Here is a 144179-nt window from a genome sequence, read left to right as displayed (position 1 = left end):
CCCTAGTGTTACAGTGCACCCCAGCACCCCACAGTATGCAGTATAGCACCCTATAGTATACAGCACCACACAGTATGCAGTTTAGCACCCCGCACTATACAGTACCCCACAGTATATAGTAGAGCAGTATAGCAGCCCACAGTATACAGCACCTCACGGTATACAACACCTCACTGTATACAGCACCCCAAACTATACACAATACAGCCCCCCACACTATACAGTACAGCAGTATAGCACTCCCCCCCCACACTATACAGCCCACCACACAGTATACAGCCCACCACACAGTATACAGCCGACAGCCTAACACCCGGGGCAGTAGCTAGCAGGGCTCAAGAGGCAGCTGCCTTGGGCCCCCCCAGGAGCAACTGGGCCCAGGGCAGCTGCCCCTTGGTAAAGACGGCCCTGGTGAGGAGTGATCTGAAGACAAGTGTGAAAGAGGCAATTGTGGGTGCGGATGGTGAGGATGTGGAAACCATAGGGGTGGAAGTTCAAAGGGATATAAACACTGAAAAAATTATATTTGGTGTAATCTATAGACCCCCTAACATCACAGAGGAAATAGAAATGCAATTGTATAACCAAATAGAGCAGGCTGGCACGGTGGTCATAATGGGAGATTTTAAAGAGGACCTTTCACTAGAATAAAACATCTAAACTAACTATACAGACATGGAGAGTGGCGCCCAGGGATCTCCCTGCACTTACTGTTATACCTGGGCGCCACTCCATTCTCCCGGTATAGCCTCTGGTATCTTCATAGTTAGGCGCAACCCAGGGGAACCTGCCGGCATCTCATTCTCCCATGCTGTAGCGCTGGCCAATCGCAGCGCTCAGCTCATAGCCGTAGAGAAAAAAAAGGTCCTCTAACTTCTTAGACATTGACTGGAGTCATGGTTCTCCCTCAACTGCAAAGAAGAAAAGATTCCTCAACTTGCTGCATGACAACTTTATGGGCCAGTTTATAGAAGGTCCCACTAGGAGCAATGCTCTGTTGGTTCTGGTAATTTCTAATGATGCAGAGCTTGTTGGAAATGTTACTGTTCAAGAAACACTAGGTAATAGTGACCACAATATAATTATATTCCCTAAACTATAAGAAGCAAACTCTGTCAGGCAGATCAAAAACACTGAATTTAAAAAGGCTAATTTCCCTGAGGTGAGGGCAGCATTTCAGGGCATAGACTGGGAGCAGCTACTGTCACATAATAATACTGATGATAAATGGGAGAGCTTTAACCCATTAAGGACACAGCCTTATTTCACCTTAGTACCAGGCCATTTTTTGCAAATCTGACTAGTGTCACTTTAAGTGGTGATAACTTTAAAACGCTTTGACTTATCCAGGCCATTCTGAGACTTCGTCACATATTGTACTTCATGACACTGGTAAAATAAAGTAAAACAAATTAATTTTTATTTATTAAAAAAATACTAAAAATTTACCCAAAAAATTGCAAATTTTCAAGTTTCAATTTCTCTACTTCTATAATAGTAACATAGTACATATAGTAACATAGTACATAAGGCCGAAAAAAGACATTTGTCCATCCAGTTCGGCCTGTTATCCCGCAAGTTGATCCAGAGGAAGGCAAAAAGAAAAAAGAAAAAAAAACCCTGTGAGGTAGAAGCCAATTTTCTCCACTTTAGGGGACTATAAACTTCCTTCCCGACTCCAATCAGGCCATCAGAATAACTCCCTGGATCACGTTATAGGACGGGAAGATAGCGCAGATAGAGACCGGGGGCAAGGTAATGGGACTGGGGGAGGAATGGAAGGAGGGACTAGAACAGTTCAGAAGGAAAGGTGTAGGGTAAAAAATATACATAAACCTCTCAAATGTATGTATACTAATGCCAGAAGTCTGACTAATAAAACTGGTGAACTGGAATTAGTGATGTGTGAGGAGAACTATGACATAGTGGGAATAACTGAGACATGGCTGGATGATAGCTATGACTGGGCAGTTAATGTACAGGGTTACAGTCCGTTTAGAAAGGATCGTCAAAACCGGAGAGGGGAAGGGGGCTGCCTTTATGTAAAGTCCGGTCTAAAGCCCACACTCCGCGAAGATATAAGTGAGGGACATGAACATGTGGAGTCACTGTGGGTAGAGATACATGGAGCTAAAAACAACAATAAATTACTAATAGGAGTTTACTATAAACCACCTAATATACCAGAGTCCACAGAAAATCTATTACTAAACGAGATAGATGAGGCGGCAAATCATAATGAGGTGGTTATTATGGGGGACTTCAACTACCCAGATATAGACTGGGAAACTGAAACTTGTATATCTCATAAAGGAAACAGGTTCTTGGCAATAACCAAAGACAATTACCTCTCCCAACTGGTTCAGGACCCGACTAGAGGGACGGCCATCCTGGACTTAGTATTAACCAATAGGCCGGACAGAACAACAGACGTGCAGGTTGGGGGACACCTGGGAAATAGTGACCACAAAGTAATAACCTTCCAATTATCATTCAAAAGAGCGTTTCTACAGGGAGGAACAAAAATACCAAACTTCAAAAAAGCTAAATTTAGCCAACTAAGAGAGGCCATAGGCCAAACTAACTGGGACAAAGTCCTCAAAAATAAAAATACAGCCACAAAATGGGATATCTTTAAAAACATCCTAAAATCTCATTGTGAGAGGTACATACCGTATGGGAATAAAAGGTTAAGGAACAAAAAGAAACCAATGTGGATAAATAGAACTGCAACGAAAGCAATAAATGACAAAAAGAAAGCATATCATTCACTGAAACAGGAGGGGAGCACGGAAGCACTGAAAAACTATAAGGAAAAAAATAGAACATGTAAAAAACAAATAAAAGCGGCCAAACTAGAGACCGAGAGATTAATTGCCAAAGAGAGTAAAACTAACCCTAAAATGTTCTTCAATTATATAAATGTTAAAAAGTATAAATCTGAAGGTGTCGGCCCTTTAAAGAGTAATGAGGGGGAAGTCGCAGAGAGCGATGAGGAGAAAGCAAAGCTGTTAAATATTTTTTTCTCCAATGTATTCACTGAGGAAAATAAATTGTCAGATGACATGCAGAATGCAAAAATAAATTCCCCATTAAAAGTGTCCTGTCTGACCCAGGAAGAAGTACATCAGCGACTTAAAAAGATTAAAATAGACAAATCGCCAGTACCGGATGGCATACACCCCCGTATCCTAAAGGAATTAAGTAATGTCATAGCCAGACCTTTATTTCTGATATTTGTAGACTCTATACTGACAGGGAATGTCCCACAGGATTGGCGCATGGCATATGTGGTGCCAATATTCAAAAAGGGGCCAAAAACAGAGCCTGGAAACTATAGGCCGGTAAGTTTAACATCTGTTGTGGGTAAACTGTTTGAAGGTTTTCTGAGAGATGCTATATTAGAGCATCTCAACAGAAATAAGCAAATAACGCCATATCAGCATGGCTTCGTGAGGGATCGGTCATGTCAGACTAATTTAATCAGTTTCTATGAGGAGGTAAGTTCTAGACTTGACAGCGGCGAATCAATGGATGTCGTATATCTGGACTTCTCAAAAGCATTTGACACTGTACCACATAAAAGGTTAGTATATAAAATGAGAATGCTTGGACTGGGAGAAAACGTCTGTATGTGGGTAAGTAACTGGCTCAGTGATAGAAAACAGAGGGTGGTTATTAACATACACACTCAGATTGGGTCACTGTCACTAGTGGGGTACCTCAGGGGTCAGTATTGGGCCCTATTCTCTTCAATATATTTATTAATGATCTTGTAGAAGGCTTGCATAGTAAAGTATCAATTTTCGCAGATGACACTAAACTGTGTAAAGTAATTAACACTGAAGAGGACAGTATACTGCTACAGATGGATCTGGATAGATTAGAGGCTTGGGCAGATAAGTGGCAGATGGGGTTTAACACTGATAAATGTAAAGTTATGCACATGGGAAGGAAAAATGCAAGTCACCCGTACATACTAAATGGTAAAACACTCGGTAACACTGACATGGAAAAGGATCTAGGAATTTTAATAAACAGCAAACTAAGCTGCAAAAAACTGTGTCAGGCAGCTGCTGCCAAGGCCAACAAGATAATGGGTTGCATCAGAAGGGGCATAGATTCCCGTGATAAGAACATAGTCCTACCACTAAATCGCTAGTCAGACCACACATGGAGTACTGTGTACAGTTCTGGGCTCCTGTAAACAAGGCAGACATAGCAGAGCTGGAGAAGGTCCAGAGGAGGGCAACTAAAGTAATAACTGGAATGGGGCAACTACAGTACCCTGAAAGATTATCAAAATTAGGGTTATTCACTTTAGAAAAAAGACGACTGAGGGGAGATCTAATTAATATGTATAAATATATCAGGGGTCAGTACAGAGATCTATCCCATCAGCTATTTATCCCCAGGACTGTGACTGTGACGAGGGGATATCCTCTGCGTCTGGAGGAAAGAAGGTTTGTACACAAACCTCCAAAAATAGTTATTACTTTACATTCCTCGTATGTCTACTTCATGTTTGGATCATTTTGGGAATGATATTTTATTTTTTGGGGATGTTACAAGGCTTAGAAGTTTAGAAGCAAATCTTAAAAAAATTTCTGAAATTTTCAAAAACCCAATTTTTAGGGACCAGTTCAGGTCTGAAGTCACTTTGCGAGGCCTACATAATAGAAACTACCCAAAAATGACCCCATTCTAGAAACTACACCCCTCAAGGTATTCAAAACTGATTTTTACAAATGTCATTAACCCTTTAGGTGTTCCACAAGAATTAATGGAAAATAGAGATACAATTTCTAAATTTCACTTTTTTGGCAGATTTTCCATTTTTATATTTTTTTTCCAGTTACAAAGCAAGGGTTAACAGCCAAACAAAACAATATTTATGGCCCTGATTCTGTAGTTTACAGAAACACCCCATATGTGGTCATAAACTACTGTACGGGCACACGGCAGGGCGCAGAAGGAAAGGAATGCCATACGGTTTTTGGAAGGCAGATTTTGCTGGACTGGTTTTTTTGACACCATGTCCCATTTGAAGCCCCCCTGATGCACCCCTAGAAACTCCATAAAAGTGACCCCATCTAAGAAACTACACCCCTCAAGGTATTCAAAACTGATTTTGCAAACGTTGTTAACCCTTTAGGTGTTCCACAAGAGTTATTGGAAAATGGAGCTGAAATTTCAGAATTAAAATTTTTTGCCAAATTTTCCATTTTAATTCATTTTTTCCAGTAACAAAGCAAGGGTTAACAGCCAAACAAAATGCAATATTTATTGCCCGGATTCTGTAGTTTACAGAAACACCCCAAAGATACTGGAAAATTTGGAGCAAGAAGCAGCATTAAAAGGAAAAAAGTTTGCAAGAATGTATGAGTAGTGGAAATTGTACATTTGTGGAAAGTTAAAACAAGAAAGTATAAAAGGGAACTTGAGTGATATGGTAGAGATGGTAGAAGAATCTGAATCAGAGCTTATGGCAGCATATGTCAACCTGCGGTCGCTTACGACACGTTCCCAGGACACTGTAGGGAACATGGACACATGTACTGCGGTCACTAAAGATTTAGTAAAGCTCATGAGAGAACTATCTGCAGAAAACTATGATGAAGTTAAAGCAAGAAGTAGAATAAATGAGCTTTTTATGGGAAACTACTAGCATAGTAGGGGGAACAACAATCTCAAGAGTCACTTCCTTCACTAGTGGAAGTGCCACCCATATATCAGTGTCTTTAAATACTTCAGCCAAAAGAAAGGAATTAGCTGAACAACTTGCTGTCAAAAAAGCTGAAATTGAGATGGAAGCTGCCATCGAGGCGCAGCGCCAATGGATAGCTGAAATGGATGCACAACGCCATCAAATGGAATCTGAAAGGGATGCACAACGCCATCAAATTAAAGCTCAAATGGAGGCACAGCGCCATCAAATTGAAGCTGAAATCGAGGCACAGTCAACAGATGAAAAGTCTGGAAAGCCAGATAGAAGTTAAGATCATAGAAGCCAGACTCAGAGTACATGAAGAGAATATGAATCAGAGTAGTCTTAGGTTCAAATCTGTACTAAGTTAAAAAACAGACAACTACTTTCCTCCATACTCTCAGGAGAATGGAAGGTAATTTCCAGCATGTAGTAAAGAAATGTTATTATCCTTCCATCCCTGCTCATAAAAACAAAGAGAGGCCTAATGTCACCACCAGACATCTGAGAAGCTCTGACAGACGTCTAGAACCTCCTCCTTGAGGTTCCTTTGTTTTGCTTTAATTTTCTCATCTCGTTAGCCTCTCTCAGCTGTCATGTAGTTGCACTGATTGCATCCCTTTAAATCCTTTCCCATAGAGCATCACTTTGCGGTTTATACAACTTCCTGGAGTGTGTGTATGCTGTTCCTACTTCTGAGTCTTCTACAAGATAAGTTTTGTTCATTCATTTGTGTTTTTCTGTTTGCTGGATCCCAGGTGACCCTGACTCCCTCCGTATCTAGTGTAGGGAGCCGGTGGTCGTGTCCCCTCACTATTATAGGGTGTTCAGGTGTTATACAGTCAAGGTACGAGGATATGCGATCATCTACCATTGGGATTTTCGCATAGGCTGAGCAGCCAGGGAGAGAGCCAGGTCTGATGTCTTTTTGTTCCTTAGTTTTGGATCCAGTCAGTCGTATATTCATTTTGTGTTTTCTAGCTTCCTGCACACCTTCCGTGACACCTAATCCAGTGTTAGGAAAAAGGTGTGTAAATTTACCCTCTCTCTCTACCGGAAAAAATGAAGAAAAGGACTCAACTAATTCAGAAGTAAGTGAGAAAATAGAACCGGCTGATTCTATTCCTAGATATCACAAAGAGTGTTACAACTATTGTCCCAGCAAGACAACAAAGAACAGTCCTAGCTAGACTTCCCATTCCGGAACCGACTGTATTTTCTGGAGATCTACTGAAGTTCGTATGAGGAGGTGAGTAGAAGCCTAGACAGAGGGGCGGCTGTGGATGTAGTGTTTCTGAATTTTGAAAAGGCTTTTGATACTGCCCCTTATAGACGTTTAATAGGTAAAGTAAGGTCTATAGGCTTAGAAAGCATAATTTGTAATTGGATTGAAAACTGGTTGAAGGACCGTGTCCAGAGAGTTGTGGTCAGTGATTCCTATTCAGAATGGTCCCGGGTTATAAATGGTATACCCCAAGGTTCAGTGCTGGGTCCTCTATTATTTAATTTATTTATTAATTAATTATATAGAGGTGGGATTAATAGCATGATTTTTTATTTTTGCAGATGAGACTAAGCTGTCTAGTACTGTGCTGTCTATGGAAGATGTCCATAAAATACAAGCTGACTTGAACACTCTGAGTGTATGGGCATCAACTTGGCAAATCAGGTTCAATGTGGATAAATGTAAAGTTATGCATCCTGGTAGTAATAATCTCTGTGCTTCATATGTCCTAGGTGATGTAACACTGGGAGAGTCACTTATAGAGAAGGATTTTGGTGTCCTTGTAGATGGTAGATTAAATAACAGCATACGATGTCAATCAGCTGCTTCTATGGCCCCAGAATATTGTCATGCAATAAACGAGGCATGGACTCGCGGGGCAGGGATGTAATATTACCACTTTACAAAGCGTTGGTGCGGCCTCATCTGGAATACGCAGTCCAGTTCTGGGTACCAGTCCACAGAAAGGACGCACTACAGCTGGAAAAGTACAGAAGAGAGCGACTAAACTGATAAGGGGCATGGAGGGACTTAGTTATGAAGAAAGATTAAAAGAATTAAATGTATTTAGTCTTGAAAAGAGACGTCTAAGAGGGGACATGATTAACCTATACAAATATATAAACGGGCCATACAAAAAATACAGTGAAAAGCTGTTCCATGTAAAATGCCCTCAGAAGACAAGGGGGCACTGCCTCCGACTAGAGAGGAAAAAGTTCAGTCTCCAGGATCGTCAAAACTTCTTTACTGTAAGAATTGTGACTCTATGGAATAGACTTCCTCAGGACGTGGTCACAGTGGACAGTTTTAAAAAGGGTTTAGATTAATTCTTAAAAGTAAATGGCATTAATGCTTATGAAAATGTGTTGAAATTTGAGTCTCACTTCCTTCTGGGATTTGTGTCCCCACCTATCCCTTGGTTGAACTTGATGGACTAATGTCTTTTGTCAACTGTATTAACTATGTAATGCATCCCTCTCAGAAACAGGGTCATCTCCCTTCTGTGAAATCTGCCACACTGTACTGCTGTGACTTCCTTTCCTTTACTTCCCACTATGTATGTTGTCAGCTCCAGAGCTCACAGAACAGATAAGGAAGAAGTAATCACAATTACAGACACATAGAAGGCTTGTGTGATGTTTAGAAGAAGTGCAGAAACAGCTCTTTTTTTTATTAAACTTAGGGCTGTTTCACACGAGCGGATGCCGTGCGTGACATCCGCTCCGTGAATGACAGCCAAGACCCGATGCAGACTGCAGAGGCACGGAGCAGTAACATGACTGATAATGATCCGTGCCTCTCTGTGACCTCTTTACTACGAAATCACAGTGAGATAAAGTTGTCATTGTGATTTCGTAGTAAAGAGATCACAGAGAGGCACGGAGCATTATCAGTCATGTTACTGCTCCGTGCCTCTGCAGTCTGCATCGGGTCTTGGCTGTCATTCACGGAGCGGATGTCACGCACGGCATCCGCTCGTGTGAAACAGCCCTTAGGCTACATGCACACGACCGTATGTGTTTTGTGGTCCGCAAAAAAAAAAAAAACAACTGATGACATACGTATGCCATCCGTTTTTATTGTGGATCCATTGTAACAATGCCTAAGGCTGGGTTCAGACCTGAGCGTTTTACAGCGCGTTCCTACGTGCTGTAAAACACTCAACAGGCAAGAACCAATGATTCCCTATGGGAATGGTTCTCACCTGAGCGTTTTACAGCGCGTACGATCGCGCTGTAAAACGCCCGACGCCCCAAGAAGTACAGAAGCTCCTTTGGGGCGACTTGGCGCGCGTTCCCGTACATAGACTTCAGCGGGAACGTGCGACAAATGGGCGTTCACTTATTCCGGAGCCGCGATTCTAAATGCGCATACATTCGCGCATAAAGAGCGCTCCATCCCGAACGCTCAGGTCTGAGCCCAGCCTTAAATGGACAAGAATAGGACATGTTCTATTTTTTGGTGGGGCTACGTTCCTTTCCGGACAACACACTGCGTGCTGTCCGCATTTTTTTGCGGACCTGTTGAAATAAATGGGTCTGCATCCTATCCGCAGAAAAAAAAAAAAACGGAACGGACACAGAAACAAACGTTCGTGTCCATGTAGCCTTAGGATCACAGCTAGCTCTGACACACCCTCATTTCCTGGGAGTCATCTTCTGCGCAGTTGCCGCAGTACAAGCTCAGTGTACTGAACATTATTGGGGACTTATTGTGCATTGGGGGAGTTACTTTATAGAGACATGAACATATGATGTATATCTACAGTATGTTGTCTCTAATCACCACAGGACCAAGCTAGTGAAGGTGACATCACGTCAACACAAGTAGAATAGGGCTCCTGTGGACATATATTTGTAAAGCAAACCATTGAAGGCAGTGTTCCCCAACTTCGGTCCTCAGGGCCCACCTAAAAGTCATGTTTTTCAGGATTTCTTTAGTATTGAGCAGGTGATATAATTCGTGCCAATGCATCAGGATGACTTACCTCAGCCATTCATTCTGTGGGATATTCTCAAATTATGACCAGTAGGTGAGCCCTGAGGACTGGAGTTGGGGAACACAGAATCCATACCATGTTCTCAGTGACTAGGTGACAGCTGTAGCAAGTCCTTATTTATTTCTATACGTTTGTGTGAAGAAAAAGGAAAATGATGATTTCACCTCCCACTTGCTAAATTTGTAATTCTTTTTTTTCTGATTCAGTAAGTGAACAGAAGTAGATAAAATAAAAACCTCAAACTTTTTCAGCAATTTTAAACGGGGAACCCCCACGACCTGTCATATCCCACAGCACAAAATATTACAGCAGATTAAGACGTAATTGATTTTTAATGATAGATTTCTTTTAAGAAACTCGAGCCCTGGGGTGATCATACATTTTAGCTGTCGTTAACCTCAGTTAATCCTCTGTCAATAGTGATGTAGCATTCATTTAAAAAAAAAAAAAGACATTACAAGGTTACCATTGAGCTAAATGTACATATCGCAAATAAGAGACGTTAGAGAAAATGAGATGCAAATCATATACTAATGATCCATTATGATAAAATAACCTGTTCCATAAAAGCAGCAATTATGTGATATTATCCCATGAGCATTTCTCGTTCTCAGAAGAGAACTGTAATCTTTCCTGTTCTCGTCATTTCTTGTACTGTACGCACATCTGGGAGATTTCGCATGCAGGAACCGTAAGGGTATGTTCACAAGGCTTACCTTTTTGGTGCATCTTACATGACCAATTCAATGGTCAATCAATGATTCAATGATGGATCTGAAATTAGAAACCCTGTTGGGGAGTACCAAGGGGAAAATATGATAGGCTGCGCATCATGCACTGATGCGTAGTAGGAGATTAACGTTCTCACTAAGGGAACGGTCACACGGTCAGGTTTCTGCTGCCGTTTTGGAAGCCAAAATCAGGAGTGGATTTTAAAAGGAGAGAGAGTATAAAGGAAAGATAGGACTTCTCCTATTTTTTGAATTTACTCTTGGTTTTGGCTTTCAAAACCGCATCAGGAAACCCGATTGTGCAACCATATCCTAAGACTATGTCAAATTCCTGAATTACACAGCTGTTTTTACAGCTCTATATTTCAGAATTTTAACTTCTCTTATTCGTTACTTTCCCCTTGAAACATCTGAAAAAGGTCCAGGCAATAAAGCTTAGGCTGTGTTCACGTCACATATTTGTCCTAAGTGTGAAAAAAAGGATGGAAAATGCCCAGGAGTCCAGTAAAAAATGTTTATGTTAGGCAACATTCACATGACAGTAAAAAACGTCCAGTTCTAGAACCAAACTGAAGTAAATCGGGCTATTCACATCGCCGTTTTCACATTGCAGTGAATAGCAGCCGTCAAAAATAGGACAAGTCCTATTTCTGGCCATCAAATCAATGAAATAGTTTCTAGCGGTCCTTAGACAGGAGTGTGCCCATCTAACGGCTGGTAAAAACAGGTACACTAGTGCAAAATGGCCTTTAAGGGGTTAAAAAAAAGTTACGCAGTTCATCCACCTGCACGAGCAGACGTAGTCGCTCCTCTCTTGATGCTGAAGGACCTGCGCTCCCAGTAAGAGTACCTGGTGACATCATCACTCTAGGGGCACAGGTCTTTCAGAATCAAGAGAGAAGCAACTGCTTCTGCTAGTGCAAGTGGATGAGGGGAGTCATTTATTTTTTTGGACATAAAATATGCAAATTGTTACTGCTGGTTGCCATTATGTATATTGCAGGGGTTGGGATTTAAATAAAATAAATGCAAACCATTCATCTTTAATGTCCATTTTTAAACAGCCATCGTTTGAAAAACTATCACAAACAAGTGTTAGCGACGGCTGATTCTTGTCTGCCGAAAATGTAATCCGCCATGTTGGAAAACTTCAATGAATTCAGCTGATCACTTGCCATTCTGCTCAAGCAGCAGGAAGTCTGTTCTTATTAAAAACAGTCTCCCTGCTCAGACAGTTTAGTTGATGGGATCATTCGTATGCGACTGAACAAGTGATCGGCTGCAATGAGGCCCATCATTATCTCAAGTGTATGGCCAGCTTTGGAGTGTTTTAGACGCTATTCTTTATCTAATCGCATTTAAAGTGCCCACCTCCATAAGAGGGCCAGCATTACTGCTCTGATGCCTGGTGACATGTTGCTGCTGAAGCCGGTCATTGGCTGCAACAGCACACATTGGCATGTCCCAGCTGAAAGAAAACAAGCTGGGGACCCAAACATGGTTTAATACTCTGTGTAATAGTTTATGTTTCCCTTGTAATGAAGTGGACTAGAGATAGTACCCATCCCCCATTGTGATGATAAGACCACATTCCTGAGTGATCTCAGAGACAAGCTTGCTGCACACTGGAGGAGGGGCTAACAGTTTTAACCTCTGTGACACACATTCCCTCAGGAGACTCCATTGAAGACTTCACCCTGGTAGGGTATGACTTGCCCTATCTCTTGTATACCCTGTGGTGTCGGTTATGTGTTATAACGTGGTAGACAGCCATGGGTTATTGCATGATCAACGGAGTCTCCATCCCATTTAGGCTAGTGATGTTTATTTACTTTTTATTATTCTATATGTGATTTATTTGTGTTATCCTATATTTACCGTAATCACTTAAATATATTTATTCACTAAGCCTGCGTAAGCTTACTAGGCTTTGTGGTAGTGCCTAGGACCATGTTGAAAAAGAAAATGGCTATTATGAGAGTATTGTACCAGGCAAGGAAAAGCATAGCATTTCATTGGATAGATGAACGCACTTGTTAAATTGGAGGAATATGTTTACCTGAAAAGGGATTCGAAGAAGAAATTTGAAGCAATTTGGTCCTCGTGGATCTCGCATTATGAGCTGTCTTAGATGTGGCTGTGAACTTTGACTGGAGTGCCGGACATGAAGGATGTTGATGCGTGTGAATGGTGAGATGTTAGATGGTGGTTGATGTCTGAATGCTTGTGCCGAAACGTTATGTGGGGACTATGGAGATCCATGAAGTTGTATACCTTGCCTCAGAAGATTGGACGGTGATACCTTCAGATGACATCGCGAACTTACAGCTATGGACCATACCTGACTAAGTGACTGTGCTTTGGGAAGGGATGGAGGGGAGGGGGGGGGGGGTGTTATGGTTTTGTATTTGTATAATACACTTACCTGAAAAATCAAAATCAAAATTATCTGATCAAAAAAAAAGCCTGCGTAAGCTTATTCATTCTCAACTCTTTAGAATTCACGTTATGTTACAGCATGCATGATCTAAGCGGTGGTGAACAGGTATGTATGAATCTTTCAGAAGGTGATGCAGACAATGGGCCTTCCCTTAAAAGTTTAAATTCTAGGAAAAGCTCTTTAACCTCCCTGACGGTATTCCCGAGCGTGACTCGGGGTTAATTTTCGCTGCCAGAAGCGGTAACCCTGAGTCACGCTCGGGGTAGATTGCAGAGGGAGCCGTGGGTGTGCATACCTAATCCCGGCGATACAGTGATGTTCCCCGCTGTGATCGCCGGTGAAAGCCCTGTCTCATCTCTCTTCCTGGTTCCGCCTCTGTGAGCTGCAGCGCCTCACAGAGGCGGAACTGGGCGGGAGATTAAAAAAAAATACATTGTATATAAGTCAAACACACACACATAAAGTTAGATGATACAATCCTGTCAGATTACACTATCACCTCAGATTTGACAGATTTGATCTGATCATTCTACACTGCCCTGGCTGTTTTTTCTAAGCAAAAAAAAAAAATATATAAAAAAAATATATATTTTTTACCATGGCATCAAAGCGTCACTTTAGCATCACCAAAGCGGGTTTGGATCAGATAAGTGACAGCGACACAGAGCCCCTCGCAGAATTGAGCGACAGCGATAGCGATTCGTGGAAAGATTCGTCATCCGACTCTGACACTGACCAGAGAAGTGGCGACAGCGACGAATCTGCACTTGAGATCAGTGAGGTGCGCTCTTGGTGCCCTATTGATTGCGGTATGGATGCAGTACCACCGCCAAGATTCCCGTTTACAGGATCGCCTGGGATGAAGGTAGAAGTTGATCACAATGATCCTTTGGCGTACCTAAAATTATTTCTGACTGATGACGTCATTGAAAAGATTGTCACGGAGACAAACCGCTACAAAGAGCAGCAATCCACTACTCTGCACAGCAAGTTTTCCAGAACCAGAAAATGGGAACCAGTGAGTAAGGAGGACATATGGAAATTTCTGGGGCTAATACTTCTTCAGGGGGTGATGGGGAAACCCCTGCAGAAATGGTACTGGACTACCAATAAATTGCTGGCAACCCCATTTTTTGGCACCATCATGTCCGAGTACCGATTTTCCCTCATAATGAAGAATTTACACTTCACCAACAATGAGGAATTTGACGAAGCCACACATCCAGCGCCAAAACTGAAGAAGATCTGGGAAGTATTCCAAATGATCATAACAAATTTCCAGCAGGCCTATGTGCCAGACAGAGACATCAGCATTGATGAAAGTCTGATGGCTTACAAAGGACGCCTCAGCTGGATTCAATACATCGCATCCAAGAGAGCGCGGTTTGGAATAAAATCCTATATGCTCTGCGAGTCTACAACTGGCTATATATGGAATTCCATCATATACACCGGCAAAGGAACACAATTCAACCCCAGGTACAGCGGCTATGGGATGGCAACGTCATCAGTCCTTTCACTGCTTGAACCATTGCTCAATCAGGGGTATTGCGTGACAACAGACAACTTTTACACGTCGCCTGAGCTGTACGAGTTTCTACTAAAAAACAAGACTGACGGATATGGAACCGTTAGGGCCAACCGACGTGGCCTGCCATGTATATTTTCCCCAAAAAAACTGAAAACAGGAGAAATGGTGGCCTGGCAGAAAGGAAAGATGATGGCAATGCGTTGGCGTGACAAAAAAGACGTGTGCCTAATGAGTACAGTACATAACACCTCCACTACCACGGTCCACACAAGAGGTGGGAAAGATGTCATAAAGCCACAACTTGTGATCGACTATAATAACACCATGGGAGGAGTCGATAGAGCCGATCAGGCGATGATATTCTATCCAGCAATGCGGAAGCAGCAAAAAAAATACTACAAAAAAATATTCAGGCATCTCCTGGAACAATGTCTGTGGAATGCCTATATACTGTACAAAGGAAAGAGTGACAAGCCTCTTGTTCACTCTGACTTCATCTGGAAGGTGGCGGAGCAGATTTTTGTGAACTACCAAACGCCATCAGTGGCCGTGAACAGATCTGGACGTCGCGCTGTTGACGTTGTAAACCCAGAGAGGCTGACTGGTCGTCACTTTATGGATTACATCCTGCCAAGCGCAAAAAAGGCAGCACCTACAAGGATGTGTGTAGTTTGCTGCTCAAAGCGAGATGGAAATGGAAAAAAAAATCCAAAAGGAAACCAGGTTCCATTGCCTGATTGTGACGTTGGTCTATGTGCAGTCCCATGCTTCAAAATTTACCACACCCAGGATGTTTACTGAATTTTCTTTTGTTTGACAAATTTCATTATTAAATTACATTACTGAATAAAATTATATTATTTATTAGATTATAACTCATGATTTTATTTTTTCGAACTTTATCACATCTGAGAGGTCTACTAGAGTCTTCTTTGGTCAGGTTTAAGTAAGTAATTACTAAGAATTGCAGGCCTACAATACAGAACACCAAATTTCCATGCAAAAAAATGGTACCGCTTTTGGAACAAAATTCCTGACATAATCATACCGCCAGGGAGGTTAACACTTTTGTCTGGACATGTTAATCCACTCTTTTACTGGAGTAAAATATTTGCAACTTTTCAATAGGTTGCAATAGACAAACCTGGGCAAACCATGATACTTTCTCAATGCACATTTTTGTAACCATTTCTGTTATCAATAGGTTTAAAAAGGGGGAAATGTGTCAGTTCAGATATGAAGGCTCTTTTCCAGTGAGGATATATGCAAGCACAATGGTGCAAAATTCAGATTGGGTTCCTATCGGCAATTTTAGGTTCTCATGTGTCTACAGCAGTGCAAAGTCTGGAAATACTGTTTAGCGATGCAGCTCCTTGTACAGATACGCTGTATTCTGTGAGAGTTAGTACCAGACAACCTGATTCCTCTTCAGCACACAATCCGGCTCCTCACAAACCCTTTCCAGTTGATATCACTTTGTTAATTATCTGGAGAAAGAGTAATAGTGTCATGTAAAGTGTAATGTCAGAAAACCTTCCCCCGATTAATGAATGAAGACTGGGATCTGCCATTTACTCTCACTAAGGCCACTGGTATTGAGTCTCTAATCATTACTATAGGAAAGTCATTTAGTGACTAAACTACTCTTAAAGGCCTATAGCCGTAGAATACAATAGTCAGGTAATGTCCTTTTTATCCAGACTACTGTAAAAACTACACTAAATACATCACTTATGCCATGTTCTACAGTGCCCAATGGAGGTATAAGTCAGGAGGAGTTTTCTGACATATACCTCCAATGGATGCTATTAAAAAAAGAGTTAAGATCAGCACCCAAACAATATGAAATGAACGGACAGGTGGCATGTCAGCTATGGTAGGACCACATGCACCTTTATGTTCATATTGTTTGGAGGTGCTGGTCTTTGTTTTTGGCATTTTACATTTCTTGAGGGGGGTTCCTCCATTTGGACCATGCATTCCTGTCAATCTGTCTAAGGCTTTAGAGCAGGGATACCCTACCTGCGGGCCTCAAGCTGTTGCAAAACTACAACTCCCAGTATGCCTGGACAAGCTACGGCTATTAGGGCAGTATAGTATAGCTGGGTCCTACATCTTTCTGCATTTTCTGGGCCTACGACCAAAACAGGCAAATCCGATATTGTGTAGGCCCCGATCAAAAGCGGCCACCTAGCCGTTAGTGGATGGGTCCACACAATTTTGATAAGAAAGGAGTGCTGTTCATGGACAGTAAGTATGGTAGTAATGCAATTCAGGATAATTCTCAGTGTCTGCATAGGTCTTTGCACAGGAAGCAATGTGCCGCTATATGTAATAACTGTATGTACCCCACCTATATGTTAAAAAACCTATACTATACAATATATTTTTACTGGATGTCTCTGTATGGAATAGTGCATCGGTCTGCACCGAAGCATGCAGAAGAAACAAAGATACACTGATGTATACTCACCCAGACCGGTCAAATGGACACTGTCCAGTGAATGGAGGCCTAGGGATATGTTTGATACAGCAGACAGAAAGTAGAATGCTGTTTAAGTCCATCTGGATTTTACATGAAGGGGAAAAACTTACTGAAGCTCTATTCCTTATTACAGACCCACTGCAGTTATAAAGAGGATCTGTCACCACAAAATGCAATGAAATCTGAAAGCACCGTATTATAGATCAGGACGAGCTGAGCAGATTAATATATAGTTTAATGGGAAAAGATTCAGCAAAACCTTTAATTTATACATTTATATCTCTGCTTTTTCTACCTCCTGTGAACATACAGTAGAGGGTATTATCAGTGATAGCATTGAGTATGTGTGTGCATACAGACATAGCGCACTGTATGTTTTAATGATAGAAAAAGCAAGATCACTACTGTCAAATACAAATATAATTGGTGGAATTATTTCTTTCAAAATGTTTTAACTGGAGTGCGCCCCGTTACATTTTCCTTAGCATAAAATTCACTGAAATACATGGAAAAAAAAAAAATATAAAAATAAAAAATCATTATCCTAAAGAAACAGCTTGAAACCAAAATGTTACCTGAGCTTTTTTCTGACCCTATGGTGCTGAACGGGTTAAAGCAGCGGCCCATCACAAATGACCTCTCATTTTTCACATCGGTGGTTTGTACACAGCTGACATTTAACGTTCAGTTTTTTAATTGCCAAGGGGAAATGAACCTTTAAATAAGCTTTTAAAGGGGAGTGGATGGAGACGAGCATTACATGTACTAGTGAAGCTGCCCCTATGATAGATGTGATAATGTCTGAAGCATGGCCGTCCCTTCATGTGAAACAGGGGATCCTTGAGACATACAGATGGATGTGGAACGACGCTAACAAACCAGTAAAAGCATTGGATGGAAATGCAAGGGGTACAGAACAACCTCCATGATTGCTAGAATATATGACAAAAGCTACTTGCAGCACTGAACAGGTTAATAACCTATTTCGCTCTCCCCGTTTTATTTGGTACAATACAGGGATAAATTTGCAATTTTTTCCCCTGCTACCATCATGACATTGCGTTACTTCACCCCACTCAAGTCTTCCAGGTCGCGTATTGAAAGGTGTCATCTTCTGAAAGAGTCCAAGAACGGAAAGTAGACTTTCTTCTGCGCCGCGCACACTGGGATGTAGTGTCCTCCCGAGTGTGTCAGCAGGACCGGGTTCACAAAGTGTGCGGCTAGCTCCTGGCTCAGATCGCCTGGGATAACACGATCCGTGTCACCAAAAACATGAAGTGACGGGACGGTGATAGGATCTTTGTAGAAACGCGTGTGGTCAGATGCCCGGCTTTTGAAACCAGCAACCAGTATGGCAAAGTCAAACTGGAAGCGGAGATCTCCTTGCTGCTTTAATGCACACAGCATGGCCGCAAAGGCGGCTCCTTGGCTAAAACCTAGAATGCCATCAAAGGGTCCAAGTTCAGAAAAAGCCTTGGCCACAGCGTCCAGGGATTCCTCTAATCCTGCACATGACTGGGTCTCCTCCAGGGCATTAAAACTATTCTTCTCAGGGTCCGAGAACCACCAACCTCTGGGGTCTTCTCTCTGGCCGTCTCCTTTTTCAGGGTCTTCTGGGTCAACATGTAAAGAAAGGTAAAACTGGTTACATTCAAAAGCGAACAAATACTAGTCCTGTTTACTAGTTTCTTATATTAGTTACATGGGTTCTCCGAGACCAGGAGCTCATCTTTAGATGGCTGGGAAGTAGGAAAATGCGCAATTTAACCGCACAGTCACGCATATATGCGTCATCTCGCGAGACGCGAGATTTCCTGTGAACGCGCGCTCACAGGAACGGAAGGTAAGCGAGTGGATCTCCAGCCTGCCAGCGGCGATCGCTCGCTGGCAGGCTGGAGATGTGATTTTTTTTAACCCCTAACAGGTATATTAGACGCTGTTTTGATAACAGCGTCTAATATACCTGCTACCTGGTCCTCTGGTGGTCCCTTTTGTTTGGATCGACCACCAGAGGACACAGGTAGCTGTCCAAAGTACCAGAGAACACTACACTACACTACACCCCCCCCCCCCTTTGTCACTTATTAACCCCTTATGAACCACTGATCACCCCCCTGTAAGGCTCCATTCAGAGGTCCGTATGATTTTTACGGATCCACTGATACATGGATCGGATCTGCAAAACACATGCGGACGTCTGAATGGAGCCTTACAGGGGGGTGATCAATGACAGAGAGGTGATCACCCATATAGACTTCCTGATCACCACCGTCATTGATCACCCCCCTGTAAGGCTCCATTCAGATGTCCGTATGATTTTTACGGATCCACTGATACATGGATCGGATCCGCAAAACACATGCGGATGTCTGAATGGAGCCTTACAGGGGGGTGATCACCCATATAGACTCCCTGATCACCTCCGTCATTGATCACCCCCCTGTAAGGCTCCATTCAGACGTCCGCATGTGTTTTGCGGATCCGATCCATGTATCCGTAAAAAATCATATGGACGTTTGAACGGAGCCTTACAGGGGGGTGATCAATCACCCCATATAGACTCCCTGATCACCCCCCTGTCATTGATCACCCCCTGTAAGGCTCCATTCAGACATTTTTTTGGGCACAAGTTAGCGGAAATTTTTTTTTGTTTTTGTTTTTTCTTACCAAGTCTCATATTCCACTAACTTGTGTCAAAAAATAAAATCTCACATGAACTCACCATACCCCTCACGGAATCCAAATGCGTAAAATGTTTTAGACATTTATATTCCAGACTTCTTCTCACGCTTTAGGGCCCCTAAAATGCCAGGGCAGTATAAATACCCCACATGTGACCCCATTTCAGAAAGAAACACCCCAAGGTATTCCGTGAGGGGCATATTGAGTCCATGAAAGATTGAAATTTTGGTCCCAAGTTAGCGGAAAGGGAGACTTGTGAGAAAATACAAAAAAAAATCAATTTCCGCTAACTTGTGCCCAAAAAAAAAAAAATTCTAGGAGCTCGCCATGCCCCTCACGGAATACCTTGGGGTGTCTTCTTTCCAAAATGGGGTCACATGTGGGGTATTTATACTGCCCTGGCATGTTAGGGGCCCTAAAGCGTGAGAAGAAGTCTGGGATCCAAATGTCTAAAAATGCCCTCCTAAAAGGAATTTGGGCACCTTTGCGCATCTAGGCTGCCAAAAAAGTGTCACACATGTGGTATCGCCGTACTCAGGAGAAGTTGGGAATGTGTTTTGGGGTGTCATTTTACATATACCCATGCTGGGTGAGATAAATATCTTGGTCAAATGCCAACTTTGTATAAAAAAATGGAAAAGTTGTCTTTTGCCAAGATATTTCTCTCACCCAGCATGGGTATATGTAAAATGACACCCCAAAACACATTCCCCAACTTCTCCTGAGTACGGCGATACCAGATGTGTGACACTTTATTTCAGCCAAGGTGGGCAAAAGGGGCACATATTCCAAAGAGCACCTTTCGGATTTCGCAGGCCATTTTTTACACATTTTGATTGCAAACTACTTCTCACACATATGGGCCCCTAAATTGCCTGGGCAGTATAACTACGCCACAAGTGACCCCATTTTGGAAAGAAGACACCCCAAGGTATTCCGTGAGGGGCATGGCGAGTTCCTAGAATTTTTTTATTTTTTGTCGCAAGTTAGTGGAATATGAGACTTTGTAAGGAAAAAAAAAATCAAAATCATCATTTTCCGCTAACTTGTGACAAAAAATAAAAAGTTCTATGAACTCACTATGCCCATCAGCGAATACCTTAGGGTGTCTACTTTCCGAAATGGGGTAATTTGTGGGGTTTTTCTACTGTCTGGGCATTGTAGAACCTCAGGAAACATGACAGTTGCTCAGAAAGTCAGAGCTGCTTCAAAAAGCGGAAATTCACATTTTTGTACCTTAGTTTGTAAACGCTATAACTTTTACCCAAACAATTTTTTTTTGCCCAAACATTTATTTTTTATCAAAGACATGTAGAACAATAAATTTAGCGAAAAATTTATATATGGATGTTGTTTTTTTTGCAAAATTTTACAGCTGAAAGTGAAAAATGTCATTTTTTTGCAAAAAAAAATCGTTTAATTTCGATTAATAACAAAAAAAGTTAAAATGTCAGCAGCAATAAAATACCACCAAATGAAAGCTCCATTAGTGAGAAGATAAACGGTGAAAGTAGTGTAGTGCAGAAGTGTAAAAAGTGGCCTGGTCATGAAGGGGGTTTTAGCTAGCGGGGTTGAAGTGGTTAACAATTTTTCTTAATTTTTTTTATTTAGTTATATTTAGTTTTTTTTCCCTGGCAATAACATATCTTGTCCTATAAAAAAAATACAAGACATGTTTTTTTGGCAGCATTTTGGGGTAGATGAGGCGATGTGGGCGATGGTGACAGGAAGTCTCTGTGTAACTGCCTAGACACAGCGGTGGCTACTGGCATTGGAGTGAACACCGATGCTGACCATTATACAGTGGCAGCCTGTCTATAGTCAGTGCCAGGCTCCCGCAGTGATCTGGAGCACTACATCAGCACAACATGTGCAGGGTCTCTTCAGTCCCTGCAGCCCATGCCAGGATTAATGGAGCAGGCACCAAAGAGTAAAAAGAGAATACAACCTGCACTGATGCACTCCGGATCCGGCGGCAAGCACACTTCCCCACTACTTCCAGTTCCCGCTGGACCGGAAGCATGACACACAGTCTCTATGCACATCACATGCACATATCATTGCTGAGGCCACTGACTGGTAGGCAGCGGTGACGTGCATGTAGATGGTGGGTCACAACTCTGGTTCAGCAGTGAATAGAAACGTCAGAGAAAGGGAACTCGGCACTGTACCCAGAGCTCGCATATTTTTAATTAAAAAATAATAATTTTTGCACCCTGCCTGGCTATCCAAACATGGAACCCTGGTGCCAGAGAACACCCTTAAAAATAAGTCTTATTTTGTTCCAAAAACAGCACCACCTTTGTCCTATGGCTGAACCTGGTATTGCAGCTCACTTCATCCACTCCACCAGACACGGATCGAGCATCTATGGGATGTGCTGGAAAAAGAAGTCCCCTCCATGGAGACCCCACCTGACAGCATACAGGACTTGTTACTACTGCTCTGGTGCCAGATACCACAGGACACCTTCACAGCCATAGGTCTTGTGGAGCACTCACTTTGCTTGAAGGCACACTTCAACGCCTGCCTGTGCCCTTACACATCATCCTCCAAACCCTAAACTGTTTTTCTATAATGTCAACCTCAGGTTATATCTTTATCAGCTCCATGTGATGAGATGGAATAAACTTTCTACATCAACATTTCAATACAGCAAGCCGACAAAACGATATCAACCCTACCCTCACATACTCTCATCACTGCAGAATACCTTTATCTCTTTGCATTTGAAGGTCTCTTTCTGTAGCACTCTTGTTGCCTAGCAACCACATGAGTTTCAGACTCCGTGACCACCATGTCAGTAATGTTGCTACAGGAATGGTCACCAGGTCATCTAATGCTGCCGACCTGAACACCATAGAAGCCAATGACAGCCTTCACGTCCTTACATTATCCATGGCCCCTCTTCTCACCTAATCCTTTGTACTTGAGGATGTGACAAAACTTGGAGACCTATGGATAAAATGTCCTATCTTTTGATAGCCAGTAATCACAGCGCGTGAATACACCAACAGAACTCAAATGTTCTAAAAACAACGATTAAAAGGTTTTTCGCATCTCCTTAGACAGGGCCAACGCAAGGTTTTTTGCCGCCCTAGGCAAGATAAAAATTGCCCCCCCTCCCTTCTCAGATGATCTGCCCATATCATGACATCACATATTTTCCACCCCTTTCTCAGCATTTAACCACCTCAGCCCCCCTAGCTTAATCCCCCTTAATGACCAGACCACTTTTTACAATTCTGCACTACACTACTTTCACCGTTTATTGCTCGGTCATGCAACTTACCACCCAAAAGTACAAAAATGTGAATTTCCGCATTTTGAAGCAGCTCTGACTTTCTGAGCACCTGTCATGTTTCCTGAGGTTCTACAATAGCCAGACAGTAGAAAAACCCCACAAATGACCCCATTTCGGAAAGTAGACACCCTAAGGTATTCGCTGATGGGCATAGTGAGTTCATATAAGTTTTTTTTGTCACAAGTTAGCGGAAAATGAGGATTTTTTTTTTTTTCCCTTACAAAATCTCATATTCCACTAACTTGTGACAAAAAAATAAAAAAAATTCCATGAACTCACTATGCCCATCACGAAATACCTTGGGGTGTCTTCTTTCCAAAATGGGGTCACTTGTGGGGTATTTATACTGCCCTGGCATTTTAGGGGCCCTAATGCGTGAGAAGTAGTTTGAAATCCAAATGTGTAAAAATGCCCTGTGAAATCCTAAAGGTGCCCTTTAGAATTTGTGCCCCTTTGCCCACCTAGGCTGCAAAAAAGTGTCACACATGTGGTATCGCCATACTCAGGAGAAGTTTGGCAATGTGTTTTGGGGTGTCTTTTTACATATACCCATGCTGGGTGAGAGAAATATCTCTAAAATGACAACTTTGTATAAAAAGAAAAAAAAAAAGAAAAAAAAAAAAAAAAAAAGTGAAAAGTTGACATTTAGAGAGATATTTCTCTCACCCAGCATGGGTATATGTAAAAATACACCCCAAAACACGTTGCCCTACTTCTCCTGAATACGGCGATACATGTGTGACACTTTTTGCAGCCTAGGTGCGCAAAGGGGCACAAATTCTAAAGAGCACCTTTAGGATTTCACAGGGTTTTTTTTTTTTTTTTTTTTTTTTTTTTTTTTTTTTTTTTTACACATTTGGATTTCAAACTACTTCTCATGCCAAGACAGTATAACTACCCCACAAGTGACCCCATTTTGGAAAGAAGACACCCTAAGGTATTCGCTGATGGGCATAGTGAGTTCATAGAAGTTTTTATTTTTTGTCACAAGTTAGCGGAAAATGAAGATTTTTTAATTTATTTTTTCTTACAAAGTCTCATATTCCACTAATTTGTGACAAAAAATAAAAAACTTCCATGAACTCACTATGCCCATCACGAAATACCTTGGGGTATTTTCTTTCCAAAATGGGGTCACTTGTGGGGTAGTTATACTGTCTTGGCATTTTACGGGCCCTAATGCATGAGAAGTAGTTTGAAATCCAAATGTGTAAAAAATGCCCTGTGAAATCCTAAAGGTGCCCTTTAGAATTTGTGCCCCTTTGCCCACCTAGGCTGGAAAAAAGTGTCACACATGTGGTATCGCCGTACTCAGAAGTAGGGCAATGTGTTTTGGGGTGTCTTTTTACATATACCCATGCTGGGTGAGAGAAAACTATCTCTCTAAAAGACAACTTTTCCCATTTTTTTATACAAAGTTGTCATTATAGAGAGATATTTCTCTCACCCAGCATGGGTATATGTAAAAAGACACCCCAAAACACATTGCCCTACTTCTCCTGAGTACGGCGATACCACATGTAACACTTTTTTGCAGCCTAGGTGCACAAAGGGGCCCAAATTCCTTTTAGGAGGGCATTTTTAGACATTTGGATTCCAGACTTCTTCTCACGCTTTAGGGCCCCTAAAATGCCAGGGCAGTTTAAATACCCCACATGAGACCCCATTTTGGAAAGAAGACACCCCAAGGTATTACGTGAGGGGCATGGCAAGTTCATAGAATTTTTTATTTATTTTTTTGGCACAAGTTAGCGGAAATAGATATTTTTTTTTTTTCTCACAAAGTCTCCCTTTCCGCAAACTTGTGACAAAAAGTTCAATCTTTCATGGACTCAATATGCCCCTCACGGAATACCTTGGGGTGTCTTCTTTCCGAAATGGGGTCACATGTGGGGCATTTTAGGGACCCTAAAGCGTGAGAAGAAGTCTGGAATATAAACGTCTATGAAATTTTACGCATTTGGATTCCGTGAGCGGTATGCTGAGTTCATGTCAGATTTTATTTTTTGTTACAAGTTAGTGGATTATGAGACTTTGTAAGAAAAATAAATAAATAAATTTCCGCTAACTTGTGCCCCAAAAAAAAAAAAAAATGTCTGAATGGAGCCTTACAGGGGGGTGATCAGGGAGTCTATATGGGGTGTAAGTCTCCATTCAGACGTCCGTATGTGTTTTGCGGATTCGATCCATGGATCCGCAAAACACAAACGGACCTCTGAATGGAGCCAGCCTTACAGGGGGGGTGATCAATGACGGGGGGGGGGGTGATCAGGGAGTCTATATGGGGTGATCAGGGGGTTAATAAGTGACAGGGGGGGGGTAGTGTAGTGATGTTTGGTGCTACTTTTCAGAGCTGCCCGTGTCCTCTGGTGGTCGATCCAAGCAAAGGGAGCAAAGGGGACCACCAGAGGACCAGGTAGCAGGTATATTAGATGCAGTTATCAAAACAGCGTCTAATATACCTTTTAGGGGTTAAAAAATAAATAAATAATCGCATCTACAGCCTGCCAGCTAACGATCGCTGCTGGCAGGCTGTAGATCCACTCGCTTACCTCCGGTTCCTGTGAACGTGCGCGCGTTCACAGGAAATCTCGCGTCTCGCGAGATGACGCGCCGGCGCGTCGAGAAGGAATGAATCGACCGCCTCCGGAACGCAATCCTGCGTTAGGCGGTCCGGAGGGTGTTAAATTAAAAGAACTGCTATGTTTCCCTTAGGGTTAATCAAGCTTCTTGTAGCTGCCTCCCTGACAGCCGCTAGAGGTGCTTCCGCGATTCTCACAGTGAAAATTATAGTGGGAAGACGCGGAACATAGTTTTGAATGCGTGCGCATGCGCATTCGCAGCTGAGAGGAGGAAAAAATGAGTTTGTTTTCCTGGCACTATAGTGCTCCTTTACAACCAGTACTGCACAGTGTCTGTTCTCTGCAGGAACAGGCTATAGACACCAGTACCACTACATTAAACTGTACTGGTTCTAGGACTATAGTGTCCTTTTAATGTGAGGTTAATTCGTTTCCAATGTAGTATTAATAACTAAACAATTAAATAAACATATTGCATTGTCTACTTACCACCAGGACAATAAGATGATCTGGTCTCTGGCTGCAGTCTGGCTCTGGGGAGTCCCTTGTCACTCTCTTCTCCCCCCCCCCTTCCCTTCCCTCCCTTGTCACTCTCTTCTCCCCCCCCCCCCTTCCCTTCCCTCCCTTGTCACTCTCTTCTCCCCCCCCTTCCCTTCCCTCCCTTGTCACTCTCTTCTCCCCCCCCTTGTCACTCTCATTCTCCCCCCCCCCTTCCCTTCCCTCCTTGTCACTCTCTTCTCCCCCCCCCTTCCCTTCCCTCCCTTGTCACTCTCCTTCTCCCCCCCCCTTCCTTCCCTCCCTTGTCACTCTCTTCTCCCCCCCCCTTCCCTTCCTCCCTTGTCACTCTCTTCTCCCCCCCCCCTTCCCTTCCCTCCCTTGTCACTCTCTTCTCCCCCCCCCTTCCCTTCCTCCCTTGTCACTCTCTTCTCCCCCCCCCTTCCCTTCCTTCCCTTGTCACTCTCTTCTCCCCCCCCTTCCCTTCCTTCCCTTGTCACTCTCTTCTCCCCCCCCCTTCCCTTCCTTCCCTGTCACTCTCTTCTCCCCCCCCCTTCCCTTCCCTCCCTTGTCCTCTCTTCTCCCCCCCCCCTTCCCTTCCCTCCCTTGTCACTCTCTCTCCCCCCCCCCTTCCCCTTCCCTCCCTTGTCACTCTCTTCTCCCCCCCCCCTTCCCTTCCCTCCCTTGTCACTCTCTTCTCCCCCCCCCCTTCCCTTCCCTCCCTTGTCACTCTCTTCTCCCCCCCCCCTTCCCTTCCCTCCCTTGTCACTCTCTTCTTCCCCCCCCCCTTCCCTTCCTTCCCTTGTCACTCTCTTCTCCCCCCCCCTTTCCCTTCCTTCCCTTGTCACTCTCTTCTCCCCCCCCCTTCCCTTCCTTCCCTTGTCACTCTCTTCTCCCCCCCCCTTCCCTTCCTTCCCTTGTCACTCTCTTCTCCCCCCCCCTTCCCTTCCCTTCCCTTGTCACTCTCTTCTCCCCCCCCCCTTCCCTTCCTTCCCTTGTCACTCTCTCCCCACTCCTCCTCCTGTCCTCTCCCCCCCCTTCCCTTCCTTCCCTTGTCACTCTCTTCTCCCCCCCCCTTCCTTGTCCATCTCTTCTCCCCCCCCCTTCCTTCCTTGTCACTCTCTTCTCTCCCCCCCCCCTTCCGTCCCTTGTCACTCTCTTCCCCCCCCCTTCCTTCCCTTGTCCTCCTTCTCCCCCCCCCCTTCCTTCCCTTGTCACTCTCTTCTCCCCCCCCCCCCTTCCTTCCCTTGTCACTCTCTTCTCCCCCCCCCCCTTCCTTCCCTTGTCACTCTCTTCTCCCCCCCCTTCCTTCCCCTGTCACTCTCTTCTCCCCCCTTCCTTCCCTTGTCACTCTCTTCTCCCCCCCCCCCTTCCTTCCCTTGTCACTCTCTTCTCCCCCCCCCCCTTCCTTCCTGTCACTCTCTTCTCCCCCCCCACCTCTAATGTAGCGTGGCCGAGCTCTGTTCGGTCCGTGGTACAGGAGCTTTTGTTTGCTGAACATAAAGGCACTCTAAATGTGGCTTTTAGCAGGGATGCCCAACCTGCGGCCCTCCAGCTGTTGCAAAACTACAACTCCCAGCATGCCTAGACAGTCTACAGCTATCAGCCTACAGCATGGCATGATGGGAGTTGTAGATTTACAACAGCTGGAGGGCCGCAGGTTGAGCATCCCTGGTGTATTGAATATACTGTATTCCCATGCACCCCTTCCAACACACACACAAAAAAAAAAGATATATGGTTCAATCTTCCTTTTCTCGTCCTCCTCCATCATATCAACATGGTTATTAGGGTCCATTCACACGTCCGTGTTTGTTTTGCGGATCCACAGATCTGCAAAACACGGACATCAGCGATGTACATTCCACATTTTGCGGACCGCACATCACCGGCACTTAATAGAAAATGCCTATTCTTGTCCGCAACTGCGGACAAGAATAGAACATGTTCTATTTTTGGGGGGAACCGGGCAGCACATCGCATGGCCCCGTAGAAATGAATGTGTCCGCAATTCCAAGATGCCTGGGAGTCCAAGCACGCGCAGCCGCCCTCCATTCACTTTCTATGGGGCCGGCGAAAATAGCCAACCACTGGCTCGGCTATTTCCGTTGAGCCCATAGAGGTGAATGGGAGCGGTAGCCGGTCATGCGCAGTATGCTCGCATTCACGTCTAGTCCTCCAGCCACCACCTTGTGGGACTCTGTTCTCGATATAGGTGCGGGACCAATGGGGGCATATCGTCTATGATGAAACAACCCCTTTAACCCCCCATGTTAAGCCACACCCATTTTAGTTGACCATATTTTTTGTTGGGAAAGATGGCACCCCTATATGAATGTAGTCTAAAAAACATCTCTCCCCTGTGATGTCAGCACAGCATGCGTTCCGGGGATGTACACACGTCCCGTGGCTGCTGACACTTGCCACTGTTGCCAGAAGGCGGCAGTGTAGAGCCAGGAAGCGCAATGATTCCAGAATGACACACACAGCACAGGTCTAGTGTATGACCAGCAGAAGCAGCCCTGGAGATAACACATAATACACATCACCCTGCGGTACCGCTCCTGAGCATGCTGCGGTCAGTCACTGGGCCTCACCCGGCTCTGGGATAGTCAGGGGGGCGCTGATCATGACGAGCTCCGCGCGGTTCTTCAGGTTCTTCCTCAGGGCCCCCGTCCTCTCCCGGAAGCTGTGCTCGTTCTGCCAGTAGCCGTGCAGGGCCAGGACCCGCAGGACTTTAGTAGAAGCGCTGCTCCCCACTGCGGGCGCCGCCATCTTTCTACACCCTCCGGACCGGAAACAGGAGGCCGCTGATTGGTTACTGACTGAAGGTCAGAGGCCGCCGCACCAGGTGCCTATGGGAGCAGTATATGTGTGTAGGATAAATCACCTTATTAAAACGTTTTTAGCCTCCAGCCTTAAAGGGTTTGTGCAGGATTTTTTTCCCCTTTCTCCTCACCTGTGTAATAAGGAGGGCGCTATACTTACCTGCTCCGTTTGAGCTGTGTGGCCCCAATCTGTCGCAAATAGGGCCAAAATTGGCTCATTGTGCACTAAAAAAAAATCCCGTCCCACTGCTTTAAATTCTATTTCCAGGGCTCTCCAGGGCCAAACCTGATTCTGTGGAGGATAGCTTCATCAGTACATACCCCTCTTTTGGGCAGCCATTAGCACCTCTCCGCTGCACTCAGTCAGGCTGCGGGCTTGGCATATACTGGGGGTCATTTATTAAGGGACTTACAACTATTTTAGCAAAAAACTGTCACAAGCCCTTTTTTAACCATGCGTGCAGCTAAATTTTGTCACACGGCGGGATTCACGCCGTGTTCGGCTGCTGGACGTTTTGGGCCATGCCTGGAAACTGGCAGGAGTAGTTTTTTTCCTCAGGTACAAGGACTGCCATAGATACAGGTAATGTATAACGAGTCACGCGTCTAATGGCAGTGCAAGGGAGGGGGGGGGGGGGGACTAAGACCGGAGTAAAGAGCCGTCGTATTGAGGGCGCCTTCACATGTGGCAGATTTTGTGCCAGAAAATTCTGGGACAAATTAATTTCCATTAATCTTAATGGGGATTGCAGAAATCCACCTGCTTGCTGCCTCATTCAAATGAATGGAACTGATTTTCAGTCGCAGAATTTTCTGCCACAAAATCTGCCGTGTGTGAAGGCGCCCTAAATGTGCCATATTGTATATGTGGTACTGGAGATAGGCACTGGTGCCACACAACTCTGTCCACTGCGTAGTGGAGGAAGCTGGTTAACGGCAGGGTTTCTCCCACGCGGCTAAAATCTGTCACTGATTCAGCAGCGGAAAAAACAGCAGTTTTCAGCGGCTAAATCCACATTCAAAAGTCACCAACAGTTTCTCATTGACCTTAACCCCTTCCAGTTTTTGAATTTTTGCTTTGCACTCCCTGCCGTCCCAGAGCCATAACTTTTTTTATTTTTCTGTTCACATAGCCGTATGAGGGCCTGTTTTTTGTGGGCCAAGTTGTAGTTCATCAACCTTAAAGGGGTTCTGCACTTAAACCAATGATCTATCCTCTGGGACCCCCGCCGATCAGCTGTTTGAGAAGGCAGCAGCACCACAGCCTTCTCACTGTTTTCCGCCGGCCCAGTGACGTCACGACTAGTATCAACTAGCATGGGCGGGGCTAAGCTCCATTCAAGTGAACAGAGCCTAGCCACACCAAGGCCAGTGATTCTAGTCGTGACTTCACTGGCCCAGCGGAAAACATGCCCCCTCTGTAGTATAACATTCAATATATCCTACTCACAGGGCTACTGTTATATCGTAATGCAGGCCGGCCGGGCAGACGAGCGGCAGCGTGACTGACTGCTTCATTCATAAAGTAGGCCGGACAGGCACGTGACGTCAGTCAGTCACGCTGCCGGTTGTCTGCCCGGCCGGCCTGCATTACGATATAACAGTAGCCCTGTGAGTAGGATATATTGAATGTTATACTACAGAGGGGGCAGCATGAATCATTAATAATTGAATTACACATTTTAGAACTGTACTGGAGCGGCAATGGGGGGGGTCTGTGGGTGACACTGTTAAGGGGTGGGGGGGGGGTCTGTGGATGACACTGTTAAGGGGTGGGGGGGGGTCTGTGGATGGCACAGTTATAGGATGGGGGGGTCTGTGGATGGCACTGTTATGGGGTGGGGGGGGGTCTGTGGATGGCACTGTTATAGGATGGGGGATCTTCGGATGCCATCCACAGATCCCCCATAACAGTGCCATCCACAGATCCTCCATAACAGTGCCATCCCCATCTGGGGGGTTTCTTTGTTGGGCTGGACTTTTATAGCCCCCCTCCAATTTTACTTGCACCCCTGTTCTCTAAAGGGGCGGTTTTAGGGGGCAGTCCTAGGGGTGGGTAGGGGCATGGCCAGGGGAGGGGGGGTGAGTTCCACCACCTTTTTTCTGAGGAAAAAAAGCCCTGCATATAGCAATCGTGCATTCAAAATACAATTCACCGTGCAGGGTGTTGTTCCTGTGCACCCCTACAATGTGAGGCCGCTCCAGACTGGGTCAGTAATATATGTGATTTAATGTGACTTTTCCTTTTAGCAGCCTCACATTGTAGGGGTGCACAGGAACAACACCGCCCTGCACGGTCCCAGTGCTGTGCGGGGAATTGTATTTTGAATGCACGATTGCTATATCAGCCCCACAGTTCTGATGCTGCTATTTGTGAATATACTAGTCTCTTGCGGTCTGGAGCCTAGTCTTTTTAATTTTCTGATACACTTCTGTGTTCCCATGGTTGCTGCTTTATGTCTTTTTAAATAATATAATTAATGTATTGTATATGTATGTCTAATAAAGGATGTAACTGCACAGACGGATCCACACCTATAATGCAAACGCTTAGATCCGTTCAGAACGGATCCGTTTGCATTACCATGAACAAAAATAAATAAATGTTTTTTTTGTTCATGATAATGCAAACGGATCCGTTTTGACTTAGGCTCCTTTCACACCTGCGTTCAGGTGTCCGCTCGTGAGCTCCGTTTGAAGGGGCTCACAAGCGGCCCTGAACGCAGCCGTCTGGCCCTAATGCATTCTGAGTGGATGCGGATCCACTGAGAATGCATCCGCCTGCCAGCGCTCAGCCTCCGCTCTGCTCAGTGAGTGGACACCTGAACGCTGCAAGCAGCGTTCGGGTGTCCGCCTGGCCGTGCGGAGGCGAGCGGATCCGTTCCGACTTATAATGGAAGTCAATGGGGACGGATCCGCTTGAAGATGACACCATATGGCTCAATCTTCAAACTCATCCGTCCCCCATTGACTTTCAATGTAAAGTCTGAACGGATCCGCTCAGGCTACTTTCACACTTCAGAACGGATCCGCCAGAACGCTAGTGTGAAAGTAGCCTTACATTGAAAGTCAATGGGGGACGGATCCGTTTGAAAATTGAGCCATATAGTGTCAACTTCAAACATTGTAAGTCTGGACGGATCCGTTTGCCTCCGCACGGCCAGGCGGACACCCGAACGCTGCAAGCTGCGTTCAGGAGTCCGCCTGCTGAGCGGAGCGGAGGACAAATGGTGCCAGACTGATACATTCTGAGCGGATCCGCATCCACTCAGAATGCATTAGGGCTGGACGGATCCGTTCGGGGCCGCTTGTGAGAGCCTTCAAACGGAACTCACAAGTGGAGCCCTGAACGCTAATGTGAAAGTAGCCTAAAAATGCAGGAGAAGCGGAGCTCTGTGAGATATAGGTTTATATCATTTGGAGCAGGATTGATGAGTAAATCTTGACAGGACTCCTACGAGAGACAGGGAGTCCTTGGCGCAAATTGGTGCAGTTTGGCACGTTTTTGCACATCTGCTTCTTCAGAAACCCTTTGCCCCTAGCTTGGACAAGGGGGTGTGGCCTAATATGCAACATTTAGCGAGAAAATTGCACCACAATTCTGGTGTAAAATTCTGTCTCAAACTAAGGGCTCATGCACACTAATGTATTTTCTTTCAGTGTCCGCTCCGCTTTTTTGGTGAACAGTATGCGGGACCATTCATTTTAATGGGTCCGAAAAAAACAAACAGAAGTTACTCAGTGTGCATTCTGTTTCCGTACGTCCGTTCCGCAAACAATAGAACATGTCCTGTCATTGTCCGCATTACGGACAAGGATAGGACTGTTTTATTAGGGGCCAGCTGTTCCGTTCTGCAAAATACGGAATGCACACGGACGTCATCCGTATTTTTTGCCGACCGCAAAATACATATGGTTGTGTGCATGAGCCCTTAGACAAAAAAAATTGATGCATCAAAACTGGTGCAAATGAAAAGTGAAGCAGCTCATGGCAACCAATCACAATCCACCGCTCGTTTTTTTGCGGCCCCTTTGGAAAATTAAAGCAGCAAACGGATTTATTACCTTGGGTAACTACTCCACTATTCCCTGGCATCCGTTTTGTTCCATCTTCCTTAGTCTTGAATAGGACCTCTCACTACTTGCGACATGTACATTTCAGTACATACTTATATTCTTCTTGAAATACCAATTCCAAAGTCTAGGAACTGTTATTTTTCCTAGAAATGTATGAATAAGGGTCCATTCACACGTCCGGATGTGTTTTGCGGATTTGCAAAACACGGACACCGGCAATGTGCGTTCCGCATTTTGCGGACTGCACATCGCCGGCACTCTCATAGAAAATGCCTTTTCTTGTCTGCAATTGCGGACAAGAATAGGACATGTTCTATTTTTTTGTGGAACGGAAGTGCAGATCCAGAAGTGCGAATGCGGCCGTATTGAAAATGAATGGGTCCGCACCTGTTCCGCAAAATTGCGGAACAGATGCGGACCCATTTTGCGGACGTGTGAATGGACCCTAAATTGACAATTAGTAGTTGGGGGGGGGGGGGGGGTGTCCCTGTACTGTCCAATCAGTGCTAACAATGCCAAACTATGAAAATGGTAACATCCAGTTGTTGATTTCTTCATACATTTTCAGGAGGAACAACAGAGGAACAGCAGGACACAGAGTTATGACAGAACTATTATTACTAAAGCAGACATGTCAGGAGAGGCGACGGGTCCTCTATAACCAGCACAGGATGGAAGACCAACTTCTTGCCATGAATTTGAATTCTATTCATAGCACATATGGTAGAATACTATACTGTTTGAGATCATCATCAGCCATAACCTGGATTTATAGACAGTGTACCTAACAGCTACAGCGGAGGTACAACCTTTGACCGAGATGTTCTGACTGTGCAGCGCCGCAGCCTATGTTGGCTATTGTACAGAATATTGGGCAGGATTCGCTATGTTACGGTACTGGTATACAGAATATAGAGTAGACTGAGCGCTCAGCATCCCTGGTATTACAGATGTGGAATGTATACATTGACTCGCTGAGCCGCTGCACATAAACATCCCCCTGTGAATCTGTGGAAAGCCTGGAATGATTTCTATAATTACAAGTGATTTTACCGAGCGAAGTGCAGACCGAACGCCCAAATGAATAAGAATCACTGTTGCACTGACTTTTCCTCGTCTTTCCCCATAGAGATTCGGGTTGAACCTTCCCCGTGCGGAAACACCTTGAAATATGTTCTGTGGAGCACATTAATCTTCGGATGCAGATTGGAAACAAAGACAGATTGGAAAGGGCAAGCTCTTGAGTAGGCGATCATCCTCACTTTGGTGAAAAGTAGGGAGGACAGATGGTCACAATTTAAGTCTCTTCAGTACTAGTGCCCTATTCAGACACATACAAGTTAACTCTTTACCTCCTATGATTTTAGAAAGCCTGTTTCTATTTAAAAAAAAAATAATAATAAAGGATTCTATTGAATTAACATATACTGTAGTGATCACTTCATATTGGCATTTATGCTGGTTAATAATGTGGTCCCCAAGCTAAATGGACAGTGGCTATGGATGAGCTGTGTACAGTGGAATGCAAAAGTTTGGGCACCCCTGTTTAAAATGGCTGTTACTGTGAAGTTGTGAACAGTTAAGCAAGTTGAAGATAAAATGATCTTCAAAAGGCTTAGGGTACATGCACACGATCAGGATTGCGCGCGGAAAATCCGCATCGTAGGTCATGTACATTGTATTTTATGAGAATTTGAAATTCCCAATGCACATGATGCGGATTTTGACCTGCGGTGCGGATTTTAAAATCCGCAGCATGTCAATTTATTTTATTTTTCCTGACCGGATTTTCTTCATTCACTTAGTGAAATCCGCACCAATTAATGCGGATTGACCACACAGATTTGCCTGTACACACCTGCGGATTTCAGTGCGGATTCTCCGCACATGAGTCCTGAACGTGTGCATGTACTCTTAAAGTTAAAGATGACACATGCATTTAATTTCCATCTTTTACATTGTCAAAATAAAACAGGAAAAGAGCCCAAAGCAAAAGTTTGAGCACCCTTCGCGGTTAGTACCTAGTAGTACTTTGGCAAGTATCACAGCTTGTAAATGCTTTTTGTAACCAGACAAGACTCTTTCAATTCTTGTTTGATGGATTTTCGTTGATTCTTCCAGTTCTGTGAGATCCCTGGGCCGTCTTGCATGCTCTGCTCTTTTGAGGTCTATCCACAGATTTTCAAAGATGTTTTTGAAGTAGTCCATTGTGGATTTTGAGGTGTGTTTAGGATCATTATCCATTTGTAGAAGCCATCCTCCTGTCAATATCAGCTTTTTTACAGGTGGTTTACTTCCAGAATTTGCTGGAATTTCATTGAATCCATTTTTCGCTCTACCCGTGAAATGTGCCCTGTGCCATTGGCAGCAACACAACCCCAAAGCATGATGATGGAGAGGTGTTCTTTTCATTAAATTATGTTCCTCTGCTCATTGTAACCAAAGAGTTATATTTTAAACTCCACAGGACTTGTTTCCAAAATGCATCAGGGGTGGGCTGGGCCGGGGGGCAGGCAGGCAATTGCCCCCCAGGCCGCCCATCTTTAACAAAAATTATTTTTATTTTTTATTCTTCAGGGCCGCACCGCCGATCACCACAGGCGTGTCCCTCCCCTATTCTTCTGATAGGCCGCAGGCACTAATGCCTGCAGCCTATCAGAGGCCGGCTCAGGCAGCGCGATGACGTCATTATCATCGCGCCGCCCGAGTCGGGCGGCACACAGCAGGGACACAGGCCGGAAGAGGCCTGCATCGCTGCTGATGGAGGTAAGTATTAGTGTTTTTTTTTTCTTTGAGGGGGAGCTGGCACTATGTGGGTGGGTGGGGGGGGGGGCTTGCACTATAGGGGGGCTGACACTATGGGGGGGGGGAGCTGGCACTATGAGGGGAGCCGACACTATTGGAGGAGCTGGCACTATGCGGGCATTCTTACTGGCACATTATGGGGGGGGGGGGCACCATGGGGGAGAGGAGCACTATGGGGGTATCTTGGGGCTCTAAAGTGTTTTTTTTTATTATTATTGGCACATTCTGGGGGGGCACTATAGGGGAGAGCAGCACTATGGGGCATCTGGTGTTACTATAGGGGCGTTATTTGGGGGCACTATGGGGAATTGGGGGCTCTAATAGGGGCCTTTTGTATTGGAACATTATGGGGGGCACTATAGAATTTGGTGGCACTAAGGGGGCATTTTTTACTGGCACATTATGGGAGGCACTATAGGGGAGAGCGGCACTATGGGGCATTATTTGGGGGCACTATGGGGGAGTGGAGCACTATTGGGGCTTATGGTGGCACTAAGAAGGGGCATTTTTTACTGGCACATTATGGGGGAGAGGAGCACTATAGGGGCATCTGCTGGGGCACTAACAAGGGGCATTTTTTTACTGGCATATTATGGGGGACACTATGGGGAAGGGTGAGAGGAGCACTATGAGGGCATTTACTGGGGCACTATATAGGGGTATTTTATACTGGCATACATTATGGAGACATTAGCTCAACTGCGGGGCACTAAGCGGGGGTATTTCATGTACTGTTATATTATAGGGAGAATTAGTACTACTAGGGGGTATAATGGGGAGCTTTACTACTACTGGGGGCTATGAGGAACATGATTACTAGGGCACTAAAGGGGCCTTATTACTACTAAGTGTGCTCTGGCAGAGAATTATTTCTATTGGTGGGATTTTGGGGAGCACTGTTACTTTGGGGGCACCCTGGCATAGGATGAGGTTAGCACAATTATTTTTGGGGGACATTATCTTTATACTATTGGTGTCAGGGCGCAGTTATTTTTTTGAGCACTGTGTGCCAATAATTGTTTAAGGGGGCACTATCTGTGTGGTAGTAGTATTCCCAGGGGTACTGTTTCTGCAGTATAGTATTGAGGGCAAAGCGGGCACAGTATTGGGGCACTATCTGTGTGGTAGCAGTATTTCCAGGGGGACTGTTTCTGCGGTATAGTATTGGGGGCACTATCTGTGTGGTAGTAGTATTCCCAGGGGTACTGTTTCTGCAGTATAGTATTGAGGGCAAAGCGGGCACAGTATTGGGGCACTATCTGTGTGGTAGCAGTATTTCCAGGGGGACTGTTTCTGCAGTATAGTATTGGGGGTGGCAGGAAAGGGTGTTCAGAAGATGTGAAGATGATGGAAATGTGGGAAACTAATGTCTGTTTCTCAATCTCTGCAGTGAAGGGAGATGGCAGAAAAATCCTCATGGCGGTCTGGTCTAAATGGAGAAGATGAGGAAAGAGAACGTCTACAACAAAGGTGACATCACTGGATGTAAGAGGTATGTGGCGCTATGTAGGAGAGGAGATGCTCCGGCTCCTCCCCCTGCCATTTGCAGAAGGAGGATTCAGAGCTGGGTGAGGACGGCCAAAGGGGGCAGCCGGCCACGGGCGGGTGGCAGATGGTGGGGGGGAACCACAGGCCTTGAGCAGGATCTGGGGAGGGAGGAGAGCGGAGGAGCTTCCTGGCTGCAGCCTGCTGTTTATTGTATAATGTGAAGCAGGCAGTGCAGCCAGGACAGACCTCCCCCTCTCTCCGTATGATGTGTAGAGACAGGCCGCAACTTTAGAATTTCAGCTGTACAGTGTTTGTTGGGAGTGGCCTATTATATGTAGGAGGGGCTTTAATAATGGGCAGGGCTAAAATGGGCCACTTGACTGGATCAGGACTAAGGCTGCCAGCCCTCCCCTTGTTTAGATGTTCTTTTGCAAACTTCTGATGCTGAACTTTGATATCTTCAGCCATTTAGTATGCAGCGCCGGCTGTGGACTTCTTTACTGTGCCTGCGCCGCATACGTCACAGTACACCCTCTCCTCTTCAGTGATGCCAGTATCGCTCTTCTTCCGGATGTACTGTGACGTAAGTTGCTCAGGGGCAGTAAGGAAGTCCACAGTCAAAAAAAAAAAAAACATTTGGTGCTGTGCATAGTACCTATGGCTTAAAGGTGTTGCGTCACTTCAGCAAATAGCATTTATTAGGTAGAGGAAGTTAATACAAGACACTTCCTAATGTATTGTTGTTATCCATATTGCTTCCTTTTCTGACTGGATTCATTTTTCCATCACATTATGCACTGCTCATTTCCATTGTTACGATCACCCTGAAATCCAGCAGCATTCGTCATGGTTGCACACTATAGGAAAAAGTGATGGTCTCTCTGGTGGTTGGGACCATGGGACACCACATAGGCTAGTGCTTTTTCCTACAGTGTGCAAGCACGGCCACCACTACTGGATTGCAGGGTGGTCGTAACCATGGAAACAAGCTGTGTATAATGTGATGTAAAAATGAATCCAACCAGCAAAGGAAGCAATATGGACAAAAACAATACAATAGTAAGTGGCTTGTATTAACTTCCTCTACATAATAAATACTATTTGCTGAAGTGACACAACCCCTTTAACCATGTGATTAACACATATAGTGCAAAGACTTAAAAGGGGTTGGCCACCTTTTGGGGGGACAAGTTGCCAAAAATCCCCCAAAAGGCGTCAAACCCCTTTAAGATTTTCCATTGACTAAAATAAATGCTTTAAAGTGGTTAGCCACAGAAATAATTTATCCCCAATCCACAGGATAGGTGATAAATATTGGATTGTGGGGGTTGTGATCCAAACACTAGGGCATCAGTGATCTAAAGAACTAGCGGTCCTCTAGTACCCTCTCTAAATAGAGCACTGATGTGCATGTCGGTCCACTGCTCTATTCACTACTATTGGACAGAGTCCAGAAATAAGATAGGAGCTATGCTGAGGACCAAGAATAAGAGGTGGAGCAATACTGAGGACCAAAAATAAGTGGCACAGCCATGCTGAGGACCAAGCATAAGAGATAAAGCCATAATGAGGACCAAGAATAAGAGGTGAAGTCATGCTGGGGACCTGGAATGAGAGGGAGGCCATGCCAGGGACAGAGATGGGAGAGGTCATGCTGAGGACCAAGAGGGGCCCATGTTGGAGACAAAGACTTACAGTGGTGCCATGCTGGGATCAATAATTAGAGGGGGTGCTATGCTGTGGACCAAGAATGTTGGGGCTATATTAAACTGGAAAAGGAAAGGGTCACCATGGGGACTGAGGAGGAGGGGGGGGGTCACCTATGATTATGCTTGTACGCTAGGGTAATGAGTGAAAAGTACCAAGTCTGTTTTATTAGTCCTAGTCTGGGCCTGGTTGTGTGTGATATGCTGATGTGACGCCAAACATTTTTTTTATTTAACATTATTTGTAGTTTTTGGAAACTTTAACCTTAATGTACTTTTTTCTTTGCGAGGACCACTCCTAAACAAGAATTTTTTTTTCTGTGCACAGTGAGTTGTTTGGCTTATTGATGTTTCACTGCAAGATTTTAATTCCCCTGCAGTGCCGCCACAGGGCAAATGAGGTATTACACAGTTCTCATGGAATTTATTGGGCTGGCTGTGTAATGCATAAACATCCTGGGTCTGAGTGAGAGAGATGCTCTTGTGGCCAAACTTGAATCTGGATAATCAATGGTGGTCCTAGACATGGAATCCCACTCAGTTATGCTGACCATACAATTAGACCTGTCTTCACCAACTAATGGGTATAGGACCTCCCAAATGCCCCCAAGGACTGATGTTAGCTGAGATAAGGATCAGGCCCATTGGATTTCAAGAGCTTTTTCTCTTCTCATCATCATCTTAGCAGATTGGAGTATATATATGTATGGGAGGATCGGGAGATAGCTCATTCAGCCAACAGTTATCTTATGTGGACAAAACCATTCCTTTCATGAGACAGTACTTGCAATTTACCTCTCAGCTTGTATGTCTACATATCATATAGCTTTTTTTAATTTTCACATTACGGTATGATTGGCTATTCGTGCTCCATTGTGTACAACAGTCAAAAACACTGCCAGATGTAAATTCTAACTATACCTTAGGTTAAGTCCATGACAGATCAAAGTGGACACGCTGAACAACACTTCCCCAGTAACGGAGCTGCTTTGTTTCTAGTTGGCGGAGAAGCAGACACCACTAATTACCCTGTCATGGAGTTTGCAGAAGGTTTGTTTACAAGTAACGTGTCATTAGATGAATGTTTCTATAGAAGATCGGCCGCCATCCGCTAATGATGATCTGCAGAACATTACCTTTCCTCCCATGCCTGATCAGATAAAAACATTTATTGAAGCTGAAAAGCTTATTCTCTTTGCAAGCCTTGTTCACACTCACATAGCAGAAACCACCCTTCCACTGCACCACAAATAAAAAAAAAATGCGGGAAGCGATTTATTTCTCTTTACTGGGTGTATTTACATGAGACCGGTTATGTTTTTGTGGATTTTTTGCCTCGATTTTCAGCTAAAACTTCGAGATAGTAATTGATAATTTTGTAGCTACAGCTCAAAAATAAACTGAATAAACTGGTGAATTCTATCTAACTATACATTCTCGATTTGTCAGCACTGGACACGTCTACATATAGGCCCTGATTTATCATGCCTGTACTCCAGAATTCTGCCTTGGAAAAAAGTCACAAAATGTGGCTTTTGTGACTTTTTGGACACACTCAAAAATGTTGCGGTTTTTGGCATTTTTTTTACCACTCACTCCAGTTTTGAAATGTTGGTGGGAAAGTGGGTATGGTTCGCTATGTTAATGGAGTTTTGCTCATTATGATATTTTTAAAAAGTTGCTAAAAAGTCACAGACTCACTCCAGCAGGGAGGTGGAGTAGATTTCCAAGACTAAAGTGTTAGGTTTAAGGATAAGACATTTAATAAATGTGGTGTAAAGTATATCAACGCAGACTCGAGCAAAACCGACTTCAGATTTTCTCCTCATGATAAATTACCCCCATAGACATAAACACCCTTTATACGTAATGGTTATGGGACATCACTTATGGTAGGTTCACATTTGTGGCAGGTAAGGCTTATTTCGCACTAGCATTTTTGCTGGATCTGGCAGGGTTCAGAAAAAACGCTTCCATTACTGATATTACAACCATCTGCATCTGTTATGAACGGATCCGGTTGTATTATCTTTTTTTTTTTACTCGTTTATTAACATACAAAAAAGTACATTAACATATACATGTCTGCTACACGTCATAGTACAAACCAGTGTCTTGGAATATTACAGCTACCCTCTGCACTTTTGCCATGTCCTTATGATATATATATTATTTAGGTATTCCCATGAAGCCGAATAAACCATGGAGCCTCGAGCTGCCGATATAGCTTGCCGCAGTCTCGAGGATGAGTACTGTGTGTGGGGTGACACACCACAGACCCCAGTCCCCATCACATTTGTGTGGTTTATTACGGTGTTTAAACACCAGTACTATATACGGTAGAATCTGGTTTATCTGTTGTTCCACATAGATATTTTCAGTGTGCTGGCATTGTACCATCTTAGAGCAATACATTTACGTGCCATAAATAAAGACTCCCTTAGGAATGGTGTCATATAATGATCCCAGTTATCCTCGTTTAGTATTCCCAGTAGGCATGTCTCAGGGATACAGGCCACCCGGGCCGGTAACAAATTTGACAAGAAAGAAGTTACTTCTTCCCAGAATGTGGCGATCGGGTTGCAACTCCAGATCATATGCCAAAAAATCCGCCTCCACTTCCCCACATCTTGGACATGCCATGGAGGATGTCCTGCCCATTCTGTTCAGTCTAGTAGGTGTGAGATATGTTTGGTGGATAATGTATAATTGAATTATTTTATTATTGACTGCTGGCGATACTTGTATATGCGTTTCTAATAAATCTATCATAGATTCTTCTGTGTGGGTATGATTCTTTTCCATTTATCTATTACCCTAAGGGGGTTAGCACTGTACCAGATGTAAATAGATTGCTGATACCAGTCCTCTGGGTCCTTGGGTTTTTACGACTCCTATAAGTGGGTACTTAGAGATTGTAGTGTTGGTATTCGGGAATTTGCTCTGTATGGCTGATTGGAGCTGTAGGTATGAGAAAAAGTGAGATTGGGGGATTTGATATTTCTGGGACAGTGCATCAAATGTCATTAGCACTCCTTGATCATACACATCCCCAATGGTTTTAACTTCTGCCATCCGCCATCTGTCTGCCCCCATAACCACCTGCAACTGCGGTAGCGATTGGTTATCCCACAGGGGTATGTCGCATACAATTTCTGTAAAATGAGCCAATGATTTAGCCTCCCTCCAGGTCATTTGTGCCAACTTGAGAAGTGGCAACAACGTTTTCTGGAACTTAGGTGGCATTTCCAGGATTGACAATAGTGTGTGGCAATTTAGGTAGTATTTTAAGAAGTATTCTGAAGTGGGAAGGTCTACAGAAGAATACCAGGAGCTAATAAGCCTCAGCTGGCCTGCCAAGTAATATATATAATAGTCCGTCAGTGCCATACCCCCTTCTGCCTTAGGGCGTTTTAATGTAACTAAGCTTAGTTTAGCTCTGGATTTTCCCCAAATAAAAACCCAAGTTAGGGAATCTATTTCACTAAATACTGACTTGGGTATGTATATCTCAGAATGTTGGAAAGCATAAAGAGTTATTGTTGCTTCTAACCCTGATTGCCAGTGTCTCAATCGCTAGAGCAAACAAGAGTGGTGACAGGGGGCAGCCCTGTCTCGTGCCTCTATGGAGAGAGAAGGTTTCTGATAATTCCCCGTTTATTAATAGTCGGCTTACCGGGCTACTATACAGAAGAGTAATCCATATAAGGAATTGTGGACCAAATCCAAACTCTTTCAAGCATTGAAACAAATAGGCCCATTCTATTGAATCAAATGCTTTGGCAGCTTCTAATGAGGCCAAGGCCCAGTCTGCATTTAGGGCATATCCCAGTTGTGTGACTACCTGTACGCCAATATGGTGGACTTCTCTGGCATAAATCCCGTCTGGAACTGGTGGACCAGAGACAAGATTACCCGGTTCAACCGAGTGGCTAAGACCATGGATAGGATTTTATAATCCACATTCAGCAATGCTATGGGTCTATATAGGCTGCACTCTAATGGGTCCTTATCCAGTTTAAGCAGTAAGATGATGGTAGCTTCCATAAATGACTCTGGCAAATGTCCTGTTTCCAGAGCTACCTGAAGTGTGGATAATAATTGTGGGGTCAGTTCCTCCGCATATTTGGAGTATACTTCTTTAGGGAGTCTTGACCACGCGATTTCCCATTGTTGAGGTCTGAGATGGCTTGTGTTATTTCTTCTAAGCTAATTGGTTGAGTTGTGAGCTTTGTGTTGTGGTAAGTTTGGGGAGGGATATAGCGAGAGTCTTAGCGTCTCGGGGATCTCCTCCGTAAGGCCAGCCATCCTGAGACTTCTCCAGGGGAGGTAAAGAAGACCGCTCTGTTGCCGTCCACTACTCTGAGCCTTGCAGGATAGCCCATGGAGTATAAAATGTTCGCTTCTCTCAGGTGTCTCTTTACATCCATAAAGGTGGCACGTTGTTTCTGCTGATCCATGGAGAAATCCGGAAAGATGGAAACTCTGGCTCCCTGATGTTTAATTTCCTGCCTTCTTCTAGCTAGAGCCAGGATCCTGTCCCTTTCTTTGCAGTTGAGAAATCTTGAAAGCATGAGACGTGGTGGAGCCCCTGGTGGAGGAGGTTTTGCCGGTACTCTGTGCGCCCTTTCTACTGCATAGGCTGAAGAGAACTCTGCATCTGGAAAAAGTTTTTTTATCCAGTTTTTTATGAACTTATCTGGTGCACGCCCTTCTGCTCTTTCAGGCAGGCTAATAATTTTGATGTTATTTCTAAGGAGCCTGTTTTCTAAGTCATCCACTTTTTGTTTCCAGAGCTCAGCTTTGGTGTTTAGCTCAGAAATGGATTGTGGGGCAGTGGCTGTAGCATCCTCTATGCGTGATATATGTTCTTCGGCATGTTGGACTCTCTCTCGCAGGTTGTGTAGAGCTTGGCGTAGCAGCCCCAGGTCAATTTTGACTTCATCTAGTTTCCCAGTGAGAGATGTCTTACACGCAATGATGGCTTCCAATACTTGAGCGGATACTTGTTTAAGCGTGAGCTCTTCTTGGTCCTCTCCAGAGGGTGTTAAATCTGATGCCGTACTTGCTCTAGTGTTAACATTCCATTGCGGTAATGGTGACCGCGTTCCCTTATCTGGCTGTCTGGCAAATTCACACCGTTTTTCAGCTGCATTCTGTGCTTTATGAAATCCACTGTTAAATCAGATTTTCGGTCAATCTGCTATGTTATAAACAGAGTCTGGGCCTCTGGGAGGTGCAGTGTATTTCTGTATATTTTCAGTCTGCTTGTTAGCAAGGAGGTGATGTCCCCCTGAATTTGTCCTGTAGATCAATTTGCAGAGGAATGTCCTGCTTTTGGATTCAGACAGTCTACAGTTCCTATTAGTTGATATATGCAGTAGCTCGTGGCTATCTTATGAAACAAGGGATATATTCTGTATCCTGCTGGGGTTGGCGCCAATGACCGTGTGGCTTGCTTCCCTTTTTCTCCTGCGTTGCGGAGGCACCACTAAATGGCCGTCTGTTCAGAGAGCGGAGGAGCTTGTGTGGGTAACAGACCCTCGTCTTCCGCCTCATGTGTTACGCCCGATGCCTCCCGAACCTCTTCCCCTTGCTCCTCAACGAACTAGAGCTCTCTTCTTCACTTCCGGTCGGCTGCACCAGCGTGTGTCCCCCTTCTCCAGGCCGCAAGCACAGCGCACCTCCTCCACGTGCGCTCCCTCGGGCAGGTGTCACCCGTGCAGGGTAAGGTCTTTTGCAGGGCTCAATAGGGAATCTGTTTTAGCCTAAATGGCTATGTGATGTCCAGGATTTGTCCTGATATGCAGCGTTAGCCTCGGAGCACTCATTAGCTGCATCCAGCCATCTTGGCTGCTGGCCCCGCCCCCCGGTTGTATTATCTTTAACATTGTCAAGACGGATCCATCATGAACTTCATTGAAAGTCGATGGAGGATGGATCCGTTTTCTATTGTGTTTTGCTCCGCATCCCATGACGGAAAGAAAACCACAGCTTAATGCGGTTTGCTCTCCGGTATGAAAACGCAACCAAACGTAACAGAATGCATTTTGGAACATTCCGTTCTGTTGAGTTACGTTTTGTCTCCATTGACAATTAATGGGGACAAAACAGAAGCTTTTTTTCCCCCCGGTATTGAGACCCTATGACGGATCTCAATACCGGAAAATAGAAACGCTGGTGTGAAAGTAGCCTAAATCAAGTAGTTACTGTAGGAGCAGTTACCGTATTCGGCATAGCTGGTTCCCCATTCACTATAACATGATCCTGTGGTTTCCAGCGTAAATACTGTTATTCTGATGGAAAAATACTGCTGCATGCAGTGCCGGCATTTATGCCAGAAACCTGCTAGATCCCAGCATAGTGAAATGGGGCTCTGGCGGTGTCTGGCTCTGCTTAATATGGTAACTCTGGTAAGTCTACTCTTCTGCAAAAAAAAAAATTACTGGATTTACCTGATGTGAACCTACCCTTACCTGCTACAGATGTGAACCTACCCTTATCTGCTGCAGATGTGCTCCTACCCTTACCTGTTGCAGATGTGAACCTACCCTAAGGCTGTGGATAGAAGATGCACCCCTTTTTTATACACCCCTTTTTTATAGGATAACTAGAGCATAAGCTGCCAACATCTACCAACTAGATAGCCCAAGTTGACCATGCCGTAGGCCAAAAATAATTCCTGTGTCAGTGTAAGGAACTGCTGCGGATTTGTGGTGGCGATTCTGAACTGTCAATTTGTAGCATTTACTGTACACCAAATGTGAATTTACATATACACTGTATGCTCATTATCATGTGGCGAAACTGCAGATTATCCCCTTTCAATATAGGGTAAAATCTGGGGCTAATCTTCATGCAGACTTTGCTTTGGAATCGTTAAGGTATGTTCACACACGGCAGATAAATGTAAACAGCTGTGGAGAAAGAAAACATGTATATACATGTAAGGGTACTTTCACACTAGCGTTGTTCTTTTCCGATATTGAAATCCGGTAAAGGGTCTCAATACCGGAAAAAAACGCATCAGTTTTGTCCTAATGCATTCTGAATGGAAAGCAATCCGTTCATTATGCATCATGATGTCTTCCATTCCGTCCCTTGTACGGTATTTGACCGGACAAAATACAGCAGCATGCTGCGGTATTTTTTCTGGCCAAAATCCCCGAACAATACCGCACTACATGGAGATGTATTAATGCCGGATCCAGTACCGAGTGTTCTGGAAAATGCTGCATCGCCAGATCTGATTTTCCGGTCTGCACATGCGCCGAGATATAGGAGGAGCTATTTTTGCTTTTGATCTTTAAATACCGGATCCAGTATTCCGGATGATACCAGATCTGGAATTTCACGACGGATCCGGAAAAAAAGGCTTTCCGTTTGTACACGGCTTGCTGGATCCGGTAACGGAACTGCCTGCCGAAATCAAGAAACGCTAGTGTGAAAGTACGCTAATGTGTCTGTACATACATCTAGCTATATTCATCGACTCTCCTTGGATGATCGGTCACTACACACAACAAATGTTCGGAAAATTCAGTTCACTTTTAATGAGAAAAGGAGCCATATTTAACATTTATTGTTAAGAGAAATGAAGAGCTTGGAACGTCACATGGCTGGAACGGTGACCCACTTTGAGGTTTTGTATTCTGCATCTGCTGTTTGTTGTTTATGCGCTCTCTTACTTCAATCAATGTAACACCCCTCGAGTTCAGCTCTTCCCAGGATAGAAGCTGCAGGCGCAGTGATTGCTGGGCCCCTTCCAAGGAACATTAAAGCCCGTGATCCCATCACATAGACATTACAGAGCTGCTTGCTGTGGGTCTCCACGCGGGAGGTGATTGGCTCTCACAGGAGGGGATGCTGCAGTCTGTGCCAGTAGTGGGGGCTCCACGGGTTCCGATTCCTCATCACCCAGGCAACAGCGGGAGGAGGGGGAGCAGCTCAGACAAGCCCTTATTAAGCAGAGATTTTAATTAGCAGCAGACATTGCATGGCTCAAGAAACCCCCAAGACAGAAAAGGAGGGTGCAGCTGGATGCAACCTGACCTCACTATGTGGTCCACGTTTCTCAGAGCTTTAAAGTGTAATAAATTAACGAGGCGATGCTTTGTCAGTTGTATAACTTGAATGGGTTAATAATGGTTCTCTCCAGGTCTATGACGCTATTATTATTACTAAGCTGACAATATATACGGGTTCATTTGGTTTCTTCACACCTTCTTGCTGGAGTTTGCAGATGCCTTTTGTATCTCCAATAATCAGTACAAAAGTGCCCGAGGGGTGTGGGTGGGGGCACAATCTCCATCATTGTCATTTGGCTTGCCTCTGTACGTCATCCTGACATGGGAAATCTTCTGCCTGTGCACACTTGTCCAAGGATGGCTCCTTTCTTGGTAAAGGACCCTAGAGAAGTAAAGAAAAAGTTACAATATACTCTACTGAAGATAGCCGACAGAGAAGAAGGGGATGTGGGGTGGAGGGAAATGGAAACCATCTAAGGCCTTATTCACACATCTGTGACAAGATGGTCAGTGGTTCATCCATGAAGATGTCCATGAAGGACCCATGTTTGGTCTGTGAGCCTGTTTCTTTGCTGTCCGTGTGTCAATCATATTCCACGGACACTGCTAGGCTGAAAATAAATTTCCACATCATCTCCTACCTATGGTCCGTGAAAACCGCAGACCAAATACGGATGGGCATCCGTGCTGTGTCTGTGGTTTTCACGAATGGTCCTGTTTGGTCCACATTATGGACCAAAATACTGCACATCTCCATACACTGATGTGTAGATAAACACAAAAGTGATGTACGTGTGCTGGCCGTGGTTCACAGACGTGTGAAAGAGTCCTAAAACAGGTCAAAGACAAATACATAGAACAAAGGATTTAAAGGGGTTATCTGAGAATAAAAAATGTCCCCCATATGCATACCTGCGATGCTAGGGAGGCTAGTGCCCGTCGCCGCCTGCCATTGCAGCAGCGGTGGTGCGGGGAGCCAGGTAAGTAGATTCAGTGTTAGGGGTAGGGCATATGGAGGACATTTTTTTGTCTCGAATAACCCCTTTAAGGAAATGGGGAGGACGGAAAGTGGGGTAACATCATACCCACAAGAAACTACGTTATGTTCTGTAACTAGCATACCTCTGCTGTAGCTGTGGCCTATGTGCCAATCTGAGCGGATCTTTGCGTCTCTACACCAGTAATCCCCACATGAGGCTCCTTGTTGTGTGCCTCGCCATAGGAGCCCCATACATATGCCCTTGCTATAATATGCCATTTAGTAACAATACTGAGGGCGCATCCTGTCCCCAGAACAGTGACAATTTAGTAATGGCAGTGTGTCAAATCTCAAGCCTTATTTATCTGCAAACTGAAATGTTTCTCCACACCTAACATGTTAACATACTTGATTATGGCTCCAGACAATGTAGAATGTGGCTCAAAAGGCTACAGACCTCACTCTAGGCTCTAAATGATCAAAGATGATCACCCTCCATATTGTAAGAAGAAAGCACACAGGGCATACATGTGGTATGAACTGCTTTCCATTGGCCACAAACCTTCTCCATGTGACCATTTGTGAAACATGTAAAGGACTGAGGATACTGTCAGTACCAGGAGCTGCGAGATCAGTGACCTTTTTGCACACCAGCCATCTCCGGTTACAGCAATTTCCACTTTGTGTCATAATAAATGCGCAAGAGGGACTCCTGACTGCCATTTCAGAAGCAGCAAGGGAGAAAACATCTCCGTGCGCTGTACACTGCGAGTTTATTACCTTAATAAATAGGCGGTTACACAACAGTATGGAAAGTGTACAATTACTGCTGTCTATAACCGAACACAAGGAAAGTGATACTGCGCTCTAAACACTCATCTCTCACGTGGACAAAGGATGGTATGGATATAAAAAACAGGCTCGCGGAGGATGGAGATGTCCAGCGCAGGGGCTAGAACTAATAGCATTTTATACGTTTACAACCATTACTGGGGGTTAACAGCTGCAATCGTATATACAGGTTATAATATCCACTTTACTCAAGACGGAGTACAGGAAGAAGGGGCCTAATTGCAAGAATCAAAGTGATGACTTGAGATGATCCACCCCAGGACAGAGGAGCAAGAAGGAAAGTCGTGCTCAAAGGGAATGGCGGAGTAGTCAACCCTCATACCATTCCACCCCTCCATGTTTCCTGATACTACTGAGAAAGCTTAGAAGAAAAATGGGGTCATCTTCAAATGGGCAGTACTGGAGGTTTTTAGAATAACCCCTTAGCATCAGTCAAAAAACAAACAAACTGCAGAATGTGTGTTACCGAGCCCATGATACAAATGTAGCAGGGTTAGCACTCAAGCTCTTAACTCAAATTTCTTAACTCATCACGTTATCTTGAGACAAAAGCCATTGAAAAGCAATTGAAGGTGTCGTATATAATAAAAATTACAATATCAGCCTTTTCGTCCATGGAAATCGTAACCAGGCTGGGATATGAATGGGTCAGAATACCTGTTATAGTATATATGACTGTAGCAGAAAAAAAAAGCGGGATCCATGGCGGCACTCTGAGGAAGATGAGGATTAAAGGGTTTGTCTGCTTTTGTTATATTGATGATCTATCCTCAGGATAGGTCATCAATAGCAGATCAGTTGGGGGGCTGACTGCCGGCCCCTGTGTCAATCAGCTGTATAAAGAGTATGCAGTGCTCATAGGAGCGCTGCCTTCTCTTCACCGTTTACCTGCTCGTAGTTGCAATTACAGCCCCGCCATCCCATTCACTTCAGTGGGAAGGCTCCTTCCTATTCACCCCCGCCGGTCTGATATTGATGACCTATCCAGAGGAGATCATCAATATTAAACAGCAGACTTTATTGGTGTGGAAACAACGCGTTTCGGGATCACACTGATCGCCTCGTCAGGTAAGACACACAGTCATACCTATGGTATATTTGACAGTTTTGCTACTGACCATTGAATCACTGTCCTCGATTTATTATTTTTACCTATTCCGTGGCACTTGCTGGGGACAGCAATGATGACAATCTAAATTTCCTATAAGTATTTCTTTAGGAGCAAACTGTCGCAAACACGGGGAAACCATACAAACCCCATGCAGATGTTGTCCTTGATCAAACCTATGATCGCAAAGCTGCAAGACACTGATGCTAACCACTGAGCCAATGTGCTGCCCTTAGTATAAAAGCACGCTTTCTAGAGTTTCGATTTACTCATTTTTCATTTCACCTTGATGTTCTGCTAAAGATGCCGTACTGTAAGGGTATCTACTCACTACTGCAAGAGGACCATTAGTATTCATTTCATGAAGTCCCCTTTCTAGTCTCTTACACAATCTGTATCAATCCCTAATTGTGCGGTAGTTCCATTAGAGATGATAAAAGTAACACAAAGGCAACACTAATATAAAATGGAGCACTACTACGTTAGGAGGAATGATAAACGGGCAGCATTAGCTGGCTCCATACAGAAGCCGCTTGGATATTCTCTCCATCTTACAGGGACCTCTAACCTTTCAATGTAAAGACACTAGCTGGCTCAAGGCTCCTCCACGTCCATTAAGAAACTACTCGTGCTTCTCAGTACAAAAGCATCCTTCATAAACCTTGCACTGCAATAATCCATTATTCCACTGTAAAATATGAGCGTCCTTCGTCTAACTTGTGCTGCAATTATCCATTATAACACTATAAAATGTAGAATGCATGTCTTAGCGCAAGTCAGAGACTGGTCTTCTTTGAGTACAACTAGATTCATGCATAACTCGCCTCCAATATGCTCGCGTTACAACAGCACTTCAGCCTAAAGGCAGTCAATTCACTGATCACCACTAGGTGGTGCAATTGGTGCACAACAATCCAGGGGGGACAATTCAAAGCAAGCACTAACCCATAGTGTCCAAAATATATAAATAAGTGAGTGACAAAAATAGATAAAACAAGTGAGTATTCAATAAAAAATGAATACAAAAGCAGGACAAAGAAACGGTATGAAGTGTTATAGTAAAATACGGATCTAATCTAAAACTACTGAATGATAAAAGGGTGCACTAGACACAAGAGCTGTGTTTAGTAGCGCTTAGAACAGCCGTCACCTTCGTTTGTCTAGCTGTCACACGTGGAGGACGATGAGACTCGTGGTTCACCGTCCAAGGACCCAAAGATTGATTGGAATAGAAATCCATAGGATAAGTCTTCTGCCATTCTGTTTCTTTAAGAGCCACGCAAGCCTGTAAAAAACACAAAATATCAGTCGTAACAATCCTAATGACAGAATGAAATCATCTTCGATAACAGTACCTAATTGGGTTTGCCATTGATCTCCCCTGAAGTCCTGCATTATGATTTACACTGACAGACATTGCATTGCTGACCTTTGTCTTGGTCTGTTTCAAATGCAGCTCCACTATGGCTGACTGTACATCATAGGGGGTGTATCTAAGCAACAGGAGTAACAGCAAAGACAGTAAATTCATACTACAACATGTGATACTGATCAGCTGCATGCACAATGAGAGTACCGGTGCCATATCCACCAAACAATGTCGCCTGATGGATCCAATTGACTTAAAGCTACCGGCACGCCTGCCGATCAGCTGTTTCAGGGGCCCCGGTAACTTTCCAAGCACAGCGCCGTATATTGTATAGCGGATGTTCTTGGTATCGCAGTTCAGCCCCATTCCCTTCAATAAGCCTGAGCTGCAACTAGGCCAGGTCACCATGGTATGGTGATGCCACATGGCCTAGGGGGAGAGGCCTCTTCTAACAGCTGATGAGCGGAGGTCCAGGGTGTTAGATCCCTGCCGATCTGATATTGATGACCTATCCTCAGGATAGGTCATCAGTATGTATTACCGGAGTCTGCTCCATTGCTGCGCTATTCTTCCCCTCAAATCAGAGGCTCTGAACGGTAGTGTGAATGCAGCCTAACTTTGCTCAGTATTCCCATGTGTTTGACCATAGACAGATACCTTAAGATCACTGAAGGACAGTGGTGTACCTATCATGGAAGCAGTCCACATGACTGCTATGGGGCCCAGGGGAAGGGAGGACACAGTGTTGAATTGCTTCTCCAGTTCCCAATATAGACTGGCTGCATTTTCTGGCACCTACCTCTTGGGGGGAGCTCAGTGGAAAGAGATTATTTACAGCTTCCATTGATATAAATGGTGACTGCATCATTTCCTATGCACTGAGCTCCCCCTAGTGGTGGCTGCAGGCAATCAGTTTTATAATATGCTGTGGGTGAGGGAGTGTAAATACATTTGAGAAATATGATGTGCAGAATGAGCATCATATTTATGAATTGCCTGTTCCACTTTTCCCTACATAAAAGTTTGATTAAGTGTGTGAGGCTGAGCATAACTTTTTTTTTTTTAGTTACTAAATAGTTTATTTTTTTTATTCAAAATGTATTCCACTTATTAAAAGAAAATACATTCGTCACAAATCTAGCGAGTCACAATGTGCTTTCCATGTTGCTAGGGAGTAATGTACGTGGACTGGGAAACTGGAGTGGAGGGGCTATAGCAAGTTTTGCCATGCTGAAGGATGGTGGACATCTACTTGTCCCGAGACACTCCTGGTAATATGGTACTTGAGCACTGAACAATATTTTGCTGTGTTCAATATACTGAAATTTCCACAACCTGTTGTGTCCCATGCACAAATACAATAGAGTCTCCTTTTTTTGGACGGACTTTCATCGATTATGAGACTGGGTCGTAAAATTGGGCTATGTGTGGCTTGCTGGAGCCTGATAAGTGCTCGATTGGGATGCTGAAATTCCATGAAAGAACATACTTATTGCCAGCCCTGTATGACGTACTTGGTCCACTCTTCCATCCAGCGATTTCTTCAGGAATGTCATCATGGGACATAAACACTAATAATAAGAATATAGGCACCATTGCCTGTCCAATAAATCCCCTCCGTAACCAGACTAGTTCTGCGACAGCCTCACAGTTAAAGGATACTTATCATTTTCTAAGTGGTGTACAAATTTAGAGGGTTTATGGACTTTCTATGAATCTGTTCACCGCTCGCCTAGAGAGCCAAGCAAACACTAGGGGGAACATTGCTCCGCTTCCTTGTTTTAGCCATTGATGGGGTCTCGGCAGCTTGACCCTCAGCAATGAAAACCTTTGACGTGTCAGAAGTTTATTAAAATGACAGGTACCCTTTAAGGGTAAATTCAGTATTACGTCAAAAATTAAACCCTCTACAATGGGCAAGACATTGGAAATGTGTAGCGACAATTACTTGGAATACACTTATCCTGTGGTTTAGATATACAATTCAGAAAATATTATGTTTCGGTTCCATTACGAAAAAGGGTTTATATACTTTTCAAAGAAGGTGTCACCACTTTGAAGACTGACTGGGGGAGATCTCCCGGCACTTGATTTCTGGAGTAAAAAAGTCACAGACCTGATATTATCAATATCTAATGACTGTAAAACTCCTTAAATATAAGTGAAATATTGTTTCTCCTTAATGTACCCTTAAAAAGGACCCGTCCGCTCTCCTTACATGTCTATTTTCACAAATTCTTGTATTCCATAAGCACAACTTTTCTCTGCATTGTGCTGTATGCATAAACGGACAACTGGGAGATACGACTCCCTGTGAATGAGGCATGTCCCTGCACAATCAGTGCCGACAGTGAATGGTAACAGACAATTTATTCATAAATTTCCAAAAGAAATAACAGGAACGGCACACTGTAGAGTTCTCAAAAAAATCTCCAGAATTGTTATTTTATGGGGAATAGAAGCATTTACTAAAGGAGATATGACCGGTTGTTATTAAAGGTTGTCCAAGATATCATTTATATTTTTAATTAGAGGACCAGTCACTAGCTGAAAAATTAAAAACAGTGCACATTATCACATTCCTGTCGGCCTCCTGAGCTTTGCTGTGTTTGTTTGGTGGGGATCCGATACCCTCGTTCTTGAGATATATTCCTCACGGGTGATATGCTAATACAGTGTGGTCTGCCATGGAGGCAGCAGAGCTTCTCTCCTGTGGTGGAGTCTTCTTCATAGCTCTGATGCTGTCCAACCATCACGGACGGTGTCAGGGTGGGGCAGACCTGGACTACCTAATACCTGGGTACAACCTCTTTATGTAATAAATAAATGCAGCTATAGGCTATACTGCAGAGGGAACTACATACCTCATATGGAGTTAGCAGAGGCTTGGGAAAGGCGGTTCCCCAATCTATAGAAAGTCTCGGGCAGGCGATCTGTATCCACCTGCAAATAATAAGACCATTCGCAGTTAATGAATGAGAACAACTTTAAGAACCATACAACTGTTTTAAAGCGACCCTTTGGTTCAAGAATAAAAATTCACAGAACACTTACCTGCAGATCCACCAAATACCAAGCTCCTCTTCTGCCATCCAAGATGGTCACACCGCTTCTCAGTCTACCTGATGTACACTGTGCATAGGTAGCCCAAGACACGACCCTACTTGTCCAGCCCTGCTCTTGGACTGGCCAGCAATTTTCAGGTGAGCAGTGTTGGCCAATCCAAGGGCAGCAGAAGTATCTCGGGCTACCAAACGCCCAGGGTGCATCAGGTAGTCTGAGAAGAAGCGCGGCTATCTTAGATGAAAGAAGGGGAGCCTGGAAATTGGCGGATCCGCAGCTAAAAAGATGAAAAGGGGGTCACCAGGTAAAGTGTCCTGTGCGTTCCCCGGTTAAGGTGAATTTTTTTCTTGAACTGGAGGGCCACTTTAGGATGCTACTCAGAGCAGAGTATCAATCTACAGAATGCAGAGTAAGATCACAGAGCTTACAGTTTCTGAGCTCTGAAAGGGTTAAGCTAAGTGAGATCTAAAACTACTTAAAAGCGGCCTCTAAAATCGGTCATGAAATATTCTGTTTATAAATTAATGTAGCATCCAGTTGAGTCCGGTGAAGGATGATGTTCCAGCACATTTGTGGTTTATGATACTTTTTTAATGGACTGCCTGCATTTTCTCTTAACAAGCTTTCGGGAGCCAACCTCTTCTTTTCATCAGGTCAGAAATAATAGGCATCTCATTAATGCTCTTAACTTGACCGTTCTAGTTAAATAGAAACAGTTACCAAGACCTCTCCCTGCCGTAGTTTTACTTCTTCTCCCCGCGCCCGGCTCTTCTTCTCTTACTCGATCTGTTATTCCTATAAACAGTTTGCACCTAAAAGCTTTTCGTGAGATAATGCAGTTAGTCCATTAAAGAGAGAAATACAACGGCGGATGTCGTCAACTCATTTCATACGTTTCAGTAACATCTCACCGAAAGAAGGAAATGGGAGAACGTCTGACTTCTAGACAGACATATAGATGGAAATGGGAGAAAGTCCCAGGCGGATTCAGAAATAATCACACAGACAGGAAACTGACAATTTGGGCTGGTCGTCATAAAGAGTTGTCACTCTAGGCAGATATAATGTATGTTCACATCATGTTTGTGATGTCCGTTTATTTGGGCGGGTTCAATCCAAGCCGCCCCACAAGCTGTTGATCAAAGACAACACAGCCTAGAGAGGGCGCTCTAAAATGCCCCTTTCACCCATCACATATCACTCCTAACCATCAATGATCCTTTGTCACTAAGGCCAGACCTAGTCTTCCTAAAACCCAGGGTCACCACAGGTCCCTTAACTATCCCAATAGGGGCCATATCACTAGGTAGGTAAAATATCTGCCCAGTGATAATGAAGGTAAGAGCGGGAGAACCTCCACCCAAAAATGGCACATATAAAGATGTGAATAATACCATGAGGATCCCACATGATGTATACATTAAACGGATGCCACCGACACATGCCATACATATCAATTTAACACATATGTATTTTTACCGAACTCCGGAAGATGGAAAAGCAAAGTATACTTATACTATTGCTTCTTTTTCCCCAAAGTGATCTGAACACACCCTTAAAGGAGTTATATCACTTCAGCAAATGGCATTTATCAGGTAGAGAAAGTAAATACAAGGCACCTACTAATGTACTGTGATTGTCCATATTGCCTGGATTCATTTTTCCATCACATTATACACTGCTCGTTTCCAGGGGCTATGACAATCCAGCAGCGGTTGTTGTGCTTGCACTTTATAGGAAAAAATGCCAGCCTCTCTGGTGGCTGGGACTGTGGGAGCGCGCAAAGGCACGCCTGCGCAGCAGCTCCCGTCCAGGCCACCCTGGTTGCAGTACAGATACCCCTGCAAGCGAGCAGTGTATAAAGTGATGGAAAAATTAATCCAGCCAGAAAAGGAAGCAATATGGACAATCACGATACATTAGTAAGTGCCTTGTATTAAACTTTCTCTTCATTATAACTGCCATTTGCTGAAGTGAGACAACCCCTTTAAATGTAGACTTTTATTTTATTTTTATGATGTAACTCTATGGACAATGGATGCCACTGTATTCTCAAATATAAGGGGCCAACACTAGTGTTCACAGCCTAAATAAATACATAAGGGATAGTAAGCTACGCAGAAATAAATGTACTGGACTGTATGGCTTGTGTCAGAGGCATCTGTTTCACATATATGTACGGTGCATGCGTTAAACAGAGGCCGATAATGTGATGTGGACATCTAATATTCTGTATAAATAGATATAGAGCTAGTCATACGGATAGATATAGAGCTAGTCATACGGATAGATATAGAGCTAGTCATACGGATAGATATAGAGCTAGTCATACGGATAGATATAGAGCTAGTCATACGGATAGATATAGAGCTAGTCATACGGATAGATATAGAGCTAGTCATACCGATAGATAGATAGATATAGAGCTAGTCACATGGATAGATAGATATAGAGCTAGTCATACGGATAGATATAGAGCTAGTCATACGGATAGATATAGAGCTAGTCACATGGATAGATAGATAGATAGATATAGAGCTAGTCATACGGATAGATATAGAGCTAGTCATACGGATAGATATAGAGATAGTCATACGGATAGATATAGAGCTAGTCACATGGATAGATATAGAGCTAGTCATACGGATAGATAGATAGATAGCTAGATAGATAGATATAGAGCTAGTCATACGGATAGATAGATAGATAGATATAGAGCTAGTCATACGGATAGATAGATATAGAGCTAGTCATACGGATAGATAGATATATAGATAGATAGATATAGAGCTAGTCATACGGATAGATAGATATAGAGCTAGTCATACGGATAGATAGATATATAGATAGATAGATATAGAGCTAGTCATACGGATGGATAAATAGATAGTTAGCCATACGGATAGATAGATATAGAGTTAGCCATACGGATAGATAGATAGATAGATAGATAGATAGATAGATAGATAGAGAGTTAGCCATACGGATAGATAGGTAGATAGATAGATAGATAGATATAGAGCTAGTCACATGGATAGGTAGACAGACTGAATGATTGACAGAAAGCTATAAGGGATAGATTGACAGATGGCTGGACTGATAGACAAAGTGTAAGTACATATATAAATATGAGATAGAACTATAGATATAAGGCAGACAGACATGTAGCTAGCTGCAAGAACACATGAAGGATAGATACACAGACAGCCGGAAGGCTGAAAGATACCTCAAAGGATTAGACATACTGTACACATAGCCATGAGATCAAATTATAGACCAGACAGATAGCGAGATAAACATATAGTGGCAGTATATAGAGTTTACTGCAGACACTTCAGGGTACTGTATTCCCAGGAGGCTGCATGTCTAGAAAAGCTGTTGTTTTTTAAAAACTCTACTAAAATTGACATATCTTCTTAAAATAAAGGGCCACTTTCTGGCTACTGTTGACCCGTATGTATATAAGGTGACTATACAGTACTTATTAATATAGCCTAGTTGATATTCTGCACCATTGAGCCATGTCCCCTTGTTAGGCGAATCTTCTGCGCTGTCCGCACAGAGGTCCTGTCCATAGAATGGCTGCTGACGGAGGGCCATGTGATCAGACACATCACTCAGCCTCCGCCAATCAAACACACTGCAGATGGCAGGGGCGGAGTATTTGAATGGAGAAGACAGCACATACAGGGGTTGTCTCACTTCAGCAAGTGGCATTTACTATATAGAGAAAGTTAATACAAGGCACTTACTAATGTATTGTGATTGTCCATATTGCATCCTTTGCTGGCTGGATTAATTTTTCCATCACATTATACACTGCTCGTTTCCGTGGTTACGACCACCCTGTAATCCATCAGCGGTGGTCGTGCTTGCATTAACTTTCTCTACATGACGAATGCAACTTGCTGAAGTGACAAAACCCTTTTAAGCCAAATTATGTATACAGTAAAAAGCAATGTTTCCATCCCCATCATAGCCGGGTCTTTGTGAAGCTTACAGTGTGATGGTCTATATTTAATATTTTTTTAAATACCTTTAAGTTAATCACATGACCCCCTGATCATCCAATAGTGAATCGGCACCGTAATTAGCAAATTTGATCACTCTCCTTGGTTACCATTGCATTAATTCATACATAAATAACCAAATGCATGGTCATCACCAAGTGTCAATGTAAAGTATTACCCAAATATACATAGAAATAGATGGCTTTTTGTGCATGAGGGATCCAGGGTCTCAGCAGTGTCACAGCGCATGCTCCAGGTCTCATAAGTATATTAGTAGTGCGATACATACGCTATGTCTCTGATCATGCGCATCATGAATAAGGACCCTTGCCCACCACCAGAGAGGTCTGACCTGTAGCATGTGTGCTTAGCATTTGAAGGCGCTTGGATTGACAGGACCAGGCAGTGAAAACATCCTCATTCCTGACCCTGTCAATCAAAGTGGAGAGGACGTGGCAGTTGCAGAGAGAGCAGAGCCTCTAGGGCAGGCATCCTCAAACTGCAGCCCTCCAGTTGTTGCAAAACTGCAACTGCCAGCATGCCCGGACAGCCTACAGGTATAAGCCTACAGCAGGGATTTGTGGGAGCTGTAGTTTTACAACAGCTGGAGGGCCGCAGTTTGAGGATGCCTGCTCTAGGAGTAATGACAACTCCCCCATTGCTCCTAGAGGCTCATTTGCATATATTACATCATATTTCCCAACAATGCGGGCACATATGGACATGGGACCAACACAGATGCCTTCAGCTGCCAAGTGCACATGTAACAGGTCAGCCAGTGTCATAGGGACAAATCTGTACTGTATACAGTATTAGAATGTATTGGCTCCGATGAGCCGAAGTTATTTCGCAAAGTCTCGCGAGACCTCGTGTAATAAATTAGGGAATTAATTTTTACTGTAAAAAACCTTGGAACCTAAACCTGAGTTCTATATCAAGGTTTTTTTTTTACAGTAAAAATTATTTCCCGAAGTAATTGCACAAATTCTCGTGAGACTTCGCAAAATAGTAACTTCGGCTCATCGGAGCCAATACATTCTAATACTTTATAAAGTATTAAAACAAAGTTTTATGCAAATCGACTTCGGATGAAGCATCCAAAGTTGTTTCTCTCATCTCTAGAGAATACCTTATGAAATAAAGAAAATGGTGCAGAATTTCACGCCATATAACCATCTTACAAACACATTGGTCAACAGTAGCCGTAAAGTGGCCATCCCCTCTACCGTTGGTTCTAACCTCATGTAAGTGTTGAGAACAATCATCTACTGTAAGTACTGGGTTACTTGGATCTACCTTGTATTTTAAAAGGGTTTCCTGGGATTATGTACTATTATTATTTTAATTATTTGCAGCCCTCTCCAGCTTTGGCTAGGTTCATCAGTCACATAGCCTATGCAGAGCTCACCCCCATTTATGTGAATGGGGCCGAGTGTGATACCAAGTATAGCCCCTATACAATGTACGATTCTTTGCTTGGGGAGCTGAAAGAAGGCAGCGATGCTACTGTGAGCACTGCTGATCAGCGGGGGTCCTGGATGTCGGGGCTGCCATCATAATATACTATATGGATTTAAATATGATGGTATTATCAGTGCCAGTGGTAAAGTGGTAGTGCCAGGATGCCAAGTCCCCTCCTAATTCCACCCCATGCTGCGGCCTGCTCGTTGTGAGTGTGTTTACAGCTCTGCTCTCTATACTCACGCTTCCACCTCTGGGAACAGCTTGAGTTTATTAGGGAAGATTTCCGACAGCAGAAGCCGCACGTAACGACAGCCGAGAGCCTGTAGACGTGACTCCAGGTGCTGAGGGGATAAGAGAGAGACACAGTGCGTTAGACTAAAACTGAGGCGAGCATTTGGGGGTAAGGCAGCCATCCAAGCCTTCTCCTGCAATGAATACCCTTACTAATTAATTAAGTCAGGAGCTAAAGAATAACAAGATGTAAGTATACACAGCACTAGCCAGGAAACACTCAAAGTGCTCATATGTGTGGGAACAGCTATTTATATATTCCACATATATTAATAAAAAATTCATAGAATATACAAAGCATACACGCTATATGCTCGCGTGGGGAGAAAACACACTATCTGTATATAGCCAAGATTCCTAACCAAGATGCCTGGGTCTCCTGCCACCCATATAGTAGTGAAGGCAGACTGATTTCATCCGGCAAGTAGGGGGCAAATTCTGGTTGGAATTTATAGAACAGTAGGTAGGAATGTGGAAGGGTTCACTCGGAGTGCAAATATTTTTCATGGGTTCCCCTCGGTAATAGGATAGGGAATTACTGCTATACACATTAAAAGGGGTTCTCTGGAAATTAAGAAAATAAAATTACTGGAAATACTTACATATTACATAATAAATATATTCCCAAATACCTTTCATTAGTTATAATGGTTAGTTTTGTCTGGGGAGCAATCATCAGGGGAAATAAAATGGCCGCCGTTCTATTAATACATACAAAACCTGTTCTAATCACACAGGAGGACAAGTTACTTTACAGCACTGAGGTAAAGCGCTGCCTTATCCTCCTCTCTGCTCTGCTTGTCAGGGATTATGATCATGAATACAGCTGATAAGATCTTCAGACATGAAATATAGAGAAGAAGGTGGGGATGTGGTAATGAGCAGCAGCACTTGTGTGCAGTCTTCATTACCACAGTCTGTCCTGTCCGTCCTCTGTACTTCATGTCTCCTCATGAACTCCATTCCTATAGAGATTCACCTGAAGATCTTATCAGCTGTATTCAGGATCATGGAGAGGAGGATGAGGCAGCTCTTTACCTCAGTGTTGTGAAGTAACTTGTCCTCCTGTGTGATTAGGACAGCTTTTGTGTGTGCTAATAGGACGGCGGCCATTTTATTTCTCCTAATGATTGCTCCCTAGACCAAACAAACCATTATAACTAATGATAGGTATTTGGGAATATATTTATAATAAAGTAATATTTAAGTATTTTCATTTTAATCCCCAGAGAAGACATTACTTCACTTTCTAAATGTTTTAAATGACAAATCTGCCTATTGATAGCAACATTTACAAATGCATCCATGGCTCCCATATTTTATGGGAAAAATTGTATGCTTTTTCTCACCAAAACAATGGTGCCTCAGTGGAACCCAACAGACCCCATTATAAGTCAATAGGGGTCATCAGGCAACGGATCCGGCACTGCATCACAATTTATAACGGAAACCATAATAAGGGTGTGAAGAGAGCCTAAGCAGACTTTCAGATGTTAGTTAACACATAGTAATTCTAAAAGTTGCCTCTTAAAGGAGGTTTCTGGGAATAATTTAAAATGGCCACCAGCAACCTGTCCCAGAATGTGAGCAGGACTGGTTTCCTCCACTTGCATTGCTTCCTAGGATTATGCTTTGGCACTTGCGTATACTACATATTAGTGAGCTTTCCTGTCAGGCTGCTCAGCTGTGATGGCATATCGTAGGTAAAATCACATCATTACATCTATTGAAGAGCAGTGTAGTGAGGCCCGTCACCCACCCTAGGCTGCTCTGCAAGTGGAGGCAACCAGTCCTGCTCACATTCTAGAATAAGTTTCTGGTGGCCATTTTAACTCATTCCTGGAGAATCCCTTTAAGTTGTTGCCTATGGGAGCTTTCTTAAAGCACAGATCTTTAGCTCTGTTCACACTGGGATTCTGGAGTTTTTGATAGCAAAAATGAAAAAAGAAAAAAACAGTAAAATCTTGATTCACTGATCAGTAGGATCCATTAAAACAAATTGGTTATAGCTGTCATGTCTCCTTTAAGAAGGAAGCCATGATAGACATTACAGTATGGAGCCTTATACATCTAAACTCGCTGAAATATGATAACACACATCTCTTACCTATGGCTTTTAGGAGAAAGTTTTTATTTTTTTACATGAAAATTGAGCAGAAATATAGAAAGATTAATTTAGATAAAGTGATTAAGGGTCCATTCACACGTCCGCAAAATGGGTCCGCATCCATTCCGCAATTTTGCGGAACAGGTGCGGACCCATTCATTTTTAATGGGGCCAGAATGTGCTATCCGCATCCGCATTTGCGGACAAGAAAAGGCATTTTCTATGAGAGTGCTGTCGATGTGCGGTCTGCGTCGGTGTTTTGCAGATCCGTAAAACACATACGGATGTGTGAATGGACCCTAAAAGTGTTTTCTGGGAGTAGAATATTGATTATCTATCCTCAGGAAAGGTCACTAGTATCTGATCAGCAGGAGTCCGACTTCCGGCAACCATGCCAATGCCTGTTTGAACAAACCACAGCGCTCTTGACTGTGGAGGCCAGGTCATCTGGCGCAGCACCCCATCACTCTCCTTCATGGTCAAATAGCCCTTACACAGACTGGAGGTGTGTTTGGGGTCATTGTCCTGTTGAAAAATAAATGATGGTCCAACTAAACGCAAACCGGATGGAATAGCATGCCGCTGCAAGATGCTGTGGTAGCCATGCTAGTTCAGTATGCCTTCAATTTTGAATAAATTCCCAACAGTGTCACCAGCAAAGCACCCCCACACCATCACACCTCCTCCTCCATGCTTCACGGTGGGAACCAGGCATGTAGAGTCCATTCGTTCACCTTTTCTGCGTTGCACAAAGACACGGTGGTTGGAACCAAAGATCTCAAATTTGGACTCATCAGACCAAAGCACAGATTTCCACTGGTCTAATGTCCATTCCTTGTGTTCTTTAGCCCAAACAAGTCTCTTCTGCTTGTTGCCTGTCCTTAGCAGTGGTTTCCTAGCAGATATTCTACCATGAAGGCCTGATTCACACAGTCTCCTCTTAAACGTTGTTCTAGAGATGTGTCTGCTGCTAGAACTGTGTGGCATTGACCTGGTTTCTAATCTGAGCTGCTGTTAACCTGCGATTTCTGAGGCTGGTAAATCGGATGAACTTATCCTCCGCAGCAGAGGTGACTCTTGGTCTTCCTTTCCTGGGGCGGTCCGCATGTGAGCCAGTTTCTTTGTAGCGCTTGATGGTTTTTGTGACTGCACTTGGGGACACTTTCAAAGTTTTCCCAATTTTTTGGACTGACTGACCTTCATTTCTTAAAGTAATGATGGCCACTCGTTTTTCTTGCCATAATACAAATTCTAACAGTCTATTCAGTAGGACTATCAGCTGTGTATCCACCTGACTTCTCCACAAGGCAACTGATGGTCCCAACCCCATTTATAAGGCAAGAAATCCCACTTATTAAACCTGACAGGGCACATCTGTGAAGTGAAAACCATTTCAGGTGACTACCTCTTGAAGCTCAACAAGAGAATGCCAAGAGTGTGCAAAGCAGTAATCAAAGCAAAGGGTGGCTACCATAGTCATGAAAATAAAGAAAACTCTTTGAATGAGAAGGTGTGTCCAAACTTTTGGTCTGTACTGTATATCTAGAAGAGCAATGAATAAGGAGATCTCTGGATCCATGTGAGGTACAGGGCTGGTTCTAGATTTGTTAGAAAGACATTGTCATGTTCTAAATGATGTCTGATTTTCATTTTTTACATTATTCATGGGTCAACCCCTTTAAGTGAATGGTCCTGGACTGCAATTCCAAGTACAACCTCTATACAATGTATGGCGATGTGCTTAGTATACTGTGAGGCGGCAGAAGCCTCTTCAAACAGCTGAATGGTGGAGGTGACGGGTGTTGAACACCCACAATAGGCCATCAATATTAAACTCCTGTAAAACTCCTTTAATGCAGAGTCATTTTATACCTAAATACAATGGGGGAGTTTTATCAAACTGGTGTAAAGTAGAACTGTCTTAGTTTCCCATAGCAACTAGAAAATGAAAGGTGGAATCTGATTGGCTGCTATGGGCAAGTTCTACTTTACACCAGTTTGATAAATCTCCCCCACTGAGTCCATTAAACTCTGTTATAAAGGACAAAAATTGGAATTTCTAAACAAAGATAAATGTTGAAGAAAGAAAGGGCTTAAATATTGTACATATTGTACAGTACAACCTAAAGAGTTTAATGGAAACCCGTCAGCAGTTCTGACCATGCTAAGCTGATGACAGCATTTGGTAGAGTCTGAGAACAGAAGTACAAACATACATTTTGTGAAGTTTTTATTATCAGAGGTAGTGTGAATATGTGTTATTCGTCCAGACAATTCTGCTCTTCAAGTGCCCAGGAGGCGGCTCTTAACTCTGAAGTGCTCTTTGTAATGAAATGCTTCGCAGCCCCTCCCCTCTGCTCTGAGTGACAGCTGTAGCATCCAACCAGGAGACCATTACAGCTGTCACTCAAAGCACAGGGAGGGGCTGTGAAGCACCTCAGCACAGAGAGCACTTCAGAGTGAAGCCCCGCCTCCTGGGCAATTAAGGAGCAGAATATGTGGCCTCTTTATTACACTGCCTTCAACCTGATATTGATGGCCTATCCCGAGAATAGGCCATCAATATCAGAACCTGGAAAACATCATAGGGGTTGTACAGGATTAGAAAAACATGGCTGCTTTCTTCTGTCCAGGGGTTGTGTGTGGTATTGCATAAGGTCACATATGGGATTTTAGTGTTCATATGACAGCTTCTGATCCCAACGAGAATGTCGGTCTAATAGGATTTGCAGGTGTAATACACACACTAAAATACGCCAATATTACATGTCTGAATGAGGCCTAATAGCTGGGTTGAACCCCCCTCCCCCCAAAGACATGGAAAGGTGTGGTGCTTTTCATGCAAGAACAGCATTTTCTTAAACCCTAAAATAACGCACTTTGTACGGTAACTGGCGGCAGAAGGAACCTCTGCTCACTGATGCTCTGTCTGCAAGAGGAGACCAGACCTTGTAAGCCTCTCCCATTGGGGCTTTTACATGTTATCAATGTTACAAAATGTTGAAAAACCTTCAATAAAAATTGTTTGTAAAAACAGAAGAAAAAGAGAAAAAAAACCTCTCCCATTGGATAAACCCCTCTCCTCATCCACCTACCACTGGAAAAATGGAAGCAATCGGGAAGAAATAAACCCCGGGGATCTCTGCAAGATTTCTACAAGACTGGGACAGAGTTACTAATCCTAATATTATAAAAATACGTTCATCGGGTGAAATTTAACAACAAATAATCGTTTTGACCCACCAATGATAACTACTGTCTGAGAAGAGGTTGGCCGTGCGTACTATTTTCATCTGATAGTTCGACAAAAGTTTTTCTGTTCAAAGAAAGATCAGGTTTGTGAAAGAAAGACGTTTCTTTGGAAGAAAAATCCCAGAAAGATCTCTCATGCGTCCCAGTTTCATTGAACATGTATGGGCAGTGTGACCAACTGTAACGGCCAATACAGACTAAAATATGTCTGGCCGTGTCTGTGAAATGAACGTTCTCTAGATGATTGTTTGCTCAACCAGCTTCTATCTACTGTGTATGTCCACCTTAAGTTTGTACCACTTAGAAGTTGGTTTACGTCAGAATTTTGCATCCAGATTTGGACACATTGATCCACGTCTCATTTCCAGCTGAGCCATTCTATTAACTCATTAACTAATAAGTTAAAAAGGCAGAGTCTTAGTAAATGTATTCTGCCAGCATAGAAAATATATAAACACTGTTACACTAAAGTCTAAAATTTATACAGCACGTCCCGCAAAAAACACAAAAATAAATATAAAACTGCTGCTATAAAAACGCATATGAATAAAGCCTTTTTAACTTTATTCTGGTAGTATAAAAATATAAATAAATACTGTTACATTGAAGTCTAAAAATTCTACAGCCAAAAAACTAAAAAAAAACACACAAGAATGAATATACAGCCATAAATATTGACACAATTCTAACATTTTTGGCTCTATACACCACCTCAATGGATTTGAAATGAAACAAACAAGATGTGCTTTAACTGCAGACTGTCAGCTTTAATTTGAGGGTATTTACATACAAATCAGGTAAACGGTGTAGGAATTACAACAGTTTGCATATGTGCCTCCCACTTGTTAAGGGACCAAAAGTAATAGGACAGAATAATAATCATAAATCAAACTTTCACTTTTTAATACTTTGCAAATCCTTTGCAGTTAATTACAGCCTGAAATCTGGAACGCATAGACATCACCAGACGCTGGGTTTCATCCCTGGTGATGCTCTGCCAGGCCTCTACTGCAACTGTCTTCAGTTCCTGCTTGTTCTTGGGGTATTTTCCCTTCAGTTTTGTCTTCAGCAAGTGAAATGCATGCTCAATCGGATTCAGGTCAGGTGATTGACTTGGCCATTGCCTAACATTCCACTTCTTTCCCTTAAAAAACTATTTGGTTGCTTTTGCAGTATGCTTTGGGTCATTGTCTATCTGCACTGTGAAGCGCCGTCCAATGAGTTCTGAAGCATTTGGCTGAATATGAGCAGATAATATTGCTCGAAACACTTCAGAATTCATCCTGCTGCTTTTGTCAGCAGTCACATCATCAATAAATACAAGAGAACCAGTTCCATTGGCAGCCATACATGCCCACGCCATGACACTACCACCACCATGCTTCACTGATGAGGTGGTATGCTTAGTATCATGAGCAGTTCCTTCCCTTCTCCATACTCTTCTCATCACTCTGGTACAAGTTGATTTTGGTCTCATCTGTCCATAGGATGTTGTTCCAGAACTGTGAAGGCTTTTTTAGATGCCGTTTGGCAAACTCTAATCTGGCCTTCCAGTTTTTGAGGCTCACCAATGGTTTACATCTTGTGGTGAACCCTCTGTATTCACTCTGGTGAAATCTTCTCTTGATTGTTGACTTTGACACACATACACCTACCTCCTGGAGAGTGTTCTTGATCTGGCCAAGGGTGTTTTCTTCACCAGGGAAAGAATTCTTCGGTCATCCACCACAGTTGTTTTCTGTGATCTTCCGGGTCTTTTGGTGTTGCTGAGCTCACCGATGCGTTCCGTCTTTTTAAGAATGTTCCAAACAGTTGTTTTGGCCACACCTAATGTTTTTGCCATCTCTCTGATGGGTTTGTTTTGTGTTGTGTTGACAGCAACAGATTCCAAATGCAAATAGCACACTTGAAATGAACTCTGGGCCTTTTATCTGCTCATTGTAATTGGGATAATGAGGGAATAACACACACCTGGCCATGGAACAGCCGAGAAGCCAACTGTCCCATTACTTTTAGTCCCTTAACAAGTGGGAGGCACCAGGGCCGTCTTTAATATTGATTGGACCCTGGGCAAAAATTTACTTAGGCCCCCTGGATCCCGCCTTCCCACACCTTAGCAGGCAATCATGCCCTCCACCACAACACACACACAAAAAATCCACACATCTGGTAGAGTACAGTGAATGACTGTAAATACTTCCAGTTCTGAAGACTCCAGCGGCTCAGGATCAGTGCTCTGGGCAGCTGGGCTCAGGCTGGAAGTGGGCACCACTCTGCAGGAAGGAGACCAGGGCTCGGCTCACCCTAGTGTTACAGTGCACCCCACAGTATGCAGTATAGCACCCTATAGTATACAGCACCACACAGTATGCAGTATAGCACCCCACACTATACAGTACCCCACAGTAGATAGTAGAGCAGTATAGCAGCCCACAGTATACAGCACCCCACAGTATACAACATCTCACAGTATACAACACCTCACTGTATACAGGACCCCAAACTATACACGATACAGCCCCCCACACTATACAGTACAGCAGTATAGCACTCTACACTATACCGCACCCACAGTATACCAACCCCCACAGTATACAGTACAGCAGTATAGCACTCCACAATATACAGCCCCCCACACTATACAGGCCCTCCCCACTATACAGGCCCCCCCCCACACTATACAGGCCCCCCCACAGTATACAGGCCCCCCACACAGTATACAGCCCACCACAGTATACAGCCCCCCCACACAGTATACAGCCCTCCCACAGTATACAGCCCTCCCACACAGTATACAGCCCCCCACACAGTATAAGGCCCCCCACAGTATACAGCCCCCACACAGTATACAGCCCCCCACATAGTATACAGCCCCCCACATAGTATACAGCCCACCACACAGTATAAGACCCCCCCCCCCACAGTATACAGGCCCCCACACAGTATACAGCCCACCACACAGTATACAGCCCACCACACAGTATACAGCCCCCAACACAGTGTACAGGCCCCCACACAGTGTACAGGCCCCCACACAGTATACAGCCCCCCCTCCTGCTAGGACCTGTGATGACCTCATAGCCATGTGACCAGTAATTGCTAGGTTACTGGTCACATGGTGATGATGTCATCTAAGGTCCTAGATCACAACGTTAAAGTACATAGACAGCTTGACACCCGGGGCAGTAGCTAGCAGGGCTCAAGAGGCAGCTGCCTTGGGCCCCCCAGGAGCAACTGGGCCCGGGGCAGCTGCCCCTTTTGCCCCTTGGTAAAGACGGCACTGGGAGGCACATATGCAAACTGTTGTAATTCCTACACCGTTCACCTGATTTGGATGTAAATACCCTCAAATTAAAGCTGACAGTCTGCAGTTAAAGCACATCTTGTTCGTTGCATTTCAAATCCATTGTGGTGGTGTATAGAGCCAAGAATTTTAGAATTGTGTTGATGTCCCAATATTTATGGACCTAAAACTACTGCTATCAAAACGCATAGAAATAAAAGCTTTTCTCTGGTATTTCTATAGAAATAAGCAATTCTATGGTATTTGAGGCCAAAACTGGCCTCCTGCTATACCTTGCACGGTGGAAAATAATGGCAGTCCTGTCTGCTGACCACAGCGCCCATCATATTGGCAATACACATGCAGACACTGCAGTCAATCGGGCTCCAATATATTGTCTGTGTACTGATGCGATTGTGGCTCTCAGGAAGTGATTCTAATGACGAGGCCTCATTTCAAGCACAAAGAAGGAGTAACAGGCCCGTGACCCAGAAGGACAACCTGTCCTCTCCCTGTTGGTTTGCATGACTTTAGAGGGAAATCATTTGATTTTTATCAGGAAGGGCAAGGGATTTTAGTACATTTTTTATTTAGTTTCCCCCGCAGGCCTCTGGTAGGCGTATTCACCTTGCTTTCCCTTTGTGTTAGTGTCGCCTGAGCTCACTTGAGCCTCTAGTGCTAATGTCGTTAAGGGTTCACAGCCACTAGCATGCAATGATGCAGACCTCACCAGCCACTAAGCAGTTCATCTCGGTATAGCGTTATATTACTATTATCTTACACATACACATCAGTCTGGGTGACAAGAGAGCATTTTATTAGAAAATGTGCTTCTCCGTCTACCTGGGCCTGGGGACAGGGTGAGGATGACGGATTATTTAGTGCACAGTGACTCCCTTGTCATGCGCCCCTCCTGCGTGAGCCGCCACCGGAGAGACCCTGTCTTGATTCCCAGGCTGGAAGTTAATTAAGCCCCTCTGTTTTCCAAATGGGATAGGAGTGAATGGATAAATAACCAACAATAACCATTCCAAGTTCATTTAATGAGAAGTGCAAATAATAATTGCGGTTCTGTAATTGCAGCCAATAGATTAATGAGGCCTGTCCTCGTTACACAGGATAGACAGAGGAATAGTCATTAGCAGGAACGCGACAGGGTGCTGCTGGGAGCTAAAACAAAAGACCCTGGTACAGCATACAGACCTAATCATATTCCCTCTACGGAGGCACAGCTATTCCTCTACCCCCCCCAACCTTCAGTCACTATACTCCTACCCTCATCATCTCCACACCACTCACATCATTCTTCAGCCTCATTCACACATACTGTAGCATGATGCAGACACATCTAGACCTTCTACCTGCTGCTGCCTGGTATCACACAGCTCACCCAGTGATCTCCGGCACATGGCATACATGCCATGCAGGGACTCATTAAAATGGGCGCATGTGTCCAGTTTAATGATCTGCATGGGGGACTAGGAAAGCAGAGGCCAAATGACCCACTGCTCCTAATTTGCAAAAGAAAAATGTAAATGAGAAGAAGAAGAAAAAAATAAAATCTTTGTGGAGATTAACCAAGACTAAAAATGTATTCCTGTGAAGGAGGGAGGGTCGATTCATGGAAGCGGATTATGTTCATGTGGAGAAAAAGAGGAGGAGAGCATACACGAGTGATGATCTGTCCTGCAAGAAGGGTTTAACCATCAGACCCTCATTGGGGTCTGCAGAAACGGCATTATCTAGCCCGCTCTGGCGGGGAAAGGGTTACAAATGGAAGAAATCACAAGTTCCTTTAACTTCAGTCATCATCACATACTTCAGTGTCAAATCCTCTAGCGATTTTTAATTAATGAGAAACCACATTTGTAAAGATGAATACTGAGCATCTTAAAGAGGTAGCGACAGGTGTGCGCATAATAAATGGCTGGAAAATCAAGAGGAGAGGTATAATTGTACAACAGCACGGAGCCGGGAAAGTGCTTACCTCAAGTATTTTGGGGGATCCTTGTCGCCCCAAAGTACCAAGAATGAGGCCCCATGTTTTAGCTCTCGCAGCCGATGAAATGGCATTGCCTCGATTTTTTAGCATGCTGCTGTGATCGTAATACTCCCGCGAGAAAACCTTACTATATGGATCGTACCTATGTAAAGACAAAGTGAGAAAGCCTTACTACATAGATCATACCAACAGTATGGAAAGATATAAAGTGAGAAAACGTTATTAAATGGATCATAACCATGTCAAGGTAAAATGAGAACACTTTACTATGCGATTCATACATATCTATATGGGCCATACCTATGTAAAGATAAAACATAACTCTATGGATCATAACTATGTAAAAACATGAAGTGAGAAAATATTACTATACGGGTCATCACCATGTAAAGGTACATCACATGGATCATACCTATGTAGAGTGAAGCATGGTGTCTGGTAAAAGTACTGGAGGGGGTGTATATCTCACCCAGAATGCTCAGATGGTTGAAGTAAAAGATTTTGGGAAATCTGGGTGGTTTCAGCAAAGTGTAGATTGCTGAGGCACTTTATTGGGCCTGGATTTTTATGGAATGGCGTGTAGGTGTTGGTAATGGGACTTTCCCCTAAGCCTGAGGCAAACCCAGTGTAGATGCTGGGTTCATTACTGTGGGGATAAATAAAGGGCTGAAATTTCGTTCAGGCCTCTTTCACACGAATGATGCGGATTGTTTCAGGAAAAAAAAGGTTTTCCGGAGCTCTGATGCAGACAACCACACACACGCAAAGTCGGATGTGTCCTCCATCTCACTGATGAAGCTCTGAACCAGTTTCTTCTGCTGCTGAAGTCTCTATATGTATGTCTAGTCTGTGCAAGATCAGTACTGACAGGAGTGGGAACGGACTAGAAAGCACAGCCCTAGTGTGTGCAGCATCAGTATTGAATGGGGCCTACTAGAAAGAAGGTCCCATCGGTGGATCCTCCGCTTCTCCGATTTGCCAGTCCGAGCATGTACAGTACATAGTTATTACCAAAGTACATGAAGTAAGTGATCTGTAGTTATACCATGTCTTACAGCCCATTCTCACTCATTCACCGATGTATTCTGAATTCTACTGACAGGTCCTTAAAAGCTTAGTTGAGATTCTCTAACACCAAGTACTCCACTAAACACAATCTTCCTACATCACAGCAGTGGACACCTCTCAACACAAACCAGCAGGACATAATCTATAAAGACACTGGACCTGCAGGAGACTGCTGGAAATATGAGGGAAGAAGCAGAAAAAAACAATTCAGAATGGACCTCTAGGATGAAATGGACTGCAAGACACAATGTAACTACATCAGTCCAACGTTACATGGAGATCATTGGTGTGGTTTAAAGGGGACATGTGAACTCCGTCAACTTATTTTAGTAAATACTTGTATGTTACATGAATTAACAATTTTACAGCATCTTTTCATAGAACATTTTACCATTCCTTTGTTATTCCTGATGAAAATGAAAGAAGAAATTAAGAACTGGGTGTTACCATTCAGAGAGGCGAGTCTCTACACAGTCAGCCCTGACTGAACAATGTCAGGGTGTGGAGGGACTCATCCCCAACTTCTAACGATCAGTTGTGAATGTACGGTATTCATACATTTCTGAGAATAATAATACAACATAGAGGTCTAAGAAAAGATGCCCCAGAATTGTCAGGCCGTGTTGATATCTCTGTTAGCGATGATTCAGCATAAATGCAATGCCAGCTGTCGGCCGGACAAAAACCACTGCATGCTGGATCGTATTATAGTTACTAGAGCTCTGGCGGTGATCCGTTGAATCTGGCAATGCTGGATCCGGTGAACACCAGCAGGCTGTTCTCTGCTAGAGCCCTGCCGGAAACGTCCACCAGAGATGCGAATGTGCCTTATATCATAGTGAATTCAAGTATATATTAAAAAAGGTAAGTCAGGAGAGATAACAGGTCCTCTTTAATCCTATCAATAAGCTCCCCCTATAACACAATTTACAGGTCCAACCTATTAAACCGATCCTTAAAGTTGAGCACACCCCATCTTCTGCACCGACTGAAAACAAAAGCCTTAAAATTCACAAATAATGGATGATGCCGATTCTGAGCATTTAGCCCATTGTCCCGGCCCTTATCCCTCCATTAACATGTGTTGATCCAAGTTTCTCAACACATTTTGAATAATTCCAGGGCTTTCACACAAGATTTCCGAAAATCCATGTGTTTAGTTCCAGTGTGAACTAAGTGTTCTTTACCTGAGCCCCAGATTAACAATGCATTCAATACACCAAGTACAATCCCTCTTTAGTGTAATCTGAATAGGGCAGAGTTCAGGCCAAGACATTTTTGGAACACCAACCCAAGGAAGGAACGACAAAGCAGATGAACTGGTACGACCTATTATATACAGAACTCGGCAACAATCTTCACCGTGGGCCCACACACTGCGAATCTGTGAAACATTTGTTCAGGCACCATATTCAGAAACGCAAGTCTGGTGTGTAATGCTTTAAACCCTGGGAATGATCAAGAAACAAGCCCAGCTCAGCATGCACATTATTTATGGAGGATAAAATGTGGAATATTTAAAATGCATCTCATAGAGATACGCTGAAAATGTGAGCCAAGGAAATAAACAGATGCATCTGCAGCCGAACACCAGCATCAAGGGCAAGAAATATGCAAAAGTGAGTAAATCTCTTCAACCTGCTACTGCTAAGAGGACAAATAAAGGGATATTTGAGCTATAATTATGGGAAAACGCTAAACACAAGCATACATTTTCATAGGTCATATCCGTCACTTTTGGATGTCTGGAAAAGCCATTTAATGTACTCTAAAGCTAGCGGTATTCATGGCGCATACGTACATATAGAGCAATGGTATACGTTTAGTGTCTAACCCATCAAAGCTCAGAAATGAACCACGCACTTGTATGTAGCTCTCAGGGGAATCAATCACCTCTGGAAGGCCTAATAAGTACAGTAATGCTTGTGTAGAACGCCTGACGCCGACTCCGGATCAGAAATTTGTATGTCGATACTCGCCCCCAATCCACTGCTGAGCACCCGCAAATGCGTTGAGAGGACTCCTGTGCATTTACGTATCTGTTTTGCGGTCCACAAATGGCAGATCTGCAAAACACAGATACCGGCCATGTGCGTTCTGCATTTTTTTGCGGAAACGACCAGCCCTATGATAGAAATGCCTATTCTTGTTTGCAATTGCAGACAAGAATAGGACATGTCCCATATTTCTTGTGGGGCCACAGAATGGACATACAGATGCGGCAGCACACAGCATGCTGTCCTCATCTTTTGTGGCCCCATTAAAATGAATGGGTCCACATCCGTTCAGCATTTGCGGACATAAATATACGGTCATCTGAATGAGCCCTAATGGAGAGGACTCCAGGAGAAGGCTGGTTTGCGGGCACATAGCAAGGGAATGGATTACTGATCTGGATTCAACAGCAGGTGTTCTAAACATGTATTATTGTACCTAAACTTGGAGCCCGCTCACAAGCGCAGTGGGCAGCATGGCCACTGTGTGCCACCAGGGCTAATGTATGCGGTCGATGATGATGTCAATCAAACACATTTAACCCCTCAGATACCACAGACAAGTGTGACCACGGCATCTGGGAGAGCAAAAACTTGGAAGCGCACACCCCAGGGCATGCACTGGCATCACCTAGTAGGGAGCCAGATAGTGTGCGCTGCAGCCTCGGTCCTCCTGAATGATCTGGGTCCATGAGAGAAGCACTCTGATGATCGCTTGTTCAAGTTCCCTATGGGAACGATAAAAAAAGTGTACAAAAAAGGTATTTAAAAATATAAAAAAATTCAAATCACCCACCTTTCCCTCAATTTTAAATAAAAATAGATAAACAATAAATAATTATTGTGGGCATCACCATGTACAGTCAAACTTTTATAATATTAAAATATTCATCCCATATGGCGAAACAGGAAAAAAGTCAAAATGGCCAATTCGCCATTTTTTGGTTGCTTCAACAATTTTTTAAAATAAATGATGTCAATGAAAAGTGCAGATTGCCCCGTAAAAAATAATCCCTCACACAGCTCCGTGCACATAACTACAAAAAAGTTATAAGGGTCAGAATATGGCAATGAAAACATAAAAAACTTTTTATTTTTCAAGGTTTTTATTTTTCATAGTATTTCAAAACCCAAGAAAAACTTGACAAAAGTGGTATTGTCGTAATTGTACTGACCCAGGGAATGAAAGTAACCGGTCAGTTTTACCACTTAGGGAACGCTGTAAATTCCACCCCATTTGGAATTCTTCCAGCTCCCCACTACATTGTATGCAATATTAAATGATGCCATTAGAAAGAACAACTTGTCCCACAAAAAACAAGCCCTCATACGGCTATGTGAATGGAAAAAATAAAAGTTATGGCTCAAGAAAAATAGGGGGGGCTCTTCTATGGGAGTTGGACTTCAGAAAATAGGTGAGCAAGCTCACTTGGCTATTTTTAGAAGTCCCATAGCACTAAATGGAGAGCAAGCACACCCACCTCTCTATTCACTGCTATAGGACTGCTGGAAATAGCTGAGCCAGCACTCCCATAGCAATGAATAGAAGGTGGCTGCATATGCACAGCTGCTCTCCCTTTACTTCAAGGACCTTGTTCTGGAGATAGGAGTGGGTCCCACAGGTGGGACCTGCACCTATCTGACACTGATGTGCCAGATCACTTGTACTGCAGATCTATGAGCGTTCTATGTGCAGTGTGGTCCTAAAGGTTCTATAGTATCCTGGAGTGTCTATCAAAAACGTGACATCAAAGCTCTGCCTAGTAAGAATACAGGGGGTCATTTATGAACAGATATGCGCCACTTTTGTGGCGTATATCTGGTGCACATTCTGTTGCATGCCATGTTGCTGCAGAATCTGCGACTCCTTCCCCGCTGGCGCTAGGTTTACAAAAGGGGGTGTGGTGTGGAAGAGGACAAGCCGGCAGGCCGGTCTCATTTACCATTTTCTGCGCCTGGGTTAGGTGTAGAAAATGGTCTAAATGTAAGACAGCTCAGAAGCTGTCTTACACTTAGAACTGGTGGTGGACCGTTATGTAGAGGAAAACTGGGATTTGGCAGTTGTGGCGCCAGGTAGGATCAACGTCTTCTACTTGATATTTTTTACTGTTAGATTTTATGTAACTATGGTGGGATTTTTCATCTTCTGTGTGGACAGGAACGGAATGGTAAGGAACAGAAAATTAATCATAATGTCAATACCTGAAAGCCTTCGTGTCTGGGTTGGCAATCATTACTGACTCCAGATGAAAGCGACCATCACCCAGATACCTACAAACAAAAAACAGGTATTAAAATCATAAAATGTCAGGAAAAAATTAAGACAAACGAGTGAATAACAGTGGAATCTTTTGGAGACAAGTGCACCTATATTTAATTCATATGTTCACAGTCCATATTCTGGATGTGTTCCTCAGCTTCTCAGAGAATCATTGGGATCCATAATACTGTGAGTTCAGGTCATTAAAACATGGTCGAGCTGGGAAACACATTTCCAGTGGTGTAAATCTGGCCCTAGTGGCCTGTTCATTATGACCAGAAAGAACAGTGTGAGGGCAGATCACTAGGAGGCGTGAGGTGAAATTATTGAGCAACTAACAAAGTTTGTAGTACAAGACACAATGGATAGATAACATAATTACTCAAACATTGAATGTGGAATGTAGATGACGCATCTGTACTGGTAATGCAAGACTGAATGCTGGAGATAAGCAAAAGGGGTTAGAATTGGTCAGGCAAATAGATGTGTAGCAGTCCCATAATAGAGACCAAATCAGAGACCAGTGTCTCAATGTACAGTACAATGGCTATGGGCAAAAGTTGGGCAAACTAAATATTAAAAAGCTGGTTTTAAGAGAATAAAAATGTTCACAGTACAAGAAATGCAGTACACATCCTTAATCTGGAATCAATAGGCCCCATAACCCTACAGATTCCTCAATATTCCAGATATTTGAAGCATTCAGAATTTTGGCACCCTTGCACATTGGGGTGCACTACCCAAGTAGTATTGTTATATTAAGCTCTATGATGGCGTCGTAGCCTGTATAGCCATGTGGCTCCCAGATTATTCTGTGAACCATGTACACAGGGGCGGATTGGCCATAGACCTTACAGGAAAGTTTCCAGGTGGGCCGATGCCCAGTGGGCCGCCTGGGCCCTCCTCACGGCCCGCCAGTGGAGGTTTTTTGGGATGTATTTTGTGCTGCTGGCAGTATTTTGTGATGGACTGTGGTATCTGGCTCTGTTGGGGTGGTATAATGTGCCACAATATGGTATTTCTGACCCTGCCTTCCATCAGTTTGGACCCAACTACAAAATGGGGCCACTTTTAGCATTTTTTTTCAGGGCCACTTTTAAGTTCCTAGGTCCACCCCTGCATGTACAGTACTTTCCATGCTTTCTTGCAGTATAAATGAATGATATCCTGGAGGTTCTTACATGGAAATAATCATCCCCACCTACTATGGGTGCCAACATTATATACATAATGTGTGGAAATATTTTAAGTTCCTTTTTCATGGAGAACTGTATTCAGACATCTCCTCAATGGAGAACTGCACGGATAATCCCTCTCTCTCTCTGTTCTGTGTGCAGGAAAGATCACGGAGCACTAATAAGTGTTGAATTGAGGTAGACGGGTATAATACAGGATTAAGGATCAGATGCTGATCTTCCTTCCCTTAAGCATCCTTGGATAGACAATGTCAGAAATAATTAGGTATTCCTGTAGCCTCTTCACTAAAACTATTTCTCCCTTCTAATAATGAGCTCTGTTACAAGCATCACCTTGACTGGCCTCTGTCTAAACTCTAGTGTCCTCTCCACATTGAGCACATACATAGCATCCATGGATGCTGCACACAGTGTGACGTCCTGACATCCTTGGACAAACATTCATTTCACGTTCTTTAAGATATATCTTTGGAAAAAGACAACCCCAGAAGTCCACTACATGTCTTGCACATACGAAATGGGGCAACTACTCAAAGCGTATCCTGGGACAGCGTGGTTCTGTCAAAATTATAGATGTCTCTAAGAAACACAAGCGTTTGGTTTCATATCGTAGGTTTCAGTGTCTTTGTAGAAGATGTGTGCGTATGTATAACAGAAATACTCCTGTGAATAGCAGCATATCAGTTTATAGAGTACATTATTAAATATAATATACTGAAGACATTCACAAGACATGTGATACCACAGTAACCCTTTCTGAGATGGATCAATAAACAAGAAAGCAGTCTTTAACTTCTTGTAGTCCTCCTGGTTCCAGGATCTGATGCTGTGCAACATGATCCTTTCTGAGGCTGCTTCATTCAACCCAGCCAGGTCTCTCACTAATAGCCTGAGTGTTAGCACAGATCAGCCCTACTCTGGTTCTGACCAGTTCCTGTTCGTAACTCCCAGCCTGGACCCTGACTCTACCTTTGTCTGCTTCTTCTGTTAAAACACTCCAGTCTGGTCTTCCTGGCTCCAACCCACTGCTCCATCTCACCACACTCCAGACAGGTCCTCCTGATTGTAACCCATGGCTCCAGTGTGGTCCTCTGGGCTCTGACGCATGGCTCAGTCTGACAGTCCCAGTTTGGTCCTCCTGGTCTTGACCCATGGTTCTGTTAGTCTACACTCCAGTCTGCCTAGCTTCATAGCTACCTATGTAACACCAGATCCAGTGATTGCCTTGTGCTCCCTGTAGTTACTGTGTTTCCACCAGGTTGTTAGGATTCCTCTGATTTTCCAAAAAGATGCATCAGGTATTTGACTTCATATGATTTGGCCTTTGCTGTCTGTGGGTTCTTTAGGGGGACAATAATATTAGGGTGAGTTCACTCTGTAGAGCGCAGCAGAATATGTTGGGGATCCAGGATCCACTGGCAATCTGTCTATTGAATGTGCAGTCTAGGAGAAAGAAGGATTGGTTAGCGTGGACTTGTACCTGTCTAATTCCTACTTTCCTTTGACTGATAAGGGTTACGTCTCTTGAAAGTGGATCCTTACAGGACTGCAACTGGTTTGGTGCAGGCTAGACTGGGGCGCAGAGTCTAAGGGATCTCCTGGTTTTCACCCTTAGACTTGGCTGCATAGTGATCCCCAGATTAAAGTCCTCAGAATAGTCAGCAGTTTACAGCCAGGCACAGCAGTGATGACAGAACCAGAAAAAAGGAACAAAGCTAAAGGTCATCTTGAGACAGGCGGGAGTGCTAACCACCAGATCTGGCGTTACATACAGTAGGTAGCTATGGATCTAATGCAAACTGGCAAGTAACTATAATTGTATTTCAATCTTATTCCAGATACGGTGGGAATGAAGAGATTATCTTGTCTTCCCTAATGTCAAAATGTCTATTTTCGTTAGAAAAAATAACTTGCATGACAGAAACATGAGGTGTCAGAGATTCCAGCTGCAGCATATAACATGAAGGGGTCAGACATTGATCCGTTATGACACTGATGGACAGAGCAGCCTGACAATAGCATACAACAGCCGTGGCTGCATTTATAGGATTTACTGCCTTGGTCTCTATAGCGGACTACTGATCTAAGCCAATAAACTCACTGCACCAGATGCCAATTTTCTCCTATGGATTATCCAATCATGCACAGCGTGTCACAGTGACAAACACATCCATACAAAGAGCCAGCTGCTCGAAAGGCTGACTTCTATTCCGTTTACAGGTGTGGAGACGGAGGGTTTCGTAAGACACCGAAGCAAGACGTTTGATTCCTTTCCAGCACTAGGCCAGAAATGTCTGGAAGAGAATACAAACTTCACTTTCCCATATTTGTATGTAAGTAGTCAGGCCATGTAAGACACCGGACAATGTCTAAAGCATTCAGCTTCCTCTGATCATATCGACGAAACGTGCTCCCCCCATAAACCAGGCACAGATCAATGGCTTTTAAGGAGGATGTGTCGCCTATATTTATTTTCACTAATTAAAACCAGATAGTGAAACAGATTCCCTTTTTTTCTAATCAGTGTTTTCTAAAAGGAGCCTGTCACCGGGAAATTCACTGTGATACCAGACACAATAGGTGGGGGTCACTTACAAAGTGTGTGCGCCAGTTTTCTGGCATACAAAAAATGCCAGTCTGTGTACAACTGGCATTTTGCAAAACAAATAAAAATAATATTTTTTTTTTTTACTTTTTTGAGTTTCTATGACCTTCTAGCCACATTCTTTAAAAAAAAAAAAAACAGGTAGAGCTTAGAGAAAGGAGCAAGGCCACTGCCGCCCGACACTCTAGGTCAGGGATGGCGAACCTTTTAGAGAACGAGTGCTCAAACTGCAACCCAAAACCCACTTATTTATCGCAAAGTGCCCACACAGCAATTTACCCGGAATACTACAGTCCAATATAGTATATCTTCCATGTACTTTATCCCTTAGCTATAATATCCTGCCTACATTCACTGCGCCGCCTGTGCCGTTCATAGTGCGCCCTGCGCTGATGAATGGCAGGAAAAGTCTAAGGCATATTGGTACACCATAGACTTTTTCCAGGGTGCAGGTGCCCACAGAGAGGGCTCCGAGTGCCGCCTCTGGCACCCGTGCCATAGGTTCGCCACCACTGCTCTAGGTGATCTAGATTTAAATTTCTAGTGTATTGACATCACCAATGAAACAAGTATAATAAACTGGCTGCATCTTACTTTTTTAGTAAATGACTCCCAAGGTCTTGTAGGGCTGGCTCAGCTGAATGGAATGATACTTGTCACTTAGTAATCCGTTGCTTCGTTCTGGAGAAAAAGCACTTTACATTCATATGCAAATGAGCTGTTGAGTGCACTGAGGGGCCGGCCCAAGCCACTCTGTGCACCCTTCTTCTCCTAGTCCCTCCTTCTCCTTGATCGGCAGGGCCAGGCAAGAGGACTGTCTCCACAAGCCATTCTGCTTGGTTTAGCAGTCATTTCCTTGTGACAGTTTCCCTTTAATTCTGTTTTCTGTACATGATTATAGGGGCAGCCATGAATCTGGCCTTAGAGATATTCTTTACAGCAGCCACGTGGGACATCAATTACAACAGATAGGAGGTGCATATTGACTTCTATGGGAGAGTTTTCTAGACATGTTCAGTGATCTGGGAAGAGGTCAATTTGGGTGGGGGTGGGGGTGTAGATAAGTGGCGAACATCACTCTTTGTGAATGCGGTGATCTGGTATTATCTCTATATAACTTATCTGTCACTGTAATCTTGCTCGTGATGATAATGTTATTACTGCTGAAAAGTGATCTGTGACAGGAAGTGTCAATTTACTGAGAGGATTCAGTGACTACAGTAACAACGGCAAATGTGTTTTTTTTATATAATAGATAATCGCATGAAAAAAATGTCTGTCATAAAAACCACGTTTAAGCAACAGGTTACTTTCTAATGCACACTCCCTTCAATGATTAAATTAAAGCAAAGTCTCTAGTTATGAATGCAGAATTGCAGGGTCAAACTTACAGGGGGCGTAACTGAAATTTAGACACCTGCTCCTCCAAAATTCTCCAGATTGTCTCCAAAAATGTCTTATTCTGAATGTCAAGCCTGGACTCCTATGGCTACCTTCACACTTGGGTTTAGTGCGGATCCGTCATGGATCTGCACAGATAGATCCGTTCAGATAATACAAATGTCTGCATCCGTTCAGAACGGATCCGTTTGTATTATCTGTAACATAACCAAGACGGATCCGTCTTGAACACCATTGAAAGTCAATAGAGGACGAATCAGTTTTCTATTGTGTCAGATTGTGTCATAGAAAACGGATCCGTCCCCGTTGACTTACATTGTGTGCCAGGACGGATCCGTTTGGCTCATTTTCGGCAGACGGACAAGCAGCGTTTTGGTGTCTGCCTCCAAAGCCGAATGTAAACTGAACGGAGGCAAACTGATGCTTACTGAGCGGATCCTTTTCCATTCAGAATGCATTAGGGCAAAACTGATCCGTTTTGGACCGCTTGTGAGAGCCCTGAACGGATCTCACAAACGGAAACCAAAACGCCAGTGTGAAAGTAGCCTTAACTATAGTTACCTCCCAGTCCCCAGTCTTTTAATCCACTTAGAAATGGATGGTCAAGCAGCAAGTACTTCATGAGGACTACCTCTGACAAGAATGAGGCCTTACAGTCAGCGTTTGCTCAGTGATTTACATTTTGAGGCAAAACCAGTGGAGCCTTCACGGAGATGGGGTATAATGGAAGGATTTGCACCTGTTCTGTGTTTTTGACACACAGCCACTGATGGAAATCACTGCTCAAAGACTAAGGCCTCATGCACACGACCGTTGTGTGCATCCGTGTCCGTTGTTCCGTTTTGCGTGATTTTCTGCGGACCCATTGACTTTCAATGGGTCAGTTGAAAACTCGGAAAATGCACCGTTTGTCACCTGCGTCCGTGATCCGTGTTTCCTGTCCGTCAAAAAAATAGGACCTGTCCTATTTTTTTGACGGACAACGGTTCGCGGACCCATTCAAGTCAATGGGTCCGTGAAAAAACACGGAGGCACACAAGATTCTCATCCGCGTCCGTGATCCGTGTCCATACGCTACTTTTGCACAGACGGATCTGCAGATCTGTCTGCATAACAGCTTTTCAGATCTGAGTTTTCACATCATTAAAACTCAGATCCGACAGTATATTCTAACACAGAGGCGTTCCCATGGTGATGGGGACGCTTCAAGTTAGAATATACTAAGAACTGTGGACATAACTTCCCCCTGCTGCCTGACAGCACCCGATCTCTTACAAGGGGCTGTGATCCGCACAATTAACCCCTCAGGTGCCGCACCCCCCCGATCATTGGCGACAGTGGAGAGTTCCGATCGGAGTCCCAGTTTAATCGGTGGGGCTCCGATCGGTTACCATGGCAACCAGGACGCTACTGCAGTCCTGGCTGCCATGGTTACTTAGCAATTTTAGAAGCATTATACTTACCTGCGCTGTCTGTGACCGGCCGGGTGCTCCTCCTACTGGTAAGTGACAGGTCTGTGGGGGGGGGGCCGCACTGGCCACCAATGAATTTAAAACTGGGGAGGGAGGGGGGTCTGCCCCCTGCTGCCTGGCAGCACCTGATCTCTTACAAAGGGCTATGATACGCACAATTAATCCCTCAGGTGCGGCACCTGAGGGGTTAATTGTGCGGATCACAGCCCCCTGTAAGAGATTGGGTGCTGCCAGGCAGCAGGGGGCAGTTATGTACACAGTTCTTAGTATATTCTAACTTGAAGCGTCCCCATCACTATGGGAACGCCTCTGTGTTAGAATATATTGTTGGATCCGAGTTTTCACGATGTAACCCAAATGGTGATGGAGACGCTTCAAGTTAAAATATACCATCGGATTGGAGAAAACTCTGATAGGGACTCCTGACTTTACATTGAAAGTCAAAAGGGGACGGATCCGTTTGCAATTGCACCATATTGTGTCAATGTCAAACGGATCCGTCCCTATTGACTTGCATTGTAAGTCAGGACGGATCCGTTTGGCTCCGCACGTCCAGGCGGTGATCCTCCAAAACTCACAGAAGACACACGGAAGAAAAAACGGACACGGAACAACGGAACCCAGTTTTGCGGACCGGGAAAAAATACTGTTGTGTGCATGAGGCCTAACTGTGTGAAAGTGGCCGAACAGAGGGGTTCCTTGGGTATCAGTGACTTCTGTGAGATTATACCGATGCTGAAGGGAGGTTAGATTGACATCATTACCTTAATGTGACACCGAATTGTAACCTATCCACTCTAGAATGATTTACCAGATGTATTGGAAGTCGATTCTCTACAGACGGCCATTACTGGGAAGTTGTACCACGGAAAGCATATTGGGGCAATAATTTTATATTTAGACAAAGCAGGTCTAATAACTGTTATGCTCTCATTATTGCAAAATGTCTCTAAATGTTTATTCCCATAAATTCCAAATTAGAAATCCACAGCACCAGGGACGGTGTCTCAGAGAATCTCGTTACAGACGCTCGTGTACCTTTTTGCGTGTATCAGCATCTCTACCAGGTTGACTCTCTCCTTCCCCTTAGTCCTCTACACACTTCTCTGTCCATCACCCCATGTCTCCTTCCCCGCGCTTTGCCGTAACCGTCTTTGCCCGCAGTTTGCTGCCAGTAATTGAGTCGTATATCAGGACAGATAATAGATGGGAGGCCAGAATGTAATTGGGGAAGAAAAATGGCCAAAGCCAACATCACAGGAGCATTAATTTTATTTAAGGACAGCAAATTAGAGCGCGCTCCTCTCCCATCACCTAATTATTTTAGGTAATGAAAATGCTTAATGTGGTGTGAATTCTCTGAATTACAAACAAAATAAATAAATATCCGCTGAAGGAGAAAGAGTGCGAGAAAACCCGGGGAGCGCTCCGATAAATAATGGTAGGAACAGAGAGCAACGGATCCCAGGAGAGGCTGCAGGAGACAAACGCAGGATGAGAGGAGCGCATGGCGGCAGAGAAGAGAAGCGCCAAGATGATCCGAGCTGCAAAAACAGACATGAAAAAAGTGTGCAAGCTGAAAAACATTTTCACATTCGCCGCCTCATCCACAGCCGAGAGCTACTTTACAGTGCTATTTTTATATGTCAACAGCACAGTACCAGTGCACTCACACCGCCCTAATCGAGCACATCAGGCATAAATTATGCATATACGCATTTTGTCAATGCTAATCGGACAACATGCAGTTCTTTGTTTTACCATCACCAGGTATTAGAGTAAAAAAATTATTATTATTCTCCTAAATGCATGAAATCAGTAATACCCGAGAGGCCTACAGTTGTCAGTCTTGTTTCCAGCTGTTACCGCTATTCCATCGCTTCCCCACAAATAAGCTAGCATACCTGTACAAGTATTCATGACACCACATGCACACAGACGGTATATGGAATCATCATTACGGTTCCTTGCGACGGTAAAGCAAAATCACTCAGCTCATCCAGATGAGGAATAACACAATTATTACAATCTGCAGAGAAAGGCTTCCCTGTAATGGAGTTCTCATCATTTTCATTTTCCCAAGTCATTTTCAATTAGCTTCTATGGTGGTACATTTACTGGGGGGAAGAAAAGTATAGAGTGCTGAAATAATATTATTCACCACACTGTGATGAAAGACATCTGAGCATTCAATTAAAGCGTTCATATATGAGGTATGAAGGCAGAAAGCAATCCTTAAAGTCGTGTAAATTAAAACGAGCGCCGCTTTACCATCACACCAAGGACGTAATGTACAATGTCATTATAGATCAAGACTATATTATATACGCTCTTATTACTGTTCAGCGACGCCATGGATGGGATTGTAGAAAATCTGGTGCCACCAAAGGTTGCGGAGTTGTATAGAGAAAGCACCCATGACATGACCGTCTCCAGAAAATTTGGTAGGGAGACAAATAAACATCAGTGTGGAAGAAAATGGGTATGGTCAGATTTTTTCTTTTTTCAAATCTCATTTTTTCAACAGGAATCTGTGCTGCCGCTCCTACAACAATGACTTTTTCCATTCATTACTGCCTTGGATTTTATGTTGAATTTTTTCCACACCACCTAACGCTATATGGACATGACGGACATTTTTTATGGACATTTTTTTTCACTGATGCCCTTCTGAAGAACGGACGTTAAATATTGTATGGGGGCAGTCTGTCAGGGAAAAATGGACAAGATAGAACAGGTTCTATTTTTTTACGTCCGTTTTTCCCCGACAGTCAAAAAAACAGCTGTTTGAATAACCCTGTAGACTACCATTGGTCTTAAAACGGATGTGTGATGGCCGTTAAAAAAAATGTACATCACATGTCCGTTTTTCACAGTCGTGTGCATACAGCCTTAGGCTACTTTCACACTTGCGGCAGTGTGATCCGGCGGGCAGTTCCATCGTCGGAACTGGCCGCCGGATCCGCCGATCTGCCGCTGATTGAAAGCATTTGTGAGACAGATCCGGATCCGTCTCACAAATGCATTGCAAGGACGGATCCGTCTCTCCGCTTGTCATGCAGACTGACGGATCCGTCTTGTACATTTTTTCCGATCTGCGCATGCGCATGCCGGAACGACGGATCCGGCATTCCGGTATTCTGAATGCCGGATCCGGCGCTAATACATTCCTATGGAAAAAAATTCAGACAAGTCTTCAGTTTTTTTCGCGGGAGAGAAAACCTTAGCATGCTGCGGTTTTCTCTTTTGCCTGATCAGTCAAAACGACTGAACTGAAGACATCCTGATGCAAACTGAACGGATTACTCTCCATTCAGAATGCATCGGGATAAAACTGATCAGTTATTTTCCAGTATAGAGCCCCTGTGACAGAACTCTATGCCGGAAAAGAAAAACGCAAGTGTGAAAGTACCCTCAAAGGGGTTATCCACCTTTTAGATACTGATCAATATAGGTCAACAATATCAGATCGGTGGGGGTCTGATACCCTGCACTCCCAGCCCCTGAGTTAAGCAATAAACAGATCAAGACCAGAGCATATGGTTAACAATTACAGAGTGCAACCCACATGACACAAGGTTTCTCTGTGGACAGGGTTCCCCAATAACTGAGTATATTCATGGTATTGTCCTGTTAAAAAGTTTGCCAATTGTCTTAAAGGGAACCTGTCACCTGGATTTGGGGTATAGAGCTGAGGACATGGGCTGCTAGATCGCCCCTAGCACATCTGCAATACCCAGTCCCCATAGCTCTGTGTGCTTTTATTGTGTAAAAAAAACGATTTAATACATATGCAAATTAACCTGAGATGAGTCCTGTACGTAAGATGAGTCAGGGACAGGACTCATCTCAGGTTAATTTGCATATGTATCAAATCGGTTTGTTTACACAATAAAAGCACACAGAGCTATGGGGACTGGGTATTGCGGATGTGCTAGATGCCATCTAGCAACCCATGTCCTCAGCTCTATACACAAAATCCCGGTGACAGGTTCCCTTTAAAGCCTAACAGAAGCCTGTCTAGCCAAGCGGCTTACTGTCTTCTATTTGGGATACCGCTCTATGACATCCCTATGCCATAACAGAGCACAGAGACCGGGTTTATATACATGAGACAACCCATTTAAATAGAACTTACATGGTAAGTAGACTCCTGGCAATACTCCCAGGGATAAATATGCAAACATCTATCCACCATAAAAGCAATGTTTCTTGTACCAACTACAGCTAACACCCCTGCCTTAATGGTGCACATTTACTAATGCTCTAAGATTTAGGGTACTTTCACACTAGCGTTAAAGTTTTCCGGTATTGAGTTCCGTCATAGGGGCTCAATACCGGAAAAAAAACACTTCAGTTTTGTCCTAATGCATTCTGAATGGAAAGCAATCCGTTCAGTATGCATTAGGATGTCTTCCGTTCCTTTTACGGTAATTGGCCGGTAAAATTCCGGAACACTTGCCGGAATGCCGGATCCGGAATGAATTTCCATTGAAATGTATAAATGCCGGATCCGGTACCATGCGTTCAGGAAATAACTGCATGGACGGATCCGGTTTTCCAGTCTGCGCATTCGCACACCTGTAAAAATTTGAAAAATAAATACCGGATCCGTTTTTCCAGATGACACCGGAGAGATGGATCCAGTATTTCAATGCATTTGTCCAACAGATCCGCATCCGGAAACAAATGATCTCAGTTTGCACACGGATTTCCGGATCCGGCAGGCATTTCCGTTGCTGGAACAATGACGCTAGTGTGAAAGTTAGACAATTGAAAATTAAAGGGGTTGTCCAAGTATTTTATACTGATGACTAGAGATGAGAGAAGCAAATTTCTCAAAAATTCGATTCGGCCGGTTCGCTGAATTTTCCAAAAAGATTTGATTCAAATTTATTTGTTGTGAATTGCGTTAAACAACAGCTATTTCCTAGCTGCAGAGCCTTGTAAGGGATCGTCTTTTTTCAGGGGGTCACACTCAGATATCTTGTTAGACAACGGATTTTCATGGCCAAACTGTGCATTTATTTTGGCATTCTTCTCATACAGGATAGTCCAATTTATACATCACTGGGTGGGATGAGGTTCCCGCACCGCCAACACTTAGAATACAAATAAACTCCTGCCCGTCTAGGCACTACCTAAACAAAATACGTCCCTACCTCACTAGTAGAGCACAGTTCACACATGGACATAACATGAGGCTTTCCTCAGCCAACATCAGTCCAGCAGCCTCCAGACTGTAACTATACGAGTAACTTTTGGGGGAGTGTGGCACAGCAGTTCTCCCAACTCTGGCCGTACAACCCTCGTTATCTAGGCGTCGCTAGGTCCCCCAAACATCAGGCTATACCCTATCCTAGTGGCCCCCTCAGCCTTACTAGCGGAGACCACACACCCAGAGCCTCAGCAGGACTCTGCTTCACAAACACTGTTCCTCTCTCTCCCCTCCTCAGACTGACACACTGGGAGGTGCTTTATGTCGGCCTGATTACAGCATGCTCTGGAATGAGGGGGTGGATTGGGAGGTCCCACTGCCAAACCTACCATCCCAATCCAATAAAATCTAGCCCTGAATAAATAAAGAAAATAGCTTCAGCAACTAGGTTTGCTGAAGCCAGCGCCATCTTACTAGACTTAACTTATCTCACCTAGATGAGATATACACCCCTTCCAGGGCTTCACTGTACACATCACTGTTCACATTGCCACAGCATGTATAGTGGTGTAGAACACTGTGCCTTGCAGTAACACGCATAGGGAGTCTGCTCTGGTAGTGAAATAATACTGTGAGTCCGTATGACATGCAGATGACAGGCGTCGCTCTTAGAATCACTACACACTTCACTTATTTGGGCAACTATGGGGCCAAAACTGACCAAATAACTCAAGTTTGAACTCAGCCTTACAGGTTAATGTTAGCGCCAAGAAGAAGCGCACTCCTTTTACACAGCCACCAGCTGATTCCACATCAATGTCAACAGAACCTGTTCTATTAAACGTGTATACAAGTAGAGCCCCCCTGACAGAGTGGAGACGGTGTCAGTAGTAATTTTTTGTTGACGTCCCTGATTAATTAGCCCTTCTTCTGATCCGTCAGAACACTAACCCACAAAAACGGATCATATCTGTGGCGCATACGCCTTCACTCGGTCCGCATTTGCTCAATAATCCATCAGTATTGCTAATGCCCCAAAAAAACAGGAGTGGATCTAAAACAGAGATGCCATGTGAATGGAATATTTGTGTGTCTTCTGTGTTTTGTACCCACTCCTGCTTTTGGCTACCAAATCATAAGCCATTTCTGATGGGACCATACAAGCCTTACAGCTGCTACACAGACAGAATCTGTTGTGTGTCTCATTTTTCATTCCTTCTGACATAGCATAAGAAGTATCAAATAAATGATGATGTCAACTAGGCCTAAAAGGCAGAATAGTGACCCAGTCATGGAATGGGGAGTGTGGGAACAGCATGACAAGTCCACAGAGTGGCCCAATGACATAGTGATGAGGTGAAAGCAGCATGAGGAGACCACAGAGTGGCCCAGTGACAGTGTTGAGGTAACAGCAGCATGAGGAGACCACACAGTGGCCCAGTGACAGAGTTTGGAGGTTGCAGCAGCAGCAGCATGAGCAGGCCAAAGAGTGTCACAATGACAGTGTGGAGGTGGCAGCAGCAGCATGAGTAGACCACAGAGTGGAAAGGTGACATAGTGTGGAGGTGGCAGCAGGATGAGGAGACCACAGAGTGGCAAGGTGACATAGTGTGGAGGTGGCAGCAGGATGAGGAGACCACATACTGGCAAGGTAAAGTGTAGAGGTGGCAGCAGCACGAGGAAGCCACAGAGTGGCCCAGAGACAGAGTTGTGAGTTTACAGCAGCATGAGGCGGCCACAGACTGGCAGTTTGACATAGTGTGGAGGTGGCAGCAGCAGCATGAGTAGACCACATAGTGGCCCAGATACAGAGTTGTGAGTTGAAAGCACCATGAGGAGACCACAGAGTGGCAAGGTGACATAGTGTAGAGGTGGAAGCAGCATGAGGAGGCCACAGAGTAGCACAATGACAGAGTGCGGAGGCGGCAGCAGCAGCATGAGGAGGCCACAGAATGGCATGGTGACATAATGTGGAGGTGGCAGTCGCATGAGGAGGCCACAGAGTGGCCCGGAGACAGAGTTGTGAGTTGACAGCAGCATGAGGAGACCACAGACTGGCATGGTGACATAGTGTGGAGGTGGCAGCAGCAGCATGAGGAGACCACAGAGTGGCACAATGACATAGTGTGGAGGTGGCAACAGCAGCATGAGGAGACCTGAGTGGTCAGGTGGCAGCAGCATCAGGAAACCACAGAGTGACCTGGTAACAGAGTGGGGAGGTGGGTGGCAATAACAGTACCCGCTGATGATAATGAGTGTTAGAAAGAGCACTTGGCATCAGATGTGTGGCATCAGGCGGGTGGCAGCATCAGAATAGTAGCTGAGGCAGGTACCCAGAAGAAACCGGTCTCTTTTGTCAAGGTTTAGGTAAGGCAGCATGGATGATCTAATCTGATGCATCAGGCATTGGTGGGTGGAAATCCTGGCTGATCCACGCCTGATTCATCTTGACAAAGGTCAGTCTCTCCACATTTTGGGTGGACAGGAGAGTTCTCATTGGGGTAACTGCCGCACTAAACACCCGCTCTAATGCCACACTACTGGCTGGGCAGGACAACTTTTCCAGGGCAATCTAGGCCAGTTGCGGCCACAAATCCAGTTTGGCTGCCCAGTAGTCCAGCAGATCTTCAATGTGGGTTGGCAGGGTGCTGTCCAAGTATGCCACCACCTGCTGGTTCAGGTTCTGCTCCATGTCTAGCTGCTGCTGCTGGTGAGTAGTTTCTTCACTAGGCGGGTGAAGAAAGCTGCTCATCAGCAACTCTAGACTCGAGCTGCTGGTGATGGAGCTGGTACTGCCGATGCCTCACGTGCAATCTGCCACCCTCTTCTCCCGATGATAAAACCCCTTCGTCACCTGGCTCCCAATTGCGATCGGCTACATCATCGAGTACTGTCGGCACGTCACTGATGTCCTCCTTCTGTCTGAGCCAGGAGCTTGACCGCTCGCAAAACCAGCTCCCAAGCAACTCTCCTCATCACTACTTGCCAGCCTACAGGAGGAAGCAGCGGATGTCACCTCCAGATCTTGGCTGGGCAGTAGCTTCTGACTGTCGTCTAGTAGCTCATCCTTGCTGTATAGTGGAGCTACGCCCACAGGATATAATACTTGTCTGGCTGAGGGAACAGAAAAGGACTGAGGCAGGTCGAGGACAGGCGAGGGCACAAGGCCTGCTCCCGGCCATGCCAACTAAGGATTGTGTCTGACGAACCCGCTGACTCTTGGTTGGGGGTGTCTGATGTCACCTGGGGTGAAGTGGATGACCGAGTCAAGCATTTAAGCACCGTTAGGTTGCTGGTCAAGACACGACCGCTAGATGACACCGGGAGCTCAGGCCTCTCGAAGTGACACCTGCTGCCACCCCCATTACTCTGCTGCGACCTGTGCCTGCATCAGAAACATTTAGGACTTTGCCCTTCCCCTGTGCAGGGCTTGTCACTTCTCTTGTCTGACATACTGTATTAATATACCAAAGAAAAGGCTGAACAAGCCTTTTTTCCCTCTAATACACCACAAAAAAGGCTTTAAAACATAACTGCACTGCTGAACGGCAAATAAGACTTTTTTTTCCCCTCTAATGCACCACAAAAAAGACTGAAATTTTGGTCACTTCACTGTACAACAGCTAATAAGACTCCCCCCACTAATACACCCCAAAAAAGGCTTTAGAACATATAACTACACCGCTGAATGGCAAATAATAAAAAAAAAATCTTCCACTAATACACCCCAAAAATGGCTGTAATTTTGTCACTTCACCGCACAACGGCAAATATGCCCTTTTTTTCCCACTAATACACCACAAAAACAGCTTTAAAACATATAACTGCACAGCTGAACGCTTTAGAACATGTAAGTGCAGCGCACAACGGCTAATAAGACATACAAATATTTCCTAGCAATACACCCTGTTAATGGCTGTATCACACAACACTTGCACGCCAATAACAAGCAAGGTTTGCTGGAATTACAGAGGTATCATCTATTGCAAACCTAAAAGCAGCAGTATAATGGCAATTTGGATCCCTAGTCAGTGCAGGAAGATGTAATAGAATTGCTCCTATTACCCAAGCTGTACACTCCCCTATTGGACCCTGTTCTCCTTTTATAGTGTGGAATAATTCCCCCCCTATCCTTTCCCTACACTTCTAATGATCTTTCCCTGAACTTTTATTCAGCCCAAAAAAAGTTTTAAAGTCTTTTCTATCACTGTCCCTAGTGCCTGCTAATGTCTCTCCCGGCACTAAGTACGCTGGAAAATGTAAGAATTCAAGATGTCTGAGGTTTTTTATACAGCTGTGACATCACAGGACTGGCTGCTGATTGGCTGCATGCACAGCATTGTGGGTGATCCCTTGTTCCCAGAGTTCTTTGCTCCATGTCCTAACACTTCGTCAACTTCGATTCGCTCAGCTCTACTGATGACCAATAATATCCTGGATAGGTCATTAATATGTGATCGGTGGGGGTCTATCTCCAGGCATCACCGCCGATCATCTGATCAAAGAAGCCGTGGTGTTCTTGTTAGGTGGCCTAGGTACAGCCTAGTCCTATTCAAGTGAATAGGGTTGAGCTGCATTACCAAGCACAGCCACTATCCAATGGACTTGGTGTGGTTGTTAAGGTGCTCACTAGAGTGTCGCTGCCTCTTCAAACAGCTGATTGCTGGGTTTTTTTTGGGGGTCGGACTTCCACCGATCACATACTGATGAATTATCCTGAGGATAGGTCATCAGTATAAAACACTTGGAAAACCACTTTAATGCAGACCTTCAAAAGATGCACCATATTTAGTACAGTAGCTCAGGCAAGATGATAAATTTGATGCTGAACTAGACACTTTATAGCACCTACTGGTTTGCTTACTTTGTGTCAAAATTTTGCCACAATTTTAGCTCACAATGGCAGATCATACACCCACCCCTGCTTTACAGCTAAATCATACCCCTTGTCGAGCGAGGCACAAAAAGTGTTGAAATAAAAAAATAAAAAAAAAATAAAAACGCCAGTTATTTGGATGCAAATTAGAGTAAGGCTACTTTCACACAAGCTTTTTAGTTTTCCGGTATTGAGATCCGTCATATGGGCTCAATACCGGAAAAAAACGCTTCAGTTTTGGCCCCATTAATTGTCAATGGGGACAAAACTGAACCGAACAGAACGAAATGCTCCAAAATGCTACCTGTTCCGTTTAGTTGTGTTCCCATACCAGAGAGCAAACCGCAACATGTTGTAGTTTGCTTTCCAATAGAGCTCAAGACAGATCCGTCTTGGCAATGTTAAAGATAAAACAACCGTATCCGTTAATAACTTTATTATCAGTAACGGAAGCGTTTTTGCTGAACCCTGCCAGATCCAGCAAAGATGCTAGTGTGAAAGTAGCCATAACCAGATCTCGCGCCCAATGTTTGTCAGACCCAAACTGGCAGTGAATATTTTAGGTTAGTCCCTGAGATGTCTCAACCAATGACATACCGCATTTTTTGCTTCATAAGTCGTCGCCCCCCACCCCCCCTTCCAAAAGCAGGGGGGAAATAGCAGTGCATCTTATAAAGCAAATACTAATGAACGCCTTCAATATAGAAGCCCTCATTACTATAAAGACGCTACAGGGAGAAGTCATTGTAGGTCTTCTTGTGCTGGCTGTACTCACTGTTCCCTGGTCTTCTGCGTAGTGCACGTAGGCATGCACTATGACCTGATGCTGTGCGACGTCAGGTTACAGTACAGCGTGGTGCCAGCATAAGTAAAGAGCACTGTCCGGAGCAGGATAGTTAAATTTATTTATGTCTGATCTGCGGTCTGATGAGGATTGGGGTCTGATCTGAGGTCTGATGAAGTTTAGGGGTCTGATAAAGATTGGGAGTCTGATATAGGGTCTGATAAAGGGGCCTGATGAATATTGGCAGTTCTAAGCGAGGTCTGATGAAGACTGGGGTCTGATCTGATGGGTAAAAAAAACGAGGTGCGTCTTATAATCAGTTGCGTCTTATAAAGTGAAAAATATGGTAATTGTGTTCTAGCATAATGGGCCATCATGTAGGCTATTGCATCTTAAAGCGGAACAGGTCTGTCTTTTACAGCACTATTTTTCTCGCAAGGATAAATCTTTAGTGGCAATTGATACTTTGGAGCTGGTGGAGTTGCTTACTGATGCCAATTTAGTTTGCCACCCTACCCAGCTAAAAGGATAGCTGTTTTACTCTTATCACCTCCACTGTGCGTATAAAGTTGAATATGTATGTTGTAGACAATTTATTTTATTTAATTACAAGAATCTACGGTATTTTTTTTTTGTAATAATGATTGGCATCCACTTACTTTAGGACCAGACTCGGGTCTCAAATTGGGAGTGTGGCTATTGTATAATACCATAGCGCCCTCCTAAGGATTCTGGGATTTCAGCACTACCCCTGGTTAAAGTAGTTGGGTGTGTGCTGCTTTTAGACAAAATCTGAATACACGTTACTCCAGCATAAATTGAAAATAAATAAATAAATAAATATGGCAGTCACTTGCGGTAACATTATTACCCAACAATATACTACTGTACATTACATCTCTGCATTAAACTTACATGTGTGGTTAATATATTCGGCACTTGAACGTACTGAGAAGGATTCATTAGCCAAAATCTAGAGCCAAGCGTTGGCAGAGAGAAGTAGATGGGGAGATTCATGCTTTCCTAAATGCATTAAGTGCATTCTGGTGTATACAGAGAAGACAAATAACACTGACGCTTAAAAGTGCAAGGGAAGCTTTTAAATTAAAGCTAAATAAAATGAGAAACTACAGGATCGAAGCACATAGATTTCTTGTGAACAAGAATTAAACAAGTCCTAAACAACATAACTCCACAAACACGGGTGTAAATATAGAAAACTTTGCTTCCCTTGCTGAGGCTGAAGAAAAACCTCTACAATGAAGCTACAGATATACAGCTGCTGGCGCCATAGAGTGGGACTAAATAGGATCAGATGGTGACATCATAACCCTGAAGTGGCCCTACAGCCTTACAAACCTAATGGCATATCACCCAAATATAGTGGGTGCTGTTGAGCATGGTTTTAAACAACATATGCAAAACACGGCTCATTACAAAGGTCACCAAATCAGGTATCCCACGGTGCAACCCGGACATACCGGGACATACCTCCATTTTTAGGAGCTGAACCCGGACATACCTCCATTTTTACCCAGGCAGCCCCCCTGACTTAAGCATCGGAGCAGTTCATGCTTTGACGCTCTCCTTTGCCCTGCGCTAAATCGCGCAGGGCAAAGGCATTTTCAGGAGTTCCGGTGACGAACCGGGCTCCCCATGGGGCTGGCAGTGAGCTCGGTGACGTCACCGGCACTGATGGGCGGGTTTTAGTGCTGCCCTAGCCAGTAAAACGGCTAGGGCAGCGCTAAAGCATGCCCATCAGAGCTGTGACGTCACCGAACACAGTGCCGGGTGGAAGCCTCCGCCCGGCAGTGTGTTATTGTAAATAAAAGAGCCCGTGCCCTGCGCGATCTAGCGCAGGGCAAGGGAGCGCATCAGAGCATGAGATGCTCTGATGATAACATCTGGGGGGCTGCCTGGATGAAATTATGGGTATATCCGGGTTCAGATCTGAACCCGGACAACCCCTTTAACCTAAATACATTCAAGGCTTTTCTGCCGACAAATAAAATAGTCAGTTATCACCATAAACAGAGTGTCTTAGTGTCTAGGAGCCTTAGTGTCTAGGAGCACCTGTCCAGTCACAGCACTGGTTCCACCTCTACCAGTAGCCATGACAGTGTCTTCTCCTCTCTCTTTGTGGTGGCTCTCCTCTTTTCTGTAATCACAACAGTAAATTACCCCCACAGCAATTCCTCACCCCACTAATCTCAGCAGCTTTTAATCAGAAATGCGTTTTGATGCGTGATAAAAAACTGAAAGTTTACAAACAACATCTCTTAGCAACCATCAGTGAAAAACTCATCGCACCCGCACTTGCTTGCAGATGCAATGCGTTTTTCGCGCAGCCCCATTTACTTCTATGGGGCCAGGGCTGCGTAAAAAACGCAGAATTTAGAACATTCTGCGATTTTCACGCAACGCAGAAGTGATGCGTGAAAATCAACGCTTATGTACACAGACGGATTGAAATGAATGGGTCAGGATTCAGTGCGGGTGCTATGCGTTCACGTCACGCATTGCACCCGTGCGGAAAACTTGCTTGTGTGAAAGGGGCCCTAAGAGTTCGGGCTACTGGATGAAATTTTTGCTAGTCTTTAAAATGTGCCATCAGTGCAGATGTATCATGAAGTTAAAAATTGAAAGCCGCTATTTCAGTAATTTGAGCCAAATTTATCAAATGGAGCACATTGTTTGTCAAAGTTAGTGCATCTTTAAACCAAATACTTTTGTTTAGGAATGCTACTCCATTTATTATTATTTTTTTAATACACCCCTACTGCAAAAAAGTTGCAGTGATAACTTATTCACACCCACTCTTCAAAACTGTGAGCAGTGTAAAAATGCAAAAAGTTGCAAATTTGTGCAGAAATAATCCAAGAAGTGGCAAAAGCCCTAGTTTACGACTTTTTAAAGCCAGAATTCTGGAGTGTGATAAATTCCCTATTGTAGGTGGTCTACCCTCTTCCCACATTCATCAGTAAATAAGCAGTCAGTGGTAAATGTAGCCTGCAGTCAGTTACAAACAACAGTACAGGGCCATTGTCTTCATTCTTTATCTACAGGCACATGGCTGTATCCTATAACCAGCACTGGAAATCCTCTTAAGAACAGCAGTCGCTTGGCTTGGCTTTTTAACAATTAGGGCTTTTTGGAAGCAACAAATGTAATGGAAGAATAAGTGGTGCTGAAAATAAGAGATCATCTGCAAACATCATCTATCTACATTTGTAATGTACAGTTATTTCCCTAAAGCTATTTGATTTACTTAAAGACACGCATAGTACTGCTTACATGCCCAGAAATGGAAATCTAGGATAATGGTGCAAGAACAAAACAATTTTCTAATACACATTCATTGTGTTCAGAGCTCCATTTTCTAATACAAAGCTTGAAATCCCCCCGCATAGTCAAAGAATGAAAAAATCATAAAATGAAAAAATAAAATAAAATAAATGGATGAGCCGAAACGTCGCTGTACTGTACCACATGGGTAAATAAATTTTTTATAATTTTTTTATATCTTGGAGCGCTGTCCGATTTTCTTGACAATATATACAGTACAGACCAAAAGTTTGGACACACTCTTCCTTTCCTGGGGCGGTCCGCATGTGAGCCAGTTTCTTTGTAGCGCTTGATGGTTTTTGTGACTTCACTTGGGGACACTTTCAAAGTTTTCCCAATTTTTCGGACTGACTGACCTTCATTTCTTAAAGTAATGATGGCCACTCCATTTTATTTACTTAGCTGCTTTTGTCTTGCCATAATACAAATTCTAACAGTCTATTCAGTAGGACTATCAGCTGTGTAACCATCTGACTTCTCCACAACGCAACTGATGGTCCCAACCCTATTTATAAGGCAAGAAATCCCACTTATTAAACCTTATAGGGCACACCTGTGAAGTGAAAACCATTTCAGGTGACTACTTCTTGAAGCTCATCAAGAGAATGCCAAGAGTGTGCAAAGCAGTAATCAAAGCAAAAGGTGGCTACTTTGAAGAACCTAGAATATGACATATTTTCAGTTGTTTCACACTTTTTTGTTATGTATATAATTCCACATGTGTTAATTCATAGTTTTGATGCCTTCAGTGTGAGTCTACAATTTTCATAGTCATGAAAATAAAGAAAACTCTGAATGAGAAGGTGTGTCCAAACTTTTGGTCTGTACCTTGTAGCTACTGCTAGAGAGGGCTTAAGAACTGACTGCTTACAGTTTAAGGGGGTTACACGTGTCCTATAATAAAAAATAAAAAAATACATATATATATATATATATATATATATACTCATTTTTAGATATGCCATAGCAACACTTGAAAAGTTATTTTTATAAGTGCTGAGGCCCCCACCGATAGCTAGAACAAGAAGAAAGAAGTGCTCAGGCTACTTTCATGCTACCCAGCAGAGAAACAGCCTGCCCAAGTTCTCCGTATCAGGCATAGCCAAAAAGAGTCGTCCACCGCACAGTTTTTGTCTGGCCGAAACCCGGCGCTCATGCCGGACACCAACCGAAGCTCTGCCATATCCAGCTAGGCAGGGTACAGTGAATTCTGGCAGGCTATTCCTCTGCTGGACCAGCTTTAGCGCAGGTGTAAAACTAGCCTCACACACACACAGTGCTCTCTCTTCTCGCTGATCTCACAACCAGTATAGCTGGGAGGGACACATCCACATGAGCGAAGTCTGAAACTAGTCGCAGGCTCCAAACTGAAAAAAGACAATTGGGGAGAGTTATCAAACTGGTGCAAAGGAAAACTGTCTTAGTTGCCCCTAGCAACCAATCCAACCCCACCTTTCATTTTCCAAAGGAGCTCTAAAAAATGAAAGGTAGCAACTAAGGCTACTTTCACACTAGCGTTTCTATTTTCCGGTATTGAGATCCGTCATAGGGTCTCAATATCGGAAAAAAACGCTCCTGTTTTGTCCCCTTTCATTGTCAACTGAACAGAACGGAATGCTCCAAAATGTATTCCATTCCGTTCAGTTGCATTCTCATACCAGAGAGCATGCTGCGGTTTTCTTTCCATCATGGGATGCGGAGCAAGACGGATCCGGCAAGACCCACAATGCAAGTCAATAGGGACGGATTTGTTTTCTCTGACACAATCAAAAACCGATCCAATCCCCATTGACTTTAAATGGAGTTCATGACGGATCCGTCTTGGCTATGTTAAAGATAATACAACCGGATCCGTTCATAACGGATGCAGATGGTTGTATTATCAGTAACGGAAGTGTTTTTGCTGAACCCAGTTTTCCGTTACACCAGTTTTATCACATTAAACTTTTCCCAATCGATTATACATTAATTTTTAAATGAATTGTACCCCTCCAGGGGATCTGAAAATGAATAAAGAATGTGGGCTAAAACTTAAGGGGTTGTCACACTTCAGCAAATGGCATTTATTATGTAGAGAATGGGGCGTGGCCTGGCTGGCAATGTGAGGAGACGTGCTTGCCTGACCGGCACCTGCTACAATCCCCTGTACGGCTAGCAAGCAGTGGAGCAGTGCGTGCAGACCCTCTGGGCACACATTCGCATGACCCGTACAACCAAGCGGGAGAGAGACGGCCGGGAAGGTCCGGGACAAACGCCAGCAAAACAATATGGCCCCACTGCCGCGTCGAAGTCGGCAGATGTGGTTGCGCGCTTGGAGCAGTTTGCTCGTATTCCCGCTGCAGAGGAAGGCCATGGGGACACAGATCCGAGGAGGACGGCAGAGCAGGAGGTGAGCCCCTCTACTGATGGTGCTGTAAAAGATGGCGCTAAGTAAGATGGGGGATCTAGCATGGCAGGCGCGGGTAAAGGTGGAGGTGGGGGGGGGGGCCCAGATGGATTGGCTGCACAGCCTGCATTTTCACCGAAGCTTCCCCTCCCTAGGATGGCTCATGATCTAGAACCCACTACCAGGGACATACGGCCCTGGTGACCCTTAATACATCTATAGGGTCACTGCAGGAGAGCGTCTCTTTTATTAGACAAGACATCAGAAAAATCAATGAGAGGATTGCTGGAGTGGGGAAAGAGTAGGCATTTTGGAAGATCAAGTACCGCCTATAAAATGCTACCAGGCCAAAGTTATCCACAATATCACTTTTCTCATTTATCATGTAGAAAAAGTCAAGACATTTACTCATGAACATAATTGTACATATTGCCTCCTTTGCTGGCTTGAATCATGGAAACGAACAGTGTATAATGAGATGAAAAAATGAATCAAGCCAGCAAAGGAAGCAATCTGGACAATCACAATCATTAGTAAGTGCCTTGTATTAACGGTCTACATGATAAATGCAATTTGCTGAAGTGAGACAACCCCTAGGCTGGGTTTTCCCATTTAGGTTTTTTTATGCCGTTTTTGAAGCCAAAGCCAAGAGTAGATTGAAAAAGAGAAGACACAGCCTGAGGCCTCATCCACACAACCGTATGTATTTTGCGGTCTGCAAAAAACAGATCCGCAAAAAATAAGGATGACGTCCGTGAGCATTTTGTATTTTGCGGAACGGAACAGCTGGCCCCTAATAGAACAGTACTATCCTTGTCCGTAATGCAAACAATAATAGGACATGTTCTATTTCTTTGCGGAACCCAAATACGGAAACGGAATGCAGACGGTGAACCTTCCACCATGTGGTGAGCGCGATGACGTAAGCGAAGGTCCTTTTGCAGAGGATCCCGGCTGTGCGATCAAGTGGATGAGGCGAGTTATGTTTTTATTATTTTTTAACCCTCAATTGACATTATACTTGGCATTCTGTATTAAAGAATGCTATTATTTTCCATTATAACCATTTTAAATAAATAAGTAAATGGGGTCCTGGGTCATACATCCCTCGTCTCCTTAGCAACCATACGTGAAAATCGCACCGCATCCGGAACTTGCTTGCTAATGCGATGCGATTTTCACACAGCACCATTCATTTCTATGGGGCCTGCGTTGCGTGAAAAACGCAGAATATAGAACATGCTGTGATTTTCTCGCAACGCACAAGTAATACGTGAAAAACATCGCTCATGTACACAGCCCCATTGAAATGAATGGGTCCGGATTCAGTGCACCCAGTGCTGAATACTCGCCCGTGTGAAAGGGGCTTAAGGCAATGATATGTTATGCTAATTTTACCCAGAGTATGTGGCATAGGTGGCTACTTGCCCAGCGTGATGCTCAGTATAACAGGATCCGAAGATTTGAATGATTTAATACAGTCTTCATACAGAGAGGTGAAATTTGGATGCCCAAACCTCTGTGTAGTTGGAAAGCTAAATAGCATATATAGTGGTGCTTGAAAGTTTGTGAACACTTCAGAATTTCCTATATTTCTGTATAAATTTAAGTCCTACAAGTGGATAAGGATAAGCAAATCAAACAAATGAGCCCAAAATATCAGACTTGGTCAATTATTTATTGAGGAAAATATCTGGTATGACTCCCTTGTGCTGCAATAACTGTAACTAAACATTTCCGTTGATTAGTAGCGGTTGATTAGTCCTGCACATTGACTTGAAGGAATGTTAGCCCGTTCCTCCAGACAAATCAAATCATATGAAAATACCCGCTGTTACAATGGTTAGAGGTCGTCTGGGTGGGCAGTCACCTCTGAGACAGCAGTGAGTTCAGGGGATTGAAGAGGTGTTTTGGCCATTAACCCCCTGATGGATAGACTACTTTTATAGCGTAGTATGGGTCAGGAGCAGCGGCCATTGCTGTCCATTGGAGACAAAAATAGAGGGATTATAGGTACTTAACAATCTGTAATTCTTGATAGTTCAGCACTGATCAAAAAAAAATAATGGCTCAAGAGTACTGATTGCAGCCTTATAGGTTTCAACGCAAGCTTATAAATCAGAAATCTATGGTGAAAATCAAGAAACAGTGGGACAACCATTATTAAGTAGGCGGGCCATTTGACTGAAATTGTGGGGCACAATTTGTAATCACCAGGCACCCAACAGCAGTCGGTGAATGTCCGATTACTGAACATTTGCTATATAAAACTATAAATTCAAAACTTTGATCTAGATGAGATATACCATATTTGTACAGTATGGTAAATTTGGGCAAATGTGTTTACTGTTGCATCCCGAGAACTGCTAGAGGAAACATTTTTGAAGAGCTCCCAGAATGGAATCCATGAATACATTTACATACACACACAAGCCGTCCTTGCAATGCTTTTTTACGTCTGGAAAACAGACAGTTTCTATTTTCCGAGATGAAATCAAAATTGAAAGAAAGGTGGTTCTCTGCACAAACATCTCCCATAAGAAGGATCACCATCCTAGTAATCGTAAGCAATGGCCTTTGGTTCACATTCTCAGAGACACTATAATAAATCTAAAAATGAAAGTGAATAGTAAATCATGTAAGTGAAGATTATCTATATGAAAATAATACTTGTACTACATTCTAAAACCAGGGAAATTTTGTATGGTAGAGCCCAGGTGTATATACTACCATCTTCTTTGAGATTTTAGGAAACTATATATATACACTAAGCAAAAATATAAAACGCAACATTTTCGGTTTTGCTCCTATTTTGCATGAGCTGAACTCAAAGATCTGAAACATTTTCTACATACATTACTCTCAAATATTGTTCACAAATCTGTCTAAGGGTCCATTCACACGTCCGTTGTTTCTTTCCGGATCTGTTCTGTTTTTTGCGGAACAGATCCAGACCAGTTGCGTACCCATTCATTTTCAATGGGTCCTGAAAAAAATCGGACAGCACAATGTGTGCTGTCCGTTTCCGTTGTTCCGTTCCACATGTCCGTAAAAAATATAAAACTTGTCCTATTATCCACAAAATCGGATCCTGGTACAATACAAAGTCAATGGATCCGCAAAAAACGGATGACATACGGAAACATTTTCAGAAACAACGGATCCGCAAAAAACGGACCGAAATTCGGGATATAGAAAAATACTGACGTGTGAATGGACCCTAAATCTAAATCTGTGTTGGTGAGCACTTCTCCTTTGCCGAGATCATCCATCCCACCTCACAGGTGTGGCGTATCAAGCTGCTGATTAGAGGAAAATAATAAAAGACCACTCTGAAATGTGCAGTTTTGCCTTACTGGGGGGGGGGGGGGGGAGAGGAAGAAAACCAGTCAGTATCTGGTGTGGCCACCATTTGCCTCACGCAGTGCAACACATCTCCGTGGCATAGAGTTGATCAGGTTGTTGATTGTGGCCTGTGGAATGTTGGTCCTCTCCTCTTCAATAGCTGTGAAAAGTTGCAGAATATTGGAACTGGAACACGTTGTCATATACGCCGATCCAGAGCATTCCAATCATGGATGACATGTCCGGTGAGTATGCTGGTCATGCAAGAACTGGGATGTTTTCAGCTTCCAGGAATTGTGTACAGATCCTTGCAATATGGGGCCGTGCATTATCATGCAGCAACACGAGGTGATGGTCGTGGATGAATGGCACAACAATGGGCCTCAGGATCTCGTCACAGTATCTCTGTGCATTCAAAATGCCATCAATAAAATGCACCTGTGTTCGTTGTTCATAACATATGCCTGCCCATACCATAACCCCACCGCCACGATGGGCCACTCGATCCACAACGTTGACGTCAACAAACCGCTCACCCACACGACGCCACACACTCTGCCTGCCATCTGCCCTGAACGGTGAAAATCGGGACTCATCCGTGAACAGAACGCCTCTCAAACATGCCTGACGCCATTGAATGTGAGCATTTGCCCACTCAAGTTGGTTACGACGACGAACTGCAGTAAGGTCCAGACTCCGATGAGGACAGCGAGCATGCAGATGACCTTCCCTGAGACGGTTTCTGACAGTTTGTGCAGAAATTCTTTGGTTATGCAGATTGTTGCTGCAGCTTTCCGGGTGGCTGGTCTCAGACGATCATGGAGGTGAACATGCTGGATGTGAAGGTTCTGGCCTGGTGTGGTTACACGTGGACTGCAGTTGTGAGGCCGGTTGGATGTACTGCCAAATTCTCTGAAACGCCTTTGGAGACGGCTCATGGTAGAGAAATGAACATTCATTGCACGGGCAACAGCTCTGGTAGACATTCCTGCAGTCAGCATGCCAATTGCACGCTCCCTCAAACATTGCAAAATCTGTGGCATTGTGCTGTGTGATCAAACTGCACATTTCAGAGTTGGCTTTTATTGTGGGCAGTCTAAGGCACACCCGTGCAATATTCATACTGTCTAATCAGCATCTTGATATGCCACACCTGTGAGGTGAGATGGATTATCTCTGCAAAGGAGAAGTGCTCACAAACACAGATTTAGACAGATTTGTGAACAATATTTGATAGTAATGGGTCTTTTGTGTATGTAGAAAATGTTTCAGATCTTTGAGTTCAGCTCATGCAAAATGGGAACAAAACCGAAAATGTTGTGTTTATATTTTTGCTGAGTGTATATATATCTATCTATAGTGGTCGCAATAACAATGGGCTATTAAGATAAGATTAACAAACTCCCCCAAAAAGCTCTTTAATCTAAAACAGGGATCAGCAACCTTCGGCACTCCAGCTGCTGTGAAACTACAACTCCCAGCATGCAAACATGCTGAACTGTTCTTCTAGCTCCCATAAAAGTGACTGGAGCATTCTGTGAGTTGTAGTTTCTGAACAGCTGGAGTGCCGAAGGTTGCTGATCCCTGATCTAGAACATCGACGAGACTAAGGTAATACCGATACAGTAACAACAAGAGGTGGGACGCCACCACGATATGTTATTACACTGTGTTACTTAGTCTTCCCTGTCTTGAAGGACTTGCAACATTCATATATGCGCTTATCTGAAATTAAGAACAATCAACAGTATAACTACTGAAAAATAACAATCGGATCAGCACTGATATAACTCCAACATTCAGATTGCGGTTGTCCATGGATTGGACCCGGATGATTTTCCATTAAATTGCACTGTCGCACCTTGCTTAGTGCATGGACTGCGGTTGTCCATAGGTTGGACTTTGGGAACGATTGCTACTACATTTTCACTATTGCACTTTACCATATTGCGGTTGCCCACTAATTCGGACTGTGACCATTGCTGCTATAAATTGTACCATCTGATTTTGTTTTAGCACCTACCGTTTTTATTCAGATAAATGTTTATGCTGCTATTTTTATGAATTATTGCCGCCACTCATGTTGTTTTTAATACTGCTGTCTATATTAATGATATTTTAGGAAGTTGAAATAAATGACATTTAATTCATCTCTATTTTGACTGCATATTTTGAGTGCCTGGTCTACCTTTTACATATTGATTACTTCTATGTGGCTAGGTGGGTCACTAAGACCAAGAGCACCTGATCCAAATTATTCAGCTGTAGTGATCCACAGATACCTTGTCTGATCTAGAACATAGAATTAAGTCAGCCCCAGCTTCCCCCCCCCCACAATGAGTCTTACGCCCCATTTTGTGCAGTAAAAGCAGTCTTGTCCATTATATTTCCTAAGTACACCTGGGACTCTTTTAGAGACGACCTCTCTATTACCTGCAGCACTTTCTCCCATTTATTATTGTCAATAAGCTCTAGATCTTTTTCCCGCCTCCCTTTCAATGAAAATAGATATTTTTTAGGACCTTCTACCAGAAGGCATCTATAATAAAGAGAAATCACTCCTTTAGTTCCCCCATTTTAGCCCATCTACTCAGTAAAAGCCTTGATGGCTGCCAATGTCATAGGATATTGCGTTTCATTGGCGTGTCTCCACTACAGATACTGATAAAATGTATTATGTGGCAGAACAAACTCCTGTTGAAAGCTTAGGAAACGTTCTAAAGTGACCTTCCAGGACTAGTTGAGATGTCTTCTGAAGTCCTTTAGCTTGCAAGGGCTTCCCACAACTTACTAAATTCTAGATATGCCTTGTTATCCCATATAGAGAAGTACCATGTGTAGCCTGCCACTCCCATAAACTGCTTAATCTTCATCCATAATTTATGAAAGGCACGTAAAGGGGAAAATGGACAGGTTATCCTAAATATTCTCACTGCTTCTAATCCCACCAGCAGACTATTAGTGCCTAACACATGTCCCAGAACTCAACCAGCAGATTGGGAGGCTCATCTACACCCCAACCCCTCAAATGCTGCAGTTGCAAGGATAAAAAGTACAGCCATGAATTTGGCAAGGTAAAGCCACCTCTTCTTTTGGTCCTTGTAGTGTTTCAAGCTTAAAGGGGTTCTCCGGGAATAAAGAAAATGAAAATACTTCAATATTACTTTATGATAAATATATTCCCAAATACTTTTTATTAGTTATAATGGCTAGTTTTGTCTAGGGAGCAATAATTAGGAGAAATAAAATGGCCGACGTCCTATTAGTACACACAAAACCTGTCCTAATGACACAGTAGGACAAGTTACTACAGAACAGTGAGCTAAAGATCTGCCACATCCTCCGATCCTGAATGCAGCTGATAAGCTCTTCGGCTAAATCTCTGTGGGAATGGAGATGATGAGGAGACATGAAGTACAGAGAGGAGAGTGGGAATGTGGCTAATGAGCAGCAGCAATTGTATGCAGTCTCCATTTCCCTAGCTCCATATCATCACAGTCTGTCCTGTCCGTCCACTCTGTACTTAAAGGGAGTCTGTCAGCACATTTACCCCTTTTTAACAGTTCCCATACCGCTGAACAAGGAAGTTATCGCGTCGGCGCGGAATCTCGCTGAGGGGGGAGAGAAAACAGATGGGCGGGCAGAGGAAGAGGCTGGGCGAGGATAAGAGCCGAAGAGGCAGAGCTGCCTGGGCTCCAACGTGGTGGACGCCGCCCCTGGGCACTTGCGAGCCCTCATTTACATACGCATCAAAGTTCGTTTCTGGCAGTTTTAAAAGTCCACCAAAGCATATAAAAGGTACCGTTTTAATCATCTGTGTTGCGGCTACAGCGGTATGGGAACTGTTAAAAAGGGGTAAATGTGCTGACAGACTCCCTTTAATGTCTCTTTAAGAACTAAATTTCCCAGCGATTCAGCTAAAGTTCTCCAACTGTATTCAGGATTATAATCCCTGACAAGTAGAGAGGAGGATGAGGCAGCTCTTTACCTCAGTGTTGTGAAGTAACTTGTCCTCTTGTGTGATTAGGACAGGTTTTATGTGTACTAATAATAGGACAGTGGCCATTTCGTTTTTCCTACTGATTGCTCCCTAGACAAAATAAACCATTATAAATAATAAAAGGTATATGGGAATATATTTATTATAAAGTAAAATTTACGTTTTTTCATTTTATTAATTCCCGGAGTACCCCTGTCCAGTTTTTTTTTTATTACACAACAGCCTTTCCTCAGGACTACAATGCTGCCGTCACTGAAGTCAATAGGGGCAGTGCTGTAGTGATGAGCTCTGTCTACTACAAAATTTATAGAGCTACACCAGAACAGCTGATCAGCAGGGGTGCAGAGTGTCGGACCCCTGCAGATCAACTAGCAATGGCCATCCTAAAGACGGGCTATCACTAGTAAAAAAAAAAAAAAAGGACAACCCCTTTAATTCTTAGAGTAGATTTCCATACCAAATCTCTACAGATGCCAATCATTTTATGAAACAACCACCGTGGTCACCAACTTTGAGTATTATGCAGCGGATAAAGGACCTAGAGCAGTGATGGCGAACCTTTTACAGACCGAGTGCCTAAACTGCAACATAAACCCACTTATTTATCGCAAAGTGCCAACACAGCAATTTACCTTGAATACTACAGTCCAATATAGAATATCTTCCATGTGCTTTATCATTTAGCTACAATAGCCTGCCAGCATTTAGTGCGCTGCCTGTGCTGTTCATAGTGCGCCCTGCGCCGATGACTGACAGGGGAATTCTAAGGCATATTGGTACACCATAGACTTTTTCCAGGGTGTGGGTGCCCACAGAGAGGGCTCTGAGTGCCACCTCTGGCACCCGTGCCATAGGTTCGCCATCACTGACCTAGAGCATAAAAATCATCTTAAAGGGGTTCTGCACTTTGTTTAAAGTGATAATCTATCCTCTGGATAGATCATCAGCATTTGATCGGTGGGGGTCGGAAACCCGGGACCCCCGCCGATCAGCTGTTTGAGAAGGCATCGGCGCTCCAGCAGTGCCGTGGCCTTCTCACTGTTTACTGCCGGCCCAGTGACGTCATGACTATTATCACTGGCCTGGGCGTGGCTAAGCTCCATTCAAGTGACGTAACTGGGCCAGCGGTAAACAGTGAGAAGGCCGCGGCGCTGCCTTCTCAAACAGCTAATCGGCGGGGGTCCCGGGTGTCGGACCCCCGCCGATCAAATGCTGATGATCTATGCAGAGGATAGATCATCACTTTAAACAAAGTGCAGAACCCCTTAAATTACGGTAGTTTAACTCTACCGGTCACACTGCTGTTTTCTGCTGCATCTGTGACAATAATAGCACTATGTTCACTTGTGCATTACCTATCTGTGCTGCCATCTCTAACACTGACAGTAGGGGGTTGGAGAGAGGAGAGAACTATCAGAGAGTAGTAGTCTGGAGTAGTGTTTTATGAATTTATGTTGGATTCCGCAAGACAGGCTGCTAGGTTAAACAAGAGCCGCAGAAGCAAAACAGTAGGAAATTTTTAAGGAAGCAAAGGAACAATAAAAAATCTATAAAAATGATCTATGCAAATGTGGCCATAACCTTTAAAGAACCCAACAGACTCCCTAATTTGAAGAGATCTGTTTGCTAAAAGATTGTGTGTTTACGATGGTAGGCTGCTGTTATGATCCTGTAGAGATGAAGGCACTGGACAGGTCAATATATCAAAATCCCATACAGGCGATATACAAGATTAAAGGGGTTCTCTGGGCTTTTACTATTGATGACCTATCCTCAGGATAGGTCATCAATATCAGATCGGCGGGGTCCGACACCTCCGCCGATCAGCTTTATGAGAAGACAGTGCGCGCTCCTGCCGTCTCCCTTCTCTCTTCCTGTCCGCTGCTGCTGTCTATGGTCTTTGCCATGGACAGCAGCGGTGAACAGGAAGAGAGAAGGCCGAAGTGCACTGAGTGAGCAGTCTTCTCATACAGTTGATTGGCGGGGGTTGCCGCATGTCACAGGATAGCTCATCAGCTCACAGCCATGTTGTCGGTCGCAGCTCATGAAAACAATCACTATAAGGCCTCATGCACACGGTCGTCATTTGGCCATGCCTGTATTGTGGCCCGCAAACGGCAGGTCCGCAATATACGGGCCCCTGCCATTTGTGCACTGCATCACGGATGCGGACCCATTTACCTGAATGGGTCCGCAATCCGGAAGGTGCGGGATGGAGGCATAGAGTGCTTCCGTGGGGTTTCTCTCCGTGCCTTCGCATCAATCGGTGCGGATGAATCACAGACCCATTCAAGTTGAATTGGTCTGGATCTGTCTGTGGCAGCCGCAAGGATGGTGCCCGCGGATTGGGGACTGCAATTTGCGGACCCCAATGCACGGAATGACCGAGCAACGACAGTGTGCATGAGGCCTTACGTCGTACAGGTGATGGGACAAGTCACCGGCTTCTAAGGAGGAGACAGACTGCTTCTCATTATCGGTACAGCTCTCAAAAATGTCTGCCCTCTCTGCGTTCAGATAACAGGAAGACTTTTATGTGGTCGTTTTTTAAGTGCGCGGCTCTTTCTTCTGCTCAGACCACAATTAAATTAACAATTCTCAGTGCACAAAGGCTTCTCTTCACTCCTGCTGCCCAGACTTATGTGCTACATGGATATTATCTGGCTGAAAACATAATTGTATTATTTTACATTATAGGAGCGCATTGTGTACTCCTTCATCTAGGAGATCTTTGATGATATCTTTCGTTAAGGAAATACTTAACATTTTCACTGAAGCTCGTGGGTTAAGAATGATTCACAAAGCATTGATACCGCATTATCCGGACAAGCCTTGATCTAAATGGTTGGTGACGACATTGTCGGTAAGTAGCCGCCGTGATCAGAAATCCTGGCCAGAGATCCTTTCAATGGTAACCATTCAGGTGCCACTGCGCCTTATTACTCATTGCTCCCATCTGGCTCAGGAAAATATTTTACAGTGACAAAAAAAATGATAAATGGGCAAAGGAATATATGCAATACAGATTAAGCAGAGCCGAGTTTGACATTGGTGACAAGTCAATGTGATATCAGGATCAGTTACAAGACTGCAGTAGACCCACAGCACCTGCATAGAAATAAAGCAGCAGAAACCCTCTTATGGCAGTTTCAGCTCTGCTACATCTGTATTTTATAGGCTAGCGGAGTTCTTGCAAGAAAAAACATTACAGATGAAACAAGCAGCACAAATGAAAAGCTGTTGATCATGGCTGAAAATAGCCAACAAGGACGAGAGGAAGGAGAAAAAAAACAAACAAACGTAAAGGGTAATGAGAAAAGAAGAACGAGAAAATAAATGAGGAGCAGGGAAACACAATTTCTCTTCATCTCCCATCCTCTCTTGCCCCCCTGACGCCTGTGGTCACACATAATGTGCTTGGATCGGACAGCATCCTTTTAAACTTTCCACGCACACCTCTCTGCGAGCGCCGCTCCTCCCAAACCCCCCCTCCTCCCATTAGAATGCCAGACTCTTCCTCTAAATCAGACTCACCGCACATTAAAATTGTAAGAGTGTCTAAAAGGCTCAATTAAAGCCGGAAACAGAGCCACCCCACCCCTCCTTGTGAACTATTCATAGCTCTCTGGGGTCAGTGGTCAGAGTCCCCAGTGGTCCCCACTTGTCCATTCATTTCTTTTGGTTTGCAGATAGAATCGTGCTGTAACCAACCCCCTCCCCTTCTCCCAAATATAAGAAGCTAGGAAATGTAACAAAGAAAATAGATCACCTAATAGATCGCTACCAACATGTTCTCGTTAACTGGGGAAATCATTTTAAAAGATTATAATAAAACGTAAAAAAAAAAAAACATACCCAGTTCTTTATGTTTCTAATTAAATGGCTTTTTAAGAGCAAATTTAACAAAATCTATCTTCTAAAAATAGTAATTATTGCCAGTAAAAGAGCAATAGTGGGGTGAATCAATAGGGCAAGCTAACATTAAAACATGTACCAATCTTAAGAACTTCAATCATGTCAAGATCAGCTATTAATCTTCATTTTGAAGCATCTTAAAAGAGAAACTACGAGAAGCTTTACGTGAAAAATATGAAAATAGTTTAATCTCTATGCTGAGATATGACAGAGAGAGGTTACGGGGGGAAGCCTGCAACTCTTCTATCCCTATATCCATATGACAACACTTCCTGTCTGGGCTCTGGCCTTACGCGCATCTGGACATAGAGATCTTGTAATATCTAAATCACCATTCACATCAATGTATACACAGCCTTAGGCTACTTTCACACTAGCGTTCGGGCGGATCCGTTCAGAACGGATCCGCCCATAATAATGCAGACGGAGGCTCCGTTCAGTACGGATCCGTCTGCATTATTTTAGCAAAAAAAAGCTAAGTGTGGAAATAGCCTGGGACGGATCCGTCCAGACTTTCAATGTAAAGTCAATGGGGGACGGATCCGCTTGAAGATTGAGCCACATTGTGGCATCTTCAAACGGATCCGTCCCCATTGACTTACATTGTAAGTCTGGACGGATCCGCACGCCTCCGCACGGCCAGGCGGACACCCGAACGCTGCAAGCAGCGTTCAGCTGTCCGCCTGTCCGTGCGGAGGCGAGCGGAGCGGAGGCTGAACGCCACCAGACTGATGCAGTCTGAGCGGATCCGCCTCCATTCAGACTGCATCAGGGGTGGACGGCTGCGTTCGGGTCCGCTCGTGAGCTCCTTCAAACGGAGCTCACGAACGGAATACCGAACGCTAGTGTGAAAGCAGCCTTAACTGACGGAATTCAAGCCATGATTTGCACATTGATGTGAGCATTAAACTAGATCCACATAAAGTGGACGCACTCCCCCCCCCCCCCCCCAGTGCATCTTATAAAGTAAATACTAATGAGCACTTCCATTACGGAGGCGCTAATTAGTACTGTAGGACCGGGAAGATACCTGGACTTCTCCGGTCGCAGTACTGTGTCCTCACAACGTACAGTGCCAGGACAAGGTGCTTGTATGCGAGCACTATGACCTGACTCTGTGTGACGCCAGGTCACAGTGCAGCGTGTATTTCCCGAGTGGCGGAGCCATACAGGGCAGGAGAAGTTAATTATTTTTTTATTTATTGTTTGTCTGATCTGAGGTCTGATGAAGATTAGGGGTCTGATCTTAAGTCTGATGAAGCTTGGGGGTTTGATCTGAGGTTTGGTGAAGCTTGGGGGTCTGATCTGAGGTCTGATGAAGACTGGTGGTCTGATTTGAGGTCTGATGAAGACTGGTGGTGTGATGAAGATTGGGGTCTGATCTGAAGTCTGATAAAGCTTGGGGGTTTGATCTGAGGTTTGGTGAAGCTTGGGGGTCTGATCTGAGGTCTGATGAAGACTGGTGGTCTGATTTGAGGTCTGATGAAGACTGGTGGTGTGATGAAGATTGGGGTCTGATCTGAATTCTGATAAAGCTTGGGGGTTTGATCTGAGGTTTGGTGAAGCTTGGGGGTCTGATCTGAGGTCTGATGAAGACTGGTGGTCTGATTTGAGGTCTGATGAAGACTGGTGGTGTGATGAAGATTGGGGTCTGATCTGAATTCTGATAAAGCTTGGGGGTTTGATCTGAGGTTTGGTGAAGCTTGGGGGTCTGATCTGAGGTCTGATGAAGACTGGTGGTCTGATTTGAGGTCTGATGAAGACTGGTGGTGTGATGAAGATTGGGGTCTGATCTGAAGTCTGATAAAGCTTGGGGGTTTGATCTGAGGTCTGATGAGGCTTGGTGGTCTGATTTGAGGTCTGATGAAGACTGGGGATCTGATGAAGATTGGGGTCTGATCTGAAGTCTGATGAAGCTTGGGGGTTTGATCTGAGGTTTGGTGAAGACTGGTGGTCTGATTTGAGGTCTAATGAAGACTGGGATCTGATGAAGATTAGAGTCTGGTCTGAAGTCTGATGAAGATTGGTGGTCTGATAAAATATAATAAAAATATGGTATATATGTATGTATATACACACACAGACACCATATCATAAGATGAACCACAAATGAGAAGGATAAAAATAAGGAAAAGAATATCACTGTATACAGTTATTTCCCAATACCACATCACTATGCTAGCCACAGTGCCCTCTCACTTTTTCAGCCATAGTTCTTTATGTATATTGCCAGCCACAGTGCCCCCAGTAACAGCAACAGCTGTGTAAAACATGCCACCCCTGAGCTTACAAGTCACAAGCAAAAATAAAAAAAGGTATTGTACTTTAAGCCTAGCCTGCTACACCAAGCTACCGTTTTTCTGCACTTTTGAGGGGTGGGTGGTGGTGGGGGGAGGATTGTGGTATTTTTTGCAGCATTTTTCGCAGGAAAAATCACCAGCTCCAGATGTTAGCTGAAGGTCTATGGGAAATAAAAGATGCGCGACATGCAAGCATCGTGATTATTAATTAGGTGACTTTTTTTGTCTTTATGGCTTTTTTCCAAAAACACAACATGCTGGAGCTTTTGAATTTTTTTTTCAGGTTTTATCACATCACCTTCTCTATAGGTGAAAAACATCATGAAAAAAAAAAAACATCAGTGAACAAACACACTGCTTGCAAGCAGCTTTTCTGGCATTTTTTTTAACTGGTAAAAAAAAAACAGAAGACAAAACTAATGGGTGCAGAGACCCTAATAGAGCTGCAGCTCGACATCCAACTGGAAAAATTTAGCACTAATAGAAAAAAACATAAAATCAGACATCATATCGTGCATGACAATCTCTTTCTAACAAGCTAGAACCAGCCTTGTACCTCACATGGATCTAGAGTACACCTCCTATGGATTGCTCCAATCGCTGTGCTGGATTTATTTTACGTTGGCAGCTCTATTCTGATGCAACTCAGGGGGTGTGTACTTTCTCAAAAGCATGTCCTTTCTGCTGCAGCTCTCCTCCTGTGTGTGTCACAGCTTCTAAAAGCAGATAGGACTGGTGTAGTGTCCCACTAGGTAAATGTGGACACTACACAAGGGTCAATTGGGTCACGTGGTACTCCTAATCCTGAGGGACAGTGGCAGTGTATTTAACAGTCCATTTTAATGTATTCTTATATGCTTTTATGTGTATTTTCCCTGTGATGTGTGTAGCAGGCCTATTAGGGTGTAGTTCATCATCCTAGACACTAGAGGGAGCTAGGGAACCCCTAGTATATATATTTAGGCTCAGACAGGGAGGGGTGAGTCTGTGTAGTCAGGAATCTGTGGAGAGACAGAAGTGAGAGGGCACATTAGCCAGAGATAAGCTGAGGGCCTCCTCCTGACATGCAGCTAGACAGCCCAGGCTTCTAGTTGCCACCAGGAGGCTAGTGGATGCAGTCCAGCCTGCCTGAGGATACTGAGCCAGAGTTAGCTCAGAAGATTTGTCACCAGGGGAAGAGTTTGCCTCCTGAGAGAAACCAAGTTCCCATAAGCAGAGCAGAGCCAGTATTCCAGCTAAACAAAGGAGCTGAAGGGCAGAAGGATTATTCACCCAAAGCAAGGATAAATACCTGAGGAAGTTTGCTACCAAGGATAAAGCTAGCATTAGGGCATACGGGCCTTTGGACTGAGACAGACAGGAGTTCTGAGGAATAGTGCACAGGATTTCTGAGGAAAAGTGCAGCCTGGTCTGTAAGGCCTCGTTCACACTTCAGTGTTTGGTCAGTGATTTCCATCAGTGATTTGTGAGCCAAAACCAGAAGAGAAGCCTCCACAGACATAACGTATAAGGGAAAGATCTGCTCCTGTTCTGCGTTTAGAGCCGGACCTAGTTTTGGCTCACGAATCACAGATGGAAATCACTGACCGAACACTGACGTGTGAATGAGGCATAAGTGTTTTTACCCTCTGTGTATCTTGCAAAGAACATTGTACCTGCCATACGTTTAAAGCCTGCTTTTTACTACTGCCATACCTGGAACTTCAGAAAGGACTGTATAAAGTTAACTGTTCTCAGTAAAGAAAGTTTGGTTCATCACAACATCGTGTTCCTCACTTATTACCACTATCAAATTGGTGTGCCACGGTTACAGGTAGGGGTGCACCGAAATGAAAATTCTGGTCCGAAACCGAAAATTCAGGATGCCCTTGACCGAAAACCGAAACTGCCTTTTTGCCCAAATACTTTTAAAATACTTTTTTTTTAATGATTTTATAACAGTGCCATCCACAGTCCCCCACCCACCCCATAACAGTGCCATCCACAGACCCCCCACCCCATAACAGTGCCATCCACAGACCCCCCCACCTCATAACAGTGACATCCACAGACCCCCACCCACCCCATAACAGTGCCATCCACAGACCCCCACCCACCCCATAACAGTGCCATCCACAGACCCCCCCACCTCATAACAGTGCCATCCACAGACCCCCACCCACCCCATAACAGTGCCATCCACAGACCCCCCCCCCATTGCCGCTCCAGTACAGACTAGTTATAAAATGTGTACAATTAATAAGGATTCTATTCATGAGGCCCCCTCTGCAGTAGAACATTCAATATAGCCACATCCTACTCACAGGGCTGTTATCTTAATGCTGGCCGGCCGGGCAGACGAGCGGCAGCGTCACGACTGACGTCACATGCCTGCGCCGCCTCCTTCATTCAGAAAGTAGGCCGGGCACATGACGTCAGTCGTGACGCTGCCGCTCGTCTGCCCGGCCGGCCAGCATTAAGATAACAGCCCTGTGAGTAGGATGTGGCTATATTGAATGTTCTACTGCAGAGGGGGCCTCATGAATAGAATCCTTATTAATTGTACACATTTTATAACTACTGGAGCTGGGGGCCGGAGCACAGTGAACGCACCGGCCCCCAGCTCCTCCTCCCAGTCCCTCCCCGCTGATACATCGCAGCCTGCAATGCTGGAGCATGGCAGGCTGTGATGTCAAAAGGTGGCGGAACGCCGTTCCGGTGCGTTCCGCCAGAAAAAAAGCCCTGTATATAACCAACCATATTTTCTGCCGATATGTACCAATATCGGCCGAAATGGATTAGGCCCATTTTCGGCCGCCGGAATTTCGGTGCACCCCTAGTTACAGGCACTGGCTTCACGAATCTTAATGGGACCTTGCCCCAGGCACATTAAACATCTTCAACATCCAGGGCACGTCACCCAACATCAGGCCTGGTCCCTACATACAGAGAGTGCCCCAGAGGACCCCTGTGCCAGCCTCTCCATCACTGCAGTACGCCTGCCCAGGGTCCCCCTACAAACTGTGAGTAACCCAGAGCAACCCTCGTTTGCCTATTAACCGTGACCTCACATCGCAATACCCTGCAGGTCTGCGTACTGCACTGGTAACTAGTGGCAGTTGGAGGATGGAACTGAGCACGTGCAACCACCTCAGTGATGTTGTCGAGGTGGACACAGAAATAGGAAAAAGAACAAACAGCAGGTGGCGCTATACAGTGAGATTTTAGTGAATAAATTTACTCAGTGGCTATACTAAATATTTCATTACATGCAAATACAAATGTGTTCAAAACCAGAACCCCTCTGAAAACAAAACAAAACAGGGGATCGGAGAATAGTTTAGAATTTTACTCTGGGCTATCTTCCTAAAGGTTTGCTGTGCTTTTTTTTTCACAACATAATGACACGGTTCCATTTGTCTCTGCCGATGAGTCGTGTTGAGTGAATCGAAGCATCCGAAGCGGAATTCGATCTGAAGAAAAATTTGATGCCGAGTTGTCTTAGAACGGAAAAAAAAAAACCTCATCCACTTGCTCGTGCAGAGGCAGTCCGCTCTTTTCTGGAATGGAAAAGACCTATCAAAGGCCCTGCGCTAAGCACGATGATGTCACCGTGAGCTCCCGGCGTGATCAAGTCGTTGAGGTGAGTGAATTTTTATTTTATTTTAACCCAAAAGGCTATATTGCAATAGCGTATTACCGTTTTTAACGGACGTTAAACGGATGCACTTGTGTCTAAGCGGCCATTAAAAACGGTCCCATTGATAGGCTGGATAGGCTTTTAACATAGCGATTCGTGAGGAAATAATTCAGATTTCTTGTCAAAATTCGGCGAAGCTGCCAATTCAAATTTTTCTAAACTTCGCTCAGCTCTACAGAAGAGAGTCTAGTGTAGGTAACAACACGTCTCTCATTCGAGTAGTACAAGAATGGGTTAAGGGCGAGATAAAGAATATCTTCCCGCTGCACGGTAATCGATGGTACTAAATATTAATGCAAATAATAAAATAATAATACGATAGTGCTGTCATGCAGCATCTGTTTCCCAGCCACACCAGTTTATACAGATGGAAAACACGCTATCTGTACCTGCATTTATAGCATTAGCGGACAGCTTAGAAATGAGGATTTTATTCCATTAATGGCACACAAGCAAGCAGGGAGAAGAGCTGACGCTTGTGGAAACGGTTGTGCTTTTAAGGCCTTAGACATATATAAAAATATGTATTACATCTCGTGAATCACCAATTTCTGGGCTTTGCTGGTTTTAATGCTCCGTCCACAATGTCACATTTATGCTAAAGGTTGTCAGCAGCGATTCAATGCATTCTGTACATTCAGTCCTAACCGGCTATTTGTTACTGCCTAGAATGCCTTCAATTGTCACCCGCTCCTGATACATGGAGAACTTGTGGGAGGCCGACATCCCAAACCGAGTTGTAAAACCAGCTGAAAAGATAACGGGCCTCATTTATCAAAGCTGTCCTAGTTGCCCATAGCAACCAATCAGAGCAAGCCTTTCATTTCTTCAGAACACATTAAGAAATGAAAGGTGAGCGCTGATTGGTTGCTATGGGCAACTAAGAGCGTTTTCCTGTTAGACAGTTTTGATAAATGAGGCCCATGATTCCATTAGGATAAACCCCTCAGGCACACATTTGAATACAGCTCTGGGTCTATGATGTACTTATTTTAGGCTCTATTCACAACACATTTACATATATACGCTGAAGTGCTCCATAAACCTCTATAGACCTGAGGTGTGTCTTTAGTACTTGCTGGACAGGTATAGGTCGGTTATAACTTTTTTTTAATAACTATATGGGATTTCCACAGTACACGTTTCTTTGGAGTTTTATTTTGCAAGAGGGCCTATGGATAATTGCCATTGGTGAATCAAGTGAATATGATAGGGGACTGATACCGCTCCCCAATAAAGGGTGCTTTGAGATCATACTTTTGGTATAGGCACCCATAGTGGTGCGTCGTAAATCCACTGTCAAGACTGCATTTAAAACAGCATGTTAAAGGGACTATCCAGAAATAGATATTTATGACATATCCCTAGGATAAGTCATCTGTATCAGATCTGGGGGAATGCGACACCCGGGACCTCCGCCGATCAGAGCTCTTGAGCACTGCAGCCTTTTCCTAGGCCAGTGACATCAGTATACATCGGTCACATGGCCTAGTTGGAGCTCAGCCTCATTCAAGTCAATGGGGCTGAGCTGCAATACCAAGCACTGCCACTATACGATGTAGGGCGCTGTCCTTGGAAAGCTGTCAGGAGCCTGCATCACCCAACACAGCCCTACAAAGTTACATAGGTGGTTCTACAATCTCTCTCTATATTTTGGGACTGCTTGGTATAAATGCATAGAAATAAAAGCTTTAATTATTAGCCCCTGGACCCCCGACGGTTCCAAAGCTCCCAGTCACGTTTGGTTCTCACTGAGCAGGTTGCCATGGAAATATGATGACATCCCAGTGAAGTTACTGGGACCTGCAATGAGAGGAGCTGACAGTGTCAACAGTGGTACAATCTATGTATAGATCAGCCAGCCAGCCTGCATTACATCACTGTTAGAGGAGATTTATAGACATTGTGGGGCAGATGAGACAAGGCTTGTATCCATCAATTTGTCAAAAAAGAATTATTTAAATAGAGGGGAAAAAAAAAATAACTTTAAGATTTTCACTGTATTGCTGGCATCCTGGACTTGATTATAAACCAATCTCCCTGGGGCTGCTGGTCTCCAATACCGGACCTACAGTGGTGATAGACAGGGGGGGGTGACCTGTGACACCCAAAAATATAGTCTATTCTTGAGATCAACATCGAGAGTGCCACTATTAACAGCGCCATCACTGAGAACCCAATTAGAGTGCTCCTTAAACAATAGCGTCAGCAGAGTGCCCCAATAAACACTACCAGCCAAGTGTCCCACCTAAACAGTGCCTGCATCGTACTACCCTCCACACAGCAGTGTAGGACGATAACATTTTTGGTGCGTGAAGTCACCAGCAGGGGGAGCTGATTACACACAAATGCTCAGTAAGCTCGTGGTGGTTGTGGGAGGCTCCCTCATTTTCTATGAGACTAGTAAAATATGGGGTTAACCATGCATGTCTCTGCATATATATTATGTGATCCTCGCTCTAACAGCAAAGCATCCTATATAATAAAAGAGCAGTGTCAGTGCGCTGTGTCCTTGTGTGTCACCATCGCACACTGGGCATGTGCGGTTGGGCGACCAATTGGGATACAGCACTCTAAACGCGGCCGCACCACTGCTGTGCCCAGCTCTGCCGTGCCTCCTCCTCCCCCTCTGCAGCCGCCTCACACCCCAGGGTCCGGGCCCTGTAACCGCCGCCTGCCGCAGCGTCTTGCATATCCAGGTGCCAATAATTGCCCCATCCAATCGTATATGCGCCCATGATGATACCTGTACCAATGGCAAAAGCTGTATATTCCATTGTCTCCCCATGGTCAGGACTCTGCAGGTGCTCCACCACACACACGGGTGGCGGAGGAGGAGCGGGGCGGACGGCTTCATGCTTTGTCCCCGGCGCTGAGTGACAGTGGCAGCGGAGAGAGCATCAGTGAGGCAGCACACACTACAGGAACGACTGCGGGAGGGAGGAGGCTCCGGGAGGAAGGAAGGGGAAATGCTGCGCTCATCACTGCCAGTCCACTCTGCACACAGGGTCCGCACACAGGACACACGCCGCCCGCACCACCCACAACTGCGCGCCGACCCGCTGCTGTGCCCAGCTCTGCCGTGCCTCCTCCTCCCCCTCTGGCTTCCTCTGCAGACGCCTCACATCTTGGGATCCGGGCCCTGCAACCGCCGCCTGCCGCAGCGTATACTTCACCGGACAACCTTATATCGGAGTACAATACCGGAGACTGAAGTCACAACAATAGACAATCACAGTCTGCTTAAACTAATAACACACAAAGAATTAAATGTTACCATGTTTTTATTGAACACACCATGTATACATTCACAGTGCAGGTGGAAAAAGTATGAGAACCCCTAGACTAATGACATCTCCAAGAGCTAATTGGAGTGAGGTGTCAGCCAACTAGAGTCCAATCAATGAGAAGAGATTGGAGGTGTTGGTTATAGCTGCCCTGCCCTATAAAAAAAACACACACCAGTTCTGGGTTTGCTTTTCACAAGAGGCATTGCCTGATGTGAATGATGTCTTACATAAAAGAGCTCTCAGAAGACCTACGATTAAGAATTGTTGACTTGCATAAAGCTGGAAAGGGTTATAAAAGTATCTCCAAAAGCCTTGCTGTTCATCAGTCCACGGTAAGACAAATTGTCTATAAATGGAGAAAGTTCAGCACTGCTGCTACTCTCCCTAGGAGTGGCCGTCCTGTAAAGAGGATTGCAAGAGCACAGCGCAGACTGCTAAATGAGGTAAAGAATCCTAGAGTGTCAGCTAAAGACTTACAAAAGTCTCTATATAACATCCCTGTTAGCGAATCTACGATACGTAAAACACTGAACAAGAATGGATTTCATGGGAGGATAGATACCACAGAGGAAGCCACTGCATGTTTACAGTTTGCACAAGAGCACCTGGATGTTCGACAGCAGTACTGGCAAAATATTCTGTGGACAGAGATGAAACCAAAGTTGAGTTGTTTGGAAGAAACACACAACACTATGTGTGGAGAAAAAGAGGCACAGCACACCAACATCAAAACCTCCTCACAACTGTGAAGTATGGTGGCGGGGGAATCATGGTTTGGGGCTGCTTTGCTGGGTCAGGGTCTGGATGGATTGCTATCATCGAAGGAAAAATGAATTCCCAAGTTTATGAAGACATTTTGCAGGAGAACTTAAGGCCATCTGTCCACCAGCTGAAGCTCAACAGAAGATGGGTGTTGCAACAGGACAACGACCCAAAGCATAGAAGTAAATCAACAACAGTGACTTGAACAGAAGAAAATACGCCTTCTGGAGTGGCCCAGTCAGAGTCCTGACCTCAACCCGATTGAGATGCTGTGGCATGACCTCAAGAAAGCGATTAACACCAGACATCCCAAGAATATTGCTGAACTGAAACAGTTCTGTAAAGAGGAATGGTCAAGAATTACTCACATTCCAAAGGGTTCACATACTTTTTCTTGCAACTGTAAATATTATACTCCAACCCCCATCATTATACACATATTACACTCCATCCCCCATCATCCATATTAATAAAAGCCCTGTGTGTGTGTGCCAATAATTAAACCGGGCATGCGTGGTGCGGCGACCAATCAGCACACAGCGCTTCACACGTCGCCCACACCAGCGTGCTGCCCAATTACCGCCGCCCCACACGCAACTGCGCTGCCCACACCAACGTGCTGACCAATCATCACTCGGGGAAGTCTCAGCCACCATTTAACTGCGCATGCGCGGCGCGCTGAGCAATCATCACACGCACAATTACCACCGCCGCTCGCAGGTTATGGTGTGCTTCCAACGTCGGAACGCCGTCATTACTGTCCGTGAATCACAGAGCTGCACAGTCTTAGCACTCTCAGCTACAGATAGCAGCCGCTGCCAGCAGTCTCAGCCACCAGTCGCTGCCAGCAGTCTCAGCCACCAGTCAGTGTCAGCTGTCTCAGCCATCAGTCAGTGCCACAGCCACCAGTCACAGTGCCAACAGTCTCAGCACCACCAGTCAGTGCCAGCCGTCCCCTTGCTATTTAATATACACTGTTCCTACTAATGTTTATGCACTACTGTTCTAGCGCCTGTTATTGTAATGGGCTAAATGTCTAGTACTGTATAATTTTCTAATATGTTTTCAGCATCACTATACATATCTGTGAGGAGCTCTCTATAAAGTGATGTATAAATACACCAGCGTAGATTAAAAGCGCGTTAATAATCATGCAACTAGACTCAAATCAGTGCAATTTAGAAACAGAATTTTCTTCTCCCCCCCGGGTGCCATCATAATGCCCCCACTTCAAGAGAACGTCAAATGGCATTCAGTCACTTTAGAAATTAATCTAAACTTGACTAACTAAAGAGCAATAAATATACTGGAAGTACAATCTGTGCTCCTCTCCAGTGTAGCCAAAGCGCCCATCCCATTAATATGATATCAATAAAGCACGGCTTCAAGGAGAGGCAGTACATCAACTGTTCAGCGCAGCCGCTGGTTTATTCCTGTGTAATATGCTTTGCTACACATCGCAGTTAACTACTTAAACTACATGTCCATATGTCCTATAGGCTTACTATGCTACAGACTAGCCACAGCTCCCCTGGCAAAATCAGGGCCTGTTACAGTCCCTTAATCTCTATTTTTTACACATTTTCTATTCTCTTTGCAAGAGGCATCATCATATCTATAGGGCCCAAGTCCGGTCTCACTTGTTCTGAAGTGAAAAAGACCATGTGCCAGTTAAACGGTTGACCTACAAACAAAATATATCACCTATTTACAGGATGGATCATAAATGTATGATCTCTAGACTGTCTGCTGAGAAACCCCCCTCCCAAAAAATGAGGACCTTAATTTTTTTGCATAAATAACCACTGCTCCATTTACTTCTATGGGACTGCCGAGTATGGCACCAGCTATGTCCGTCCTATAGAAGTGAACGGAGCAGTGGCCATCGTTGCACACCACTGCCCCATTCACACAAGAGACTTGTTGCAGGTCCTGTGGATGGTGATAAGTGTTGTTCATGGCTCAGCCCCTACAATGGGAAGCCCCACCAATATTCAGAGCTCAGTGGACATGACAACACACATTTATCTCATACAGGCTAAATAACTGATAAAGGGGCATCCCCATCTTAGACATTAATGACACATAGTATTCCACACGTCTGATAGATGTGGATCCTACTTCTGGGACCAACACCAATCTCCAGAACAAAGCCCCCCCCCCCCCTCCCAACTCCTGTCCTGTCTAGTGAGATGGGTAGCTGCTGCTACATCCAGGCAAAGAACAGATGGGAAGATGTCCCCATGTGTGACTTTCTCCATTCACTTTTATGTGAGCTGAGTGAGTTGGTTGTTTCTTATGTGTGCAGCCACCTCTATATTTATCCTCTAACTGGATGGGGTGGCCAGGTGGGGTGGGGTTGGAGGACTCTTGTTCTGGAGAATGGAGCAGGTCCCAGAGTTGGTACCCACATCTATCATACATTTACGGCCTACCCAATCGCTATGCTATAAACGTATACGATGGCGATACCCCCTTAACTGTACAAACCGTATACTGTACGACAAGTGGGGAGCATATGTCACCATGTTTTCTCTGGGAGATTGTCAGGAACTTTAAAATTCACATACTCTGATACAACCCACTATGAATTAAAAAACTACCAAATCATACATGATACCACAATGCTACCCAACACCAAACCAGTTCTATTTTACGGCAGAATCCCCACCTTCTCTTGCCCCAGTCAGCATCTTAGAGGCCGGTTTCTGAGAAAGGTAATTGGCTTGTCTTACAAGCCAATTACAAGAATTTGATCTAAAACTAATGGAAGTCTGCTTTTTTTTCTTTTAGAAATGAAAATCACCAAAATTATATGAAGACATTTTTAGGGATACTATTACTATATCCAAAGTAAAATTTATAGCCGGTAGAGGGATAAAACCTGCCATGCTGATGCAGAGCATGTGCAAACCTCTAATTAACAATGTTTTATGAAAAGCTATATGGGGCCAGTGTTGTGCGTCTCCAGGGTCTGCATAATCGACAGAATCCACCATGGAACACTTTTCCCAAATCTTACCAGCCCTCAGTACCCCCGGTGGGTCTGTTCTCCTTGAAGAGAAGAAAGTGGGTGTACCAGCACAACCTCAGCGATGGCCTAGCTTCCTCTATAAAACAGTTCCGTGCCCCCTCATGTGCACTGCCAGCCTTTGCCGCTGCTGTACTTTTGGAAAAACTATTGACTCACTTTTGAACTACAATATTGTGCTGTTCAATTTCACTCAAAAAGTTGCATGATGACTGACTCGTTACATGGTTGGCCTGTTTCTCTTTGGGGATGGGGTTTGCACCTAGGGGTCGTTACTAATTCTGTACCAAACCATGCGTTTTCTGTATACAGATTTTTAAATGTTTGTGGCTTTTGTGGCTACAAAACTTAGGCAGGATGATGGCCCTTCTCAAATTTTTTAACAAGCCTTTGAACTTGACGAGGGAAAAAAGCCAAGCCAGGTATCCACCTGTAGACCACCGTTTCAGGGTGCTTGCCCCTCATCAGTTCGCAGTAAGGATTGGAGTGGCAGTGCGATGCCTTGAACGCAACTTGGGCAGGGTGCTGGCTCTCTTTGAAGAGACCTGCTGTGTATAGAGAGAATTATTGGCAACGCTCCATGGGAAAAAATATACAAAGAGATATCTTCCAGGGAAAGTGAACCATCTCACTAAAGCCACCTTCTGGAAGACTTGGAACATGACAAGTGAAAATAGCCAAGCCAAATATCCATCTCTAGACAGCTGTTTCCTGGTGCTTACCAATAAATCTCCATACACAGCTGGTCTCTTTAAGGACATCAAGACATTGCACTCAGCCAGCCAGAATCCTACTTAGTAATGATGAGGGGCAACCACCCTGCAGATGGATTTCTGGCTTGGCTATTTTCCCTCATTAAGTCCCAAGGCGACTAGAGTTGAGCAAACCTGTTCGAGTTTGGGGTTTAAGTGAATTACATAATGGATTTAATTCTCACAGAATCCATCACGTAATTCAATGCCGGCATGCTGCATAACACGAGTACTATGACTTCATGCAAAACGGAATGCCTCTAAATCATTCCGTTTGGCATGCTGGCATTGAATTACGTGATGGATTCTGGGAGAACAGAATCCATTACGTAATTCACTTAAACCCCGAACTCGAACCTGCAGGTTCGCTCAACTCTAACGTTGACTCATCGGGAGGTTTTGGTTATAATAAAATCTATATATTTTCACATTTTAGATGTGCGACTACTTTATATGTGGCTTTGCTTTTTGTGGTCTTTCCCTTGCGTGTGTGGAGTATGAATAATGTCCATGAGCTCATTTAATTGTATGCTGTGTAATTTTTATTGCCTTTTTCTTTGTTTGTTTTATAAAAAGCATAAAAAACCAAAAAACAAAAACAAGCGCTGCCCAACCTTAACACTATACAAGAAGAAAAAACCCCTGAAAATATCATTCCATACAGACTGTACCCTCCATGCTAGGAAGGAATTCGAAGCAACAGGGCACGCATTACTTACTATTGTTACACACTCCACTGCCGTAATTATATGTATTGTCTTCATACCCCATTGTACGGCTTTGTGGAATATATTGTCACTCTGAAAATTGTAATGAGATTCTAACCACAAATAAATATAAATGAAAATGACTGGATAGGGGTTGTGAAGCACAGTAAGCCAAAACTAACAAAACCCAAATTTGAAATGCATTAAAAAGTCAAAAATGAAAAAGCTCCACTTACTGAACATTATGTTAATAAACACTGGTATTAAATGTAACCGGAGATGAAAGACTTAATAACAGGGCAGGAAAAACATTATATTACACAGCACAAATAACACCATCAGGAAAAGTGCCCTGTGACCTGCTCCGTAAACCACTAATGCAGTTAACACATTCAGGACTGGAGGTGTTTTGGGGTCTTGATGTTCAATTCAAAATTTCCTTTTTTTGGCTTACACACAGAGGTCGCACTACATTTTTTCTGGAAGAGTAAAAATACTCCTCTTACCCTTTTTAAGGAGTATTTTTAGCCAAGGAGGAGTACGAAATTTGCGGTAATTCAAATACATAATACACAGGCCTGCACTTGCTCACATCTGTGTTGGAGGCTCCGTTCAGGACCTCAGTCGCAGATTCCGTCAAAAAGATCAGACAAAAAAAGCCTTGTAGGACTTTAATAAAAAGACAATATCCTGAACAGACTCCATTATAGTCAGTGGGGTCTGCTCAGCTCTGTTCCGGTCAGTTACGTGCCCAATCCAGCACTTCCGTTATTTTCGTTGGTCTGTTCATTTAACAGAGCACAACAACAGAAATTATATAGGTGCGGTGTGAATGTGCCCTCCCATCAGCTTCTCCAACGTACAGTCCTATGTAAATAACCACCCCCTCCCATCAGCTTCTCCACCGTACAGTCCCCCAAAAAATACCCATCCCTCCATCAGCTTCTCCAACATACAGTCCCATGTAAATATTCACCCCCACCCATTAGCTTCTCCAATATACAGTCCCATGTAAATAACCACCCCCTCCCATCTGCTTTTCCAACATACAGTCCCATGCAAATAGCCACCCCCTCCCATCAGCTTCTCCAACATACAGTCCCATGTAAATATCCCTCCCCTAAAGCATAGGGTTAATAAGCCCCTGGGAGGAATCTGGAGTGAATGCACAGCAGGTTATGATAGCCAAGTGATAAAGTACAGGGAGGATCCGCCATATTGGGCTGTACTTTATCACTTGGCTATAATAAACTGCTGTGTTTTCGCTCTGGACTCTAGGCCGGCCGACTTATTAGAAGTCTGTGGGTGCTCTAATACCACTCTGTACAACCCAGCGGTTGCATGGAGTAGTAATAAGCTACCTATATATATATGTGCAAGGACTTCTTCTTGGATTCTGTACGTTTTAGGTCTCATGCAAAGGGCCATCCTGTGCATTGTGGACAGCAATTTTCAGTCCCCAATGCCCAGGAAACATCAGTACGAATTCAGCAGACGGATCCAGACCCATTCAACTTTAATGGGTCTGTGATCCATCCCCCTGCGGTGCGGAGGCATGGAGAGAAACCCCATGGAAGGACTCCACAGTGCATCTGTGCCTCCGTTACACACCGGACGTTACACAAGCGAATAGGTCTGCATCCATAATGCGGTGAGCACACGGCTGGTGCCTGTATATTGCAGACCCGCTGTTTGCAGGCCGCAATATGGGCAACGGCTGTGTGCATGAGGCCTTAGATAGAAAAAAAAATATAACACAGCATGCACCCCACCCACACAGACACACCCACCCAGGGGCTGAAAAACTCCAGGCAGGCCCCCTGTCTAACATTGAAAGGAAACCTTTTTTTCCCCCACCCCTGCTGAACAGTATAACCAGGAGTCTGAAGCCTCAGCCGAGTGCCGCTTCCCCTCACTGTTGAGTGCGGTAGTGAAGACTGTCCCATAGGCTTTCTATTGAGGCTGTCTTCAGTACTGCACTCAGCAGGGAAGAGAAGCAGCGTTCGGCTGAGGCTTCAGACTCCTGGTTATAGGGATTAGTGGGGTTCTCAGAGATGTGACCCCCGCTAAAGCCAACTGCCCACCAAGACCCCTTACCCCACCAGGCGCCATCCATCTGGTAAGGATCGTGTGCCGCTGCCGGACTCTTCCCCCTCACTACAGAGCAGCGTGCTCAATAGTCGGAAGCCCTCTTACTGCGCTGATGAAAAGCAGGGTCTTGGTACGCCTTAGACTTTTTTTAAGAAGTAAAATGGCCTGAGCAGGCGTCTATGACGCTTGTACAGGCGTTATTGCGACCTCTGCTTGCATAGTTGACTCATTTGGCCTTTTTTCACTCAACTATGCAAGACAGCATAAGAAGTGGAGTGCAGAAAAATAGCAGTAGGTGCTCTGGACTGATAAGTAAATTTTTTTTTACATTTGGTTGGAATAGAAGGCAGTTTCTTCGCAGTAAGGCTAGAGAGTAGTACAATATGAGTGTCTGCAGGCAATAGTGAAGAAGGACTAAGAGCGGTGCAATAATGAGAGTCTGCAGTCGGCAGTGAAGAATGGTGGAGGTTCCTTGCAAGTTTGTGGCTGCATTTCAGTAAATGGAGTTGGGGATTTGGTCAGGATTACTAGTGTCCTCAATGCTGAGAAATACAGGCAGGGGTGCACCGCCAATGAGGCAAGGTGAGGTGATTGCCTCAGACAGTACCAGGTTGGGGCAAGAGGAGGGGCAGCGGAAGGGGGATTATTGGTTTCTGAAGTATAGTATTGGGAAGCGCAGTGGGCACAGTATGTGGCTCTGTATTACCCTGTATGTTTTGTAACTCTGTATGTAATGTTTTCCAAGTATGTCTTTAATATTAGGGCTGGAGGGAAGGGGTTAGGTTAAGATATTGGCATTGGGCGGTTTGGGGCTCTGTTCCAGTTTTTGCCTCAGGCAGCAGATAGGCTAGGTTCACCCCTGAATACAGGCAGCTACTTATCCATCATGCAATTCCATTACGGAGGTGTCTGACTGACTCCAAATTTATTCTGCAGCAGGACAATGACCCAAAAATACAGCAAATATCATTAAAGAGGACCTTTCACCGATCCTGACATTGTGAACTAAGTATACAGACATGGAGAGCAGCGCCCGGGGATCTCACTGCACTTAGAAAATAACCTCCCAGGCTGTGAGCTCTGCGCTGCGATTGGCCAGCGCTACATCAGAACAAGGGCAGACTCCGCCTACTATAACTTAGTGACCGAAATCTCCGCCTACCATAACTTAGTGACCGAAAATACTGGAGGGCATAGCGGGAGAACGGAGCGGTGCCCAGGTATAACAGTAAGTGCAGTGAGATCCCCGGGCGCCGCTCTACAGGTCTGTATACTTAGTTCACAATGTCAGGATCAGTGAAAGGTCCTCTTTAAGAACGATCTTCATCCTGAAAGTGATAATATGGCCCCCACAGAGCCCTGATCTCAACATTATCTAGTCTGTCTGGCATTACATGAAGATACAGAAGGATCCGAGCAAGTCTACATCCATAGAAGTTTGTTCTCCATGATGCTTAGAACAACCGGTCTGCTGAGTTCCTTCAAAAACTACATACAGTGCTAAGAACAAAGACCCTATTTTAAATATCTCCCCCACCCACTTTAGTTTTAGATATAAAATCTGTATATGAATAATAATCACCTAAGTAGAGACATTTTTTTTTTAGTAAAGTTGCAAAAAGGGGATGGAGTAGAATAGATTAATGCTGGGACCAGATTCTAATGTGTATGTGGGTGTCTGATATTCCCTGAGCCGAGTGAGCATGGGGAAGTCAGGAGGGATGGCTGTTCAGCCGACAACTATTTTAAGGTGTATGGCCAGCTTAAAATTGGTGGCCGTGGATAATTATTGTATGTCTCGGGTAACAAACATTTAGGGTGACAGAAATGTACATATAAAAGCCTGAGCACCCATTCAAAATGCCTCCGCCATGCAAGTTATATGTTTCAATGCTGACAAGACTCTACTTACACAACAGCATCTACAGAAGACTCAAGTCGTGGGGAAGTGCATCCCAGTATTTCTCCCGGGGATAATGGCTTACTCTGGGGGACGAGAACTTTGTAATCAGGACGAAGATCTTGAACAGCGGCCTATGGACAGAAACAAAATGAATTGGTGGCTTTAGATATCAAATGCTGGAATTTTTGTTAAGGGGGTTATTTAGTTTATTTAATAAAAAAAACACCCAAAAATACCTTTAAAAAAACACTACTCACCTTTAATCACTCGCTGACTGAGTGCAGAAGTTCCTTGTTGGGTCATTGTTTACAAGTGGTCAACACGTGACCACTGCTGCCGATCAGTGGCCTGAGCTGTCACATGGCAGTCACTTGTAAGTAAAGCCCGGGGGGTGGGAAATCTGCACAGCTTCTGTGTTGGATTACAGAGGCGAGTAATGTTTTTTCTTAATCGTGCTTTCTACAGTTTTTCCTCCCCAGAAAACAGATAACCCGTTTAAGGTCACATGCCTGAAGTTAAAGTTACATTAGCCAAATAAGTAAGGTCCATTATTACAGACTATTAAAATCACATCAGAAACATAAAAGCCTGAGTTGTCCTTGTGCGTGAGGTCTTTAATATTTCATTCAGCTGTTTGTGAATCAACTTGCTCTCGTACTGTGGAAGCAAATGCAGCCTGGCAATACTCATGCTGTACATTAATATGTTATAGGGATAAATGCTTCGGGTGCCTACAAGAAGATTTGCCAAAAGTATTAAAATTGCTGTAGCATATGATGGCCTACTTCAGGACAGCCACAATCAATCAAGGGTTGAAGAACGAGTGAATTATATCCATATCTCTATGTAATAACTACATTAGTATGCAGTACAGTAAGTCATGGCTGTGTAAGGTAAGACATGTGTCATGCAACAAAGTTTAGATACTTTAAAATTGACATCGGGTTGATAAATCGATACTGAGGAACACTAGTGGTACAGTAGAAGATAGACCTCAGGCGCAAAGAAATGAGCTAACATATCTTGGCTGCAGCATTTGGAAGTAGTACTTTATCAGGTTCTCAAAAACAAATAGGATGTATGCTACCAGTTGGGTTATGGTTGGGCCACCAAAAATGAAGCGCCTTTTGGCTCCACCTATACCATTGTTTTTTGCAATTTAAAGCACATAAAGTCTTGTAGAAATGGATAATTTGGCTACAATGGTTATTTGGCTAGGGCTAAATGATGACAGTGGTCACCCTTGGCCTTGGTTGTTTATTACACCATTTGATATTGCCACGTCATGTCCCATGTAGCCTTCCTCAGGGCTCCAGGATACTGTTTAAGAAGTTATACAAATTTAACGAAGAACTTGATGTTTTTAGGTTCCATCCTTCAAGTAGTGCAGTCTGCCCTAGGACAAAAAAAACTAAAAAAAAGTAGTGCAGTCTGCATAAAGGAAAGCAGAGCACTGGAATAAATTTAGCATTGAAACACATTACTACAAATGTTGCTGCCATTACCCTCTAGTAACATTTTATTGCTTCAATAATGGAATTGCCTTTCAATCAAACATAGAGAATATTATGAAATCTATCAGTGATATCATGAATATATAGACATCGGCCTTGAGATAAATTGGATAACAATATCTAGTGCCTCCATGCCCTCCAGCTTTTAGCCACAGTCTAATGTTGCTGAGGAAGGTAAAAAAAAGCTAAATGTCTTTTTTTCATGAATGGCCGTATACTATGAATATATGCGACATTCTGGACCACACTGGAATTTGTACCCAAAAACAAGCTTATTGATACATGCATTGAGTGCTGTGGTATTTTCTACTGGAACTATCTGGCTTCACAAGCCCTCCCCTTGGCTCCACCACACCTGTGGAGAGCGAGTGACATTGTTTATAAAAATATCAATGGTTTTGTAGGACCATTTTATAGTAATATTCATGCACCGCGTAAAGGATTTGTGCCTTCCTGGAGGACTATCACAAGCAAGACATAGTTAAGTGCTGATAGAGCCATGTACAACTTCTTAGTTGGTCCTCATCCTTAAGGCCTCTTGCACACATGGAACGTGTGCGCCCCGTGGCCGTATTGCGGGCACCGTTCCATGTGCATTACGCTTTACAGATGCGGACCCATTCACTTCAATGGGTCCGCAAATTCGGAGATGCAGAATGGTGCGGAACGGAAGCACAGAACGGAACCCTACAGAAGCACTACGGAGTGCTTCCGTGGGGTTTCATCCCGTACTTCCATTCCGCAAAAAGATAGAACATGTTCTATCTTTGTGCGGATGACGGACGCATTAAAGTGAATGGGTCCACGATCCGCTTCCCCATGGTGGGTGCTCGTGCATTGCGGCCCGCAATTTGCAGCACGGCCATGGGGCACACACGTTCGTGTGCAAGAGGCCTAAAAGGCATCTGTTCCTGTCTGTGTTCTTATTGAGAGCGGCCAAGAACCAAGCAAAGACGACTTTACATGGTTAAGGCTACTTTCACACTCGCGGCAGAGGATTCCGGCAGGCAGTTCCGTCGCCGGAACTGCCTGCTGGATCCGGCAATCCGGACGCAAATTGATGGCATTTGTCAGACGGATCCGTCTGACAAATGCATTGAAATACCGGATCCGTCTCTCCAGTGTCATCCGGAAAAACGGATCCGGTATTAATGTTTTTTGCATTTTTAAAAGGTCTGTGCATGCGTTTTGCTGGAACACTTAATGCCGGATCCGGCACTAATACACTTCAATGTAAATTAATGCATTCCGGCAAGTGATCGGTATTTTTGGCCGTATGCTGCGGTATTTTCTTTGTCCAAAAAAACGTAAGAGGGACTGAACGGATGCATCCTGATCAGAATGCTCTCCATTCAGAATGCATTAGGATAAAACTGATCAGTTTTGTCCGGTATCGAGCTCCTGTGTCGGAACTCAATACCGGAAAACAAAAACGCAAGTGTGAAAGTATCCTAAGAAAAAGTGAGGGGCTATTTTTGAGATGGATGTTAAAAGGCAGATTCGTACCTATGACACTGGCTGACCTGTTACATGCCAGTCTCATAGGTACAAACCTGCTTACAGATGCCTTTTAACTTCCATCAAAAATAGCCCCTCACTTTTTCTTACCCATGTAAAGTCGTCTTTGCTTGGTTCTTGGCTGCTCTCAATAAGAACATAGACAGGAACTGGAATAATTTGAGACACACTTTACAAACCTGATGTCACAAACAAGTAATGTCGATTTTTCATATACTATTATTTGGTATTTTTTTTTACTCTCCCGACAGAAGTGCCCGGAATACAAACACCTCATTGGGAGCTCATAAGATGGTCCTGTCTACACTGAAAAGTGTCTCACTCTACCATACTTCTAAATTTAACTCTGACCCTAAACCTGATCATATGTCTTCCTCCTGATCGTTGCCGCTCCCCGCGGTAGCCCTGTGAATCCAAGATGCATCCATCAACGTGTTGTGATAGTTCTGCAATTGCTGTTCAAAACAGATAACAGGACTCATCTGTAGATTTCAGAGGACAAAAGAAAAGGATAATGGAGGCGCCGAGACTTGTAAGATATTGAACGTCCGAAGGCCGCGGAGCAGGCATGATGAAGCTCTTGTAATAAACATCCCCACAGCCAGATGCTTATTTGAAGACAGTCGAGGATGATGAAGTGGCAAAGCCAGAGGAAACTGAATAAACAGTTAGACCAGGATTGATAGGCGAGGGGAATCCTGACATGATTGGGCCATCTTCTCTAGTATCTCCTTAATTGTTCCAGGGGGACTGCTAATTTTGTGAGTGGCAGAGATCGGGGACTTAACTAGTCTGTTTACTGAGGCCGGTATCGCTGTGTGGGATAGCGTAATGAGAGATCAAAGGATTCCGTTTTCCCCGTGTGATTAAGCGAGTAAACAATTTCCTCTTCCCTCTCCTCTACAGTATGAAAAATGAAAGAGTTATGGAGTGATGCTGGAGCGATTACTGTTCAGCGGACAGGATTTGTCAGCATCCGTTTTAAAACAGATGGTTGAGGACAGAGAGGACAGAGAAATAAACACAAAAATGATCACAGTGTCCCTCGCTCTATACTCTGCAGACAAAACTCCAACGAGGGATGCAGGACCACTTCCTATTTTCTATGGCCGGGATAACGCACATAAAGAAACCTTGGTGGATCCATTTCAGTAGTGGTGCCAGCTGTCGAGAGCGTGATGACTACAGCTTGTTAGTCATACCAGGGTTACAAGAAATGTGGGCTTAATAGCCAAAAACGAAATCATATCCCTCAAGAACATTCCCCAGATTGGGCAGATATCCAAACGTAGGGACCCAAGATCGAGATACATCTACTTCACATTTAGTCTCTTAAAAATAAGGTACAATTAAAGAGGACCTGCCAGCTCTTCTGACGTATCTGTATAAGTAAATACTTGTATCCCTATGAAAAAACTGTTTCTAGAGCCTTTATTTTCATAAGGCCTCCTGCGCGCGACCATATCTGTTTCTGCGGTCCGCAAAACACTGATACGGCTGTGTGCATTCCACATTTTCCCTTCTGGAGGTCTCGCGCTACAGTATGTTAAAAATGTCTATTCTTGTCAGAAAAACGGACAAGAACAGTACATGTTCTATTTTTTTGTGGGGCTGCGGAACAGAAATATGGATGCGGACAACATGTGGTGTGCTGTCGCCATCTTTGTGGCCCGATTGAAATGAATGGGTTTGCATTCGATCTGCAAAAAATGCGGATCAGATGCGGACCAAAACTATGGTCGTGTGTAGGGATGAGGGAATTGACGATTCGCATAATACTTTGTTTCAATGCTGTACGTATTAGAATGTATTGGCTCTTATGAGCCGAAGTTATAACTTCACCAAGTCTCTCTTGAGACTTCGCATAATAACTTCATAAATTTGTTTCCATTGTAAAAAAACATTTCTCGAACTCGGGTTCGGTTCCAAGTGGTAACTGAGTTTGGGAAATGTTTTTTTTACAGTAGAAATTAATTAATGAAGTTATTATGCAAAGTCTCGAGAGACTTCGCGATGTTATAACTTTGGCTCATAGGAGCAAATACATTCTAATCCGTATACCATTCAAACTAAGTATTATGCGGATCAACTTTGGATGTTTCATCCGAAGTCGATTCGCTCATCCCCAGTCGTGTGCATGAAGCCTAAGGCTGGTTTCACACGAGCGAGTGTCAAGCTCCGGACTCGCAGCGCAGCACCGATCCTGAACTTCCAGCACTGCCGGGGTCACATTGCATTATATTGATTTATGAGGCTATGTAACCCCTACAGTTCTGGAATGTATTGTATAACACTGACATAATGGTGTCAGTGTTATCCAATACATTCCAGACCTCTAAGGGTTACATAGCATTATAAATCAATATAATGCTATGCGACCCTGGCAGTCCTGGAAGTTCAGGACGGGTGCTGCGCTGCGAGTCCGGAGCTTGACACTCGCTCGTGTGAAACCAGCCTTAACTCTGTACTGTTCCTCTGTTCCTCCTACAAATTGACAATAGGGTATTACCATTCCCCTTGTCAAAGTGGTGAATGGACACTGTCAGATGGTGTAGGGACACACCTGCAACTGGTAGCACCCAGTCATAAACGCTCCTTAAATTGTTACATTATTGGGAACACAATTATTTCATAAAACAAACATGTCAGGAGAGGTGGTAGGTTCCTTTAAACAATATTTTTATAGGTTAGTATACTATTTTTATTGATTTATTAAACTTTTTTGATTCAGGCTTGTAGTTGTCATAGACATGTGGGGGAAATCTAACCGATACCTGCAGGTGCACTGAATATGCAGTGCAAATACGGCCTTAGGCCTCTTTCACATGGGCGTCGCGTGTGAGGGCCGGATAGGATGCGGGTGCGTCATGAAAAAATCGTGGGAGTAGGTACGCAATTGCAGTCAGTTTTGACTGCGATTGCGTTCCGATGTTCAGTTTTTATCGTGTGGGTGCAAAGCGCTTTGCACGCGCGTGATAAAAAACTGACTGTGGTACCCAGACCGGAACTTCTTCACTGAAGTTCGGGTTTGGGTTAGATATTCTGTAGATTTAAATTTTTTCCCTTAAATTCCCTATAACATGGTTATAAGGGAAAATAATAGCATTCTAAATACAGAATGCTTAGTAAAATAAAGATGGAGGGGTTAAAAAATTAAAATAAATTAACTTACCTGTTTCAATGGATTGCGCAGCCGGCATAATCTTCTTGCTTCTTCTTTCAGGACCTGCAAAAGGACCTTTGGTGACGTAATCACGTGGTGAGCGCGGTGACGTCAGCGCAGGTCCTGCTGAATGAAGATAGAAGATTACGTCACCAAAGGTCCTTTTGCAGGTCCTGAAAAGAAGAAGCAAGAAGATGATGCCAGCTGCGCGATCAATTGGAACAGGTCAGTAAATTTTTATTTTATTTTTAACACCTCAATCTACAGTTTTACTAAGCATTCTGTATTTAGAATGCTATTATTTTCCCTTATAACCATGTTATAAGGGAAAATAATACAGGGAATACACTTTAATGGGGTCCGGGTTTGCTTTCATCCCTATCATCTCCTAGCAACCATGCGTGAAAATCGCACCGCTTCTGCACTTGCTTGCGGATGCTTGCGATTTTCACGCATCCCCATTCGTGAAAAATGCTGAATATAGAACATGCAGCAATGCGATTTTCACGCAACGCACAAGTGATGCGTTAAAATAACCACTCATCTGAACAGCCCTATTGAAGTGAATGGGTCGGATTCAGTGTGGTGCAATGCGTTTACCTCACGCATTGCACCCGTGCAGAATTCTCGCCCGTGTGAAAGGGGCCTTAGGGCTCATGCACACGACCGTATGCCCTCCGAGACATACGGTCCGTGAGCGGGCCATATGTCCCGAAGCGGCATACATCGTGCGCACGGTAGTGCACAGCATCACAGGTTATTATGATGCTGTGCGCATCGCGCCACCCATGGGGCTATTGCCCTGCACTCATATGATATTAAGAGTGCGGAACAATAGTCCCGCGGGTGGCCCGATGCGCAAAGCATCAGAGTAATCTATGATGCTGCGCGCTCCCGTGGGCACGATGTATGCTGCTCCGGGACATATGGCCGCTCACGGACCGTATGTCTCGGAGGGCATACGGTCGTGTGCATGAGCCCTTATACTGCAGAAAAACATTCTGCCCACTAGCGATTTTCTTCAAAATAATAGCTGGTATGTGGCTGCTCATGTGTATAAGAAAAATGTCAGATGAAAAGGATTTTTTGGTCATTTCAGCCGAACATTGTTTGAAAATTTCACGTGACTACTGTCTGCCCAAATTTTTTTATCTGTTGGGTTGGCCTGGCCTGAATTCAGCAGATCCTTGGTCACTTTGTCAAGCCCACTGTGTTTTTAATCTTTCTTTATACCGACCCCCTGATTGGCCAGTTTAGGTTGGCATGTTGCTAATGAGATAGTTTGCATGAACAATCCTACAGACGAGCGATGGGCCGCATTCTGACTGATCATATACCGACCCCCTGATTGGCCAGTTTAGGTTGGCATGTTGCTAATGAGATAGTTTGCATGAACAATCCTTCCTACAGACGAGTGATGGGCCGCATTCTGACTGATCAAAATCTTATGTGTATGACCAGGTTTGGTCAAGAAAGTGTTTTCACCATTGACCACAGTGCTCCCTCCATGTAACAGGCAGAAGAGTTTAGGCGTATTCTAGAATTTTTTGAACCGTTAGAATGCCAAAATTCTCCAAAAACGGTCTTTAGTTTTGTGGAAAGGGGAAGTGGGGATTACGATGTAATTAACCCCGGGGAGGACATTTTGTATAAGGGATAATACAAATTGGTGGCTTTTCTTTACCTGAAACCTTACAGTCATTCTTTGTCGGCTGCTCTCTTGTAATCTTGCAATAACTATCTAGAAAGGTCGAATTTCCTCCAGACTATTTTTCTTTTCCTGGACTTTGTGACAAAGGACTGATTATTTCGCTTGATATACAATAAAAATAGAGGAAATTTCTGACCTTTGTGCTATGATAACCATGTGGCCCTTTTGATTTGTTCTGTGGTATATCAAAGTGGACGCCTCCCTGATGAAGAAGACTGGATGTCTGGAAAGGGCTCGATTTGATAAATTAGCTTTTATACCTGGAAGACCAAGGGCCGTATTTACTAAACAGCGCAGAGGTATTAGCCATCTAACAGTGTCAGAAGCCACCTTGCAGGCATGTGTGCGATTGGGCTGTAAAGACGTTACGCGCGATCGGGCTTAGGGATCTTGACAAAGCATGGCCCCGATTGCCTTCTGCTTCATTTGTTCATGTCTTTGTTGGCCCTTTTATTTGGTTTCGAGCTGCCTCCAAAGGCTTGAACAAATATTCTATACGAGCACATTAATCACTAAACGCTGACTGCATAGCAAGCTCAGATGTGAAGGTCTGCATGTTCTCTCCTTCATGTCTTTGTAAAGTATCTACCGGTATATTGCTGCAGCTTCTGCTTTAACCCTCTCGCCACTGAAGACAGAAGCCCACCTGTGTACATCCAAGGAGAAGCAGCCTTCCGTCGGTATAGGGGTTAATCTCTGGTCCAGTGTTTTCATCCCGTGTCCATTACACAAGGTTATAATATGGAGAAAGGCTTCAAGTGTTAAGTTAGCTGTCGTCATGCCTTTATTCTCGCCATCAACACTATATTAAAGGCACTTTCTTCAAGGGGAAGAGACACAACAATGGTTCTCTAATAAAGTTTGGAAATGAAATCTTTGAACGCTGCAGGAGTATTCTGCCCTTGAAAATAGGTTAGATTTAATGAAATGTACCGTATACACCGCTCTTTGCAGAGTTGCATCTATTTGATATTTATTCTGTAAGCTGCGTCTTCTTGGACAGTAGGAGCCAGAATTTATTTAATCCTAAAATCAGTTTCACAGCTAATGTAGTTTAGAATAACCTCATAATAATAAACTGCACATTGCCATGAAGGTCAGCCCATCAATAGACAGACAGATGCAGCAAACATTAACGTGACACAATGGGGCAGATTTACTAACAGTGTCGTACTTTACACTGTCTAAGAATACGACTCGTGGTCTTAAAGTTAGACAAAGTTACTATTCTGGAGAACAGACCTTTATAAATTTGGAGTGTCGGAAACCCTGCACCAGATTTAGGATACGAATTTGTCCGTGCGCCAAAAAACGGTCTAGTCTAAGTCTACACCACGTGTAAATTGGCATAGTTTTACTCCGAAAATGAGTCAAAACTGTGCAGAATTTTTGGCGCATGGAGCCACAATTTAGGCCATACCCCCTTTCTAGCAAGGCCATGCCCATTTCCATTGACGCCACCCCACCTTGTTGGACATGGCGTAAAAAGCTTACAAAAGGTGTAAAACAGTTAGTAAATGAACGCATCCTGTGAATAGGGGATAACTTGAAAACGTCGGACAAACCCCTTTAATGGTAAACCTATTAGTAAAGGAAACCGTGTAACGTGTTCACAAGTGATGCCGATACAGTATGTATGACCTTGGCTTCCTTTACCAGAGATTGGTTGACTACCAGTGTACAGTATGCCATCATGTACTTAATATTGTACTATTGATGCATATAACAAATGCTAGAAGTCAGTTAGGATTTTTGACACATACCAAAAGCACTTGGTGTACTTTAGACTCTGAATGCTAAAGAGACTATAATGAGCAGCCATCTATCCATAATGCTATTCCTAACGGTGTCTGCAATAAGAAATATAAATATAGTCAATACTGATACTCTACTTGTAGGACATGGGGGTAAAATCCCTCCAAATCTTTATACAGAAACACTATATAAAAAGGAACGTGCAATTGGAAATGACCGATAAATCCAGAGGCACATTTATTAAGACCAGCGTTTTAGACGCCGGTCTTAAAAGGGGTTATCCGAGAGTATAAAGTAGGCCCGTCCCCCCACACTGAATATACTTATCCCGCTCCCTGCGCCTGTTCTGGTCCCCGCAGCGCTGCTGAATTTTCCCCGTGCGTGGATAAAAACATCTGGTGTCAGGGGTGGGGAGAGCAGCAAAATGCAGGCGGGGATGGGGACGAGCCTCCCTAGCATCGCGGGTGCCGCTAGGGAGGCTTGTCCCCATCCCCGCCTGCCATTGGCTGTTTCCCCTGACACCGGATGTTTTCACCCGCGCACGGGGAGAAGCAGCAGCGGTGGTGTGGGGACCAGGAGAGGCGCAGGGAGCGGGATAAGTATATTCAGTGTGGGGGGGCCCGGGCATATGGGGGGGACTTTTATACTGTCGGAGAACCCCTTTAATAAACCCCTAAGCTGGCAGTGGGCGCCGGCCTCTTCATAACTTTGTCGGATTCTCCGCCAGTTCTAAATGTAAGACAGCTTCCGAGCTGTCTTACATGTAGACCTTTTTCTACATAAAAAAATGGTAAATTAGACAGGCGTCCTAGTCGTTCCCCGCCCACAATTTTAGACCTGCGAGAGCGGGGAGAAGTCGCAGATTGCAATTTGCGTCTTAAATACACCTAATATAGGCGTATTTTAGGTCAGTAAAACACCCAAGTTTTTATATGAAATACATTTTTGAAGATTTTATAGCTTTTTTTTTTTTTTACCATTCCCATTTTTTGTAAACAAAATATCTTGAAATCTTTCAGTTTTCACACTGACCACGGAGCCTCATAATAGTTCAAGACTTCCTGTCCTCTGGAAATCACTTTCAAGCAGTCGTCTTATTATCATAACAGACAGGATTACATTGGAAAGTATCTCCTACATATAGATAACACAGGGTCAACAATATTCTCAACAAGTGATGGTAACAGCTTATCTCCTCCATCTCCTTGCACGATGACCTCTGCACAGGTCACAGAGCATGTCCGGAACACTCTCCTGCAGAGTCATCTCCAGACTACGGGTTCCCATGGTCCATATGGTTGCTGTAAAGCACATCTCGGAAAGCTGTTAACAGCAGCTCAGGCATGATGGTAGCCCCATAATCATATACAGAACACAGGATAAAATATACTACATGAGTATGTGATAGATTTGATGAGACAATCCCTTTATATTCTGATTACATGAGGAATTATGCAATGCTACTAAACAAGAATATACTGTATAAATTCTGATTGACACACTACACTTTGTCCACAAAACAGCTCCACTCATGTCCACTGGCTATGTTCAGTTTTGCAGCTCAGCTCCACTTAAAGGGGTTGTCCCCTGAAAAATATTCTACAGTTTTCAAACCAGGATCTGAATACTTTTGCAATTGCATGTAATTAAAGATTTAGCATGGCCAGTGAGTTACTCAATAAAATGTAACACCACCTGTTGCTTTTTTTCTTTCTTATTTCTTTGTCCTGAATGGGGAGAGATTGCAATGTACTATATGATCACAGATTTTCATTTTTTACATTAGTCATGGGATAACCAATAAAGAAAAGAAAAGGGCACTGACAGTGACTTACCTGAAGTGCTGACACAAACTGGATAGTGCTCACAAAGGCCAGTGATGTTCCACGGGCAAAGTTGAAACGAATTGTGTCCACAAAGTGCGAGACATCAATCTTTATATCGACAAACACATACAACATCCGCATTCCATGTGTGGCATCAATGGGAACTGCAGGATGAAAAGTCAAGGGTTAGCAACAGTAGTGAACGTCTTATATAATTGCACAGAGGGTTTAAATGGTCCTTAAGTATTAAAACTGTCTCAAACCAAATAAGTTCCCCCAATCAAGGGCAGTTTAGAATTTAAAAGTCCGACGCACAATGGCGCCACACACTGCCGTATCATGCGGTCATTGGCTGCCAGGTGAGGACATGGATTGGCTGAGTGCAAGCAGGCAAACCATATGGTCTCACCCTTTAAGGGGGTTTTCCGGGATTACTATAGCTTGTAACAGATATGCTCATGTAGTTCCTTACCTCATGTATATATTCCCCATACTTTTTCTTTTTCAGTTTGGACTCTCCTGATCAATTTTCACCATGTAATCAAATCCCTCTGGTTTTGTTTGTTGCCCTTCCTGTTGCTGTATCCAACCAAACCCATGATGCACCTCTCCTTTCTCTACCACAGCTCCAGCACCGCCCCTAACAACGCCCAGCTAGTTTATAGCTCCTCCCACCCAGCTAGTTACATAGACACTCCCCTATCACTGCCCCTAACAACGCCCAGCTGGTTTATAGCTCCTCCCATTCACCTATCACTGACACGTCCATGGACATAACAACATGACAGGAAATAAGAAATAGCAGCATGGACATGGTCATGTGATCACAGCCCAAAACGGGAGATAGGAGCAATACAGGTAAAAGAAATACATTACAAAAATTAGTTACCTTCATAAATGATTTAGAGATGAGAAAATTGATTCTAATAAATACATTTGTCTCATTAGCCCGACTTCTTCACCAATAGGAGGTTGTGCCCACAGATGATAAAATGCCCAACTGCCTGGCCCTGTCAATCTCCTGCCTGTGCTGCTGCACAAGTTCAAATTCGGCTTCAGGAGCATTTACTGAGCACACACCACTGCACTTTAGGGGAATGATCACACGACAAGCTATACAATTCAGTAATAAATGTTAATTAAATCCGGCTCCATGACATACATTTACATACATACATTGTTGGAACTATGCAGTCCCCACAAAATGACAAATATAAGGAACACTGATGGCGCCGGCACAGCTACATTTGCAGGTGCCGGCTGTATTATACAGCTGCCACTCTACTCTAATGGTCATAATCAAGGATATCTCTGATTCCAGTATTTAACTCCTTTAGACATCATGGTCAATTGGCCTAACTGTCCCTAGAAGCATGTTGTTCCTGCTCCCTGCTGCTCCATTATGGCTCCGTTCAGTAAGCTTGGTCCCAGCCTGTAAACTTCAGGATGGACGGGGTCATGTGCGCTGCTGCAGCCAATGACTGCCCTCAGAGGGTGCTAACTTGCCGTTTGGGGACACATCACGCCTGATCGTTCAGCCAAACAGCTATCTCTCCCACTTACATCCAGAGTCCGCCATACACATACATGTTCGATTTGGCTGAGCACGTATGTGTTGTGAATGGGGAGAGAAGAACAGGCCATTGTCAGACACTTCTAGGCGAACAGAAGGATCGGAAGAGCACATTCTCTTTGCCTAATCCTTCTCTCCTCTGAAATTATTTCCCAGGGTAGAACCAGCTGACATGTCCGATGAGCCCTTGCCAGCTGAATCTAATGTTCTTGCTCCCATGTCCAGGGCCTTATCGCAGAGAAAACTGCTTTTTAATCATGTGCAAATTAGTCCCTGGGTGGAACAAGGGTGCTGCTGTTGCACCGCTCATTCTCTACATGCTGCGCCCCCACCTCTTTGACTGACAGGGCTAGGATTTTAGGCTTATTCACTCCTGGCTCTGAAATCTTGTAGCAACGAGATAGTCACTGTGTTCAGCACATGCGCAGTAAGGGATGAAGCTCACAGGGTGCCTGGCGAACTTCATCCATGTTCTGTGCAGGAAGCAAACCCAGTGGCTTTCTCTGCCACTTTAGAGCCAGGCATGAAAAAGCCTAAAAGCCTAGCCTTGTCAGTCAAAGAGGTGGGGGTACAGCATGTAAAGAATGAGCAGTGCAACTGCAACACCCTCGTTGCATGCAGGGACTAATTTACATATAAGGCCATGGAGCCACATGGAAGAAAGAACATTCGATTCAGCAGGCAAGGGCACATCAGACATGTAAGCTGGTTTTAATAGGATGGATTTGATGATGGGTTCCCTTTAAGTAGTTAAAGGGGTTGTGCAGCCAGCAAATAGTTATGATCTATCCTCCAACTCCCAACACCCCCACTCAGCTGTTTGAAGAGCAATCGGTGCTCGTACTTCCTTTTCAAGATTTCACTTTACACAGTCTATGAAGTCTCAGCAGGGCAGTGTAATTACAATACATTGACTTGAATGGAACGAGCACTTGTAATTACACTGCTCCACCACAGCAAACAAGACGACAGGCGGTGTCTCGCACACGCGCCACCTCCTCTTCAAATAGCCGATAGTGGGGATGTCAGGGGTCTGATATAAATATTTACTGGCTGCACAATCCCTTTGAGAAGAGGCAGCACTCGCCATGAGCAGGGCAGTCTTTAATATTGATTGGACCCTTGGCAAGAATTTCCTTGGGCCCCCTGGATCCCGCCGTCCCACACCCTAGCATGCAATCACGCCATCCACCACAACACAGACACACAAAAAAATATCCACACACCTCGTAAAGTAGTAAACTTTAATCTGTAGAGGACACAAGACATACATGTACGGCGCTATGTCCGTGACTTAAGGACTAGCGCAGTACATGTACAGCGCTGTGATTGGGCGGGTGCAAGAGATGCGCCCGCCGATCAGCGGCAGGGGTCCGGCAGTACATGTACGGCACTGTGATCGGCGGGTGCAGGAGCTGCGCCCGCCTGATCAGCGGCAGGGGTCCGGCAGTACATGTACGGCACTGTGATCAGTCGGGTGCAGGAGCTGCGCACACCTGATCAGCGGCAGGGGTCCGGCTGTCACTGATTGCCGGACCCCTGCGGCATGCGCCGGCATCGGTGAAATCACCGTTGCTGACGCATTAACCCTTGATGTGCCACGGTCAGCGCTGACTGCAGCACATGCGATGTCCTCACGGGAATCGGCGCTGCCATCGGGTCCCAGTGCTGCTGTGACGGGGACCCGATGGCATGGAAGGCAGCCCGATCACATGAGCTCATCCCTCAGGTGAACACCGTAAAAAAAATAAAAAAACTGAGTAAAAAAAGGCAATTTTTTTGTCACCTTACATCACAAAAAGTGTAATAGCAAGCGATCAAAGTCATACGCACCCCAAAATAGTGCCAATCAAACCATCATCTCATCCCACAAAAATGATACCCTACATAAGATAATCGCCCCAAAAACTGAAAAACTATGGTTCTCAGAATATGGAGACACTAAAACATGATTTTTATTATTATTATTGTGTAAAACTTACATAAATAAAAAAAAGTTGACATATTAGGTATTGCCGCATCTGTAATAACCTGCTCTATAAAAATATCTCATGACTTAACCCCTCCCCTTCCTCATAGTACCCACCATAATGTGCCCCAGTATAAAATGCCTGTAGATAGAGCCCC

General features: G+C 44.1%; 2 protein-coding genes across 3 annotated transcripts; both read right to left on the bottom strand.

The window, feature by feature from the left end:
- Positions 1 to 17864: 17864 nt before the first annotated feature.
- On the bottom strand, positions 17865 to 28766 carry OVCA2 (OVCA2 serine hydrolase domain containing). Of its 2 annotated transcripts, none has more exons than XM_044273987.1 (2): positions 28559 to 28766; positions 17865 to 18511 (listed from the first exon to the last, which is right to left on the bottom strand). In XM_044273987.1, the coding sequence occupies exons 1-2, from the start codon at positions 28734 to 28736 to the stop codon at positions 18006 to 18008; spliced, it is 684 nt and encodes a 227-aa protein (XP_044129922.1). In that variant the 5' UTR covers positions 28737 to 28766; the 3' UTR covers positions 17865 to 18005. The 2 variants fall into 2 exon arrangements, with proteins under 2 accessions (XP_044129922.1, XP_044129924.1); XM_044273989.1 differs by having other exon boundaries at positions 17865 to 18508.
- Positions 28767 to 46398: 17632 nt separating this feature from the next.
- LOC122923229 (2-(3-amino-3-carboxypropyl)histidine synthase subunit 1-like) lies at positions 46399 to 140653 on the bottom strand (the record flags this gene model as incomplete). The annotated part of the gene is made up of 8 exons (XM_044273990.1): positions 46399 to 47274; positions 50982 to 51116; positions 54065 to 54143; positions 59978 to 60078; positions 70658 to 70814; positions 75937 to 76005; positions 129002 to 129123; positions 140489 to 140653. Coding segments are annotated over 8 exons (921 nt in total), but the record flags the coding sequence as incomplete, so codon positions are not given.
- Positions 140654 to 144179: the final 3526 nt, after the last annotated feature.

This window comes from Bufo gargarizans, unplaced genomic scaffold (assembly GCF_014858855.1).
Source record: "Bufo gargarizans isolate SCDJY-AF-19 unplaced genomic scaffold, ASM1485885v1 original_scaffold_1377_pilon, whole genome shotgun sequence".
NCBI lineage: Eukaryota > Metazoa > Chordata > Amphibia > Anura > Bufonidae > Bufo > Bufo gargarizans.
The sequence above is the reverse complement of the archived record's forward strand: the minus strand, read 5'-3'. Positions and strand labels throughout refer to the sequence as shown.

Excerpts from the sequence above, each read along its gene's own strand:
- OVCA2 (XM_044273987.1), bottom strand. The coding sequence starts at position 28,736 with ATGGCGGCGCCCGCAGTGGGGAGCAGCGCTTCTACTAAAGTCCTGCGG. Across the intron at positions 18,512-28,558 it reads CCTGACTATCCCAGAGCCGG|AAGACCCTGAAAAAGGAGAC; the intron begins GTGAGGCCCAGT and ends ATGTTGACCCAG.